The sequence below is a fragment of the Hyperolius riggenbachi genome, chromosome 5 (assembly GCF_040937935.1).
Source record: "Hyperolius riggenbachi isolate aHypRig1 chromosome 5, aHypRig1.pri, whole genome shotgun sequence".
Classification (NCBI taxonomy): Eukaryota; Metazoa; Chordata; class Amphibia; order Anura; family Hyperoliidae; genus Hyperolius; species Hyperolius riggenbachi.
The window spans coordinates 41,006,426-41,150,604 of NC_090650.1; the positions used below are offsets into that span (position 1 = coordinate 41,006,426).

Genomic DNA, 144,179 nt, shown 5'->3' on the forward strand with positions numbered 1-144,179 from the left:
TATCTTTTAAAGAGAAACCGTAACCTAGGATTGAACTTCATCTCAATCAGTAGCTGATACCCCCTTTCCCATGAGAAATATTTTCCTTTCCACAAATGGATCATCAGGGGTCTCTGTATGGCTGATATTGTGGTGAAAACCCTCCCACAGTGTGATGTCAGGACCATGGCTCTGACATCACACTCTGGGAGCCTTGCAGCATTGTGGGAAATAAGAGCTGTTTACAGCTGTTTCCAACTGCCAAAAAAAGCAAGCAGCATCTCCTTCCACTGATATCACCTTCCAGCAGTAAAAATATCACCATGTGATAAAAGTCAGATCATGGAGAGGAAAGATTTTACAATGAGCAAATACTGACTTAAGCTGGCCATACACTGGCCTGATTTGCCGCCGTTTCGACAGCAGATTCGATCACTGGGATCGAATCTGCTGCCAATCGTTCGCTCTACACGCCGAATTTCGATCCATTTCGTCCGATCCCATCGATCCCGTCGATCGCTTCGTGCGGAAAATTACCGTTGATCGTTTGCGGGTAGGGAGCGCGTCGCTAGCGGCGTTCAAGCGCCCGACGCAATAGAGAGGCAATACATTACCTGCTCCGCCAGCGCGACTGCCCCGCTGTCACCGCTGCTCCGTGTTCACGCTGGTCTCCGGCATGCGTCAGTTCCTCCTGCCCGGCAGGAAGTTTAAACAGTAGAGGGCGCTCTACTCTTTAAACTTCCTGCTGGGCAGGAAGAAGTAAAGCATGCCGGACCTGGAGACCAGAGCGGAGACAGAGCAGCGGAGACCTGGGGACTGGAGTCGCGCCGGCGGAGCAGGTAATGTATGCGGGCGGGGGGAGCGGCGGCAGCACCACCACAACAGATTGTGAACGGTTTCAGGCTGAAATCGGTTCACAATCTGTTTGCAGTAAAGGCAGCCATACGATCCCTCTCTGATCAGATTCGATCAGAGAGGGATCTATCTGTTGGTCGAATCTGATGGCAAATCGACCAGTGTATGGCTACCTTAAATCATTTATACATACCGTAATTATTGTAAAAAGGAAGCACTTTTTATTACATTATTTTCACTGGAGTTCCTCTTTAAGCAGCTGTAAGTGCGGCATATGTTTTTAGTATGGGTGGTCCTGAAGCGGTTTATGAATTAATCATTGCATTTCAATGGCCTGGTGTAGCGCTGACTTTTTGAGTGAGTACATTTGTGTTTATGTCCAAAACATTTCAGAGAAGAGAGAAGCATCCTTAGGAGGTGACATTTTTATATTTTTCTCCTCTTCTCTGAAGAGCTGATTATTAGTAAGATCTCCTTTCCCGCGACTCCCTAAATTCAGAGATTATCTGTCTAATGTCTTCAGCAGTAAATCCCCTCTGCTGTCGCTGACTCCCTTAGGGCTGGTTCAGACGGACGTCTGCGGAGCGTTTTTAAACGCCGCGTTCAAACGCCCGCGTTTTTTTTTTCAAGAACGCTAGCGTTTAACTGCTAAGCGTTTACAGGCTTTTATTAGCTTTCATGTAGTAGCGTTTGCTAGCGTTGCGTTTTCTTGGCTTTTGCTGGCTTTTACAGGAAGTGGGCGTTTTTAAAGGGAAAGGGCTTGGTTATGTGTCTGCAGGAAGCGGAAATACCTTTGTACTTCCTGTACTCCGAGTGCTGGTGACATACTTTGCCCAGAGCTCTGGTTTGTATTGTGAATTGCGTTTTTCTTGCTGGAGATATGGATGAGATTCAAGCGTGCCTTGTTCAGCTGAAGCTTGTGACTCTCAGGGCGCTTCTGTCGAGGCCTCCGACGGGTCACAGGGTGAGTGCTGGGAGGCTGTGGGTTCATCCTATTGTTGCAGAGAGATCCAGTAGAGGTGCATTTATGTCCCTTTACCACGATCTCAGAAGACATCCTGCTCGTTTCTTTGGCTACGTGCGGATGACCGTGGATTCCTTTGACGAGCTGTTGGTCCTGCTATCTCCTTCCCTTCACAGGCAGCATACCAACATGCGTTCACCAGTGAGTCCTGCTGAGCGTCTCCTGGTGACACTGCGGTGAGTACACCTAATGTATGTAGTTTATTCGCTGTGTGTTACAAGTGTTTTTTTGTGTTTGTGAAGGCTAATTTTTTTTTCCCATTTTTCTAGATTCCTTGCTACGGGTGAGACTTTTGCCTCCTTACACTACCAGTTTCGTTTGGGTAGATCAACAGTGCAAGGGATTGTTGACGACACGTGCCAGAAGATATGGGAAGTCTTGCAGCCAATCTTCATGCCTTCACCGACTGAGCAGTTGTGGAAGGATGCTGCAGACTCCTTCCTTAAAAAGGCCAAGTTTCCAAATTGTGTTGGTGCCGTGGATGGAAAACATATTCGGATACAACTTCCAAGTGGTTCTGGATCACGGTACTACAACTATAAGAAGTACTTTTCAGTGGTGCTCATGGCAGTTGTCGATGCCAACTATAAGTTTCTGACGATTGATGTAGGATCCTATGGCAGTACTGCAGATTCCAACATCTTCCGATCGTCTCTCATTGGCAGCCGGTTGTACAATGGTACTTTGAACCTTCCGGGGCCTAAACCAATCCAGGAACATGGGGAACCAATGCCACATGTGATGGTCGGAGATGAAGCCTTTGCACTTCATGTCAATTTGATGAAGCCATACCCAAAGAGAGATCTGGACACAAAGAAGAAGGTGTTTAATTACCGTCTCACCAAAGCCCGCCGTTTTGTGGAGTGTGTGTTTGGAGTGTTGTCTAACAAATGGCGGGTTTTCCACAGCACTCTGGTGATGACCCCTGACCATGTAGACAATGTTGTAAAAGCAGCATGTGTACTGCACAACTTTGTGCGTGAAAAGGAAGGTGTGAATTACGATGAAATTGTGGATGCGGCCTTCACAGATCACACTGGCAGCTTCGTACGTCACACCTCAGCAGCTGGAACTGTCCGTGACAAATTTGCAAACTATTTTGTATCTTCTGTGGGAGAAGACCCCTTTCAATATAGCCAGATTTAATTTAAAAAAAAAAATTCCTTTTTTTTTTCCCTGTGAATTGTATGGTTGTATGTTTTCTTACTGCATGTTGCCTGTAATAACCGCATGCCACTTCCTGGAAAAATCCTTGGGAACAAGCATGCGGTTATAGTGGGCCTTGGGGAAGCAGCAAAATATGGCATGCTGGTCCATATTGTGATGCTTACTTACTCGCTTTGTAAAGGGTGGTGGGGCGGGTAGCATTGGGAAGCAATAGCCACTTGCCACTTCCCGGAAAAATCCTTGGGAACAAGCATGCGGTTATAGTGACCCTTGGGGAAGCAGCAAAATATGGCATGCTGGTCCATATTGTGATGCTTACTTACTCGCTTTGTAAAGGGTGGTGGGGCGGGTAGCATTGGGAAGCAATAGCCACTTGCCACTTCCCGGAAAAATCCTTGGGAACAAGCATGCGGTTATAGTGGGCCTTGGGGAAGCAGCAAAATATGGCATGCTGGTCCATATTGTGATGCTTACTTACTCGCTTTGTAAAGGGTGGTGGGGCGGGTAGCATTGGGAAGCAATAGCCACTTGCCACTTCCCGGAAAAATCCTTGGGAACAAGCATGCGGTTATAGTGACCCTTGGGGAAGCAGCAAAATATGGCATGCTGGTCCATATTGTGATGCTTACTTACTCGCTTTGTAAAGGGTGGTGGGGCGGGTAGCATTGGGAAGCAATAGCCACTTGCCACTTCCCGGAAAAATCCTTGGGAACAAGCATGCGGTTATAGTGACCCTTGGGGAAGCAGCAAAATATGGCATGCTGGTCCATATTGTGATGCTTACTTACTCGCTTTGTAAAGGGTGGTGGGGCGGGTAGCATTGGGAAGCAATAGCCACTTGCCACTTCCCGGAAAAATCCTTGGGAACAAGCATGCGGTTATAGTGACCCTTGGGGAAGCAGCAAAATATGGCATGCTGGTCCATATTGTGATGCTTACTTACTCGCTTTGTAAAGGGTGGTGGGGCGGGTAGCATTGGGAAGCAATAGCCACTTGCCACTTCCCGGAAAAATCCTTGGGAACAAGCATGCGGTTATAGTGACCCATGGGGAAGCAGCAAAATATGGCATGCTGGTCCATATTGTGATGCTTACTTACTCGCTTTGTAAAGGGTGGTGGGGCGGGTAGCATTGGGAAGCAATAGTCACTTGCCACTTCCCGGAAAAATCCTTGGGAACAAGCATGCGGTTATAGTGGGCCTTGGGGAAGCAGCAAAATATGGCATGCTGGTCCATATTGTGATGCTTACTTACTCGCTTTGTAAAGGGTGGTGGGGCGGGTAGCATTGGGAAGCAATAGCCACTTGCCACTTCCCGGAAAAATCCTTGGGAACAAGCATGCGGTTATAGTGACCCTTGGGGAAGCAGCAAAATATGGCATGCTGGTCCATATTGTGATGCTTACTTACTCGCTTTGTAAAGGGTGGTGGGGCGGGTAGCATTGGGAAGCAATAGCCACTTGCCACTTCCCGGAAAAATCCTTGAGAACAAGCATGCGGTTATAGTGACCCTTGGGGAAGCAGCAAAATATGGCATGCTGGTCCATATTGTGATGCTTACTTACTCGCTTTGTAAAGGGTGGTGGGGCGGGTAGCATTGGGAAGCAATAGCCACTTGCCACTTCCCGGAAAAATCCTTGGGAACAAGCATGCGGTTATAGTGACCCTTGGGGAAGCAGCAAAATATGGCATGCTGGTCCATATTGTGATGCTTACTTACTCGCTTTGTAAAGGGTGGTGGGGCGGGTAGCATTGGGAAGCAATAGCCACTTGCCACTTCCCGGAAAAATCCTTGGGAACAAGCATGCGGTTATAGTGACCCTTGGGGAAGCAGCAAAATATGGCATGCTGGTCCATATTGTGATGCTTACTTACTCGCTTTGTAAAGGGTGGTGGGGCGGGTAGCATTGGGAAGCAATAGCCACTTGCCACTTCCCGGAAAAATCCTTGGGAACAAGCATGCGGTTATAGTGACCCTTGGGGAAGCAGCAAAATATGGCATGCTGGTCCATATTGTGATGCTTACTTACTCGCTTTGTAAAGGGTGGTGGGGCGGGTAGCATTGGGAAGCAATAGCCACTTGCCACTTCCCGGAAAAATCCTTGGGAACAAGCATGCGGTTATAGTGACCCTTGGGGAAGCAGCAAAATATGGCATGCTGGTCCATATTGTGATGCTTACTTACTCGCTTTGTAAAGGGTGGTGGGGCGGGTAGCATTGGGAAGCAATAGCCACTTGCCACTTCCCGGAAAAATCCTGGGGGAACAATACACATTGAATAAAGTAAAAACTGACATTGTTTTTCTGAATTATTTCTTTTTAATAAAAAAAAATTAACAGAAAACATTCTCCGTTTCAATATTATTCATATATGAACTATATGTAACTGTATGTACAAAAAATATTTACAAAGCCTTGATGTGCTAACAACAGGCACAGGAGGAGAGCCTTAGAGGGCCAAGGTTTGTGGCTGATGGAGAGAAAGTCCATCACCTCATGGGGGACCCTCTGCCTGTGGCCTGGGGGAAGCTAAGCAGCCTACCAAAGCCACAGACAGATGGTCCTACCATGAGGAGATGGACCATCTCCCCCTCCACCACACATGGTGTTTACAGTGGGAGCACATAAATGTGTATGCTGTGCTACAACAGTAGCTCACACAGTGGGAGGCACAGGAGGAGAGCCTTAGAGGGCCAAGGTTTGTGGCTGATGGAGAGAAAGTCCATCACCTCATGGGGGACCCTCTGCCTGTGGCCTGGCGGGAAGCTAAGCAGCCTACCAAAGCCACAGACAGATGGTCCTACCATGAGGAGATGGACCATCTCCCCCTCAACCACACATGGTGTTTACAGTGGGAGCACATAAATGTGTATGCTGTGCTACAACAGTAGCTCACACAGTAGGAGGCACAGGAGGAGAGCCTGAGAGGGCCAAGGTTTGTGGCTGATGGAGAGAAAGTCCATCACCTCATGGGGGACCCTCTGCCTGTGGCCTGGGGGAAGCTAAGCAGCCTCCCAAAGCCACAGACAGATGGTCCTACCATGAGGAGATGGACCATCTCCCCCTCAACCACACATGGTGTTTACAGTGGGAGCACATAAATGTGTATGCTGTGCTACAACAGTAGCTCACACAGTAGGAGGCACAGGAGGAGAGCCTGAGAGGGCCAAGGTTTGTGGCTGATGGAGAGAAAGTCCATCACCTCATGGGGGACCCTCTGCCTGTGGCCTGGGGGAAGCTAAGCAGCCTCCCAAAGCCACAGACAGATGGTCCTACCATGAGGAGATGGACCATCTCCCCCTCAACCACACATGGTGTTTACAGTGGGAGCACATAAATGTGTATGCTGTGCTACAACAGTAGCTCACACAGTAGGAGGCACAGGAGGAGAGCCTGAGAGGGCCAAGGTTTGTGGCTGATGGAGAGAAAGTCCATCACCTCATGGGGGACCCTCTGCCTGTGGCCTGGGGGAAGCTAAGCAGCCTCCCAAAGCCACAGACAGATGGTCCTACCATGAGGAGATGGACCATCTCCCCCTCAACCACACATGGTGTAAACAAAAATAGCACACACCTTACCAGGCACCAGGGGATAGCCTCACAAGAAGGAGGTCAGTGGCTGAGGAAGAGACAGTCCATCACCTCATGGGGGACCCTCTGCCTGTGGCCTGGGGGGAAGCTAAGCAGCCTACCAAAGCCACAGACAGATGGTCCTACCATGAGGAGATGGACCATCTCCCCCTCAACCACACAAGGCACGTACACATAGTAACAATCAACTTAGCAAAGCAGTGTAGTTATATGTCGTCTATTATTGGAGAATCACTCCTGGACTGCATCCGTAGAGCGGCAGATACAGCCTCTGCAGTACTTTCTAAACTGGTAACAGTTGATGTTGGTGCACGCGCTGGAAGATTGGACTGTCCTTGGTCGTAAGTGCTTTGCTGTTGACTATACGGATACCAGCTTGCTTGGTAAGGGTGCAACATATGTGTGTAAGTGCCGGGGGGTGGGCCATAGTAAGGTGGTCCTGCTTCTTGTGTTGCTTGAGTTTGCCAAGGTTGCGTTGTTTGAGTTGAGGTGGGTGCACTAGTGGTTTTCATTTGCATAACCATAGTAAACAGTTTCTGTTTCATGTCGTCCCATTTGCTTTTTGGAACCTCCCGTGCCTCCTTTTCCAGAGCCCTAAAAAATGTCCCCAAACTATCCTGTGGCTCCATTATTTTGGCAACATTCTTCTCCACATCTTTAATTAAAGAAACGACATCCGCATTAGCAGCTTCCGGGACGGTTCTGGGCCTATTCCGTCTAGAGACAGTTACCACAGGTGATGTGGGTCGTTGCGCACTAGTCGGTGTGGATGTTGACTGTGTCCTCACATTTGCATTGTCGTCCTCCTCCTCTGTCTCTCTGTTCTCAGATGATGACCTCAAGGATTGACTGAGAGATGCAATACTGCCGTCATCTTCCTCCTCAGGTTCCTCCTGTGCCTCACTTCTAGCTGCATTTGTCGTTGTTCTGGAATTATAAGAAAAGATATACAAAAAATATATATATTATTTTGCAGTATTAGCTGAAAAAGCAGAAAACTACTAACTTTGGATAGTATAGTTTTCCAAACAAGAATGGTTATTTTATTACCTTCTCCTCTCCTGTGTGTTGCGGAGAAAACCTAGCTGATCGAAAAGTGGGTGGTAGCGGTATCGACTAGGAGCTTGCCCACTCCTGCTTTCCCTGCTGTGGCGGAGGTCTTTCCCGTAGCGGTCCCTTATGGACTTCGATTTTTTTTTAAGCATTTTTACTGGAAAACAAAGGCAGAGAAACTTGATCAAATATGTGTAACTTTCACATCGGTTCCGTACAAAAAAAACAATATGCTTTCAATTACTTATCCTGATTGTAAGGTGGGGAGGTACAATGCATTGGGTGGGCCCGTGGGGAGGTACAATGCATTCAGTGGGCCCGTGGGGAGGTACAATGCATTCACTGTGCCCGTGGGGAGGTACAATGCATTCACTGTGCCAGTGGGGAGGTACAATGCATTCACTGTGCCCGTGGGGAGGTACAATGCATTCAGTGGGCCCGTGGGGAGGTACAATGCATTCACTGTGCCAGTGGGGAGGTACAATGCATTCACTGTGCCCGTGGGGAGGTACAATGCATTCAGTGGGCCCGTGGGGAGGTACAATGCATTCACTGTGCCAGTGGGGAGGTACAATGCATTCACTGTGCCCGTGGGGAGGTACAATGCATTCACTGTGCCAGTGGGGAGGTACAATGCATTCACTGTGCCCGTGGGGAGGTACAATGCATTCAGTGGGCCCGTGGGGAGGTACAATGCATTCACTGTGCCAGTGGGGAGGTACAATGCATTCACTGTGCCCGTGGGGAGGTACAATGCATTTAGTGGGCCCGTGGGGAGGTACAATGCATTCAGTGGGCCCGTGGGGAGGTACAATGCATTCGGTGGGCCCGTGGGGAGGTACAATGCATTCAGTGGGAGGTACAATGTATTATAAGATCATACAGTGAGCCGCATCATGTACTTACAAATGTTGTCTCTAGTAGATGCACTATACTCCGGATACAGCTCAAAAAAATGTTTGCAAACTTCCTCCCAAGCGCGTGCCTTCCGTACATTGTTGCTGTATTCCCTGCAGGTACTGTCCCAAATGGCAGGGCGGCCATGTACCTGCTCAACCAGCTCTCCCAGCTCCACATTGCGCTCTGCTGCTGTCGCCATCGCTCTAGCCTGTCTCATCACTTCCTTTCACATCATCACTTCCTTTCGCATGGAATTATGGTTCTCCTTCCTGTTCTGTCCCCTCCTCCAGACGCCTTTGCAGACTTTCACTAGCTTTCACTGGCGTTCGAGCACGTTCGAACGCTACGCGGCCAGACGCAACCGCCTTCCAGAAGCTGCATGTTGCTTTCAGGACTAGACGCGACGCCGGGATCAACCGCCAGGCGTTTATGAAAGCTTGCAAAAGCCAGCCATAAACGCTCCCATTCACTTGAATGAGACGGCGGTAGATCCAAAAAAAGTCGCGTTTGAAAGCCCGCGTTTAACGCCGCAAAAACGTCCGTCTGAACCAGCCCTTAATCCCACTGTCTACTGTTTGTGTCTTTGGTGATAAAGTTCCCTATCAGACCGTAGAAGCTGCTGCTCACATGGAGACAAAGAAATCATTTTGCACTTGATCAACCTATTCAGCTATCCTCACCTTGGCTTGATTGTAAACAATGGGTAGGAGGCGGTTAATAGGCTTGATTCACGGTCGCAATAGCATTGTGCAGGCAAATGGGCGCTTACCTCTCCTAAAGATACAGTGGGTTGCAAAAGTATTCGGCCCCCTTGAAGTTTTCCACATTTTGTCATATTACTGCCACAAACATGCATCAATTTTATTGGAATTCCACATGAAAGACCAATACAAAGTGGTGTACATGTGAGAAGTGGATCGAAAATCATACATGATTCCAAACATTTTTTACACATAAATAACTGCAAAGTGGGGTGTGCGTAATTATTCAGCCCCCTGAGTCAATACTTTGTAGAACCACCTTTTGCTGCAATTACAGCTGCCAGTCTTTTAGGGTATGTCTCTACCAGCTTTGCACATCTAGAGACTGAAATCCTTGCCCATTCTTCTTTGCAAAACAGCTCAGTCAGATTTGATGGACAGTATTTGTGAACAGCAGTTTTCAGATCTTGCCACAGATTCTCGATTGGATTTAGATCTGGACTTTGACTGGGCCATTCTTACACATATATATGTTTTGTTTTAAACCATTCCATTGTTGCCCTGGCTTTATGTTTAGGGTCGTTGTCCTGCTGGAAGGTGAACCTCCGCCCCAGTCTCAAGTCTTTTGCAGACTCCAAGAGGTTTTCTTCCAAGATTGCCCTGTATTTGGCTCCATCCATCTTCCAATCAACTCTGACCAGCTTCCCTATCCCTGCTGAAGAGATGCCCCCCCCTGAGCATGATGCTGTCACCACCATATTTGACAGTGGGGATGGTGTGTTCTGAGTGATGTGCAGTGTTAGTTTTCTGCCACACATAGCGTTTTGCATTTTGGCCAAAAAGTTCCATTTTGGTCTCATCTGACCAGAACACCTTCTTCCACATGGCTGCTGTGTCCCTCACATGGCTTGTGGCAAACTGCAAACGGGACTTCTTATGCTTTTTGTTAACAATGCCTTTCTTCTTGCCACTCTTCCATAAAGGCCCACCTAAGCTGTAGATCTCTGCAGCTCGTCCAGAGTCACCATGGGCCTCTTGACTGCATTTCTGATCAGCGCTCTCCTTGTTCGGCCTGTGAGTTTAGGTGGATGGCCTTGTCTTGGTAGGTGTACAGTTGTGCCATACTCCTTCCATTTCTGAATGATCGCTTGAACAGTGCTCCGTTGGATGTTCAAGGCTTTGGAAATCTTTTTGTAGCCTAAGCCTGCTTTAAATTTCTCAATAACTTGATCCCTAACCTGTCTTGTGTGTTCTTTGGACTTCACGGTGTTGTTGCTCCCAATATTCTCTTAGACAACCCCTGAGCCCCTCACAGAGCACCTGTATTTGTACTGACATTAGATTACACACAGGTGCACTCTATTTAGTCATTAGCACTCATCAGGCAATGTCTATAGGCAACTGACTGCACTCAGATCAAAGGGGGCCGAATAATTATGCACACACCACTTTGCAGTTATTTATTTGTAAAAAAAATGTTTGGAATCATGTATGATTTTCATTCCACTTCTCAAGTGTACACCACTTTGTATTGGTCTTTCATGTGGAATTCCAATAAAATCGATTCATGTTTGTGGCAGTAATGTGACAAAAAGTTTTTATACAAAAAGCAATCTGACAGTACGTTTCACGGGCCATGGCCCGCTTCCTCAGGTCAATACAAAATGCCTTGATAGCAAAGGCAGAGTGTAGGCGCCTCTAATACCTTACTTGATTATAAAAAATGCACCAATGGCCAGGAAGACAACAGGGTGGCCAGTTTACAGCAGTCACATTAAAACTGTTTCATTTTCACATCCACCCAGCTCATGATTATCATTTTGATAACCAGGGCCGACATTCCATAGAGGCAAAGGGGTCATAGAGGCAGAAGTGGTTAATAACCACCAGTGGAGTAGCTAAGGAGCTGCGCGCCCTGATGCAAGTTTTACAGTGGGGCGGCTTAAGCACTTTATACATGACAACTGATAAGGCGCACCAAAACCTGCCAATGGCAACTACAGTATCAGAGGTGCAAGAAGGGGATGGGGAGCAGTGTGTTAATGATCACCACTATTCAAAGTATCTATAGAAGTGATTATTATCAGCACAGGACCAATAGAGAGCTAATACCGTAGTTTAGGGAGGGCCCTTCGGGGCCCCTTTGGCCCAACGGCCCCAATGCGGTCGCAACCTCTGTACCCCCTATTGCTAAGCCCCTGATGCCACCGTGCTGCCCTATATATTTGTAAATAGTGCACAACGATTAATAAACAACCGTAAGGTACTATCTGGATGTCTGACCTCGGGAACTCGCTGCCAGAAGTGGTTATCTGGTTTATGTCTGTGTGCAGATTCGTGACACTTAGTCTCGCAGCTCAGTACTTCTTACATCCTTTCTATTACCGCATCCTCACAAGTTTGCCTCGGGCAGCAAAAAGTCTAGAACCGACCCTGGTTGTGAGCATTTAAACGATTGGACAACCAATCTCCATTGACTCTTCCCTTCTGCATCATCATGCCTTTTGCTAAAGGTTGCAAATTGAAACAATGTCCATAGGTCCTCCGGACACATTGCACTGTTTTTGTGGATACTGCTCCACATCGTGTGACATGATGAGATAAACACAAGTAGATACAGTGCCAAATATATAATTAATTAGGCTGTGTTTCTTTTTTACTTTTTCTGCCTGAAAGAGTTAACCTTCACGCATGTAAGTGGCATTTTCTCTATTGTCTCTATGGTCAGACCCTTATCATATTTTAGTATAACCTTCACAAATAAGGGATTACAGCCATAAAACTTTCTTTTGCAGAGAGCAACTTCTGAGAGCAGGGGATAGATAAAAAAGGTCAATAGTTCATGTATTATAGCTCTAGGACTCTTAATAGACAGCCATTGAGCAGCGACAATACAAATAAATTGATTTTGTAACTGTTTAAATACAAAATAAAACCAGGAGATACCTACAAGGAGGAGTAGAGTAGAAAGGAGTAGAAAGATAGATACAATTGTTCATCTCATTAGTTTTACGGCCTATTCTGGAGTTCCTCCTCCTCCGCAGACTGCAGAAATCTGCTATGGAAAAAAGTGAAAGCTTCCTGTACTAAGCAAGATGGAGATAATGTCACAGTAATCTTGTGGTGTGCATTCAGATTTTTTTTTTTTAAAGTGTAGCTGAACTCTTGCACAGGACAGAAGAAAAACAGAGAGAAATGCCCCTGTTTAGCGAGTTTGGCCTTACCCCTCATCTGTCCACTGTAATTTGATCTCCCAACTGTGCCAGCTCAGGAATCTCCTCTGCCACGGCAGATTGGCTTATTTGCAAAAACAGGATGTTAAACAATGTGTCTGCTTCCATAAAAGCAAGAAGTAGACACACTGCAAATGGATTTCAGGATTTGTATCAGCTGTAACAAAGAAATGTTTTTTCTTTAAAGGGATACTGTAGGGGGGTCGGGGGAAAATGAGTTGAACTTACCCAGGGCTTCTAATGGCCCCCCACAGACATCCTGTACCCGTGCAGCCGCTCACCGATGCTCCGGCCCCGCCTCCGGTTCATTTCTGGAATTTCTGACTTTAAAGTCTGAAAACCACTGTGCCTGCGTTGCCGTGTCCTTGCTCCCGCCGATGTCACCAGGAGCATACTGCGCAGACACAGACCATACTGGGCTTGTGCAATACTCTCCTGGGGACATCAGCGGGAGCGAGGATGCAGCTGCGCAGGCACAGTGGTTTTCAGACTTTAACCACTTGCCGACCACACGCTTATACCGTGCGTCGGCAAAGTGGCAGCTGCAGGACCAGCGCCGCAGTACTGCGTCGCCAGCTGCAGGCTGATTAATCAGGGAGCAGCCGCTCGCGCGAGCAGCTGCTTACTGTCAATTCACGGCGGGGGGCTCCATGAATAGCCTGCGGGCCGCCGATGGCGGCTCGCAGGCTAAATGTAAACACAAGCGGAAATAATCCGCTTTGTTTACATTGTACGGCGCTGCTGCGCAGCAGCGCCGTAAGGCAGATCGGCGATCCCCGGCCAATCAGCGGCCGGGGATCGCCGCCATGTGACAGGGGACATCCTGTCACTGGCTGCACAGGACGGATAGCGTCCTGTGCAGCCCCGATCACCGGGGGGACAGGTAGGAGAGGGAGGGGGTGAATGTCGCCGCGGAGGGGGGCTTTGAGGTGCCCCCCCCCCGCAACTAGCCTGCCCACCAGAGCGATCAGACCCCCCCTGCACACCATCCCCATAGGGGGGAAAAAAGGGGGGCGATCTGATCGCTCTGCATGTAACTTGATCTGTGCTGGGGGCTGCAGAGCCCACCCAGCACAGATCACAAAAAATAACGCTGGTCCTTAAGGGGGGGTAAAGGGTGGGTCCACAAGTGGTTAAAGTCTGAAATTCCAGAAGTGAACCGGAGGCGGGGCCGGAGCATCGGTGAGCGGCTGCGCGGGTACAGGATGTCTGCGGGGGGCCATTAGAAGCCCTGGGTAAGTTTAACTCATTTTCCCCCGACCCCCCTACAGTATCCCTTTAAAGGTTATTATGCTGTTGCTTATCTTTTAGGGCAGAGATGAAAGTTCTGAGTTCAGGACCGCTTTACCAACAGGTTTACCTTTAAACAAAGAATTATCTACTCAAACATCCGGGATGGAAAGATACAGGAAACTGAGCCGCATTCGTTTCACTTTGATGTAATGTGTCATTGATAAAAGAGAGCGCCGACTTTTTTAAACCAATTAAAACGTTTTGGCCTCAGGAGGTAAATAACAGCACATGATAGAGCTAAATCAGACTGTAGAGAGGTAATCACTACAATGGTTCACTATTGAACAATATTGAACTCTGTAACAATAACACACAATAAATCATTCTGAAAGGTACATTGGATATGATTTTTTTTCAAGGACAAATAAAGTATACTCGTGAGAGCTCTGCCGCCCGCGTTATTTTTATTGTCCATTTTACAGACTGCCGAAAATTTGTTTTAAAGTAAACTTTATCCTTTTTTTTTACTTGGGGATAAAAAAAAATCCCCACTCTGAAGAGCCATTCCACAGTTATTAAAAAAGAAGGCAAGCAAGTTGTCCTTTCATTTCAGCTCTAAACATGCCACAGATTAATAGTAAACGTTAATTAAGCCTGCCTACCATGTGCCTACAAAACACAAGCTTCCCACTAGCATACTTGAATTTCGGGCACCATGGAAATTGGAAAATCAGGCACAGGAACAGTGCAGATAGTAGAATATCTAAATTTACTGATACGCTTCTATTTAAAGGTTTAATTTCCAGTAGTAAAATATTGGTTATTGTTACTGACATTTTACTATAGCTAAACCTAACCCTACTCTCACACAGAACCTTCCCCCCTGACGCCTAACCCTAAGCCCCCCCCCCCCCTGTAGGTGCCTAACCCTAAGAACATCCTTGGTGGTGCCTAACCCTAAGACCCCCCCTGGTGGTGCCTAACCCTAAGCCCCTCCATGGTGGTGCATAACTCCAGCACCCCCCTGGTGGTGCCTAACCCTAAGCCCCCCCATGGTGGTGCATAACTCCAGCACCCCCCTGGTGATGCCTAACCCTAAGACCTCCCTGGAGGTGCCTGACCATAAGACCCCCTGGTGGCATCTGACCGTAAGACCCCCCTGGTGGTGTCTAACCCTAAGACCCCCCGCCCCCGGTGGTGCCTAACCCTAAGACCCCCCTGGTGGTGTCTGACCCTAAGACCCCCCTGGTGGTGTCTAACCCTAAGACCCCCCCCCCGGTGGTGCCTAACCCTAGGACCCCCCTGGTGGTGTCTGACCCTAAGACCCCCCTGGTGGTGTCTAACCCTAAGACCCCCCGGTGGTGCCTAACCCTAAGACCCCCCCTGATGGTGCCTAACCCTAAGACCTCCCTGGAGGTGCCTGACCATAAGACCCCCTGGTGGCATCTGACCGTAAGACCCCCCTGGTGGTGTCTAACCCTAAGACCCCCCCCCCGGTGGTGCCTAACCCTAAGACCCCCCTGGTGGTGTCTGACCCTAAGACCCCCCTGGTGGTGTCTAACCCTAAGACCCCCCCCCCCCCCGGTGGTGCCTAACCCTAGGACCCCCTGGTGGTGTCTGACCCTAAGACCCCCCTGGTGGTGTCTAGCCCTAAACCCCCCCCCCGGTGGTGCCTAACCCTAAGACCCCCCCTGATGGTGCCTAACCCTAAGACCTTTCCTGGTGGTGCCTAACCCTAAGACCCCCCTGGTGGTGCCTAACCCTAACACCCCCTAGGGGTGCCTAACCCTAACCCCCCTGGTGGTGCCTAACCCTAAGACCATCCCTGGTGGTGCCTAACCCTAAGCCCCCCCCCCCCCCGGTGGTGCCTAACCCTAACACCACCCTAGTGGTGCCTAACCCTAATGCCCCCTGGTGGTGCCTAACCCTAAGACCCCCCATGGTGGTGCATAACCCCAAGACCCCCTCCCCCCCCTCCCCTCAACCGGTGGTGCCTCTGGTGGTGAAAAAAAAGGGAAAAAAAAACAGCAAAAAATAATAATCACTGGGTGCCGTCTGTCGCCCGAATTTCCTTTTTTGTTACCGTCCGGGCTCAAAACAGAGGAAAACCCAGCAAAAAGGGATAATTATTGTGCGTCACCTGGTGCTCAATTTTCCTTTTTGGTGCCGGCTTGCTGATATTTTCAACTAAAGTCTATGGTGGCACCGATTTGTCCATAAGCCATATGCCACCGATTTGCCTGATACCCTCCCAATCTATACCGAAACCTATGTCCCCTCTTCGGGGTTTTGTCCATACACAACTTATTTTTGATAAGAAAGAGGGGCACCTTTTATACACCCTGGTGCCTCTGTCAGATGTCTATTCCACACGCAGGTGAAATCTGAGGGCTCTGACGTGCAGAAAAATCCTGCACAGAAAAACGCACAGCAAAACTGACAAGCGGAAACAGTCCCATTCACTTGTATTGGCTGTGCGAATCCGCATGCGGACAACGCATGCGGATTCGCTATAGTGGAAACGAGCTCTAAAGGACACCCGAGGTGAAAATAAACGAATTAAATAAACAATTGTATCTATCCTCTTTCTCCTAAAAATGACTTTTTAAGATATTCCACAGTTTTATTTTATATTTAAATCTACTTTTTAAGTTTTTACTGTTTTATTGTTTTTGCTCAATGACACATTCATTGAAGTATGCCAGAGCTAAAATCTATGAACTATTGACCCTTTTTATCTCTTTCCTGCTCTCAGAAGCCATTTTCTGCTAGGAAAGTGTTTTATAGTTGTAATTTCTTATCAGTGAGGGTCACACTGCAGTCTGACCCAGGCCTGACTCAGACAGGAACTGCCACTAACATACCTGATGTTTAACTCTTTCAGGCAGAGAAAGAAAAAAAAGCAACATAGCATAGTTATTTGTGTGCTTGGCACTGTGCATACCCATGTCTATCTCATCATGTCACATGTCACCTCCGGTATCCTTTAACCAGTTCACCCCCAAGGGTTTTTATCCTAACGGACCAGAGCAATTTTCAGTTGTCAGTGCTCCTCCCTTTTATTCCCTAATAACTTTATTACTACTTATCACAAGAAAATGATCTATACCTCGTTTTTTTCACCACCAATTAGGCTTTCTGTGGATAGTACATTTTGCTAAGATTTTTTTTTATTCTAAATGCGTTTTAATGAGAAAAACAGAAAAAAAAGAAGAAAAATCATTATTTCTCAGTTTTCAACCATTATAGTTTTAAAATTAAACATTCTCCTGTGGATAAAACAAACACGTTTTATTTGCCCAGTTGTCCCGATTATTAAACAGTTTAAATGATGTCACTATCACAATGTATGGCGACAGTATATTATTTTGAAATATAAGTGTTATTTTTCTGTTGTGTTTTTTTTTTATTCTGGCCATAATTACAAGCTCCTATGTAATAAATTAAAATTATGTTCCCCCCATAAAATATAAATTAACAAAGCTGAGTCCCTAAGGCAACTATTTATTTATTTTTTTTAGCTGATTTTTTTTTGCAAGTGTTTTTTTTTTTTTGGGGGGGGGGGGGGGGGGGGGGGTTGGAAGTGTAATTTTATTAAGATCTGTATGTACTTGAAAATGAAAATGAATGTATTTTGTAGGTGTAATATACTTTTTGGCTAGTGAACACTCATAGGAAATGTTCACTTTTTTTTTTCTTCACTTTATTTAATTGTTACATTTCCTTTTATTGTGAATGGACGTAGCCGCTGTTCGCGGTCACGTCCATTCACTCCAGGCACTGCGATTGGGTAGAGGACCGTTCAGTCCTCTTCCCCAATCACCCAGCATGGAAGCCCGACGGAAACAGCGGCGGTAGCGGCGCACACACGGCGGTAGCAGCGGCGGGAACGCGGGACGTATTAAAACGTCATGTTGCTGTTAATAGCGGTAAGCATGACGTTTTAATACGTTAGGATGTCAGTAAATGGTTAACTGAGCAAAAAAAAAAAAAAAAGTTTCATTTACCTAGGGCTTCCACCAGCCCCGCCAGCATACCCAAGATGGCCATGGCGCCACAGGAGCGCGATTGAGGGACAGTCAACGAAAATGAAACTGGCTTGCTGCGGGGGACCGGAGGATCAGTTTGTCCCGGTGTGGGCACAGAACATCTGCAGGGGGCTGTTGGTAGCCCCATGTTAGTTACATTTTTGTTGTTGCTCAGCTAAGGTTCACTTTAAAGTGAACCTGTACCGAGTAAAATTATTTAAAATAAACACATTATGTACCTGCAAATGAATACTTCATACTTACCTCGTCATCAGTTCCTCTTAGAAGCTCACCATTTTCTTTTAACAATGATCACTTTCAGTTCTGACAAGATTTTGTCACAACTGAAATATATCAGTTGCAATCAGTTACAACGGGAAGGACAACTGATGTGTAAGGAAATGTCCATGATTCCCTATGGCTCAAGTGTGCGATATTGCAGTTTAACAGTGTGCTGACCCGGAATCTGTTACGGGGTCATCGTTATTTTCAAAATAAAAAACTGAGAATTTTATCGATCCCAGTGAAGTTGAACAGAGAAAGAGATTGATTAGTAGACTATGCAGGAAGTAAATATGACATGTGTATGTTTATTTTGACTTGGCCCTGCTGCTGGCAAGGTGGATCACTGCAAAATGTGTGTATGTTGTTGAGTGTACCAAAATGTAATAATTGCAGCAGGAGAAGTTTTTTTGCCTGGACTCCTTACCCTGCTCAACCTCCTCCTCTGCTGAATAGACATGTCACCGTGGCAATGATTGGTGAATCACGCAGAGAGCTTCTCCTGTGTCCAGCAATGGTTACATTTGCAGATTAGCAGAGCAGTACAAACTTTTTCCTGCTCTCTGCATTGAAAGTAAAAAAAAACACACAGGGAATGCTTTCAAATGTTCTATTATGTACCTAAGAGTAGGTACTTACATTTTAGTTTAGGGAGTTTAATCCCAATATTTAATTTTGAATAGATCACATGACCGTAAACTTCCAAAAGGAGCAGGGCCATTTCTGTCCTTTTTGGTGCCCCCGACAAGGTACCTTTTGCTCCCCAAGTCTTATGAATAGGAAGATCATAGCCTACATTTATTCATTTTTCAGGAATGTACCAATAACAAACTGATGAAAGTGTGCTGACAATAGCTCTGCTATGCCCCCTCTTGCTGGTGTTACCCCAGGCTGCCGCCTGCTTTGCCTATACCTAAAAACAGCCCTGAATAGAAGATTAAAGCGGATCTGAGATGAATAACTATAACAAGTAACTTGTCTATATATCTTATCTAAAATTTAAATAGTTTACACAGCAAATCTAGCTGCAACCAGCTTCAACGGTATATGATTATTTCTTCCTGTGATACAATGAGAGCAGCCATGTTCTGTTTGTCACATTACACACAGGCAAGCTGATCTGCATCTCCTCCCCTCAGCCTTCTCCTGCCCTGACTGAGCTCCCATAAGCCCTTGCTACATGGGTCTGAGGGTGCCAAGGCACTGGAGGAGCTGTGGGCGAGGTTTGTTTAGTTTATAGGGAATTAGAGTATTAAAACAAAAAAAGAGTATTTGGCTTGAGGAATGCCCTGTAAACGATATGAAAGGAACACAGTTATGCAATGAGTAAAAATTTATCTCGGATCCACTTTAAGGAAAGACATCTGATGACTTCTGATTACTTGGAGAAAACATACAAGCTTCATCCACTCTCTCATGCTGCAGGAGCACCTTGCTGTGTACACACAATATTGCCACACATGTTCTCCTCACAGGGAAATCAATATTGCAATCTTATTTATTCTATCATTTTCACAGGAACAAACACTATTAACCCTTTCCTCAGCCCGCCGCATCCCCCCATGCCACGAATCTGCATGTTGATTAAACCGATCCTTTCCACTTATATCTATCTGTGCCAAATCATATTAAAATGACAAATAATTGCCCTGCTACCGGCGGCGGATTGTTAGAGAGCGCATTAGCGGCGGGCAATGACCATTTGTTATCGCGTGTCAGGAAAACAGGCCTCTTAATGAAAGGAACTTATTGAAGAGGGTGACACCACAGCTCGATCTCAAGGAGAATCCTGACATGGGTGCTAATAAGAGGATGGAAAGGTTACAGCTGCGGGAGTTTAGAGCTGTTTACCAGTCCTCGCACTTTCCATAGTACTTACTGGGCGAGCCAGGGAATGACTTTGAATCTGTACTGTGCAGTGCCTGTGGAATGTAAAGCAGGGAAGGAAGATTCAGTACCTCTGGCCTGGATCATTTGGCATTAGCACCCATGACCATTGACCAGAGCCAGGACAAGGTCGTCGAGCGCCAAAGGCTGAAACACCAAAGTGCACCCCCCCACCCCCACCCCAGCTGTCACACACTGATTGCTATTAGACTAATGGCCCATACTCACGGGCAACTTTTTGGCCTGTTGCCAGCACACGTGAGCGTGTGCGCGACAGGCCGGCGACAGCTCATCGCCAGGTCCCTCCGCATACACACGGCGGAGGGACCTGGCAACTGATGTGGCGGAAGCTGTCGCTGTTGCGCCTCCCCCCGCCGGAAGCCCAATGTATTACTTATCTTGTTGCTGTCGCTAGTCCGCGTACTCAAGCAGACTAGCGACAGTTGCGGCAGAGTTGCGGCAGCGACTGTCGCCAGGCGATTGAGTGGTTTAATCGCCCGGCGACATCAGCAACGAGCGATAGTTCGGGGTGCAACGCCGCATACTCACGGGCGACCTGTCGCTGCAACACGCGCGTGCCGCGTGTTGCGGCGACATTTGTAGCCCGTGACTATGGGCGATAAGAGGTACCCCAGGACCCTCAACACCTTAATCTCCAGTTATCTGGCTTGCAGTCATTGTCATGCATACCCTTTTCTTATTTCTCTCTTCTTTAAACACAATAGAGCAGGGCTGTCAAACTCAAATACAAAGTGGGCCGAAATTGAACACTGGGACCTAGTCACGGGCCACCTCAATGTACTCCCTTATAAAGTACACAATTGTCTAACCCCTGACTCCTATACAGTTCCCTGGTGTGTAGTTGCCCTCCCTCCCCTATACAGTTCCCTGGTGTCTAGAAGCCCCCACTCTCCCCTATACAGTTTCCTGGTGTCTAAAGACCCCCACACTCCTCTGTACAGTTTCCTATATTTTTAGTGCTTTCCCCCTACCTCCCCCATATGGCTTCTCTGGTATTCTAGGGCTTCATCTCCAATATAGCTTCCCTGGTGGTCTAGAGTGGGCCGAAAATAATGCAAAGTTAGGGCCAAATTTAATGGCTCTGAGGGCCAGATTTGGCCCTTGGGCTGGAGTCTGACATGTATGCAATAGGGGAATGATAGCTGAGTGAGTTGTACGCCCCCTCCTACACTGCGCAATGAGGCCGGAGCCTCTCTTACTTCTGCCTCGGCCCTGCCCGTGACCCCAATAATGCGGGGCCTGGGCAAAAAACAGGTCATTTTGTTGCATGCTCTCAGGAGGCTGGCCCCGTCATAGACATAATGGCCTCAATTCTGGTAGCTATGTGAGGTAAATATTTTTTTGTAGGTAAAATACCTCATGCTGTATTTTCCTCTTTTTTTTAGCAATTCTGAAAGATGAATCTGCATTTCCAAACATGAGGTAAAATGTGCGGTAAATGCATAAAGTGATGTAAATTGTGCAGTATTTCAACGGTAAGCATGCATTAAATAAATATTAGTGGTCTTTAATTGCTAATTGCCTTCCATAATTAGGATAGTCTCTGGAAGATGTTTTTTTTTTCCCAAAAGGAAAAGATTTCTGCAGGCCCGGATTTACATCACAGGAGCCTATAGGCACAGATGTCCTGGCACCCTAGACTTCATCCTCCATAAACCTACAAACCCCTGCCGAAAAGCACCCAGTTGTCACTTCTTTCTTATTTCCCTTGCTTGACATGTGCCCCTTAGTATTAAGTAGCCAGAGGTACCCTCAGTATTAAGTAGCTAGAGGTGCCCCCAACTGAAGGGAGATTTCATCAGTGGAATGCTGAAAACTGGGGAGTAACTTCACATTTACTCAGGATACTGCACAGGAAAGGAGGGAGGTACTAGAAGACGGGAGTGAGCCGCCTTTCCATCATCAGGCGCCTGTAGGCACGTGCCTACAGTGCCTTATGGTAAATCCGGCTCTACTCATGGGAAAAGGGGTATCAGCTACTGATTGGGATGAAGTGCAATTCTTGGTCACGGTTTCTCTCTAATCCATCTCTTCCTGCCTGCAGGTTATTTATAGTTTAGCTCAGGGTTCCGCTTTAAACCTCGCTGTTCCGCCTGGATTCTCCTATCCAGCGCTCAGTCCAGGAAAGGTCATCTTCCTCCGAAATAAAGGCTTGCTCTGACTTTGCTCATCTATTAGTGAAAACATGTCTATTATCAGTCACGGGAGACACTGATCCCTGCCTGCTCAGAAAGGAGGGAAGTAAACGCCAGATCTGCGGAAAATGACTTTTAGATTCCAGCACTGTGATGTGCTCGGCCCTCTTCTGGACCATTTTTTATTTTATTTTTTGTGCTATGAGGAAAATATATTACAGCTGCCAGAACACTGTCTCCTGGTGCTTTGTCACTTATAAGTTATAGGTGCATCTAAGAAAAGGTGGAATGTAAAAAAAAAAAGCCCAGCTGCGGACTGCGATGACTGCGATGACAGCCAATGGGATAAATTCACAAAAGAACATATAGCAGAATGCAGTGACATACTGTATAAAGTACAATGCAGTCAATTATTCAGAATACCCAATTTTACCTGCTTTCAGCATCAGAATCACATCCTATATACTGTATTGCCGTGTATTTTATGTAGGCCCGCCCTCCCAGTGGTGCTAAGCCTAGGCTGTTTAGTTATGCAGCGCTCCCCCGCCTCTGTCCCCGCCTCTGCCCGCCTCCATGAGTCTCCTCCAATTGAAAGCTAAGCCGCGACCCAGGAATACCTCCCTGATCGCGGTTTGGCTTCTGATTGGAGCAGGCTTTCTCAACCAAGGTTCCCTGGAACCCCAGGGTTCCTTGAGTACTCTGCAGGGGTTTCTTGGCATTTTCCCCCATCGTGGGGGAAGTATATATATAGCACATTACAATAGGTGGTAGTGTAACAAGAAGCACTACACTGGGCTCAGGAGACAGTATAATGAGTGGCACTGTAATAGGAGGTGGTGAAATAAACAGCTACACATACTTTTAAAGACCATGCTTCCAGCACAATAACTGCAGGGGTTCCTTGAGATCAAAACATTGTTTGCAGGGGTTCCTTGGGATCAAAAAGTTATTTGCAGGGTTCCTCCAGGGTAGAAAGGTTGAGAAAGGCTGGATTGGAGGAAGCTCGTGGAGGTGGGCAGCAGCGGGGACAGAGGCAGGGCGGAGCACTGACTAATTGACAGGCTGCAAGTAAATACAGGGCTAGAGACAAGCAGATTGTCGCTAGTATGTCACTTTTTACAGGTGGGCACAGCAGAACCCACGGGGGGGGGGGGGGGGGGGGGGGGGGAATAGGGGACTAGAGGCAGCAATAATGAGACACAGAGGCATGTCATTGTGCAAAGGATAAGATTTAAAATACCCGCCTTGGGTGTGAGTTACCCCTCACAGGACTGAGTTACTGACATCACACTGTAGGATTCTTGTTGCATTGTGGGAAACAACAGCTGTTTCTAACTGCTAAAAGGGCTGGTGCACAACGAGCGGGTTTTTTGGCGTTTTTGCAGCCGCTTGCGGCTGCGGATACGCTTGGTCAATGTATCTCAATGGGGTGGTTCACACCAGAGCGGGAGGCGTTTTGCAGAAACGCATACTCCCGGGGTGAGGCATTTTTTGGATTGCGGAGGCGTTTCTGCCTCCAATGTTAAGTATAGTAAAAACGCAAACCGCTCTGAAAAATGGCAGTTCAGATCGGTTTTGCAGGCGTTTTTGTTACAGAAGCTGTTCAGTAACAGCTTTACTGTAACAATATATGAAATCTACTACACCAAGAACGCTTCACAAAACCGCAAAATGCTAGCTGAAACGCTACAGAAACATAAGAAAAAGCGTTTCAAAATCTGCTAGCATTTTGCGGATCTGCTAGTGGGTTTTGGTGTGCACCAGGCCAAAAAAGCAAGCAGCATCTCCTTCCAGTGACATCACCTGCCAGCAGTAAAAATTTCACCATGTGATAAATGTCTGAATGTAAATCAGGGAGAGGAAAGATTTTACAGTGGGCAAACAGTGACTAAATAATTTATAAATATTTATTGTAAAAATTAAGCACTATATACCGGAATACCGGTTGGTAACAAGTTAAAACAGAAGAAAATTAACAATAATTCAGCGATAAGTGAACATTTGTGGTTACCCATAATGCACCACTACTGAATATGCAAATTATACTTTTGCATATTCAGTAGTGATGCATTGTGGGTAACCACAAATGTTCACTTAAAGAGAACCCGAGGTGGGTTTGAAGAATATTATCTGCATACAGAGGCTGGATCTGCCTATACAGCCCAGCCTCTGTTGCTATCCCAAACCCCACTAAGGTCCCCCTGCACTCTGCAATCCCTCATAAATCACAGCCACGCTGCTGACAAACAGCTTGTCAGAGCTAAACAATAGAAGATCGAGAGCCCAATATAGTGTAGTATGTATTAGTAGAGGGTGGGATGTATTATGAAATGTAAGTAATATACTCACAAACCCGGGTTGCCTCCAAAGCAACCACTGTTCAGGCAGGTGGGGAGAATAAGCCTGTCCCCACTCAGGATTAAGACGTCGCTCTCTGTGGATAGAGGAAACTGTAGGGTAGATCACCCTTCCACCAAGGGTGGACTTCTGGATGCACAAAGGTGTACAGAGGCGCCGGAAGGATAAAAGTAGCTAAAAAGTTTAAAAATTGTTCTGGTTGCGGTGGTGGACCGGCCAACCATAAACAGACAAAAAGCTGTCAATATTCAAAACATATACAGTTTATTCAATTACTCCCATAAACAAAGTTGCAACGCGTTTCGCAGGCAAGAACCCGCTTCTTCAGGCAATAACAGACAGGAGCAATACACAGCGTGTAGTCTAGATGATGCTTGGCATCTTTTACCCCCCTATACATTCCTAGTGGTTTGGGTAGCCCCGAGCTGCTTGGTTACTCTGTAACAAGTTAATAAACTGTATACAATGCCCAGCAGCAGCAACTAAAGCAAATTACATTTTGGGTTGCATAACCAATGTTCTGAAATCATGGAACTGACCGCTAACAGCTCAAACAATTGACCGGTCGTTGGAAAATTCATCAGGAAAATCGCGTGGTGGGTACACGCCTGTAGCTGTTTTATTGTTACAAAAAAAAAGGAAAAAGAAAAATCACAATTCTCTTCTGCTTGTAAAAATGTCAGCAGACACAGCAGATGGTGGAGTGTCAAGAATTGGAACATTTATTTGAAATACTTCATGTGTCTCTAATAAGAAAATATTATAAAAAATGTTAATGGTAAATACAGTGTATAAGTAAAAGAAAAATACTCAAACTGCTCTACATTCCCTTTAACTAATTTCACGCATAGGGCTTGATTTACTAAAGGCTCATACACACGTCGGATTTTTCCAAACGACCCGTCGTTTGGACGTCCAGGTGGATCCGTCAAAACCAGCGTTATCAGCTGAACGACTGAATGTACACACGCCCGATTTGACTTCCAAACGACCGGTCGTTTGAACGTCCAAACGACGAGTCGTTTGGAAAAATCCGACGTGTGTATGAGCCTTAAAGAGAATCTGTATTGTTAAAATCGCACAAAAGTAAACATACCAGTGCGTTAGGGGACATCTCCTATTACCCTCTGTCACAATTTCGCCGCTCCTCGACGCATTAAAAGTGGTTAAAAACAGTTTTAAAAAGTTTGTTTATAAACAAACAAAATGGCCACCAAAACAGGAAGTAGGTTGATGTACAGTATGTCCACACATAGAAAATACATCCATACACAAGCAGGCTGTATACAGCCTTCCTTTTGAATCTCAAGAGATCATTTGTGTGTTTTTTTCCCCCTGCAGCTATCTTCCACTGAAGTGTCAGGCTGTTTCTTCCTGCAGAGTGCAGACAGCTCTGCCTGTATGTAATTCCTCAGTATGTGAAAGCCCAGCCAGCTCAGAGGAGGATTTTTCCAGCTTGTAAAAGATAAGAGAGAAGAGAGAAGCTTCCCTAATCTAAATAATACACAGGCAGTGTGCAGAGAGGGGCCTGGAGGGGGAGTTCATAGCAGAACCACAACACTGAAGAACTTGGCAGCCTTCCAGACACAGGCCGACAAGTCTGACAAGAGAGAGATAAGTTGATTTATTACAGAGATGGTGATAGTAGAACGTGCTGCAGTAAGCCAGAACACATTAGAATAGCTTTTGGAACTTGTAGGATGATAAAAAACAGGATGCAATTTTTGTTACGGAGTCTCTTTAAGACAAATAGCATGCCTTATCCGAGTTAACACGCCTTATCAGAGATAACATGCCTTATCAAAGTAAATACGCCTTATCAAAGTTAACGCCTTATCAGAGTAGCATAGCGAGCGATACAAACCCACGGGGGTTCAGAGCAGGACGAGTGGAACTTTCGTCTTTGCCAATTAGCAGGCATACGTTCATAACGCTCGCTATGCTACTCTGATAAAATGTGTTAACTTTGATAAGGCGTGTTATCTCTGATAAGGAGTGTTAACTCGGATAAGGCGTGTTATCTCGGATAAGGCATGCTATTTGTCTTAGTGAATCAAGCCCATGGTGCGATGTGATTGTCCTGAGGCAGGGGAGGCCGCAGCAGGACAATTGCACCACACCATTTCCACTTGCACGTCACCCAGTGGTCAAATGCGCCGACAAAGCAATATGCATAGCTCCGCCCCCAAACAGTGACGTGCTCCCTACTGGACAGAAGGTATTAATGCATGTGGGCCGCACCACCACTGCAATAATCTAAATAGACTGGTGCAGTGCAAATGACTCCACTGCAAATGCCTGCTGCGTGGTACCAACCGTATCATTCAGCAATGCACTGCAGAGTCGGCGTCAGGGGAGCGGAACACCAGTGGCAACAGAGAGCAATGTAACATGCTAGTGTGAAAGGGATCTTAAATGACCACTATTGTGAAAAAATAAAATACCTCCATATACAATGTACATTACTCCCAGAGTAAAATGCACTAGAAATTACTTTTTCTCTATGTTGCTGTCTGTTGCCGCACTAATTGGTGAAAGGTTCCCTGAGCCAATAACATTGCTTTTTACTATTAAATATACTTTTTATTGACTTAAAGGACTTACGAGGCCAGTAATAAAAAAAAAGTGAAGTACCTGCATCATGTTTAAATGCACGGAGGACGCCATCCGCTCCCTCTGTGCAGTTCCGCCGGGTCCCCGCAGTGCAATCGCCCCCCGTGCCGCTCCCGACCCCACAGTCAGCCTGGGTCAGGCTTTCCTGCCTCTCCTAATATGGCCGCCAGAGCTGGCCTCGGCTGCGCAGTCCGCATTGACGCGAGTGCGGCTGCGCAGCTCTAGGCCCCCCCGATCCACGCACAGGAGACAGCCTGTAGCGTGAATGGGGGGGAGGCCCTAGAGCTGCGCAGCCGCACTCGTGTCTATGTGGACTGCGCAGCCGCGGCCAGCTCCGGCGGCCATATTAGGAGAGACAGGAGAGCCCGCCCCAGGCTTTGAAGTCGAGAGCGGCACGGGGGGCGATTGCACTGCGGGGACCCAGCCGTCACTTTTATTGTAAAAGGGCAAAAAAAAAGATTACAGAGGTATTATCTGCACGCGGGCAGCAACAGTATAACAGTTGAAATATGAAAAACCATCAAAGGGTAGTAAGAGTCCTGCGATAATGGTAAAGGCAATGTACTAGAACCCTTTATCGGAGGAAAAACTTACCAAAAAGTAACATGTTAAAACCATACAAATATAAAAACAATTAAATATTCGTTTATTTTCTCAGTTCATAGTAAAAAAAATACACACTGTAGGATTATTTCAGAATCAAATATCCTCAACATAAATTGTGACAGGAACATAATCTAAGTTTAATGATAAGCGGTAGAAATAGCCAAACAAAATGTGTGAGTTTTTTTTATAAACAGCAGCGTTTTTTATTTATAAACTGGAATTGGTAGAACTAAGAAATAATGTGTTTTTTTTTTCTATATTTTCTTTATATTTTTCCCCATTAAAATACATAGAAAACAAAATTGTTCTAGAGAAAAAAATGCCATACAATAAAAGTCTAATTTGTTTTTGTTTCGAAAAAAATTATACATATTTAATTTAGGTGTCATAAGTAGGGATGACGTTGTTGCTGATTAAATAGGGACCTAGCTAAAATGTCAAAACTGCTCTGGTCTATAAGGGGGTAACAAGTCTAGATGCAAAGTGGTTACATTTTACAATTTGTCATGATAGTTCTTTAAAGAAAACCTGAACTGAAAATTAAAAGTCAAAATAAACATACACAAGTCATACTTACCTCCCGTGTAGTCTACTCCTCAATCTCTTTCTCCTGTCCCACGTCCTGTTTATCCACTGTGATCAAGGGAATTCTCCGTCCTCCATTTTGAAAATGGCCATTACTCTATAACATCTTTTTGGTCAGCACACTGTTAAACTGTAACATCGCCCACTTGAGCTATAGGGAAACATGGACATTACCTGGCACATCAGTTGTCCTCTCAGCTATAACTGACTGATTTATAACTGACAGCAACTGATATATTTCAGTTCTGACAAATATTGTCAGAACTGGAAGGGATCATTGTCAGCAGAAAATGGTGAGCTTCTGAGTGGAACTGATGGCAAGATAACTATGCAATGTTCATTTTAAGTTACCTCATGTGTTTATTTTAAATAATGTTACTCAGTTCAGGTTCCCTTTAAGGCTGGGTGCACACATAGCAGAACGCAAGCGTTGCGTAAAATGTTGCGTTTTTGCCGCTAATGGAAGTCTGTGGGCCACAGGGAAAAACGTATATAAAAACGCAAATGCATTGTCTTCGCGTTTTTAAACCTGTGTTTTTAAAAATGTTGGTTTTGTTGCATAATATTCATAGACGCATGAAAAATGCACATAATAAAAGTCAATGAGAGCGCAATGGTATGCGTTTTTCATGCGTTTTCCATGATTTTTTATATGCGTTTTACCCCCACCCCCATTTTTTTTTCTGTATTTCCGCTTCCTTTTGTCTTCCTAGTGATTTGCATAAATAGAAACCTAAAAACGCCTACAAAACACATTAAAACGCACGCAAAACGCATGAAAAATGCATCACAAATGCACCAAAAACGCACACAACATTAACATAAAACATGACGTAAAACGCAGCCTCCCACGCTATGTTATGTGTGCTTCCAGCCTCAATGTTTGCATTTGCTGAACATTTCCATCCTTTTTTTATTTTAGGGGAGGGGCTGTGGATAAAAAGGTTAGCAGCTCCCTGTTAGATTCAGCAGGTTTTTCAGGCATAGGTGAGAATTGCACATACATGTTATTGTCACAATGTACAGCTCTGCTTCAGGTATCTGTTTTAAACTATTACACAGCACAAGACAAATACATGGCACTTCCTGTCCCGGCAGGACACCTGGGAGGCGGGTGATTGGTCTGTGCTGAGGATTTGTTTGAAGGTTATGTGGAGATATTGTCATTAGAAGTCAGCGGCGCTGACAGGTGCGATCCTCAGAGGACTTCCAGGAGCCGCTCTGGATGAACTCAGTCAGGATGCATTAAATAAAGCACAAAGCTTATTTTATCTTTGATACATGGTGCTGCTGGAAGAACAGCGTTTTGGGGAGATGCAGTATTTTTTCATTACTGTTCAATGCAATTGTGCAAAAGATTTGTAGCCAGCTTAGTGCTTCAGATGTGCCTGGCTCTCAAGTGTACCTGTCAAGCATACATAGAGCTGCTGGCTGCCTGGCTCCTGAATGATGACCATTCAGGTTATCTGTATATTACAAACTGGTATAGTAAACAGGAAGCTTTATTAATATGACATTACTATCATTATTATTATTACTATTATTCATTGTATATCTATTATCGGTATTACCTTGTTATCAACATTACTAGTTTTAGTGAAATTAAAATAATTAGAATCCAGTGACATTCTGTCATAGCTAAATTATTATTATTATTTGTATTGTACTTTCTATCTTAGGGATGGTCAACGAAACTGGTATAGTAAACCATGAGTTTTATTACTATTACTTTACTATCAATATTATTATTATCACCATATTATGATGTATAAATAATTGAAGCGACTAAGTGTGATATAATAATAATAATAATAATAATACTATTCCCTTGCATAACTATTATTATTAGTTTTACCTTATTATTAACATTACTTTTATTACCAGTGGCGTAACAACAGGCCCTGCAGCCCATGCGTCCGCGGGGGGTATAGCCTTCCCATCAGTCACCAGGCCTCCCCCCCCCCTGGGGCCCGCGGGGAGAGGGGACGTTTCCCCCCCCCCTCTCCCTCACCTCGGGGCTCTCCCCTCTGCGCTCCCCTCCAGCTAGTTACAGTGTGTGGGCAGCGGGCAGCGGCGGGCAGATACATACCTTCTTCCGTGCCTTCCATCGCAGACTTCTCGCTCTAGCGGCTGACGTCACTTCCGGAAGTGACGTCAGCTGCTAGAGCGAGAAGTCTGTGATGGAAGGCACGGAAGAAGGTATGTATCTGCCCGCCGCTGCCCACTGCCCACACTGTATCTAGCTGGAGGGGAGCGCAGAGGGGAGAGCCCCGAGGTGAGGGAGAGGGGGGGAACTTCCCCTCTCCCCGCCGACTGTGGCCAAGGTTTTCCCCTCATGCTGCCACCCCTCCAGCCCCCACAAAACGGCCAAGAGCGGGCCCCAGGGGAGGGGGGGGGGCCTGCTCTTAAATTCTGCAGGGGGGCCCGGTGGGGCCTAGTTACGCCCTTGTTTATTATTCTATCTATCTCTATCTAGCTATCTATCTATCTAGCTATCTATCTAGCTATTTATCGATCTACTATATGTTAGGGATGGTCAATGATTCTTCCATTGTATACTATTGTTACTGAAATGAAAATAATTAGGATGCAGTGACTTTCTGTCATAGCTAAATTATTATAATGATGATGATTCTTTCTATAGCACTACCTATCTATCTATCTATCTATCTATCTATCTATCTATCTATCTATCTATATCCTGTATATCCATCTAACTATTTCAGGGATGGTCCGCGAGATCCTAATAATTGCACGTTTCTGCACATTTCTGCAGTTTTGGAATGGACCAATGAAAAGCAGCAGCTGTACCTACAACTGGCCCATCTCCAAGCTGCATACATTTTTACAGAATTAGCATAAAATTCCCATCAACCTGGAATTATTTGCATCTTATTGACCATCCCTAATCTATTTACCTATCTTATTATCAGTATTATTCATGATAGATATTACTCTGTTGACTTATGACAATGAAGAGGAATCAATCTACAAATATGCCTCTTTATCATGATATTGTTATTGGGGCAGCACAGTGGCTGAGAGGTAAGCTCTCTCTCTCTCTCTCTCTGAGAGTCCAAGACGCAGTTCCAAACCAAGGCTATCTAGATGGAGAACATAGATTCTCCCCATTCATTGATTCCTGGGCTAACGATCCGCAGCCAGGAGCGTGCCTGCACACACGCGATCAGCTGCGGGAGCGCACATGGCCTCTTGGACGTAGCTCCACGTCCAGGAGGACAAAGTGGTTAAGGTGATAGTGAAGCACACAAAAAAAGACAGATACTCACCTATGGAGAGGGAAGGCTCTGGATCCTATAGAGCTCTAACGTTACTGTGTCTGTGTCCCAGTTCCAGTGGTAAACATTTTAAAAAAAAATGTTTCCGCACATGGGGCTTGATTGACTAAACCGTGATAAGACAAATATCACACCTTATCAAAGATATCACACGTTATCAAAGTTATCGAACGTTATCAAATGTTATCACGCATTATCAAAGTTAACATGCCTTATCAGAGTAGCATACCGAGCGCTACGAACCCGCAGGGCCTCAGGGCAGGACGAGTGCCATTGCAAATTAGCAGGCATAAGTTCATAGCGCGTGATAACTTTGATAACGTGTGATATTTGTCTTATCACGGTTTAGTGAATCAAGCCCCTTGTCTTATTCAGGAACTGTATGACTTCTTTATTATCCCAGCACACACGTCTCAGCATCTGACCGTCACAGCCGACGATTGTTTCGGGGGCCACAAAGGTACGCCTTTATCAGGGCATGCCTCTTACATCTATATATTGCTGTATACTGCTTTTTAACCTTGCCCTACCAGCGATGTTAAGCCAAGGCTATGATGTCACACAGCCTTCCTGCCCCAGAGCACTTTAGGAGATCAAGTGATATTCAGGGCCGGATTTGTACTCTTTACCGCCCAAGGCCACTGTCACCAGCCGCACCCTTCAGTATAGGTAGTTGGATGACTCCTCCCCCCTCCCTCCAGTACAGGTAGCCAGATGACCCCTCCCCCTTTCTCTCCAGTAAAGGTAGCCAGATGACTCCCTTAATCCCTCCTTTTTCCACCCCTTTCATTATAGGTAGCCAGCTCACCTTCACATCGCAGCAGCCATCAGCTCATCTCCAGTGTAGAAGCTTCCTCTTGCTTTCCGTCTCCAATGCTGCCGAAGTCCATAGCCGCCAGCCACAATGCAGATGTGCAAAGAGAGCAAGGTGGCTGCTGCACAGGCGGCTGGCAGCAGATTACCAGAGTCCCGCGGTCAGGTGCTCGCCTGATCTCCCTGCATTGCAGCATCTGCAATGCTGCACCAGTTAATCTGCTGCTTTGGTGCCCTTGCTCCTGTTGTGCCCTAGACCATGGCCTAGGTGGCCTTGGCCTAAATCCAGCCTTGGTGATATTCTTATTCACTAATCACTACACAGATGGGAGGGAAAAAAAAAAAGTTCTCAGTGGTTCACCTATCCAGCAGTAAAGATGCTGGCGTCACTCATGAACTTAAGAATGTACATCAGGGTAGGACAAGATTTAACAATGGGCAACACTGAATAAATAGTTTATGAATGCATATTGTAAAAAATAGGCAATATTTTAATTAAAAGACCACTCCAGAGCAAAAAGTAGCAGTTAAAATCTAACAGAACTAATAGGTTTTAGAATGGTCCATTTTATCATGAGGGATTCTCAGGTTTTTTTTTGTTTTTTTTTGTTACTGAAACGGAAGTTGCTCACTCTAACTGCCAAAATAGTGAGTAGAAAGGCTGGCTGGTATCTTAATATTTTGGCAGTTAAACTTAGCTTCAGGAAATGCCTTTGATAACAATGAAGACCCTGAGAATCCCCCATGAGGAGATGGACTAGTGCATAATCTGTTGAATCTGCTAACTGTATTTTTCGGACTATAAGCTGCTCCTGACCATAAGACACACCAAGATATAGAGGACAAAAACCAGGAGTAAAAAACATATACTAAACCTGGTGCCTCCATGGTGAAGAGGAATCTTGTGGATTATGCCCCCTTGTACCTCTTTTGTCTCCCTGTGTCCTTCTGTGTCCCCATGTGTCCGTCTCTGTCCTCCTTGTGTCCTCCTCTATGCTCTTTTGTGTCCCTCTGGGTCCTCTGTTTGTCCTCTGCATCCTCCCCTGCATGGGAGAGTCCCCGACATTGCGGCGGGTTGGAGATTCGTGTTGGCAGGCATTCACAAGTCAGGAACTCCCTGCATTTGGATTATAAGATGCAGTGACTTTTTCCACCACTTTTGGGGGAGAAAAAGTGAGTCTTAAAGAGAACCAGAGAGGAAGCACCCTCATGTATTTTATTACATTTATCAGTGGGAACATGACAGTAAACACCTACCCTGCTTTTAGTTTTATTCTTCTCAGTCTAATCTATCTGTTATCAACTGTGATAAGAATCCACCGACTATTCAGTCGAGGTTTGACCTGGAATAATTATAGCTGAGTCACTCTTCTGTGGAGTCTTTTCAAGCCCAAGCCTTCCCTCTCCTGGATCAGATTTCATGCTTTACATACTGAGAGCTGTGATGACATGGGAGGGGCTGCTGCTGCAGGAAAAATCTCTGTCTAACAGACAAGTGTGGCTGTGTGATCTGTGTGCTCTGTCTGTGCAGCCAGTCATCATTATTATCTACTGTATGCAGTTTCATTACTATGAGAGACACTTCCTACAGGCAGCCACACAGCATGCCAGAATATGAAGTTGAAAGCACACAGAAGAAATGCTGCAGCTGCAGCCCTGCTTGTCTATAGTCTCATATAGCCTAGACAGCACATCCAGAACACCTCATAACCTGGAAGCAGAAAGGGATATGAGCCGGCGGCCATATTGGATATTTCCTGGAGCAGCAATGGATAAAAAGCACTCAAAAAGGCACACCAGAGTGGCAAAATTATCGGGTAGAGCATTTATTCTTTACAAGCTATCAACTGATATGTTTATTTTGTGTGAATCGTTCATCTCTGGTTCCCTTTAAGTCCAAAAAATGCAGTCCATTTTTTTTTTCTATAGTGGCCCTTTAAGTTCTAGTGGATCTGGACGCAGATTTGGTTTTCGGTGATAGGAATTATTTGCATATTCACTCAGTGAGGCATCATGGGAGATCTTTGTTTTCCTCACACACCACAGAATAATGGCAGATAGTGAAGCAGCTGAATAGAGTAGCCTGGCGACTCTGATTGGCTACGTGAGTATCCAGTTATAAGCCATATTAACGGCTCTACTCCAACTGTAAACGTCTATCTGGTTACTAATTTCACAGTGCTTCTTCTATCTCTTAACACTGGTTTCTTTAGACTTCTTGATCTTGAGAATGAACGTTTGCTTCTTGAGACAGAGGTCACAGCTTAATGGGAAGACGTTTTTGTAGTGGTTTGTGCCGCCTTTGTATTCTAGCAGGGATGTGGGCAAGGTCAGTATAAAACTGATGGTTTCTTTATAAGCCTCGTGTAACTTCACAGGAAAGGAGATTGCTCTGAAAATACAAGCCTTGCCGAGCTTTCACAGACCTATTCCCATCAGGCAGACGGGGGAACTGTAACCTTGTAATCGCATTTGACACTATTCTGGGAAAAATGTGTTCAACCTTTTAAAAGAATTTTGCTGGCCTCTGTAGAAAACTACATTTGTGGCTTTTGATACCTGGGTAAGTGTCTACAGGTGGCAGAAAAATACATGGCTGTTTTCCCTGAGTGCAGCAGGCGCTATCAGTGCCAAACTGCAGGTACAAATAAAATGTAATATTTCCTATATTTATGTCACCTGCAGTGTGGGGGTTCAGCTTGTGTTTTTGGACTGTTAGGCACCTCAAAGAAGGACTTTAATAACCCAGGATTGAAGTAGGGTGGCGGCTCCAGCTTCAAATTTTTGGGGGCACAAAGGGGGCATGATGGCTGGCTGGTGGGGTCCATTTGGGTGTTTAAAATTGATGTTTGTATAGTGAGCTTTAGATATTTTTTGCCTAACTCGGGTAATAAAATTAAGGCTAACTAGTTCAGCAATGATATGAGCCAAATGTAAACATCACAAACAGAACTCAGAGGCTTTTGAGCAGAACAGATTGTCCAAATGATGGTGCTATTATTCAAAAAAGTTACCTACAGATGTACTTGGCTAGTTTGCTCATATGCTTTAATCCTTACTTCTCTGTTATGTTGATAGAAAGCGATCCGCTTCAGTTGCACACCAGTAAAAACAACCCCTTTAGGGATTGCACTCACCCAGCTAGATTGACCACTATGAGATTGGTCAAATGATCGCTCTGTATGTCTCCTCCTTTCGATCAGCAGGTCTCTGTGTGGGTTCCTGTTCTCTCCAGGCGATGTTGTCACCACAGATGAAGATATGATTCAGAGATACCTTGCAAAGGAATAGCATCCCATAGTTAGCTCCACCCTACGCGTTTCGTCACCCGCGTGACTCATCACGCCCCTGATGAGTCACACATGTGACGAAACGCGTAGGGTGGAGCTAACGGACAGTGGGGAAGTTTGGCACGGAGGAGTATACAGTGGCGGTAGCGTGGATTCCCAGCGAGATTGTCCGGGAGGCACAGGGGAGAGCCCGTTAAATACTCTAAGCGCAGTTATACCCACGTGTTTGTAAGTACTCTTTTATAATAAAGCTGATTTTATCATAACGATTTTACGCTATGGGATGCTATTTCTTTGCGAGGTATCTCTGAATCATATCTTCATCTGTGGTGACAGCATTGCCTGGAGAACAGGAACCCACGCAGAGACCTGTTGCTCGAAAGCAGGAGACATACAGAGCGATCATTTGACCAATCTCATAGTGGTCAATCTGGCTGGGTGAGTGCAATCCCTAAGGGGGTCGTTTTTACTGGTGTGAAATTGAAGCGGAGCGCTTTCTATCAATACAACAGAGACTTTTAAAGGGACATTGCTGAACCCTACATAGAGCGCATACGCAAGTGGATGTGTATACATTTTTGATATTTATAGAGACTGTTTCTATCATCCATAAATTGCAGCGCTGTTCATTATACTATTTATTTACTCCTTACTTGCTAGCAATCTGCTCCTGTGTGGAAAGATCACAGACAAAGCCCATTCCAGCCCCCAGTTTGTGTCTCACGACTCTACAAGCAAGGGGAAGGGGAAGGGGAAGGGGAAGGGGAAGAGGCAAGACGGAGGGAAATACTGTGTGCATAATTCCTTATCTTAGTAGCTAAGCATTGCTGGACACTAGAGCTTGTATTTTACAGATTTTACAGACAGGAAGTTGTGAATCAAGATTATTATCCTGCATTTTACGGGGAGGGGGGGTGGGGGGGGGACTGCCGGGGGGGACGAGTACTGTAAACAGTGCACAGGAAAAATAAGTGTTAACTTTTGTTTTGTTAAAGGACTTCCGAGGCCAAAATCTGCCCCCAAAACGTAAAAAAAAGTTAACTACCTGCATGACTTTGTAAGGCAGCTCTAGGGCCAATCCTCCGATCCACGCTGCCTGTTACGTGGATCGGGGGGTTGGCCCTAGAGCTGCGCAGCCACAGTAGCGGCTATGCGGACTGCGCAGCCGTGGCCAGCTCCGGCGGCCATCTTTCTGCAGGCTGCAGATACCGACCCGGACCGTGGGGTCGCAGCCTTTCGGGGGGCTATTGAGCAGAGGGGACCAGGCGGAACGGCACAGAGGGCGCGGACGGCGTCCTCCGTGCCTTACAAAGTCATGCAGGTAGTTAACTTTTTTTACATTTTGGGGGCAGATTTTGGCCTCGGAAGTCCTTTAATGAAAGCCGATGTCTTGCTGACGACGGCCCTGATTCATCACAGGCACTGTGATCGGGTTTAGGAACAAGCTGTTCCCATTCACCAATCATGGAACAGCAGGATTCTGACAGAAACGAATGTCTGGGGTGTGGCTGTCGGGAATGACGAGGTAAAAAAAAGCGAGTAAATAAATCTATGCCCCTGGTGCTGAAGTGAAGCCTGCAGGGGCGTAGATATGTGTACCAGCAGAGATACTGTAAATAAAGAGGTAGCAGAGATCGAGGCAGTTTCTAGGCTAAATTGCACCCAAGGCAAGGGTGTAAAAATTGCCCCCCCTTCCCCCCCCCACCCCCGTGGACTCGCAAATCTTTACTCTTTAGGGACAGTCACAGAGCCAAAGGTCACGAGTAGATCTGCCTACTTACTAGTGACCAGCCGCTCATCCAGGAGGAAGCAGGGACCAGGCAGGCAAAACGCACAGGTGAAGAGAGCCCGGAAAGCCGACTCCTCCATGGACAGCCTGCAGTACCGCTACAGGACATCAGGTGTCATCGCGCGGTGGTGACGTGATGATTATTTGACGTCTGATGCAGGCAGCCTAGGAGGAGTCAAGGAAGGTGATCGTGCTGGTAATCTTCTTCTTCCATTTGGCTGCACCGCACGTCACCAGCTCCCTAGCGGTTATGTCCTTCTGCCTGCGCCCCCCTTCTTCTACTTGCTGGTCTGCGCCCGGGGCAGTCGCCCTGCCCAAGAAATGGCCCTGGCAGAGATATATAATGATAAATTAAAGTATGCTTTATTGCAGCTCTGTAAACAAGTCCTATTGTGATGAAATTATCATCAGCTGATATCCAATGATCATCAGGCTGCATCTCTTGTGAAAAAACGGTGCAGAGCAAAATTTCAGTTAGCAACACCAGAGGAAAAACGCAGCAGGTGGTGTTTTAAATAGAGTTCTGTCAACAGTCTTCATAAATATTCATGCTTGTCAATATGTTAGTAGACTTATTCACCTACTTCTCCTTCTCTCCATATTGCAGTGAATACAACTCCCACCTACTGTTGCTTTTTCATATTGAAGAACGGAGGTAAAATAAAAGGGCTCAGCTATCTCATTTAAGTGTGATTTATTGAGGAAAAAAAAGCACAATCCCTCCAGCTCTCCTCTACAGTCTGCTAGGAGTAATGCCAGCCATTATTACAACCTGCATACTGAGCATAACTTCATTCACTTTTATGGGAGCCAATGAGCACTTGTGCTCACCATGGATTGGAGTAGGGGCCTATATATAGATTGAAGAGATGCTCTAATAAAAATGATGTTTACGTGTTAGACTAGAGCAGGGGTCTCAAACTCACGGCCCGCGGGCCATTTGCGGCCCTTGATACAATATTTTGTGGCCCTCGCCGGCAAAAGCTTCCTTATAGTTCGCTTCAGTGCTCCCAAGTAATCCTCCGCATCCCCGCCGCTAAACAAGGGCTGCAGAGCCCCAAATCGCCCGGGGGGCAATCTGCCGGCATTTCCCGGAATGGGCAGAGCTTTCAGCTTCAGCTCTGTCCCTCCTGACGTCAATCGCCGCACGGATCGCCGCCTCTCCCCGCCCCTCTCTGTGAAGGAAGAGTGAGAGAGGCGGGCAGAGGCGGCGATGCGCCGCGATTGTGAAATTCCTTATGCGGCCCAGCCTCATCCTGACTTTGCACCCTGCGGCCCCCCAGGTAAATTGAGTTTGAGACCCCTGGACTAGAGGTAGGAGGAGTAGCTTATGTAAAAAGGTAAAAAAAAAGCTTTAAAGGATTTTATTGAACACTTTAAAAAGACAACACGTTTCGCGGGTCCTTATCCGCTTCTTCAGGTCAAGTGATAAGTGTCTTTAAAAATGAACACTATTATTTATTTTTAAATGTACCACTCATTCTAAAATGAGTGGTACGTCTTCTCCTTTGTGTATAGCAAGTGATAAGTGTAGCGCTCATTTGTGCTTATTTTTTTCCTGTAAATAAAGTCTCCAACATCTGAAACTGCTAATTGAAACAGGTGAAAAGAACATCAGAAACATAAAAAGATTCAATTTAGATCCTTCTCATCTCATGTGGTCGAGTTTGTGGGTATTTGGCCAACACTAATTTGAAGAAAAGCTACTGGAGAAGAAGCCACTCACCTCCCCCTCCCATTCTGTCTGTCAGTGGGGGTGTGGCTATGTGAGGATGAAAAACAATATTAACCCCTTTGCAGTCATAACCATCTGTGCAGTAACCTGTATGACAGATAGTGATAAAAATTAGTTCTCAGAAAAACAAACCACAAAAAACTTTAGTGTTATTAAAGGAATACTATTGATTCACATATATTTTTTCAATTGACACAGGAATTGTTTGGGAAGTGCTGCTAAGTACTGGTGTGTACATTTTAGTAGCAACTACTTCTTTGTTTACTGTTAGCAAAATACATTCAAACTTTACTGACGCCAAAACTGAGGGCTGACTGAGCCATGAGGAGAGGGGAAATTCCCCTCACACTAGATCAGTTAACTCTATGTGTGACAGAGAGAAAGCTCCCAACAGCTGCAGCTTCTGTGTCCTGTGTTTCTGACTTAAGTGTCTAAAGAGAACAGAGGAAATGTAACTAATTCTCACAGCATTTCATACTGTTTTTGCTTTCAGAGTTTTATATGTTTGATATTTGCTTTCTGTAGTCTGATATGCAACTCTGGCTGTGCATTGAAACAGACACCCCTTCTGCAATTGATTTGTCCCAGTATAGCTAAATCCTACCCTCAATAAATTACAGCTTTTGCCTCTGATATTTAACATGAAAAGTAGGAAAATGTTTACACAGCTACTTAGACATTATTTGTACATTGTCATTTTAGAACACTTGGGTATCGATATTATTCCTTTAAGTCGACTTACCAACAATCATCAAGGTTTCCTCATTTGAGTTGGTCCTTAGTCTATCTAACATCACTCAGCACCCAAGTAGACACTTGCATCCAAGTTTGAACTCCAGATTGCATACAACTGCTATTTGCCATTTTAGCTCATTATTTTGAATTATATAAGTATGACAGTTTATTGTTCTTTACAAAAATTGCTGGTTAATGCATGTGTGGGGTAGAGTTACCTTTATATACTGTGAAGGTTAAGATTAGAACCCCAATTACTCTCTTCCTGCCATGTCATGGGCCAAATGGGTTGGTATTGTACAGGCAGTGGAGCCCCACACTATCTGGCAATATCAATCAGCATGGTGATTAAAGCGGATCTGAGATGAAAAACTAACTATAACAATTAACTTGTCTATATATCTTATCTACGGTTTACACAGCAAATCTAGCTGCCAACAGCTTTAATAGAAGTGTGATACAATGACAGCAGCCATGTTGTTTTTAAACATTACACAGAGGCAGGCTTATCTGCATCTTGAGCACTCAGCCTGTGAAAAAAAACCTAATCCCCCTCCTCCCTCCTCCCCTCTGCCTCTGAAATCAATGGCTAGTAACACCTCCTTCTCCTCCTCCTGCCCAGACTGGCTCCCATGATCCCTTGCTAATGCCAAGGCTCTCTGAAAACCTGTGGGCTTGGCTTCTTTAGTTTATAGGGAATTAGAGTATTAAAACAAAAAGAAAAAAGTTTTTGGCTTGAGGAATGCGGTGTCCTATAAACAATAGGAAAGGAACACAAATATGCAATGAGTAAAAGTTCACCTCGGATCCACTTTAACATGGCTAAAAAGGCTTGGATGGCAATGCAGATTTAAAATAAATAAATAAAAGTTTAACAAATAACAAACATTGCAAAAGGCATCATTTTGAGTGGAGTGGTGCGTCTTATCATCTGTCTAAAGCAAGTGAAAAGTGTAGCGCCAATGTGCACTTATTTTCCCCTGTGAATAAGGTCTCCAACATCCGAAACTACTAATTGAAACAGGTGAAAAGAACATCAGAAACATAAAAAGATTCAATTGAGATCCTTCTCACATGGCCGAGTAAGTGGCTATTTGCCCAACACAAATTTCACAAGTTTCAATTTATTGGAATCTATAACTCAGAAGACAATACAAAAAAACAGCACGGCAGGAACAGCTGAAAGTATACAACGAAGAGAGATACGGTAGAATAGAAAAAAAAAAGTTTGTGTGTTACATGAAATATAAATTGAGTACAAAGACCAATATTACTACATGAGTATGAAGGACTAGAAGAAATTGATACTCTCAGGCTTGCAAATGGATATGCTCTCACAAACAATAATGGTCTATCCTACCTTCCTCTACCGTAAGAAATAAGTAAGTGAAACAAGCACAATTTTTAGCATCCAGGGCATATTAATAGTACATTAAAAAGGCATGCTAACAACGTGGCTCATTATAAAAAAAGACTTCAATTTTACCGGGTTTTTTTGTATTTAAAAGTTTAGCAGGGGCCTTTATTACCCTACTTCCGAGGCCTGCCCTACTACAGAAATTTCAGGCAGGTAAGGACTGATGTAATTATTTTATTGCACACATTAGCAGAGAGCAAACAAAAGCTTTCATCAGTAGGGGGTGTGGAGAGATAGGACATTATGTTTCAAAGAGTGTAGGGAAGCCACAGATGCTATTTTCACATCTTCCCCTGGATAAATAATGGGCAGCAAGAAGGGGAGGGGGTAAACTTGAAGCTCCTATAGCTATTAGAAACCAGGACAAACTGCAGAAAAAAAAAGTGGCGCTTGGTTCTCTTTAAAGGACTTACGAGGCGAAAATGCTAAAAAAAGTAAATTACCTGCCTCATCTTTTATGGCACGGAGGACGCCGTCCGCGCCCTCCGTGCCGATCCGCCGGGTCCCCCCGCTCATTAGCCCCCCGGGCCGGCTGCCGACCCCACGGACCGGGTCGGGCTCTCCTGCCACCCGCAATATGGCCGCTTCCTTTGGCCGCGGCTGCGCAGTCCGCCTGGCCGCGAGTGCGGCTGCGCAGCTCTAGGGCCAACCCCCCTGATCCACGCTACGTAGCGGCACGGAGGGCGCGGACGGCGTCCTCCGTGCCATAAAAGATGAGGCAGGTAATTTACTTTTTTTAGCATTTTCGCCTCGTAAGTCCTTTAAGCCACTGGGAAGCTACTAGTATAAACTGCAATAACCTGTGTTGTGGGTTCTTAAATTGAGACGGCTTCCGGCCTGACAAAACAGTGTTAGATCCTTACGTACTCCACAAGGAAAGAGCTGAGTGACAATGGCCATGAGCCTGGCCTAAAATCAGAAGACAATTGTGTGGACAGTAAAACTTTAACACTCATTTTTTTTTTTTATTGAATCAAGCAAATTCACATTTTGTGTGCGTTAAACAATTGCCAGCCCTCAACGCCGGTGAACGGTGTATCTGAATGGGGCCCATATAGAAGGACACTGACAGGGCTAAGACTTGCATCGTGACCTCTGCATCGAAGAAGGTTTTCAATCTGTGGGCGTCTCGACCGTAATACAAGAGGCGCAGCGGCCATTAATCATCCCGCCTCCTGTTTACTACTGTAACCGATCTTCAAAATCAGGATCAATGCTTCTTGCTTCTCGACCTGGAAAACAAGTGTACATGGAAGAGAATGTCACGCCAGTCAACGTTAAAAAGGTCAGTTTTTAATTCACCTTGGCTGCCTGGATTCCTCTCACTATCTGGATGAAAATCACCTCATGGGATGAAATGATTACATTATACAATTGTTTTGTCTCCTTTTTTTTCTGTGTGTTTTTTATGATTACTAGAAAAACAACCCTGCTACCCATAAACACGCTCGGGCATTCGGAACATCTGAGAATAATCGATATGGCGGCGTATTGCCAATCACAAGGTTAAATTAAGCTCACTCAGAAATGCATAGGTCTCCCTTCTAGCTTATATTACACAAAATAGCCATCGTTACGCTTTTTTTTTTTTTTTTTATTGTACTATCATTGTTTCCGCTACACATAAAACAAAATTGCCACTTTATTGCAAATATTTGAATGCCTCTAATAAAAAAGGATGTCATCTTGTGCTGAATATTTATCCTGAAATGGGAGTATGAAATATTACTGATTCGGCGTTAGCTGAAAGACAACGCGTTTTACCAACGCCTATTTTTATGTGTGTTTGGGCTCACGGCCAAATGTACATATATATTTAAAATAAACTTTAAAAAATCCCTGTTCTCATATAGTGTTTTCTGCCGGCCCTTCCTGACTGTCTGCTTTTGCTGTTAGGGGGTGGGCTGCTGAATTTGGCACAATAAATTTAACTTTAAAAATTATGCACAAATATGAATTTGATAGAAATTTTGTAATATGTTAAATTATATTTTGCACGTTGTCAGGTGGTAGGAGACATGTTTGTTTGCTTTGCTCCCCTTGTGGTGCTTTCCCCAGAGGAGTAGCTATGGGGGGGGCAAGGGGTACATCTGTCCCCAGGCGCAGCATCTGGGGGTGGGGGGGCAGTTACAGGTTTTACTTTCCCTGATGCGTCCCCATTGAAGAGACTATGAAAGACGGTTGAAGGATCCAATCTTCTCTCCTGCTTCCTCCTGCTCTCTGCCCTGGAGTTTTGTTTTATTTTATCTCCCTGCTATAATCAGCGCTTGCCATGTTTGCATCAGCAAAGTAGATCATGTGTATTTCAGCAAATCTCCCAACTTTCTAATGCCTTACACACACGATGCAATTTCCTGCCAGGTCAATGGGTCAAATTGATCATTTCCTGCATGTCCGAACTGCTACTGATGGAGAACAGGATCAATTTTGTGCAGTGCTGATCTGAAAATCGATCCTGTTCTTAATCAGGTGCAGATCAGACAGATGCAGTAAATTATTCTAAAACTCAAACATCTCTGGGAAAGCATGATGGACCATCTTATGGTTCGCACCTTGTCACGAGGGAGTGCAAAACTGACTTTGTCCCCGGGTGCTGAAACCCCTAGCTACGCCTCTGGCTTTCCCAGACCAACTTACAGTATTTGCTGCTTACTTTTAGGCCCCTCAAGGATCTCTGCTGTGAGGAGGCTGCAGCACCAAGAGAGTGGCTAAGATCAGCTGAGTGTGGAAGCGCATGCGGCGGGGATGGTTGATATCTACGCCGTGGCAGGAATAATAGGTTCCAAACATGGCGTAGATTTCAACAGAGCAGCCAGGAAGCTTTTAAAGGTAAGTAAAATCATGAAATTTGGCTTTAAGTATAAATATTCTAGCATAGGGGCATATCTCCAAATCATGGGGCCTCCAGTAAAACTGCTATTCCCCCATTTACAACTCTACCCCCTGTCTCCCCATAATGAGCCCCTATGGCCTGGGAAACCATCTTCTGGGGGTTATATAACACGTGTCTCTTCCCATACCAATGTGGCCACCATGGCTTCCTCCACCCTCAAAGAGACACTGAAACGAAAAAAAAATTATGATATAATGAATTGGTTGTGTAGTACAGCTAAGAAATAAAACATTAGGAGCAGAGTGCAGAGACATAAGTCTAATATTTGTTTCCAGTACACGAAGAGTTAAGAAACTCCCGTTGTTATCTATGCAAATAGCCATTGAGCTCTATGACTTTCAAAGTCGCAGAGATCTCTAAATTCTGATGGTTTTTATCTCAACTGTATTGTTTTTATCTTTTGCAGGGAACAATTCAGAACAGGTCAAAAGTTTACTGCCTGTTCTGTAAAACATTTAGAATGCTGAGTAGTGTGTAAACTGCAAATATTAGAGAATGATGCAATGTTATAAAAAAAAAAAAAAAAAAAAGCTGTAAAACTGAAAATAAAAATATGAGAATATTTTTTTTGCTACTAATCTTCTAGTAATTACCCATACTACACAACCAATTCATTATATCATAATTTTTTTTGCGCTTCAGTGTCTCTTTAATGAGTGTGGCCACAAACAGCACATGCTATGAAGAGGGGGCTACATCAGAGAGAGGGAACTGGAGTAGTTGCACCCTTTGCAGCCCTTCCACCCCTCCTTCATGGGATGCTCCCCAGTAGTCACATCTTTACTCTACTGGCAACTTTCTGACAACCCAGCAAGCCCAAGTAGAAATCTTGGTGTAAGGAGTGGTTCACATGGATGGTAAACGCAAAGTTTTCGATGGCCGACAAAAGGGATCTACCGCCGTTGCATTCAAATGAATGTAAGCATTTTGTATTGTAAACGCTGGTGACAGCAGTTGGCGTCGTTCAAGCAAACGTAGCAGTAGATCCCATCGTCTTGTATCGTCTTAGACTATTCTGGAAGTGATTTGCTTTTGCTGCCGTTATTGTTGTATTATTATTATTATTATTTATTGTACTAATAAAGCACCAACATATTACGCAGCGCTGGACATTAGTTTAGGTTACAGACAATATTTAGGGGTGACATACAGCAAAATGACAATACATGAATACAAGAAAGACCACAGTATGAGTACAAGGTAATACTTAGTCACTGGAGGGGAGCATGTAGATTAGGCAAGTTAGGTTCACTCAGATGCATAGCATGGGTGCACAGTAATGGAGGTGCATTATCAGGTAGGACACAAAAGGAGGAGGACCCTGCCCAAAGGCTTACAATCTAGAGGGAGACGTAAGGACACGAGAGGTAGGGGACCAGAGTTCAGCTGCGGGTTTAGACCACTTGTGAGGGGTGGTAGGCCAGAGTAAAAAGGTGAGTTTTGAGGGCTTTCTTGAAGATGTTGAAGGAGGGGGCTGCCCTAATGGGTGGAGGTAGGTAGTTCCATAGTGTTGGAGCAACTCTTGAGAAGTCCTGGAGGCGTGCATGGGACTGAGTGATGCGGGGGGAGGTTCCAATTCATTGGAAGAGCGGAGTGAGCGGCTAGGTGTGTACCTCTGAGTAAGATTGGAAATGTAGTTTGGACAGGTTTTGTGGACAGATTTGTAGGTCAGACACAGTATCAGTATTGTTGTATGACAATAAACGATGGCAAATGATCGCAAACGTGGCGAATGTTGATAGGTGGAGGCGAGATGAACCACAATGCTACAGGAAATTACACACGAACCACATATAACAGCAAAGGAAAATGGTGTTTGTGTTTGGAAAAACTACAGTGTTGAAATGAGATGCAGAGCAGACGCCTGTCTGAACCATTCCTAAGCAGGTTCAAACAAAGACTAATTATCTAAAGTAAAGTTAAAGGGACACTTAAGTCAAACACAAAAAATGAGTTTTACTCACCTAGGGCTTCCAATAGCCCCCTGCAGCTGTCCGGTGCCCTCGCAGTCTCCCTCCGATCCTCCTGGCCCCGCCAGCAGCCACTTCCTGTTTCGGTGACAGGAGCTGACAGGCTGGGGACGTGAGTGATTCTTCGCGTTCCCAGACACATTAGCACCCTCTATGCTGCTATATGGTATATGATATATGCTAAAGCAGCATAGATGGCGCTATTGTGGCCAGGAACGCGAAGAATCACTTGCGTCCCCAGCCTGTCAGCTCCTGTCACCGAAACAGGAAGTGGCTGCCGGTGGGGCCAGGAGGATCGGAGGGAGACGACGAGGGCACCGGACAGCTGCAGGGGGCTATTGGAAGCCCTAGGTTAGTAAAACTCATTTTTTTTTTTTACTTAAGTGTCCCTTTAAGCTTACATTTTGTACACAGTAGGCAGAAATGGCAGCACATCCAAAACCAGGCTGGATCTGAATGACTTAAAAAGTGGACCTGAACTCAGACTACCTCTCTGCTCTAAAAGATACACAACAGCATAATAACCTTTGAACAACAAAACATTTCTTTGTTACAGCTGATACAAATCCTAAAATAAATCTGCACAGTTTCTACTTCCTGATTCATGTAGATCAAATTGCAACTAGTGATTAGACACAAATGAGGGGGAATTATACAGGCTAAACGCTTTAAATACATACAGGGTGCATTTCTGTTATGTTTTCCTTCTGCTCTGTGCAAGAGTTCAGGTCCACTTTAACAGCTAGATGATGTGCAGAGTTTTTCGAAGACATCAATGCACCCAACTGCATCTGGAAAAGGTGCTACAATTTACACTGATGGAGGATGTTAGCTTTCAAAACAGTTTGCATGTAAATAAATTCATACTAGACCCTCCCACCGCAGTGGCTAGCTGCTACAAGGTCAGATGGATGAGACACTGCGGTGGAAGGGTCTAATACAAAATTGTTCTATTGTGTAAAATACCTGGAAGGGTGTGCGCGGTCCACGCCCCACTCCTTGCTTTACTTCAATGGCTAGCTGCTCCCAGGTCAAATGGACATTTGCATAGAGGTTAGGGTCTAGTACTAATTTATTTGCATGCAAACTGTTTTGGAAGCTAACATCCTCCTCCATAAGTGTAAATTGTAGCACCTGTTTCAGATGAAATTGGGTGCATTTATGCCTTTAAAAGGCTCTGCATGCCTTCTTGCTGTCAAATCATTCAGAATGATGCAGCCTGGTTTTGGATGTGCTGCCATTTCTCCCTAATTATGTAGCATGCTGCACATCTATTTACCTGAAGGCTAGAGTTGCCTTTTAACGTATTTATTCCCATCATGCTTTTCAACCTGCTTGTCAAGCCTTCTGCGGAACCCACCACAGCCCACTAGGCCTAATAGGACCAGACAGGGTAGTCATGTTGCAGTCGCAGTGTGTACATCCTGCGATGTATGTATTCGCTGCGGTGATAGACGCTGTATGCCCCCGAGACCTGTGCATCTAATTAAACACAAAAGCCTTTATTTTCCTATCGCATCACTTCCCAGAAAGTTCCATTCGTTCCGTGTGCCCTTTGAGTATAAAAAGAAAGATTTATTTACATAACGGGATTTCATGTTTTTTTTTGCCTTGGCATGTCAGTTGATGCTAATTATTATTTTTTTTCCCTCTTGCTCTCATTTTTTTTTTTTTTTTTGTGAACGTCAACCGGTTTCGTCTCAGCTCGGCTCGCAGATTGCACTGCAATATGTGTTTGTTTCATTAATGCTCTGCCAAACAAACGTACAGGATTTGACAGTGCTTAAGGGCAAGTGCCATTCATGGCAAAGGTTGGCTTGTGATTGAAATATATCTGGAGATTGCACAAGACAGAAAAATAAAATAAAAACAACTTCGCGATGGGGGAAAAAAATAGATAATTCCGACCATTACCCACCTGATCTGCTGAGAGGCGTTTTGTCATTCCTAGCACAGCAGCGCTATTTGTTTAAAGTACAAAGATGTTTACAGGAAGTGTATCTTTAGAAGATAGCAGAAGTATTTGCTCACCGCTGATGATCACCTGGCTTTTTTGGCTAGCGTCCACCAGCAGGGATGCTCATCCGGATCCGGGTACCCGGGTAAACTGGGGTACCCGACCATTTTTACGCTATCCGGGTCGGATCCAGATCCAGATACCTGGGCCAATATCTGGATAGCTCTGCGGGTATCTGGCCGCATAATCCGGATACCCGCGGGTACCCGCCGGATATCCGGATCTGGGTACTGTAACAAGGGAGATTAAGTCATTGAGCCAATCAGAGGGCTCCCAGCCAATCAGAGGGCTCTCAGCAGAAGCCCTAGCACCCAATAACAGAAGGGAACCCTGGCCAGCCCCCCTGTGTAATAAGGAGGGCTGGCATGATGAGACAGATCGTCCTTGCTTGTGTGGCTGGCTGGTCACTGACAGACTTGCTCCAGTGCTGTTGGCTTAGCAAGTGCTGCCTGTATATAGTGATACACCTAAAGCTTTGAGTGCTAAACACCTTCACTAGGGGGGCCTTAGGGTTAGGCACCAACAGGGGGTTGGTTAGGCACCAACAGGAGGGTGGTTAGGGTTAGGCAACACCAGGGGCAGTCTTAGGATTAGGCACCGTCAGGGGGGTCTTAGGGTTAGGCAACACCAGGGGCTGTCTTAGGATTAGGCACCAACAGGGAGGTGGTTAGGTTTAGGCACCAACAGGGAGGTGGTTAGGGTCAGGCACCACCAGGGGGGTCTTAGGTTTAGGCACCACCAGGAAGGGTCTTAGGGTTAGGCGCCACCAGGGGAGTCTTAGGGTTAGGCAGTAGGCACCTCCAGGAGGGCTCTTAGGTTTAGGCACCCCCAGGAGGGTTTAAGGGTTAGGGATAGGTAGAGGGAGGGTTCTGTGTGAGAGTAGGGTTAGGTTTAGTAGTAATAAAGCAAACTTTAACTCACCTAAATCAGTAACACTAAAATACCATTTGATTTATGGAAAGGTGTTATATTGGACTTAAAAAATTAGCCAACTAATGTTATTTACTGTTTAATTTATACTGTATATGTATTTTTGCGGTAACATGTTATTGATAGTTTCTGCTAAATGTCAGATGGAAACACGATTAAACGATGTGTCTCTGGAATAATAACAATTGTTAAAAATGAATTTTACACAAAGCGATAATTTGAAACAAAATTTGGCTATATCCTGCGCCCTTTTTTCATAGCACCTCTATTTCATGTACACGTTTTCCACTCCTACAGTGACCATGCTTAAAGTGTACCGCAAGTGTAAGAGACAACACACTGGAAAGAATTTTTACTTACTCTTTACTACTTGTTCTTTACTACAAAGAATTTTTACTTCCTCCAGCCCTATGGGGAGATCCGCGCATGCCCAAAAACCCTGACTGATGTGACTGAGCCGCGGGAGGACGGCGAGGGGCTCAGACGTACTTATCCTCCTGAGGACTGCAGTGTTCAACCCTTCTAAAGACCAGGGCAATTTTCACTAAATTGGCTACTGCAGCCTTAAGGCCAAGCTGCAGAGCGCACAACACAGCACACGAGTGATCCACCCCCCCCCCCCCACCTTTTCTCCCCACCAACAGAGCTCTCTGGTGGTGGGGTCTGATTGCCCCCCCCCCCCCCCCCCGTGTTTATTTTTGTTTATGTAAATATTTTTGTTATGTTTTTTTTTTAATACAATGTTCTATTTATTTATTTGTTTATTTATTATTCTCCTGCTCCCTCCCCCAGCCAGCCAATGATGCGATCGGCTGTCATAGGCTTCAGCCTATGTGAGCCGATCGCTCTCCTGTGTGGCAGGTGGACAGCCGTGTCACATGGCTTTCCCAAGTACAGCGCTGCTGCAGATCGAAGCACTGTACTTAGTGAAAAGACGGTCGACTTAGCGGTCGGCTGAAGGTGGGGCGGAGCTCCGCCCCCCAAGCAGGAGATGCGTGCGCAGCCTGCGCGCGATCTCCTGTAGTAGCCGGCCCCAGGACCTGAAGCCAATTGGCGTTAGGCGGTCCTGGGGCTGCTGCCGTGTTAACGCCCATGGGCGTGACGCGGTTGTTAGGCAGTTAAGGGGCTGGAGGAACCCCCAGGTAAGTAAAACATCTTTGTAGTGTCCCGAGTCTGGTTTCCTTTAAAGTAAATCTGAGACAGGGGGATTTCAAAAAATGATACATACCTGGGGCTTCCTGCAGCCCCATCCAGGCTGATCGCTCCCTCGCTATCCTCCTCCCCTGCCTGGATTGTTCACGGTTCAGCCCTGAAAGTCCTCCAGTCTAGTGCGCTCTAAGCATGAGTGGCCCGGCCATGCAGATGCCCTTGTTGCGCACTCATTGATGGGAGCGTTTTGTGCCTGCGCAGTACTACTGTAAAGACTGCACCTGCACCAGCTGGCCAAAACTGGAGGACTTTCCCGGGCGAATTGCAGACAATCCAGGTGGCGTCTAGGTGCGTCTTATAATCCAGAGTGTTTTATATGCCAAAAAATATAGTATATACAGTATATACTGCAGATTTGTGCCTGGTATGATAGACTTGACTATAGGCTGTTAAGAATGTTTATTGTTTACACTGGCTGCATTACAATAGGTTTGTTAAGAGATTGCTGGTAGCGTTTAAAGAAAACCATAGCAAAGAATTAAACTTCATCCCACTCAGTATGCGGATACCCCCTTTCCCATGAGAAATCTTTTCCTTTTCTCAAACGGATCATCAGGGGGCTCTGTATGGCTGATATTGTGGTGAAACCCCTCCCACAGTGTGATGTCATGACCACACACTGTGGGAGCCTTGTTGCATTGTGGGAAGTGACAGCTGTTTACAGCTGTTTCCAACTGCCAAAAAAGCAAGCAGCATCTCCTTCCACTGATATCACCTGCCAGCAGTAAAAATGTCACCATGTGATAAATGTCAGAATGTAAATCGGAGAGAGGAAAGATTTTACAATGGGCAAACACTGACTAAATCATTTATACATATTATTGTAAAAATGAAGCACTTTTTTATTACATTATTTTCACTGGAGTTCCTCTTTAAGGAGGATATGCGCAGCCTGCATTTGTCACCCGCACCGTATTATGTATGTACACCTTACAGTCGCGGAGTCACAGCTCGATCCTAATGAGAGCCGGGCAATGGGCGCTCATTTATCTCTCTGGGAAGCAACTTGCGTTGGAAATATTAAAGCTAATTAAACATTTCCTGGCTGTCCTCCCCGCATCCTGTGTGCTGACTCAGCAGTGACAGCAGGCAGAGGAGTTTCATAAGGAAGGCCTCCTCCTGTGTCGCCTTCCTTTACTCACCATGAGGCCTTTGCCCCTTAGAAGAAGCGGACAAGAAATCGCTGTCAAGCAGACCGAGAGTCAGAGGATGCAGCAGTTGTGCAAATGCTCATAGCAATATAATGTATTAAAGGATACCTTAGTCCTTTTAAAAATTAAAAAACTGGGGGAGCAGGATTGTGTAGAATGCTCTCCTCATGCATAACTCCCAACTGTCTCTCTTTTGGAGGGACAGTCCCTCTTTGGGAGCTCTGTCCCTCTTTCCTCATTTGTCCCTCTTTCCTCCTCATTTGTCCCTCTTTCAGGACTTTGTCCCACTTTCTATGTATGTATATATATATATATTATTTATTTATTTTCTCTACTAAAAATGTGTTTGTGACTTTATTCCCATCCTTTAAAGAGACACTGAAGCGAAAAAAAAATATATGATATAATGAATTGGTTGTGTACTATGAATAATTATTAGAAGATTAGCAGCAAAGAAAATATTCTCATACTTTTATTTTCAGGTATATAGTGTTTTTTCTAACATTGCATCACTCTATAATATGTGCAGATTACACAACACTCAGCATTCAAAATGAGTCTTTCAGAGCAGTCTGTGAAGTAATGAACTCTCCTCTAGCAGAGGAAAAGTAAACAGTTCACTTACAGTTGAGATAATAAAAGTCATATAACAGCCCTCTCCACGACTAAGTTAGTCGGAGAGCTTAATAGCTTTTTTGCATAGAGATAACAACTGGAGTTTCTCAACTCTTCCTCTACTGGAAACAATTAGACTGATGTATCTGATCTTAATGTTTTTTTTCTTAGCTGTACTACACATACAAATCATAATATCATCATTTTTTTTTCGCTTCAGTGTCTCTTTAAATTGATAGATTACTAATTTTAAATTGTTAATATGAAATAAAATGAACCAGGATAGAATGGACCAGTGTGGCTTGAATTATAAAAAAACAACATATTTTTCATATGACATCTTTATGGTATGCTTGGCTAGGGGTGTGATGGGGGTGTGATCAGGGGTGTGACAGGGGTGTGGCTTAACCACTTGCCGACCAGGGGATTTTTCAATGATCGGTGCTGCGTGGGCTCTACAGCCTGCAGCACCGATCAGGAGTGCAGCAGGGCGATCAGACTACCCCCCTTTTTTCCCCACTAGGGGGATGTCCTGCTGGGGGGGGGGGTCTGATCGCCGCCGGCTGCATTTGCTTAGCGGGGGGGGCTCCTCAAAGCCCCCCTCCGCAGCGTTCTCTGCCGTCTCGCCGCTGCCTCCCTCTCCCTCCCCCTGTGAGCTGCGCAGGACGGATTTCCGTCCTGCGCATTGAAGGATAGGCTTCAGCCTATCATATGCTGGCGATCCCCGGCCAATCAGAGGCCGGGGATCGCCGATCTGCCTTACGGCGCTGCTGCTGTATGATGTAAACAGCGGGGATTTCTTCCCCGTCTGTTTACATTTTGCCGGCGAGCCGCGATCGGCGGCTCTCCGGCTGTTCACGGAGACACTCTCCGTGAACTGACGTGGAAAGGTAGCCCGCAGACGACCAGTTTACGCCAATCGGCCTTAGCTGGTCGTCAAGAGGTTAAGTGTCCCTCTTTCTCATCTCAAAAAGTTGGGAGGTATGCTCATGCCCACCACTGCCCCAATTCTCTGTTTCCCTTCATTAAGACCTAATGTCTCCCCAAACCTACTTCAGGGTCAAGAGGGTCGGTGCACACTGCACAAGCGCTGCCCAGCAACATGCATGCTTAATCGCGTGGCTGTCGCCAGCAGCACTCTGTGCATGCACACTGCTCACAACTACGTAGTGCGCATGGGCAGAGTGCGCCTAGCAGCAGGCTTGCGATCAAGGACACGCGTCGCCCAGCAGCACCTCTGCAGTTTGCACCAATCCTTCCGACCCGTAAGCAGGGCCGGATTTCTGGAAAGGCCAGAAAGGCCACGGCCTAGGGTGATAAAATTAGATAAGATAAGAAGGACGGCATGACTTGGAGAGAGAAGAGGTCATATGTCAAAGTAAATCATCTCTTCTGGTCCTGCAGCGCAGCCATCCAGCGCCCTGCTCTGCACTAATAGCTGAATTCCAGAGTTCCCCAAACCCTGCTTCTCTCTCTCTCACTTCTTGATGTGTTATAACAATCATTCTTCTGTATGATGGACATACAATTGGATGTGAGAAATAAAAAGGATTTACATTACAAAGCAGATAGAACTAAGTTCCGCTGAGTTTTAATGCAAGCATTCACAAACATCACTGAGCTCTGCTAGTTTCTTTTACAGCTTTGACACTGACCCCAGCAGTTGTTAATTAATGTATCTAATCCTAATTTATGACTGTTTTTCTTAGCTAGCAGTGGTCTCTTCTTCCTTAGTTAAAGAGGAACTCCAGTGAAAATTATCTAATAATAAAAGTGCTTAATTTTTACAATAATTATGTACAAATGATTTAGACAGTGTTTTCCCATTGTAAAATCTTTTAAATCCCTGATTTACATTCTGACATTTATTACATGGTGACATTTTTACTGTTGGCAGGTGATGTAGCTGCTGCTTGCTTTTTTTGGCAGTTGGAAACAGCTGTAAGCTATTTCCCACAATTCAACAAGGTTCACAGACAGGAAACTGTCAGGAGTACCTCGGTCCTCAGAGTTTCTTGTGGGAGGGGTTTCACCACAATATCAGCCATACAGCGCCCCCTGATGGTCTGTTTGTGAAAAGGAATAGATTTCTCATGTAAAAGGGGGTATCAGCTACTGATTGGGATAAAGTTTAATTTTTGGTCGGAGTTTCTCTTTAACTCTTTCCTGGCTCATTTTCTGTCCTCCAGCTCCTACCATCTATGAGACCTGCAAGAATAAAAATGCTGTTTTCTTCCCTTTCATTGCTAAACTGTCATTTTAAAGGACACCTGAGCAGTGGTGCTCATCCAATATTCGGGTATCCAAACTACCAAGATAATCCGAACTTTTTCCACTATCCAAACTTTGAATAGCAATTCGGATATTTTTTAAAATACGAATAGCACTATCCGAGCAAACTCTGATTTCCCATCTGAGAGAGAGAATTTTTTTTTTTTTTTTTGAGGGAGGATTTTAAGTCCCCACATCATTAAAAAAACATGATGCTACATGCCTCATTTACCCTAAAAAAACGTTTTAAAGGCAATTTAAAACCCACTTCCGGTTTTCTACCCGGATATCCGAATCTGGGCGGATATCTAGGATACTGGGTTCGGATATCCGATTTGGGTTCCAAAATTTCAAACTTGGATATCCAATTCGGAAACAGATATCTAGGTATCCGGATCCGAATTCAATCCGGATTTTGAAAAGGGGTATCCGAGCAGCACTGCACCTGAACTGTTACTACCTCTATGCTCGTGTGTATGGTTTGGCATCCTTCTCCTTTCCTGTAGCAGTAGAGCATTGTACCCTCTTAGCCATCAGCAAAAGCAGAGAGTTTTGAATCAGGGTGATACCATTTATTGGCTTAAAAGAAAAAGAGTAAGCTTTCTGCTAATAAGCCTTCTTCAGACTTTGTTCCCATATACTGTCAATATGTTAGAGCATACCACCATATGTACATTCAGCATTCAAAAGAGATGCATAGATTTTTCAGCAAATATAAATAAATGTCATTCAGATGCTTTAAAGTGGAGCTGAACTCTTGCACAGGACAGAAGGAAAACAGAGAACTGTACCATGTATGTATTTCGAGAGCCTGTCTAATTCCCCCTCCTCTGTGTCACAAGTTGTAATTTGATCTCTACACTGTGTCACCTGACTGCCACAACATCTAAGCTCATTTGAAAGCACAGGATGGTAAAAATATGTCTGCTTCCATAAAATCAGGAAGTAGACACACTGCAGATTTATTGCAGGATTTGTATCAGCTGTAAAAAAGAAATGTTTTTATTTAAAGGTTATGTAGTTGCATATCTTTTAGAGCAGAGAGGAAGTTCTGGGTTCTGGTCCACTGTAATTACAACAGAACATCCAAAGTGGGTCTTGACAGGATGTTTGCTACTTACCTGTTCTCTGTTTTGGATGGGCTTCTCTCCATTGCACTGCCCTGCCACCTGTTTGTGGCTCCGACTGCAGCCAGTCGCACAGAGGACAAAGAAGCAGCGCATGCTCGGGCCACTCGCGCTCCCTGTAATTTCTCGCTCCTGCCCATGGCCGGTACAGTGTTATGCATTCTTGACAAGTACCGGTCATACATCAGCGTCATTTCTCAAGTATGCATGCCCAGAACACTATCGGCCGCTGTGCACATTCGGGCAGGAGCACAAATTACAGGAATTATTTGCTGAATGGGGGGCAGAGCAGCACAACTGAAATGAGCCTATTCGAACCAATGATCACTAGTCAGAGTGTTGGACAAAATATTTTTTTTGGGGGGGGGGGGGGGGGGGGGAGGGCCTTGGAGACAGCAGGCCTAGGGAACTGGAAAGCACAAAAATGGCCCTGATAGGTTCGGGGAGACATAAGGCCTTAATGGAGGGGGACGGATGAGAACGGCACATGCCTGCTCCCCCCATTTCTTAATTTTTAAAAGGGCGAGGGTATCCTTTAAACTCATCAGTGTGTGTGATAGTGGCCAATTTTCTTTTTTATTTATTTTGAAATATCCCAACTCTGGGCTTTGTTCCGAAAACCACCACCACCTGTGTCTAACATGGTTTCCACGGCTAAAAATCTAGTTTTTAACATTTAGTTACCGGTACATGACTGGAAGAATCTCAATTGAGTGTGAAAAATGTGGTTATTAAAGTGGTGTGAAACTCTGCATTTCCTCTTTGTTCTTAAAGATTATTTACTGCATATAATCTACTACTAGAGATGGCCCAAACGGTTCGCCGGTGAATGGTTCCCGGCGAACTTCTGTGGTTCGCGTTCGCGGAAGACCGCAAACTTTTCCGGAAGTTCGATTTGCCCCCATAGTGCATCATTAGGGTCAACCTTGATCCTCTACATCACAGTCAGCAGGCACATTGTAGCCAATCAGGCTACACTCCCTCCTGGACCCCTCCCCCTTATAAAAGGCAGGCAGCGTCAGGCATTGGACTCAGTCGTGTGCCTGCAGTAATTCGAGAAGGGAGAGCTGCTGTGCAGAGACCTATAGGGAAAGCTTAGTTAGGCTCTTGTAGGCTTCTTAGTTTGCTCCTTGCTGATTCTTATTGCTAAAAAAGCACCCCTCAACAGCTCTTTTGAGAGCTAATCTTGTAATCTATTTTTTTGTAGTGTCCCACAGACACTTGTGTTGCATAGACAGCCTTGGTAATTCCTACTGTGTGTGCCACTGCCAGGCCCAGCACATTCAGTGACTACCTGTGTGTGTGACAGGTGCACAATGTAATAACTATCACTGCATATACCTACCTGTTGTTCACAGTGCACCCACCTACCTACGTGAGCGCATGCAGTGTCACTGTGCCTGTCCGGTACCTGTCTGTGTGTGACAGGTGCACATTGTAATACCCATCACTGCATATACCTACCTCTTGTTCACAGTGCACCCACCTACCTACGTGAGCGCATGCAGTGTCACTGTGCCTGTTCGGTACCTGTCTGTGTGTGACAGGTGCACATTGTAATACCCATCACTGCATATACCTACCTGTTGTTCAGTGCACCCACCTTCCTACGTGAGCGCACGCAGTGTGATATTTAATACCACCAGTCACTGTACATGTTCACGGTACGTGTGTGTGACAGGTGCACATTTGCAATGCCCATCACTGCATACACCTACCTGTTATGTTCAGTGCACCCACCTACCTACGTGAGCGCACGCAGTGTGATATACCACTCCGTGCATACCTGTTAACTGCACCTGTGTGACTGCACATTGTTTTAGTCAACTCAGTGCATACCTTTCACTTCGTCCCCCCTGATATGGACAAAACGGACAAAACAGGTAGAGGCAGAGGTAGAGGCAGACCCAGAGGAAGGCCACCCAGCAGGTCTGTGCGAGGTCGTGCTGATGTGATTTCGTATGGCCCTGGACCAAAGTACAGTGCTCAGAAGAAGGCACGTCCCATCAAGTCCCAAGATTGTCAGGACGTGGTTGACTATTTAACATAGAACACCTCATCTTCCGCAGCCACCAGCGCTACTACTACAAGCACCACATCTGCTGCATTTAACACTACGCAGGAGTTATTTGGTGGGGAAATCACTGATGCACAGCCATTATTGTTACAACAAGATGAAGGCGCTAAGCAAGTTACACCACCTTATATGTCTGAGTTAGGCGACACTATGGACATAACGTGTGAGGAGGAGAATGAGGAAGTACCTGCTGTTGGTGCAGTTTTGGAGGTGTCTGTGGCAAGCAAAGCTGGGCAGGATGATTATGATGATGACGATGATACGGATGCCACGTGGGTTCCCAATAGAGGAGATGAACAGGGGGACAGTTCAGAGGGGGAGTCAGAGAGGAGTAGGAGGAGCAGGGGGAGCTCGTCGTCAGAAAAAGCTGGTGGCAGTGTCCGGTGCCATGTATCTCCACCTATGGACAGCCAGCCAACATGCCCTTCAACGTCAGCTGCTGTTGCCACCATGGTGCCATCACCCTAGGGGTGCTCAGTGGTGTGGACATGTTTTAATGTGTCTGCCTCAGATCAGAGCAATTCCATCTGTTCTCTCTGCCTCCAAAAATTGAGCTGTGGAAAGGCCAACTGCCTTACGAAGGCACATGCAGAAAAGGCACAGACTGCAATGGGAAGAGCTCCTGAGCAAAAGCAGAACACAAAAGCAAAGCCACCCTCCTTCTCCTCTTCCTCCTTCAGGTGCAGCATTTTCAGACGCTTTCTCCCTTGCACCTTCCCAACCACCCTCCTCCACTCTGCCTCTGACCTTGAGCGGTTCCTGCTCATCTGCCCACTTACCCTCTTGCCCGGTGTCTGACAGCTGGCTTGGCGGAACTGTTAGCTCGCAAGCTGTTACCATACCAGCTGGTGGACTCTGAGGCCTTCCGTAAATTTGTGGCCATTGGGACACCGCAGTGGAAGATACCAGGCCGCAATTATTTCTCTAAAAAGGCGATACCCAAACTGTATCGTGAAGTTGAGAGGCAAGTGGTGTCCTCTCTGGCACACAGCGTTGGGTCAAGGGTCCACCTGACCACAGATGCCTGGTATGCCAAGCACGGTCAGGGCAGGTACATAACTTACACAGCCCATTGGGTCAACCTGCCCGCCCGAAGACTAAGTCAGTCCCCACACACAGCATCTCTGCCTGCATGCCATGTGACTGCCTGCCCCAAGACTAGGTCGCTCCCCACACAGCACCTCTGCCCGCAGGCCGCTTGACTGCCTTCTCCGCCACCACCAACAAGGTCCAGGACTCTAGGTGGATTCCTGAATTTTTAAGGCTGCTGGAAAGTCCCACAGCCCGGCGACCATATGGCCTTGAAAACCACCACGCCCAAGCCTGCACTCTCGCCATGGTGTGCACCAGTCCAGCGCGGCCGTCACTACACAAACAGCTGTTTGCGGTACGTTACACAGTGAGTTTGGTTTGTCAGTGTGAAGCAGTACTCTAATTACACTCCCTGATTGATGTATACACATGCGAAATGTTTTGAAACACTTTAGGCCTGCAATTTAGCATTCAAAGAGATTTCTGCCCTTAAAACGCTGCTTTGCATCAAATCCAGATTTTTCCCCGGGACTTTTGGCATCTATCCCACTCATCCATGCAAAAACTCAGATGTTAAACCCCTTGAAACATCTTTTCCATCACTTTTGTGGTTTTACAGGGACCGCCGCGTGTAGGCATCTCCCACACAGTCCCCTCCCTAACCACTCACCTGTCAACCGCGGTTGACAGGTGAGTGGTTAGGGAGGGGACTGTGTGGGAGATGCCTACACGCAGCGGTCCCTGTAAAAGATGTAATCAATGATTACGTCCAACCAAGCCTCCCACCTGAATGCTAATTTGTGCAGATCCTGCTAGATCGGTATGGCAGGCAAAGGGTGTATGACCGTGCACCTGATTGGCTGACTGGCGCCTGCTGGCCAGATAGAGGTAGGAAAATGCCTGAACTGGTAGTAAGCATTTGTGTGTGTTGCAGTTTGCATTCAGTTTTTAGGTGATGGGGGTGAAGTCCCTGGAGGCGAGAGAGCCAGGGCTCACCCACATTTCCCTCTGGGTATCGCATGGTGGTTTGGGGGCCCCAGCAAGTGAGAGAGGCTGGGGCCCCCGGCTGTCGTGCGAACCAGTGTTTGTGCCATCACTTTTGTGACCAGCATAAGTGTTTCTAGTTTTCAAAATTCGCCTCTCCACTGAAGTCTATTGCGGTTCGTAAAAGTTTGCGCGAACCGAACTTTTGCGGAAGTTCACATAAATTTGAGGTTCGGGCCATCTCTATCTACTAGTACTACCACAAAAAAAATTGTAGCAGAACAGCATTCAAACAGTTAAACACAACACTTTGTTCTTCAGTGGAAAGCTTCTGGCCTCATCTGAAGAGGTGATAACATTGTCTTTTGTTTACATTACTTTGTCAGATACATTTATTAAACATTAGCGAATTGCTAATACAAATAATGAAATGTGCTCAAATAAATTGGCCTGGAGAAATTGCAAGCCGCTAAATGAGTTGTTTGCTAAAGGGTTAATATATAAGAATACCATCAATTGCAGTTTGCTAAGAATAACACTGTTTTGTCCTCTTCTACAGGTGTCACTCTAAGCATCAGCCTGGTGTGCCTATGTCTTAAAACATTCCTGTAACATTATTGGGTCCTGTTAACTAACAGATTGCACATTGATTTATGTTTGGTTGATGTGCAGGAATTTGGGAACATATGGTTTCATCAGCAGCAGTCATTCTAATCTACACTGACCACATAGGGGGACACAGGAACAGCCATTGGCTGTTCCTGTGCTCCCCCAATGTGGTTAATTGGCTGTTCCCATGTTACCTGTGTTACCCTATCTGGTTAGTATAATGATTGTTTGTTCCTGTGCTCCCCTACACAGCCAGTGTAATAATTGGTTGTTCCTTTGTCCCCTTATGTTGTCAGTGTATCTAATCATGTCCATGTATTAACCAAACACCGAGCATGCATTTTGATCGGGTATTCAGGTAGATTATTAACATATTAATCATTTTTTGCTGTAGTGCGTGTTTTTGTTATGTAGTTTAATAATAGCATGGTTTCATTTTTAGGACCCAGGTCAGGTTTAGAGGTTTTTTTTAATCATGTTTTAATCAAACATGTATCTAATAAAGTAGTATGCATATTTAATGTGTTTGCTCTACACTACAGAGTATACACATATTAAGTTACAGGGAAACTATATTGGTTTTCAGGCAGTCTCTAGCTCTTTTCATTTAAGCCATTTTTGGAGTGTTTAGTTTAGTGATAGCTGTTTTGTTTTATTTTCAGTTATGTGGATTAAAATGTAATGTTATCTTTTATGACTAGACTAGTGTTGAACAGCAACATGCAAATCTCCACTGACTGAGTGTAAATGTAGCAAATGTGTCAAATGCCACTAGCTGCCAGTTAACCACTTGCCGACCGCCTACTTCATATTGGCGGCGGCAAAGTGGCAGCCCCAGGACCACGTAACGCAGATTGGCGTCAGGTCCTGGGGCACTCTCTGGCCGGGGATCGCGCGCTGGGATGCGCGCGCATCCACCGGCAATAGGCTCCGCCCACCCGCGACGTCAACCCGCCGGCCAATCGGAAGCGCCGGCGGGTTGTTAACCCGACGATCCCCGGATAGGAAGCGTATAATACGCTTTGTAATGTTTACAAAGTGTATTATACAGGCTGCCTCCTGCCCTGGTGGTCCCAGTGTCCGAGGGACCACCAGGGCAGGCTGCAGCCACCCTAGTCTGCACCCAAACACACTGATCTGCCCCCCCCTGCCCCCTGATCGCCCACAGTACCCCTCAGACCCCCCCCTGCCCACCCCCCAGACCACCATTTGCACACAATCACCCCCCTAATCACCCATCAATCACTCCCTGTCACTATCTGTCAACGCTATTTTTTTTTTTAGTCCCTAAACTGCCCCCTGCTCCCTCCTGATCACCCCCCCACCCCTCAGATTCTCCCCAGACCCCCCCAGACCCTCCCCCCCCCCTGTGTACTGTATGCATCTATCCCCCCTGATCACCTGTCAATCACCCGTCAATCACCCATCAATCACCCGTCAATCACCCATCAATCACCCCCTGTCACTGCCACCCATCAATCAGCCCCTAACCTGCCCCTTGCGGGCAATCTGATCACCCACCCACACCAATAGATCGCCCGCAGATCCGACATCAGATCACCTCCCAAATCCATCGTTTACATCTATTCTCTCCTCTAAACACCCACTAATTACCCATCAATCACCCATCAATCACCCCCTATCACCACCTGTCACTGTTACCCATCAGATTAGACCCTTGCGGGCACCCAATCGCCCGCCCACACGCTCAGATTGCCCTCAACCCCCCCCCCCCCCCCCCCCTTATCGATTCGCCAGTGCATTATTTACATCCGTTCTTCCCTGTAATAACCCACTGATCACCTGTCAATCACCCCCTGTCACTGCCACCCATCAATCACCCCCTGTCACTGCCACCCATCAATCAGCCCCTAACCTGCCCCTTGCGGGCAATCTGATCACCCACCCACACCAATAGATCGCCCGCAGATCCGACATCAGATCACCTCCCAAATCCATCGTTTACATCTATTCTCTCCTCTAAACACCCACTAATTACCCATCAATCACCCATCAATCACCCCCTATCACCACCTGTCACTGTTACCCATCAGATTAGACCCTTGCGGGCACCCAATCGCCCGCCCACACGCTTAGATTGCCCTCAAACCCCCCCTTATCGATTCGCCAGTGCATTATTTACATCCGTTCTTCCCTGTAATAACCCACTGATCACCTGTCAATCACCCCCTGTCACTGCCACCCATCAATCACCCCCTGTCACTGCCACCCATCAATCAGCCCCTAACCTGCCCCTTGCGGGCAATCTGATCACCCACCCACACCAATAGATCGCCCGCAGATCCGACATCAGATCACCTCCCAAGTGCAGTGTTTACATCTCTTCTCTCCTCTAAACACCCACTAATTACCCATCAATCACCCCCTATCACCACCTGTCACTGTTACCCATCAGATTAGACCCTAATCTGCCCCTTGCGGGCACCCAATCACCCGCCCACACCTCAGAACGCCCTCAGACCCCAGCCCTGATCACCTCGCTAGTGCATTGCTTGCATCTATTTCCCCCCTTTAATCACACCTTGAGACACCCATAAATCACCTCCTGTCACCCCCTAGCACACCTACCCATCAGATCAGGCCCTAATTTGCCCCGTGTGGGCCCTGATCACTCGGCCAAACCCTCAGATCCCCCTCAGACCCCCTTCCGATTACCTCCCCAGTGCATTGATTGCATCTATTTTCCCCTCTAACCGCCCCCTGAGACACCCATCAATCACCTCCTGTCACCCCCCCTAGCACTCCTATCCATCAGATCAGGCCCAATTCATCCTGTCATCTAAGAGGCCACCCTGCTTATGACCGTTTCCACAAAATTTGCCCCCTCATAGACCACCTGTCATCAAAATTTGCAGATGCTTATACCCCTGAACAGTCATTTTGAGAAATTTGGTTTCCAGACTACTCACAGTTTTGGGCCCGTAAAATGCCAGGGCAGTATAGGAACCCCACAAGTGACCCCATTTTAGAAAGAAGACACCCCAAGGTATTCTGTTAGGTGTATGATGAGTTCATAGAAGATTTTATTTTTTGTCAAAAGTTAGCGGAAATTGGATTTTTATAGTTTTTTTCACAAAGTGTCATTTTTCACTAACTTGTGACAAAAAATAAAATCTTCTATGAACTCACCATACCCCTAACGGAATACCTTGGGGTGTCGTCTTTCTAAAATGGGGTCACTTGTGGGGTTCCTATACTGCACTGGCATTTTAGGGGCCCTAAACCGTAGGGAGTAGTCTAGAAAACAAATGCCTCAAAATGACCTGTGAATAGGATGTTGGGCCCCTTAGCGCACCTAGGCTGCAAAAAAGTGTCACACATGTAGTATCGCCATACTCAGGAGAAGTAGTATAATGTGTTTTGTGGTGTATTTTTACACATACCCATGCTGGGTGGGAGAAATCTCTCTGTAAATGGACAATTGTGTGTAAAAAAAATCAAAAATGTGTCATTTACAGAGATATTTCTCCCACCCAGCATGGTTATATGTAAAAATACACCACAAAACACATTATAATACTTCTTCTGAGTACGGCGATACCACATGTGTGACACTTTTTTGCAGCCTAACTGTGCTAAGGGGCCCAAAGTCCAATGAGTACCTTTAGGATTTCACAGGTCATTTTGAGACATTTGGGTTCAAGACTACTCCTCACGGTTTAGGGCCCCTAAAATGCCAGGGCAGTATTGGAACCCCACAAATGACCCCATTCTAGAAAGAAGACACCCCAAGGTATTCCGTTAGGAGTATGGTGAGTTCATAGAAGATTTTATTTTTTGTCACAAGTTAGCGGAAATTGATATGTATTGTTTTTTTTTTCACAAAGTGTCATTTTCCGCTAACTTGTGACAAAAAAAAAATCTTCTATGAACTCACCATACCCCTAACGGAATACCTTGGGGTGTCTTCTTTCTAAAATGGGGTCACTTGTGAGGTTCCTATACTGCCCTGGCATTTTAGGGGCCCTAAACCGTGAGGAGTAGTCTAGAATCCAAATGCCTCAAAATGACCTGTGAATAGGACGTTAGGCCCCTTAGCGCACCTAGGTTGCAAAAAAGTGTCACACATGTGGTATCGCCGTACTCAGAAGAAGTAGTATAATGTGTTTTGAGGTGTATTTTTATACATACCCATGCTGGGTGGGAGAAATCTCTCTGTAAATGGACAATTGTGTGTAAAAAAAATCAAATAATTGTCATTTACAGAGATATTTCTCCCACCTAGCATCTGTATGTGTAAAAATACACCCCAAAACACATTATACTACTTCTCCTGAGTACGGCGGTACCACATGTGTGGCACTTTTTTGCACCCTAAGTGCGCTAAGGGGCCCAAAGTCCAATGAGTACCTTTAGGATTTCACAGGTCATTTTGCGACATTTGGTTTCAAGACTACTCCTCACGGTTTAGGGCCCCTAAAATGCCAGGGCAGTATAGGAACCCCACAAATGACCCCATTTTAGAAAGAAGACACCCCAAGGTATTCCGTTAGGAGTATGGTGAGTTCATAGAAGATTTTATTTTTGTCACAAGTTAGCAGAAAATGACACTTTGTGAAAAAAAACAATTCAAATCAATTTCCGCTAACTTGTGACAAAAAAAAAAAATCTTCTATGAACTCACCATCCTCCTAATGGAATACCTTGGGGTGTCTTCTTTCTAAAATGGGGTAATTTGTGGGATTCCTATACTGTCCTGGCATTTTAGGGGCCCTAAACCGTGAGGAGCAGTCTTGAAACGAAATTTCTCAAAATGACCTGTGAAATCCTAAAGGTACTCATTGGACTTTGGGCCCCTTAGCGCAGTTAGGGTGCAAAAAAGTGCCACACATGTGGTATCGCCGTACTCAGGAGAAGTAGTATAATGTGTTTTGGGGTGTATTTTTCCACATACCCATGCTGAGTGGGAGAAATATCTCTATAAATTGACAATTGTGTGTAAAAAAAATAAAACAATTGTCATTTACGGAGATATTTCTCCCACCCAGCATGGGTATGTGTAAAAATACACCCCAAAACACATTATACTACTTCTCCTGAGTACGGCAATACCACATGTGTGGCACTTTTTTGCAGCCTAACTGCGCTAAGGGGCCCAAAGTCCAATGAGCATCTTTAGGCTTTACAGGGGTGCTTACAATTAGGCACCCCCCAAAATGCCAGGACAGTGAACACACCCCACAAATGACCCCATTTTGGAAAGTAGACACTTCAAGGTATTCAGAGAGTAGCATAGTGAGTCCGTGGCAGATTTCATTTTTTTTTGTCGCAAGTTAGAAGAAATGGAAACTTTTTTTTTTTGTTTTTTTTGTTACAAAGTGTCATTTTCCGCTAACTTGTGACAAAAAATAAAATCTTCTATGAACTCACCATGCCTCTCACTGAATACTTTGGGATGTCTTCTTTCCAAAATGGGGTCATTTGGGGGGGATTTGTACTATCCTGGAATTTTAGCCCCTCATGAAACCTGACAGGTGCGCAGAAAAGTCAGAGATGCTTGAAAATGGGAAAATTCACTTTTGGCACCATAGTTTGTAAACGCTATAACTTTTACCCAATCCAATAAATATACACTGAATGTTTTTTTTTTTATCAAAGACATGTAGCAGAATAACTTTCGCGCTCAAATGTATAGGACATTTTACTTTATTTGAAAAATGTCAGCACAGAAAGTTAAAAAAGTAATTTTTTTGACAAAATTCATGTCTTTTTTGATGAATATAATAAAAAGTAAAACTCGCAGCAGCAATCAAATAGCACCGAAAGAAAGCTGTATTAGTGACAAGAAAAGGAGGTAAAATTCATTTAGGTGGTAGGTTGTATGACTGAGCAATAAACCGTGAAAGCTGCAGTGGTCCGAATGGAAAAAAAGGCTCTGGTCCTTAAGGGGTTTTATGACTGCAGTCCTTAAGTGGTTAATAAATCAGCTGCCTGCTAAGAGGTCAACAGCTAGTGGCATTGATTTACTAGATTCCTTTAGATTTGACAGCTGGTGGCATTGATTTGCTAGATTTCTTTATTCAACAGCTGGTGGCATTGATTTGCTAGATTTCTTTATTCAACAGCTAGTGACATTGATTTGCTAGATTTCTTTAGATTCAACCAGTGGTGCTCAGCAGAGCTCGAATATTCGAGTAGCTCGAATATTCGAGCTCTTTTTCAGCTATTCGAGCTCGGTATTCGAGCTCCGAATAGCTGGAGCTATTCGAATGGGCTATCCGAGTACACTCGAATAGCCCATTCGCTATTCGAGCTATTCGAGCAACCCGGCGCTATTCGAGCTCGGTACCGAGCTCGAATAGCGTCATAGCCCAGATTGATGTCCTTAGAGCCAATCAGAGGGCTCCCAGGCCCTCTGACGGCAGCCAATCACAGAGGGGGACCCTGGCCAGCCCCTACCCTATAAATAGCGGCCGCCATGTTCCGTTTCTCCATGCTTGCCTGAGACTTGTACAGAGAGAGAGTTGCTCCTTTGTGCTTTGGCTTAGCAAGTGCTCTATTGTGATCATTTACCTAGCGTTTTTGCTCACCTACACCTGCCATATACACCTATATTGTTGTTAGTTAGATAGACATTGTATTTTAGTTAGTAGCTTGTGTGTTACATTAGAGACAGGCAGCTGCTGCAAGCTTACAGGTTTAGGCCTCAGGGGGGCCTTGCCTCTGTGGGCAGCTGTCCTCTGTTTATTTCTCTCATCTATACCAGTATTTCTGCTGTCCTTTACTAATAGTATTGTAGTTATACTGTACTAGGAGTAGGACACTCACTGACTGTCACTGTTTATAGGCTACTAGCTAGCTCCTGCGTGTGTGCACTCACTCACTGTCTGTGTGTACACACACTCTATTTCCTTCTAATTACTGATAGATTATTGTTAGTTAGTTGTACTTACTTACTACTTACTCTTACTGTACCCGTAGGGACACTCACTGTCACTGTTCATATAGGCTACTAGCTCCTGCGTGTGCGCACTGCACTCACTGTCTGAGTGTACACACACAACACACACTCTATTTCCTTCTGATCGCTGATTGATTATCGTAATTAGTTAGTTCTACTTACTGTTACTACTTACTCTTACTGTACTAGGAGTCTAGGACACTCAGTCACTGTACATAGGCTACTAGCTCCTGCGTGCGTGCACTCACTGTCTGAGTGTACACACACCCACACTCCATTTCCTTCTGATCGCTGATTGATTATCGTAATTAGTTAGTTGTACTTACTGTTACTACTTACTCTTACTGTACTAGGAGTCTAGGACACTCAGTCACTGTCCATAGGCTACTAGCTCCTGCGTGCGGTCACTCACTGTCTGAGTGTACACACACCACCCACACTCTATTTCCTTCTGATCGCTGATTGATTATTGTAATTAGTTAGTTCTACTTACTGTTACTACTTACTCTTACTGTACTAGGAGTCTAGGACACTCAGTCACTGTGTTCATAGGCTACTAGCTCCTGCGTGCGTGCACTCACTGTCTGAGTGTACACACACCCACACTCCATTTCCTTCTGATCGCTGATTGATTATTGTAATTAGTTAGTTCTACTTACTGTTACTACTTACTCTTACTGTACTAGGAGTCTAGGACACTCAGTCACTGTGTTCATAGGCTACTAGCTCCTGCGTGCGTGCACTCACTGTCTGAGTGTACACACACCCACACTCCATTTCCTTCTGATCGCTGATTGATTATTGTAATTAGTTAGTTCTACTTACTGTTACTACTTACTCTTACTGTACTAGGAGTCTAGGACACTCAGTCACTGTGTTCATAGGCTACTAGCTCCTGCGTGCGTGCACTCACTGTCTGAGTGTACACACACCCACACTCCATTTCCTTCTGATCGCTGATTGATTATTGTAATTAGTTAGTTCTACTTACTGTTACTACTTACTCTTACTGTACTAGGAGTCTAGGACACTCAGTCACTGTGTTCATAGGCTACTAGCTCCTGCGTGCGTGCACTCACTGTCTGAGTGTACACACACCCACACTCCATTTCCTTCTGATCGCTGATTGATTATTGTAATTAGTTAGTTCTACTTACTGTTACTACTTACTCTTACTGTACTAGGAGTCTAGGACACTCAGTCACTGTGTTCATAGGCTACTAGCTCCTGCGTGCGTGCACTCACTGTCTGAGTGTACACACACCCACACTCCATTTCCTTCTGATCGCTGATTGATTATTGTAATTAGTTAGTTCTACTTACTGTTACTACTTACTCTTACTGTACTAGGAGTCTAGGACACTCAGTCACTGTGTTCATAGGCTACTAGCTCCTGCGTGCGTGCACTCACTGTCTGAGTGTACACACACAACACACACTCTATTTCCTTCTGATCGCTGATTGATTATCGTAATTAGTTAGTTCTACTTACTGTTACTACTTACTCTTACTGTACTAGGAGTCTAGGACACTCAGTCACTGTCCATAGGCTACTAGCTCCTGCGTGCGTGCACTCACTGTCTGAGTGTACACACACTAAATTTACTTGTGATTACTACTGATTATTGTAACTGCTAGTTGTACTTCCTGACTGTTACTACTTACTTACTGTACTAGGGGACACTCACTCAGTCACCTCACCAACCAACCCACTCCATTAAAGTACCCCACTTTTCACCCGCCCTTTTACAAAACTTTTGTCTATACGCCCAAAACATTTAAGATGTCTGGAAGTGGTAGCCAGCGCGGTTTGGGCAAGGGGAAGGGCAGCAAGGGAATCAGGAGGAGAGGGAGCAGCATTGTGGCAAGCCGCGGCCGCGGGCGCGCCACCATGCACAGTTCCGCAGCAGCAGCAGCAGCGTCAGTGGCTAACATTCCTCCCATAGCCACTGGCCGTGGACGCCTTGGGCGCCGCCCAGCAGGAGCATCTGCAACTCACGCTGCAGAGACACAGCAGCAGCAGCGTGTAGCACCTGCTCCCATTTTCCTCCAGCCGGGTCGGAAACGTCCCATTGAGGAAAAGGATGCAGACACTGTGGTGCAACTCATGACGGAGGATGAGCAGCCCGCCATCAGCTCTGCATCCGAGGCCTCCACCCTCACCACCACCACCACCACCACCCCTGTTCGCAGCAGCCGCCCAGCAGGGCCTGGGGAGGAGGCCAGTTCACCGTCAGTTGGCGACCTGTCATTCAGCAGTCTTTTGACCCCAGGCATCATGAGTCAATTGTCTGCTGTTGTTGGCGATTTTGAGGAGGAGATGCTGATGGGCACTTTGGGGGATGAGGGATTGGACAGCAAGACTGTGGCGACAGTCAAGCAGCCCATCCATGCATCAGGAGAGGAGTTTGGGGGGTCCTCATCCCAGCAGGACATGTTTCAGGAGGGGGAGGATGATGATGACCCGGTGACAGACAGAGACTGGGTGCCACCACCTCCAGGGGATGTCGTCCTCAGCAGCTCTGAGGAGGAGGTGGAGGATGCTCTTGTGGGCCTTGCAAGGAGGCGCATCATTGCAAGCATTGGCAGCAGCAGTAGGCAGGTCCCACAGCCTGCTGGTGTCTCAGGCTCAGCAGCAGCAGCAGCAGCATCTGCCAGTACCACCACCAGCCGCACCCAAGCCCCCCAAGCCCCCCCCCCAACCACCACAGGGAGACAGGCAGCAGCGCTTCCATGCCGTAGGGGGATGTTTAAGTCACCAATCTGGCGATATTTCACCATGCCCACTGTGTACAGCAAGTACGCCACTTGCAACCACTGTCAGCGGAAGTTGAGCAGAGGTGCAGACCCCTTAAAGTTCTGCACCAGCTCGCTCATCAACCACCTTGCGGCTAAACATTTCCACCAGCATGAGGAGTTCCAGAGGCTGAAGGCATCTGGTGCTGGCAGTGGCACCACACCCATCACTGCACAGCCTTCAGCAGCAGCAGCAGCAACAGCAGCCACCCGCCCTCCTGCTCCTCCAGCAGCACCAGCAGGAGTGCGGAAATGCACTGCTCCTCCCCCCTCTGCAACTCCTGCCGCCGACACTGAGGCCTGTTCTGGCAGCCAGTCCTCAGTGGCCTCCTCTGCTGTGTCTGCTGATTCCCGTGTCAGCAAAAGGCCACGCCAGAGCCTTTTGAGCGAGTCCTTCCAGGGGGTGGTTAGGGCTCTGCCTCCCAGCAGCCGTCGCGTGCGGCAGCTGAACGGCTTGCTGGCACGGGCCATGTGCTCCCAACTCCTGCCGTACACGCTCGTGCAGGAGGGGAGCGACATTCGTGCGCTGCTTGCTTGCGCAGCCCCAGACTGGCAGCTCCCCAGCAGACACTTCTTTGCCCGCAAGGCCATTCCTGCACTGCACCGCTTTGTGATGGCCAATGTGGAGCGAGGGCTGGAGCACGCGGTTGGTGAAAGGGTCCACGTCACCATGGACTCCTGGAGCAGCCGCTTCGGGACAGGCCGCTACCTGTCCTTCACTGTCCACTGGGTCAGCTTGGTGGAAGGGGGTGAGGATGGGAGAGCAGCAGCGGGCACAGCAGCAGCAGCAACACAGTGGGTGGTGCCACCCCGCAGGGTCAGGGGAACTGCAGCAGGTTCCTCCGATCCTCTGCCATCCTCCGGCACACCTGGCCAAACCCCCCGCCTCAGCAGCAGCGTGAAGGCCCGCCACTGCCAAGCGCTGCTGCACTTGGTCAGCCTTGGGAAGACCAAGCTGACGGCAACCCATGTGTTGGCCAAACTCCAGGAGCAGGAGAGGATTTGGCTGACCCCCAGAGGCCTCAAAGTTGGAGAGGTGGTGGCCGACAATGGGGCCAATCTGGTTGCCGCAATAGACAGGGGAAACCTGACCCACATCCCCTGTCTTGCCCACGTGCTGAACCTGGTGGTGCAGAAGTTCCTGCGCACCTACCAGGGGATGGGCGAACTGCTGGAAACGGCAAGGAATGTTGTGCGTCACTTCCGGCGCTCGGCTGCAGCCTGTGCGAGCCTGGAAGACGTGCAAAAGGAGCTGGATCTGCCACGCCATCGGCTGATCCTTGACGTTCCGACTCGCTGGAACTCCACCCTGGCGATGTTGGAGCGTCTGGTTGAACAGAGGCACGCTGTCAAACAGTACCTTGCCCTGGCCACTGTTTCCGCAGCTCAGAGAAGGGACAAGACCAGCAACATCCCGTCCATCGTCCCCGATGATGACTGGAGGCACATGCAGCAGGTGTGCTTTGTGCTGGCTCCCTTCCTGCAGGCCACAAACATGGTGAGCAGGGACCATGCTATGGTCTGCGAGTGGGTGCCCCTGGTTTCTCTGCTGAACAGGGCCCTCGATGCTTTGCTGGAACAGGGAGCGGCAGCCTTGGACCAGCAGGAGCGGCAACCAGCTGCGCAGTCCACCTCTGAGGGGGAGGAGGAGGAGGACTTGGTGGAGGTCCCTGACCTGGCTGCTGATGAGGGGGATCAGCACAGCGCAGCTGAGTTGGTGCGGGGGTGGAGAGAGGATGAGGCGGCAGAGGAGGAGGATGAGGACAGCACTGACGTCGATGTGCCAGCAGACGTGGCCCGCCTCTTCCCAATGGCAGCGCACATGCTGACGTGCCTGCGCAGGGACCCCAGGGTGATCCAGATGAAGCAGAGGGAGGACATCTGGATCAGCATGATGTTGGACCCACGCCTCAAGGGGAAGTTGAGCCAGTTCCTGCCGCCTGCAGGAGGAGACCCAGCGCAACAAATAAGGAGCTTGCAGCAGGCCCTTGTTGAGCGCTTGGAGGAAGCCTTCCCCCAGCCTTCCACCCCCACTGTCCAGCAGCCAGCACAGAGGCAGCAGCAGGTGCCTGCATCCAGCAGCAGCAAGCGCCCCACAGACCTGCTGTCTCTCAGCCACGAGCTCTACAGGACTGTAGAGGCTCCGGCAGCAGTGACTAGAGAGGAGATGCATGCAGCAGCATCCTCCTCCGGTCACAGCCAGCGCCTGACCCGCATGGTGGCTGACTACATGGGGTCGTACAGCGGGCTTGACAGCGATGCCCCTGTTGATCCCATGGAGTATTGGGTCAAGCGCATGGAGATCTGGAGCGAGCTGGCGCAGTACGCCCTGGAAGTGCTGTCCTGCCCCCCTTCCAGCGTGCTGTCCGAGCGCTGCTTCAGTGCAGCTGGTGGCGTGGTCACCGAGAAACGCTCACGTCTGTCTCACAAGTCTGTGGACAGACTGACGTTTCTCAAGATGAACCAGGCGTGGGTGGAAGGCGAGTTCCTGGCCCCTGTTGTCGGCGAGAGGGGGACATGAACTGGCTGCCGGAACCATCGTTAATGTGCCTTACCACCCTTTACCACCTCCTGGCTCCTGCTCACTAAGCCAGCCTGGTTCACTTTGACTATTACGTCGCCTGCAGCCACACATTTTACACCTACAGTGGGCTGCTGTGTACTGCCCTTCTGCTGTCTGTCTGTGTTTCCCACTGCCAGGGTACACAGAATTACCTTCTTCTGCTGCCACTCTGCCACCAGCTATTACGTCAAACAATAGCTATATTGGTTGCAAAACCAAAAACCAAAAAACCATAAAAAAAAAAAAAAGGTTTAATTTTTCTGAGGTGCCCGGGTTGAAAACTGTGTTGTCCCAGTTGTGTATTGGACACAATGTGGGCTGCACGACCGCTGTCTGGGACCTCCTGTTGTGTTTATTTACAGCCCTGGTATCACCGCTAGGTACCAGGGCTATTATGTCACGCTGCCTACCTGCTGCCACACTCACACTACTCCTCCATACCTCCTCCTGCTGCTGCTGCTGCTGTCTGTCTGTGTTTCCCACTGCCAGGGTACACTACACAGATGATTTACCTTCTGCTGCCACTCTGCCACCAGCTATTACGTCAAACAATAGCTGCTCACATTACTCCTCCATTCCTCCTGCTGCTGTTGCTGTCTGTCTGTGTTTCCCACTGCCAGGGTACACAGAATTACCTTCTGCTGCCACTCTGCCACCAGCTATTACGTCAAACAATAGCTATATTGGTTGCAAAACCAAAACCAAACAAACCATTAAAAAAAAAAAAAAGGTTTAATTTTTCTGAGGTGCCCGGGTTGAAAACTGTGTTGTCCCAGTTGTGTATTGGACACAATGTGGGCTGCACGACCGCTGTCTGGGACCTCCTGTTGTGTTTATTTACAGCCCTGGTATCACCGCTAGGTACCAGGGCTATTATGTCACGCTGCCTACCTGCTGCCACACTCACACTACTCCTCCATACCTCCTCCTGCTGCTGCTGCTGCTGCCTGTCTGTGTTTCCCACTGCCAGGGTACACAGATGATTTACCTTCTGCTGCCACTCTGCCACCAGCTATTACGTCAAACAATAGCTGCTCGCCTACTCCTCCATTCCTCCTCCTGCTGCTGCTGTCTGTCTGTGTTTCCCACTGCCAGGGTACACAGAATTACCTTCTTCTGCTGCCACTCTGCCACCAGCTATTACGTCAAACAATAGCTATATTGGTTGCAAAACCAAAACCAAACAAACCATTAAAAAAAAAAAAGGTTTAATTTTTCTGAGGTGCCCGGGTTGAAAACTGTGTTGTCCCAGTTGTGTATTGGACACAATGTGGGCTGCACGACCGCTGTCTGGGACCTCCTGTTGTGTTTATTTACAGCCCTGGTATCACCGCTAGGTACTAGTGTTGGGCGAACAGTGTTCGCCACTGTTCGGGTTCTGCAGAACATCACCCTGTTCGGGTGATGTTCGAGTTCGGCCGAACACCTGACGGTGCTCGGCCAAACCGTTCGGCCATATGGCCGAACTAAGAGCGCATGGCCGAACGTTCCCCGAACGTTCGGCTAGCGCTGTGATTGGCCGAACGGGTCACGTGGTTCGGACCCGAACGCGCTCTGATTGGCCGAACGGTCACGTGGTTCGGGTAAATAAATACCCGAACCACGTCATATCTCCGCCATTTGTCTGTGGGTTTAGCTTTGGGTAGGCAGGCAGGGTAGTTCGCGCTCCAGCCACGCTAGCCAGGGTCCCCCCTGTCATTGTGTCACTGCTGGGAACAGTAGTACACCGCTTGCTCAGCCACACTATATAGCATTCTGTTTACTGCCACTCTGTGTACCTCGCTCAGCCACACTATATAGCATTCTGTTTACTGCCACTCTGTGTCTGCTGGGAATAGTAGTACACCGCTTGCTCAGCCACACTATATAGCATTCTGTTTACTGCCACTCTGTGTACCTCGCTCAGCCACACTATATAGCATTCTGTTTACTGCCACTCTGTGTCTGCTGGGAATAGTGGTACACCGCTCGCTCAGCCACACTATATAGCATTCTGTTCACTGTTCTGTGTCTGCTTGGAATAGTGGTACACCGCTCGCTCAGCCACACTATATAGCATTCTGTTTACTGTTCTGTGTCTGCTGGGAATAGTGGTACACCGCTCGCTCAGCCACACTATATAGCATTCTGTTTACTGTTCTGTGTCTGCTGGGAATAGTGGTACACCGCTCGCTCAGCCACACTATATAGCATTCTGTGCACTGTTCTGTGTCTGCTGGGAATAGTGGTACACCGCTCGCTCAGCCACACTATATAGCATTCTGTTCACTGTTCTGTGTCTGCTGGGAATAGTGGTACACCGCTCGCTCAGCCACACTATATAGCATTCTGTTTACTGTTCTGTGTCTGCTGGGAATAGTGGTACACCGCTCGCTCATCCACACTATATAGCATTCTGTTCACTGTTCTGTGTCTGCTGGGAATAGTGGTACACCGCCCGCTCAGCCACACTATATAGCATTCTGTTCACTGTTCTGTGTCTGCTGGGAATAGTGGTACACCGCTCGCTCAGCCACACTATATAGCATTCTGTTCACTGTTCTGTGTCTGCTGGGAACAGTAGTACACCGCTCGCTCAGCCAGAGTATATAGCATTGTGTTTACTGCCACTCTGTGTACACCGCTCAGCCAGACTATATACCATTGTTTACTGACACTCTGTGTACACCGCTCAGCCAGACTATATACCATTGTTTACTGACACTCTGTGTACACCGCTCAGCCAGACTATATACCATTGTTTACTGCCACTCTGATTCTGCTGGGAACAGTAGTACACCGCTCGCTCAGCCAGACTATATAGCATTGTGTTTACTGCCACTCTGTGTACACCGCTCAGCCAGACTATATACCATTGTTTACTGACACTCTGTGTACACCGCTCAGCCAGACTATATACCATTGTTTACTGAAACTCTGTGTACACCGCTCAGCCAGACTATATACCATTGTTTACTGCCACTCTGATTCTGCTGGGAACAGTAGTACACCGCTCGCTCAGCCAGACTATATACCATTGTTTACTGACACTATATAGCAGACTATATAGCATTGTGTGTACACCGCTCAGCCAGACTATATACCATTGTTTACTGACACTCTGTGTACACCGCTCAGCCAGACTATATACCATTGTTTACTGCCACTCTGATTCTGCTGGGAACAGTAGTACACCGCTCGCTCAGCCAGACTATATACCATTGTTTACTGACACTCTGTGTACACCGCTCAGCCAGACTATATACCATTGTTTACTGCCACTCTGATTCTGCTGGGAACAGTAGTACACCGCTCGCTCAGCCAGACTATATACCATTGTTTACTGACACTATATAGCAGACTATATAGCATTGTGTGTACACCGCTCAGCCAGACTATATACCATTGTTTACTGACACTCTGTGTACACCGCTCAGCCAGACTATATACCATTGTTTACTGCCACTCTGATTCTGCTGGGAACAGTAGTACACCGCTCGCTCAGCCAGACTATATACCATTGTTTACTGACACTCTGTGTACACCGCTCAGCCAGACTATATACCATTGTTTACTGCCACTCTGATTCTGCTGGGAACAGTAGTACACCGCTCGCTCAGCCAGACTATATAGCATTGTGTTTACTGCCACTCTGTGTACACCGCTCAGCCACACTATATAGCATTGCGTACTCTGCCAGTCAGTGTGTATATTGCTGGGATCAGTAATACTCCACTCACCGTCAACCACTATATGAGCTCAACATGAGTTCCCCAGAGACCTCCGCTGTGAGCAGCACTCCCAACAACAGCAACAGCCAACGCCCCACGCAAGCTATAACATCCACCCCAGCAGCCAGTGGTCAGCAGCAGCCCTCCCCGGAGGAGAACGTTGTGTCCATCAGTCCGTCGCCAGAGCGATTAATGAGGGCTGCCATTGAGGAGATGATGGGGCCTGATGTGGAGGAGGAGGTCTGGCTCAGGCCAGCATCCCAAGTTAATGTTGAGGACGATGAGGGGTCTGTGTCTGGGGATGTTGGGGTGGCAGAGGTGGTGGGTGGGTCAGACTCAGGAGAAGAGTTGTATGATGAGGATGATGATCGGGACCATCTGTATGTGCCTCAGAGTCCGACCCCGGAAAACATGTTGTATCGTGTGTTTAGGTACTAAAATCTGCGTTCCCTCCCAGTAGTGTTGGGCGAACAGTGTTTGCCACTGTTCGGGTTCTGCAGAACATCACCCTGTTCGGGGTGACTATATAGCAGACTATATAGCATTGTGTTTAATGCCACTCTGTGTACACGGCTCAGCCACACTATATAGCATTGTGTTTACTTCCACTCTGTGTCTGCTGGGAACAGTAGTACACCGCTCACCCGCCACTGTATAGCATTGTGCTCTGTGTCACTGCTGACAATAGTGGTACACCGCTCACCCACCACTGTATAGCATTTCTGTACTGCCACTGTACTGCTGCCAGTCAGCGTGTACTTTAAGGATAAGTGAAATGAGGAAGAAATCCGGTGAAAGAGGGAGGGGCAAGGGAAGAGGTGTTTCCCCTGACGGTTCACGTACAGGCCACAGGGGAGCACCCAAGAAAACCCACTCAATACTGCCCATGTTGTCCAGGACAACAACCCTCACAGATCCAAAAGAACAGGACCAGATAATTACTTGGATGACCTCTCAAGCGTCCAGCAGTGGGTTAAGCAGCACCAGCACATCACGCACGAGGTCCGAGTCCTCAGCCAGTTAAAGTCTGGGCTTTCTTTGAAGACTGCACTGAGGATGTTACCATGGCGATTTGCAAGGTGTGCAAGACCCGCCTGAGCAGGGGGAAAAGTATTAACAACCTCTCCACCACCAGCATGAGCCGCCACATTCTATCCAAACATCCCACTCTGTGGGCAAACGCGGCAGGACAGGGTACCACCAGCAACACTGCCTCCCTTGGGTTCACCAGACTCACCTCCAGACCCGCCTCAGCAGCAGCAGTAGCCCAGCCATTGCGTGGTTCACAACATTCACAAACATCAGACGATGCTGACACTGTCACTTTCCGGACTAGTGCTCTTGAGGTCTCCCAGTGTTCATCAAACACAACAACCAACAGCCCTTCGGTGTGCAGCGCTACGGTTGAGTTGTCTGTCTCTGAGATGTTTGAGCACAAGAGGAAATTGCCAGCAAATGACCCCCGGGCCGTGGCAGTAACAGCCAGCCAGCATAGCCAAGCTTCTGGCCTGCGAAATGCTGCCATATCGAGTGGTGGAGACAAACAGCTTCAAGGGCATGATGTCAGTGGCCATCCCACGTTACGTTGTTCCCAGCCGCTACCACTTTGCGCGCTCTGCAGTGCCTGAGTTGCATGAGCACGTGGTCAGCTAAATAACCCGAAGCTTGAAGAATGCCGTTGCCTGCAAGGTTCACCTCACCACTGACACCTGGACGAGTGCGTTCGGCCAGGGTCGATACATCTCCCTTACCGCGCACTGGGTGAACCTTGTGGAGCCTGGCAGCGATTCCTCACCTGCTACGGCGCGGGTGTTGCCCACGCCGCAAACAGCTGGATAACAACAGCAGCACCTACCTCTCTGACTCCTTCTCCTCCAACGCATCTCAAAGCTGTACCTCATCCGGAAATGCTAACCCAGCACCAGCAGCAGTAGGATCGTGGAAGCAGTGCAGCACAGCTGTTGGCATGCGTCAGCAAGCGTTGCTGAAGCTGATCTGCCTTGGGGATAAGCAGCACACAGGGGAGGAAATTTGGAGGGGAATAAAGGAACAGACGGATTTGTGGCTGGCACCGCTGGACCTGAAACCGGGCATGAAGCTAGACACCTGGCACGAACTGGCAATGTACGCAATAGAGGTGCTGGCTTGCCCGGCAGCCAGCGTTATGTCGGAACGCTGTTTCAGTGCTGCCGGAGGCATCATCACAGATCGGCGTATCCGCCTCTCCACAGAAAATGCAGACCGTCTGACTCAAATTAAAATGAATCAATCCTGGATTGGAAACGACTACGCAACACTCCTGGACCCCAACCAAGTAACATGACCGATGAACATCTGGGATGGTTTAGCGTTTCCGGTCCCTGTTTATTGAACCTCTCATCTGTATTACATTTATGACTGCATGGCGGCAAAAAGCATTGCTGCTATATCCGCACGCTTTTTGTCCTCATGCAAGGCCTGGGTTGTTGTGTCTCACAAAGCGTGGCCTTCTCCTCCTGCGCCTCCTCCTGTTCCATCACGTGTGCTGCTGCTGCTGCTGCTGCTGCTGGGTTACCGTTGCCGGTCCCTGTTTATGGAACCTCTTATCTTTATTACATTTATGACTACATGGCGGTACAAAGCATGCTATCCGCACGCTTTTTGTCCTCATGCAAGGCCTGGGTTGTTGTGTCTCACAAAGCGTGGCCTTCTCCTCCTGCGCCTCCTCCTGTTCCATCACGTGTGCTGCTGCTGCTGCTGCTGCTGCTGGGTTACCGTTGCCGGTCCCTGTTTATGGAACCTCTTATCTTTATTACATTTATGACTACATGGCGGTACAAAGCATGCTATCCGCACGCTTTTTGTCCTCATGCAAGGCCTGGGTTGTTGTGTCTCACAAAGCGTGGCCTTCTCCTCCTGCGCCTCCTCCTGTTCCATCACGTGTGCTGCTGCTGCTGCTGCTGCTGGGTTAGCGTTGCCGCGTGGTCCCTGTTTATTGAACCTCTTATCTTTATTACATTTATGACTACATGGCGGTACAAAGCATGCTATCCGCACGCTTTTTGTCCTCATGCAAGGCCTGGGTTGTTGTGTCTCACAAAGCGTGGCCTTCTCCTCCTGCGCCTCCTCCTGTTCCATCACGTGTGCTGCTGCTGGGTTAGCGTTGCCGCGTGGTCCCTGTTTATTGAACCACTTATCTTTATTACATTTATGACTGCATGGTGGTACAAAGCATGCTATCCGCACGCTTCTTGTCCTCATGCAAGGCCTGGGTTGTTGTGTCTCAAAGCGTGGCCTTCTCCTCCTGCGCCACCCTCCTCCTGTTCCATCACGTGTGCTGCTGCTGGGTTAGCATTACCGGTCCCTTTTCCTGGAACCTCTTATATGTATTACATTTATGACTGCATGCCGACAAAAAGCATGTTACCTGTGCAAAGAAAACAGACATTTCCCGCATTTAAAAGACAGTTTTCCCTTTGAAACTTTAAAATCGATTTTCTCAAAAACTATAAGCTCTTTTTGCTAAATTTTTTTTTCCTCTTGTACCCACTCCCAAGGTGCACATACCCTGTAAATTTGGGGTATGTAGCATGTAAGGAGGCTTTACAAACCACAAAAGTTCGGGTCCCCATTGACTTCCATTATGTTCGGAGTTCGGGTCGAACACCCGAACATCGCGGCCATGTTCGGCCTGTTCGGCCCGAACCCGAACATCTAGATGTTCGCCCAACACTACTAGGTACCAGGGCTATTATGTCACGCTGCCTACCTGCTGCCACACTCACACTGCTCCTCCATACCTCCTCCTGCTGCTGCTGCTGTCTGTCTGTGTTTCCCACTGCCAGGGTACACAGATGATTTACCTTCTGCTGCCACTCTGCCACCAGCTATTACGTCAAACAATAGCTGCTCGCCTACTCCTCCATTCCTCCTCCTGCTGCTGCTGTCTGTCTGTGTTTCCCACTGCCAGGGTACACAGAATTACCTTCTGCTGCCACTCTGCCACCAGCTATTACGTCAAACAATAGCTACCGTATATACTCGCAAGCAAGCCGAATTTTTGACCCCCCAAAAGTGGGCCAAAAGTTGGGGGGTCGGCTTGCTTGCGAGTCATGTGTGGGTGGGTGGGTGGATAGGTGCTGTCCCTCCCCGCTCCCCCCGCGGCCACCGCTGCTATTACCTTAGGCGGCGCCGCTGCCTCTATCCCCGTCCTCCTCCGGTAACTCATTCACAGCAGCGCGCCGCTCGCTGCTGTGATGACGGAGGAAACCATAGAGAGCGGTTCCCATAGTAACGGCATCGCGCTACAGGAAGCCGCTCTCTATGGTTTCCTCGTCATCACAGCAGCGAGAGGCGCGCTGCTGTGAATGAGTTACTACCGGAGGAGGACGGGGATAGAGGAAGCGGCGCCGCCTAAGGTAATAGCAGCAGCGGCGGCCGCAGGGGGAGCGGGGAGGGACAGCACCTACCTACCCACCCACCCATACTGGGGCACTATGCTAGCTATATGGGGCACTATACTAGCTATAATGGGGCACTATACTAGCTATAATGGGGCACTATACTAGCTATAATGGGGCACTATACTAGCTATAATGGGGCACTATACTAGCTATAATGGGGGCACTATACTAGCTATAATGGGGGCACTATACTAGCTATAATGGGGCACTATACTAGCTATACTGGGGGCACTATACTAGCTATACTGGGGGCACTATACTAGCTATACTGGGGGCACTATACTAGCTATACTGGGGGCACTATACTAGCTATACTGGGGGCACTATACTAGCTACACTGGGGGCACTATACTAGCTACACTGGGGGCACTATACTAGCTATACTGGGGGCACTATACTAGCTATACTGGGGGCACTATACTAGCTATACTGGGGGCACTATACTAGCTATACTGGGGGCACTATACTAGCTATAATGGGGCACTATACTAGCTATACTGGGGGCACTATACTAGCTATACTGGGGGCACTATACTAGGTATAATGGGGCACTATACTAGCTATAATGGGGCACTATACTAGCTATAATGGGGCACTATACTAGCTATAATGGGGCACTATACTAGCTATAATGGGGGCACTATACTAGCTATACTGGGGGCACTATACTAGCTATACTGGGGGCACTATACTAGCTATAATGGGGCACTATACTAGCTATAATGGGGCACTATACTGAGCACTATACTAGCTAAACTGGGGCACTTCACTAGCTATACTGAGCACTATACTAGCTATACTGAGCACTATACTAGCTATACTGAGCACTATACTAGCTATACTGAGCACTATACTAGCTATACTGAGCACTATACTAGCTATACTGAGCACTATACTAGCTATACTGGGGCATTTTACTAGCTATACTGAGCACTACCTACCTATACTGAGCACTATACTAGCTAAACTGGGGCACTTCACTAGCTATAATGAGCACTATACTAGCTATACTGAGCACTATACTAGCTATACTGAGCACTATACTAGCTATACTGAGCACTATACTAGCTATACTGGGGCATTTTACTTGCTATACTGAGCACTACCTACCTATACTGGGACATACTGGGGGGATCACGCGGCCAGCGTTTCCTACCCCCGGCTTACATGAGGGTCAATCATTTTTTCCTGTTTTTTGGGGTAAAAGTGGGGGGGTCGGCTTACATGCGGGTCGGCTTGCTTGCGAGTATATACGGTATATTGGTTGCAAAACCAAAACCAAACAAACCATTAAAAAAAAAAAAAAAAGGTTTAATTTTTCTGAGGTGCCCGGGTTGAAAACTGTGTTGTCCCAGTTGTGTATTGGACACAATGTGGGCTGCACGACCGCTGTCTGGGACCTCCTGTTGTGTTTATTTACAGCCCTGGTATCACCGCTAGGTACCAGGGCTATTATGTCACGGCGAGCTGCCTGCCTCATTGACTGCCTGCTGCCACACACTCATCCTCCTCCTCCTGCTGCTGAATTTACCTCCTGCTGTCTTTGTGTTTCCACTGCCAGGGAGCACATACAATGGCGCTTCCAACATGCGTGCGCCCACCAGCTATTTGTTACGCTCAAAAATAGCTGCATTTGTTTAAAAAAAAATTGAAAAGAGAAATACGTGAAGAAGAAGAAGACGATATTGAAAAAGAAGGAGAAGGAGAAGATGAAGATGAAGAAGAAGATGAAGATGAAGAAGATGATGAAGAAGAAGATGAAAAAGAAGAAGAAGATGAAGAAGATGAAGAAGAAGAAGATGAAGAAGAAGAAGAAGATGAAGAAGAAGAAGAAGAAGATGAAGAAGATGATGAAGAAGATGAAGAAGAAGAAGAAGAAGAAGAAGAAGAAGAAGATGAAGAAGAAGAAGAAGAAGATGAAGAAGAAGAAGAAGAAGAAGAAGATGAAGAAGAAGAAGATGAAGAAGATGAAGATGAAGAAGAAGAAGAAGATGAAGATGAAGAAGAAGAAGAAGATGAAGAAGATGAAGAAGAAGAAGATGATGAAGAAGACAATATAGAAGAAGAAGAAGAAGATATAGAAGAAGAAGATCTAGAAGAAGAAGAAGAAAGATAAAGAAGAAGAAGAACAAGTATATACAGTAACACTACTGAACAAAATTAAGGACACAACTTCTCTTTCCACATTTTTTTTTAAAGGAACATCCCCACATAATCACTTGCTGTTGTTACTTGGAAAAAAAGATGTTTCTTGCATCATTCACCCTCAAAACAAGTGTTGGAAGCTATTTAAGGCCAATTCGAATAGTCAGCTCGAATAGTTAGCTCGAATACCGACTCGAATAGTGAGCTCGAAGTCCGAGGTCGAATCGAATAGTAAAAATTATTCGACTCGAATATTCGACTGACCTCGAATAATTTACTATTCGAATTCGACCAAACTCGAATTTTAAAAAGGGGTATTTGAGCATCACTAGATTCAACAGCTAGTAGCATTTATTTGCAGGGATGGTTGTAGTCAGCCAACTTCGCTACGCTGGAACTACGCATAGTTTTACGCAATTACGCTTCACCAAACTATGGCTTTGAAATCAAATATTCGCTTCGTATGCATTTCGTAGACTACGCGTTAAAATACGCAATTACGCGTAGTGCGAAGCATAGTGTATGCGGATGCTTATGCCCATATGCGGAAAAATGTACGTAATATTTCCTCTAGAATTGCTAGTTCCAGGAACTCTTCTATGCGTACATTCCCCTTTCCAATGCATAATTTTGTAAGCATACAATCGTACGTGGAAAAATAGACGCAAATAACACATTCGTAGTTTACTTCGCAATACACATGTTTACTACGCGTTGAGGGCGTAAACTACGCGTAGCGGTACTTCGCTAAGCATGAATTTGTAAGCGTAGTTTTGAAACTTCGTCTACGAACTACGATGCATAGATGCGAACTACGATGCGTAAATTCGCGCTGGCATAGTTTCTGCTCATCCCTGTTTATTTGCTAGATTTCTTTAGATTCAGTGGAAACGTTCAGGTTAGGATAATTTCCTGCTTATCACAATTTATTAGAGAGGTAGTCATGTTGAAGTGTATATCCGAGAGAGGAGATTTTTATAATACAATTGGGACACAGAGACATGTTCCTTGCTTAATGACATGCCTCTGTGTTTGCTGTGCGCCTCTCTCCATTCTCTCCCCCCTTCACTGACTCCACTGTGGCCCCCCAAAATTGTCGAAAACAGATTGTCGGTAGATTACTAGGGGAAGGGGCGTCCCTTGCAGGAGAGGAACTTCTGCAAAACTCCCCTTTCCTTCCTCTTGGAGCCTTTCCCCGCCCCTCAGAGCCTCTCCCCGCCTTTAAGAGCCTCTCCCCTGCTTCTATCACTCCTCTCCGAGCTCCCCCTACTTTATGCCATGTCTATCCCCCCTCCACGTCTCTCTTTGCCTCTATCCCACCCAGAGGCGGGACAAGGTCCTCCAGCACCCAAGGCTGAGACACCAAAGTGTGCCCCTCCACCCCTCCCACCCCAGCCATCACACACTGATTGCTATTGGACTAAGAGGGCCACAGGGCCCACAACCTCCCCAACACCTTAATATCTAGTTATCTGGCTTGCAGTCACTGCTATCTATTCCCCTTTCTTATTTCTTTCTGCTTCATACAAAATTAGGAATGACAGTTGAATGAATTGTGCGCCCCCTCCTACACTGCGCCCTGAGGCTGGAGCCTCTCCAGCCTATGCCTCGGCCCAGCCCTGATCCCACCCCTCCATGGCTCTCCCCGCCCCTATGACTCCCCTCCATGACTCTCCCCGCTTCTATCCCTCTCCTCTATGTCTCTCCCCGCTTCAATCCCGCCCCTCTGCAGCTCTCACCATGAAATCTATTGGAAATCATCCTCACGCCACTGTCTGCCAGGCTGCCCCAAGTGTACAGTGTTCCTCCAGTGCCCATGCTCTTGGTTTTAAGGTCTCACCTTTCCATGTGACTCGGCACATGTTGTGACATCACACATGCGCCTGGTGCTACGTGGCATGGGCCCTCACTGGAGGAGACTGGAATTTGCGCTGTGGGAGAGGTGAAGCTTTAAAACACAGAACATGACACGGGGACAGGGGGCACTTTACGCTTGGGCGTACATCGGCGAGTCTTTGCAACCAAGATTCCAAATCAATCCATTTGACTGATTTCAGCCTGAAATCGATTGAAGGATCAATCGGAACACAACATTGAGTGATGTATGGGCACCCTTACTTTTTAAGTCAAGGAGCTTGATTCACTAAAGCGTGCAAAGTGTTAGCACACCAGTGAAAAGCCACTTTGCACTTGCTAACATGCTTTAGCATGTGCTAACATGCGCGTAAGAGTTTGCACGCGTAAAGTTTTGTGCACAAACGCTTTGCGTGCAAAATACAGTGAACTGCACTGACTTCACGTGATAATGATAGTTAGCATGCAAAGTCAGTGCAGATCACACGAGCGCAATGTAAAACATTGATTATTACTGTATATACTTCATTATGTGGCACGCGTAAGACTTTGCACGCATCGCTTTACGGTCCCGCACATGTTAATGTAACCACCATTCATAATTACATTAATATACTGTATTTTACTGTGCGGGCGAAGCTCCATTGATTTCAAGGCTTTGCACGTGCAAACTAGGGTGCTAAGTAGAGATGTTGCGAACTGTTCGCTCGGCGAACATCTCTGGGGCTTTTACTACTTCCGGGTCGCTCTGACCCGGAGTAGTGCGCCTGCGCTGCCCGGCGAAGCGCGTCCTAGATCGCGCTCCTGTTGCCGGGCACTCTCTGCGCATGTGCGTGACGTCGTTCATGACGTCACGCACATGCGCAGAGAGTGCCCGGCAACAGGAGCGCGATCTAGGACGCGCTTCGCCGGGCAGCGCAGGCGTACTACTCCGGGTCAGAGCGACCCGGAAGTAGTAAATGCCCCATGTATTCAGAGATGTTCGCCGGCGAACGGTTCGGGAACCGTTCGCTACATCTCTAGTGCTAAGTAGTTTCACATGCAAACTAGGGTGCTAAGTAGTTTCACATGCAAACTAGGGTGCTAAGTAGTTTCACATGCAAACTAGGGTGCTAAGTAGTTTGCACGTGCAAAGTGTTTAGTGAATCAAGCCCAAGATGTTAAAACAGGCCAGCATCATCTGCAGATCTGGAGACACCCTCTGTCATTTTATTTTCTAGAGAGCAACCATAACCTGGATGATGATCACCCGAGTGGAGACAGGGTCTCCACTTGCCTGTATGGTTGGTTGCCCTTGTTGCAATCTTCTCTTGTGAGTATCACTCCATTATCATCATTTCCAATTTTATTAAATGTTCCCTGATGACTCCTTTAAGTGACAAGACAATATACTCTGTACAGCGCTGCGGAAGATTTCGCCGATATATAAATAATAATAAATATGACAGGTCCTCTTGCTGGCCGGCCCCGGTGAAGTGAGGAACTTTCTTTTTACGTTATATTTTTACAGATCCATAGATCAAACCTACAGAGGGATTTGGGTCCAAAACAATGGACAGCCGTGCAGTGTGACTTTCCAGTACTGCTTTTTCTAGGTCACTTTTTTTCTAAACTAAAAGCATGTTTCTTCAGCTTCACAAAGGACTTCTTTGCTGAATCAGGAGGAGATGAGTTAGCACATCCATCTTGCTACCGATTTTTCACTAGGATGTTTAATTAATAGCTGAGCAAACTGCTCCATCCTCATAGAAAATAAATTTTAATTGCGGGCAGTATTAGACTGTTTAATAAAAGCCCTGCGGCCATTGATCACGCCTAATAGCGGCAGCGTTGTAGCTGCACTTCTGTTAAATAAAGCTAATGTTTGTTTATTTCGCCGGGCTCAAGGTGTTTGCACTTCCTCATTGATTAACTATAGACTTTGCAGCGGTAAGGGGAACAGAAGTTTATTAGAAGATAGCTTTCTCCTTACCCTGGGAAGTGTTATTCATTTCCAATTGCTTGTACTAGCGAGGCCCTGTCTCTCCAAAGCATCATAAAATAATATAGGAAAGCCTGTAGCCTCTCGCCCACAGCACACTGATGTAGGTTTTGTTGTGAGATCTCACAGCTTTCTGTTGTTTGTTATTTATATACAGAAAATGGTATAGAAAGGGACACATTACAGAGAAAATGTTGCAATAGATTGAAAATCAATATTTTGAGCACAACTGAAGGATAAACTGAGCAAGGCAAATTTAAAAGTGATTATTTATGAGCTAAATATTTGGAATTGAAATGTTTAAAGCAGCAAGGACAGCCATACTATCCTAGGAAAACACACACACACGCACGCACGCACGCACGCACGCTCACACACACACACACACACATACACACACACTATTCACACAAACACACACGCACGCACGCTCACACACACACACACACACACACTATACACACACACACACACACACACACACACACACTATACACACACACAAACACACACGCACGCACGCTCACACACACACACACACACACTATACACACACACAAACACACACACACACACTATACACACACACAAACACACACGCACGCACGCTCACACACACACACACACACACACACTATACACACACACAAACACACACACACACACTATACACACACACACACACACACACACACACTATACACACACACAAACACACACGCACGCACGCTCACACACACACACACACACACACTATACACACACACAAACACACACGCACGCACGCTCACACACACACACACACACACACGCACGTAGACAAATACTTGTTCTACTTACATAATATATGTATTGTACTGTCTACGTCTTAATTTCAGTGAATTTTATATAGTAAATAAAGAGAAAACTGTTCCAGGCATGCATAGTTAGTATCAACTCACCTATCCAGAGCGGAGCGCAGAGCGTCAGACCTCTCGCTGACTTCCTGGTTCCCTCTAGTGACGGCTTTTACAATGACGTCATCAGTAAAAGCCGGTCCGGCCACAAGAGGGAACAGGGAAGTAACGAAGAGGTCTGCCGCTCTGCGCTCCACGGGAAAGGTGAGTAGATACTTATTAATGCAGGGGGGGGGGGTGAGCGGAGGAGGCACGGGGGACCGAGGAGACTGTGGGGGGGGGGGGGGGCTACCTACATGAAGGCCACTATACCTACCTACCTAAAGACCCCTATACCTACCTACATACCTACCTATGCTTAAGGCCCTATACCCTGCTACCTATACTGAAGGTCCCTTTACCTACCTACCTACCTACCTAAAGGCCCCTATACCTACCTACCTAAAGGCCCTTATACCTACCTACCTAAAGGCCCCTATACCTACCTACCTACCTACATACCTACCTATACTTAAGGCCCTATACCCTGCTACCTATACTAAATGTCCCTTTACCTACCTACCTACCTACCTAAAGGCCCATATACCTACCTACCTACCTAAAGGCCCCTATACCTACCTACCTACATACCTACCTATACTTAGGCCCTATACCCTGCTACCTATACTGAAGGTCCCTTTACCTACCTACCTATACTGAAGGCACACGTACCTTACTACCTATACTGAAGGCCCCTATACCTAGCTACCTACCTATACTGAGGGCACATATACCCTGCTACCTATACTGAAGGCCCCTATACCTAGTTACCTACCAATACTGAAAGCACATGTAACGTGCTACCTATACTGAAGGCCCCTATACCTTTCTACCTATACTGAAGGCACATGTACCTTGCTACCAATACTGAAGGCACACGTACCTTGCTACCGATACTGAAGGCCCATATACCCTGTTACCTATACTGAAGGCCCATATACCTTGCTACCTATACTGAAGGCCCATATACCCTGCTACCTATACTGAAGGCCCATATACCCTGCTACCTATACTGAAGGCCCATATACCCTGCTACCTATACTGAAGGCCCATATACCTTGCTACCTATACTGAAGGCCCATATACCCTGCTACCTATACTGAAGGCCCATATACCCTGCTACCTATACTGAAGGCCCATATACCCTGCTACCTATACTGAAGGCCCATATACCCTGCTACCTATACTGAAGGCCCATATACCTTGCTACCAATACTGAAGGCACACGTACCTTGCTACCGATACTGAAGGCCCATATACCCTGCTACCTATACTGAAGGCCCATATACCTTGCTACCTATACTGAAGGCCCCTATATCTTGCTACCTATACTGAAAACTACCAATATTGAAGGCACCCATACCTAGCTAGCTATACTGAAGGCACCTTTACCTCGCCACCTATACTGTGGGTAACGATGCCTGGGTACCTATACTGCAGGCAACTATACCACGGATCGCACAATACTTATGTGCAGGATTCGTTAGATTCGGGATTCGAAAGGTTCGAGATATTCGAGAACCTTTTTAGATTCGGATCCGGATTCGGATTCGAAGAAATTGTGGATTCGTCCCATCCCTAATCTTTACCCTCTGACAGAAGCCAATCCTGATGTCTTTTTCTTCTCCTGCCTGAAATGGTGTATGTATTGCCAGACCTCCTCTCCACTGAGCTCTGTACTACAAACTGCACTGTCATATCTAGCTTGCTTTGTAAACACATGTGAGCACAGCGTAGGCCATATTTCAGTAGCTTCTGCAGAGGGAGTGAGGTGTATTTCTCTTCTCAGCCTCAGCCTGGACATATGTCTTTTTTCAACCCAAATAACTATATAACCTGTCACACTGAACTGCCCTCAGCCAATCAATGAGGAGCAGCAATGTTGGAGGGGAGATACTGGCATTTTCCTAAATAGGGCCAATGTCATACATAATCCATCATAGGAAAACAGGCTGTCAAAGGATGGCACTTTCTACGGATAAAATCCAGCACAGCGTCAGACCCTTCAGATCAAAGTGTCAGAATGATAGCGGTCACTAATAATCCAATCTTTTTTTGTCGAAATTTACCCAAATGTATGCAGTGGAAGGGTGAACAGAGTGAATATGAATGGATACCTCAGGCAGTGCCTTATATTACATAGAAATGGTAAGATTGGACCAAAAAGATTGGATCATTAGTGGGTACCTTAAAGAGACACTGAAGCGAAAAAAAAAATATGATATAGTGAATTGGTTGTGTACTATGAATAATTACTAGAAGATTAGCAGCAAAGAAAATATTCTCATTCTTTTATTTTCAGGTATATAGTGTTTTTTCTAACATTGCATCATTCTATATTATGTGCAGATTACACAACACTCAGCATTCAGAATGATTCTTTCAGAGCAGTCTGTGAAGTAATGACATCTCCTCTGGCAGAGAAAAAGTAAACAGTTCACTTACAGTTGAGATAATAAAAGTCAGATAACAGCCCTCTCCAAGACTAACTTAGTCAGAGAGCTTAATGGCTTGTTTGCATAGAGATAACAACTGGAGTTTCTCAACTCTTCCTGTACTGGAAACAATTAGACTGATGTATCTGATCTTAATGTTTTATTTCTTAGCTGTGCTACACATACAAATCATAATATCATCATTTTTTTTTTCCGCTTCAGTGTCTCTTTAAAGTTAATCAACCAAATCAAATTGCATTTACCCACTGATGTTTATTATGTAGTCTACATCCTGACTACGCACATATCCTTGGTTAAAATGTATGCACATAATTCTGCTTAACACAGTTTCTTGCATACCCCACTTTGACTTTAACTCAAACTTTAAAGGTGGCCACACACCATAAATTTTTTTTAATATCTGTTCAATTCAAGAATAGCAATCAATCTTTCTGACTGATTGTAACAATTCAAAAATCTGACCAATGTACCACACACCTACGTTCAAATTTTCCCCAATCATGAATAAAATAATTGAAAGCTCAGAAAAAATTGATTGGAACTGTACATCAAGTCATTGACAAACCATCACACACCATACAATTCTTGATAAAGTTAGTCTGAATTTTCCAACATGTCCAATCTCCAATAATAAAAAAAAATTGAGAAATTCGATCGGATTTATCATTTGAAAACAAAGAAAAGCTCTCAATTTTTCGGGACAACCAATCAAAATTATCGAATTGGTGAAAAACTGGATCTTTTAACTACTTGCCGACCGCTCCACGCTGATTGGCGTGAACGTGGCGGCAGCCCCAGGATCGCTCCATGCCCGATTGGCGTGAACGGCTTCCTAGGGGGCTAGCTTGCGATCGCCGCTCGGAGACTGTTAGACGGCGAAACTGCCGTCTAATTAGGCTGTACAGCGCCGTGTGACACAGCTGTCCCCTCTGTAGTGCAGGAAGTGATCAGCTGTCATAGGTATGTAAAAATGTAAAAAAAAATAAAGCAAAAATGTATAAAACATTAAGCAATTTTATTAAAAAAATAATAAAATAAATATTGATAAAAAAAAAAAAAACAACAACAACTGGGGAACAATCAGACCCCACCAACAGAGAGCTCTGTTGGTGGAGAGAAAAGGGGGGGGGGGGGATCACTTGTGTGCTGAGTTGTGGGGGCCCTGCAGCGAGGCTTTAAAGCTGCAGTGGCCTATTTACAGAAAAATGGCCTGGTCTTTAGGGGGTTTAACACTGCGGTCCTCAAGTGGTTAACTGTATGGTGTGTGGCCAGGGCTTGTTTACACTGCAAGAGCTTTTTAAAGGATACCCGAAGTGACATGTGACATGATGAGATAGACATGTGTATGTACAGTGCCTAGCACACAAATAACTAAGCTGTGTTCCTTTTTTTCTTTCTCTGCCTGAAAGAGTTAAACATCAGGTATGTAAGTGCCTGCAATTCATGTATGATTATTCTTCGCCGCTGAGTGCAGCCTCTTCTTGAAATTTCAGATCGCGTTGACACCTTACGCAAACCTATGGATGTTTGTATACGATGTGCCTCTGAGGAAGTGGCTGATGCCGCGAAACACGTGTCAGGCAGTCTTTGTACGTGAAGTGGAAGTTCGGTCTTTGTACCTATGTATCTTGTCCGCGATTTGAAGAGATTGTAAAGGAAGAATAAACTACAAGAATTCTGGTTAAATAAAAAAAACACTGTTTTGTTTGTTTGGAAGTGCTATATTTCGATATATTAGGGTTGAACCACACTACGATCTTTTTATATTGTCTATGATGTCAGGTATGTAAGTGGCTGACTCAGTCCTGACTCAGACAGGAAGTGACTACAGTGTGACCCTCACTGATAAGAAATTCCCCTTTTTATCTCTTTCTTGCTCTCAGAAGCCATTTTCTGCTAGGAAAGTGTTGGAATTTCTTATCAGTGAGGTTCACACTGTAGTCACTTCCTGTCTGAGTCAGGACTGAGTCAGCCACCTACATACCTGATATTTAACTCTTTTAGACAGAGAAAGAAAAAAAGCAACACAGCTTAGTTATTTGTGTGCTAGGCACTGTACATACACATGTCTATCTCATCATGTCACATGTCACTTCGGGTATCCTTTAAGCGCTAGTGATTTTGGAAAGCTCTTGCCAATGCAATGCTATGGGGAATTTTTACAAAATCACATTGCTCCAGTGTGAACTCACACATAGGATTACATTAGCAAGAGCTTTTAAAGGGAAGGTTCAGGGAGGGTGGGTAAAAAATCAAAATCAATTTCCACTTACCTGGGGCTTCCTCCAGCCCGTGGCAGGCAGGAGGTGCCCTCGCCGCCGCTCCGCAGGCTCCCGGTGGTCTCCGGTGGCGCGCCCGACCTGGCCAGGCCGGCTGCCAGGTCGGGCTCTTCTGCGCTCCAAGTCCTGGTACTTCTGCGTCCCACGCCGGCGCTCTGACGTCATCGGACGTCCGCCGGGCTCTACTGCGCATGCGCAGTAGTTCTGCGCATGCGCAGTAGAGCCCGGAGGACGTCCGATGACGTCAGAGCGCCGGCGTGGGACGCAGAAGTACCAGGACTTGGAGCGCAGAAGAGCCCGACCTGGCAGCCGGCCTGGCCAGGTCGGGCGCGCCACCAGAGACCACCGGGAGCCTGCGGAGCGGCGGCGAGGGCACCTCCTGCCTGCCACGGGCTGGAGGAAGCCCCAGGTAAGTGGAAATTGATTTTGATTTTTTACCCACCCTCCCTGAACCTTCCCTTTAAAATCCCAAAGCACTTAGAAAAGCTCTGGAACGAGCCCTTAGCACAAGAAAAAAAAGGTAGTCGCCCTATGCTTATATTTTGATGGAAAAATCAAATCACATTAGTGGAAAAGGGGATGATGCCCATGCGATCAGAGGATCATCAGCCAATCGCATGCGTTCCAAAATCAGACCGCATGCACTGGAAAAAAAAGGTCCTCAGAGTTTACATGATTGCTGCAGCCTGCAAGTGATGTACACAAAGTTCAGTTCAGGTATATGAGTCCGCTTTAATTGTAATTATTTCTATAATAAATATGGACTCTTAAAGGACCACTATCCCGAAAATGTAAAATACATGTAAACTCATAATAATAGGAAGCATGCTTCTTCCAGAGTAAAATGAGCCATAAATTACTTTTCTCCTATGTTCCTGTCACTTACAGTAGGAAGTAGAAATCTGACAGAACCGACAGGTTTTGGACTAGCCCATCTCCTCATGGGAGATTCTCAGAGTTTTCTCTATCTTCAAAAGCGCTTAGTCAATGGCAGTTGCATCATCCAACTGCCAAAGAAATGTGCAGCAAACAGGAAGGCTGGCCAGCATCTTTGTAAAGGTCCTTTTCAGGGAGTCTCAATATAAAGAATAAAGGCCATGTTGAAAATCCCCCATGAGGAGATGGACTAGTCCAAAATCTGTCGGTTCTGTCAGATTTCTACTACCTACTGTAAGTGACAGCAACACAGGAGAAAAGTAATTTACAGCTCATTTTACTCTGGCAGAACCGTACTTCTTATTTGTATGTGTTTACACGTATTTTACATTTTACAATTTTTCGCGATATTGCTCCTTTAATAATATGACAAATATTTGGGAGATTAAACGTCTGAAACATTCAGAAAGATGGAATGGAGAAAGGATATTTTTCCCTTCCCTTTTTCTATTATTTCCTGTCTCAGAACTGCATGATGGCAGCCAGAATAAATGAGTTCTGTGGATTAACTTTTTAAAACTCTGTTATGTGAGATCTTGGAGTTTGCATGTCCCTTCCTAATACTGACTTCCAATAAGGTTAGCAGATATTGCCGGGCTGAACTGTCGGCCGTAATTCAGTTTCTGGGAATCTGAAATGGTCAACACATCTCAAATCTCTGTGCCGGTGATGGGCTCCGAGCGGTGGCGGGCCTCAGAGGAAAACACAAGTTTGTTAAACTTTGTTTAGACTTGTGATGTGCAGAGCTGCTGTGGAACTACCGGCACAGTGCAGATATAATAAAGTGGAGGATACGGTATACAGTATAGCTGTGTTTTTTTTTTTTTTTTTACTGTATTCACATTTCGGAAAAGAAAGTCACGCTCCTATACTTGTATTTGTGGGTGCATCTAAAAGGGGGCGCCTGGTAAAATGGGCATGAGAAAATGCATATGGTAGAATTTAGTCTGGAGAAAAGACGCCTTAGAGGGGTTCTAATTAACATGTATAAATACATCAGAGGGCAATATAAAAGCTTGGCGGATGAGCATTTTGTCCCTAGGCTTTCACAAAGGACGAGAGGACGTGATCTGTGCATGGAGGAAAAACGTGTTAGCCATTTATTTAGAGGTACAGACTAACCAGCAAGCTCATGGAGAACCAGAACTCATTGGAGTGTGTGAGGGACTACAATGGTCCTAAAAGCCCCCTTACTAAAATGCTAAGAAAAACAAATTTATTTAGGAAAAGGTTCTTTACAGTAAAAGTGGTTAAGATGTAGAATGCATTGCCACAGGAAGTTGTTATGGCAAATTCCATATCTGCATTTAAAGGGGGCTTAGATGCTTGCATTGGAAGACATCCATGGCTATAATTACTAGGTAATGCCTAGTGGTGTTGATCCAGGGATTTTTATCTGATTTTTATCTGATTGCCATCTGGAGTCGGGAAATAATTTTTTTCCTATTTGGGGCTAATTGGACCATGCCTTGTAAGGGTTTTTCGCCTTCCTCTGGATCAACAGGGATATGTGAGGGAGCAGGCTGGTGTTGTAGTTTATTTTGTGGTTGAACTCGATGGACGTTTGGCTTTTTTCAACCCAAATAACTATGTTACTATGTAACCTCCCAGTCCGAACTAATGACATTTATAATTTTTTCACTTTATAAAAAAAGAAATAAAAATTCAGAAGAGTTATCAGCATATTTCCAACAAACAGCCTGATTGCCTTGTCATGGAAGGGCCCCAGTGGGACACATCATGCATTTATAACACAAGGTGTGCAAGTGTACTAAGGATGTGGGGAGAAGAAGATCTAAGAGTCAATGAGAAATGAAATCAATATTTAGTAGATCCTCCTTTTTGCAGAAATTACAGCCTCTAAAAGCTTCCTGTAGGTTCCAATGAGAGTCTGGACTCTGGTTGAAGGTATTTTGGACCATTCCTCTTTACAAAACATCTCTAGTACATTCAGGTTTGATGGTATGGCTCTTTAACTCACACCACAGATTTTCAAGTATATTCAGGTCTGGGGGCTGAGATGGCCATTCCAGAACCTTGTACTTGTTCCTCTGCATAAATGCCTTAGCGGATTTTGAGCAGTGTTTAGGGTCGTTGGCCTCAATTCACTAAGATCATGCTGGAGATAATAAGGTAAGAGAAAACTTACCTCCACACAGTGAGGGAGTTATCTTATCTCTTCTTTCCTTAAGTTACCTCCTCTGTAGTTAAGTTACCTCCTCTGTAGTTTAGTTACCTCCTCTGTAGTTATTTTCACACACAGTTAATTAACAATTAATTAACCTGTCTGTAACTCTAGAGTTATTTTAAGGATTGAAGAGTTAACTTAAAGACTATGGCCTCAATTCACTAAGCTTATCTCCTGTCTTTAATAACTCTTCTAGAGTTGTTACCATGGTGATAAGGCATGTAGTATTCAGGGAACATTTTACCTCAGGCAAACCTAAAGTTAACTCTTCTGTCTTTAAGTTAACTCTTTAATCCAGAGTTAAAGACAGGCTTTGTTCATTAACTGTGTGTGAAAATAACTACAGAGGAAGTAACTTAACTACAGAGGAGGTAAATTAACTACAGAGGAGGTAAATTAACTACAGAAGAGGTAACATAAGGAATGAAGAGATAAGATAACTCTCTTACTTGCCTTATTATCTCCAGCATGATCTTAGTGAATTGAGGCCAAAGAGTTAACTTTAGGTTTGCCTGAGGTAAAATGTCTCCTGAATACTACATGCCTCGTCACCATGGTGATAACTAGAGAAACGTTAATAAAGACAGGAGAGAAGCTTAGTGAATTGAGGCCACTGTCTTGTTGAAAGATCCAGCCTCGGCGCAACTTCAGCTTTGTCACATTGCCATGACCCTTTGGAGTGTATATATAAATAAATTTGCTTGTTGATATAATATCAACCTGTTTTTGTGTCTGCTTGGAGGGGGTAAATCCACTACTGCCTCCTCTGGTTTTTAAAAAAAATTTAGCTACTGTTATCCTTTTGGCACCTCTGTTCATCTCCTCATCAATTTTAAAAGATGCAGTAACAGTGGAGTGGCCAACTCTCCTGTCCGTACCACACTCTCACCCCATTCATGCTCATGCAGAATTTTTTTGTTGCCAGTGCCCTCATAGATGGAAATGCTGTATAATGGCAGCAAGGAAAGCAAAGCAACAGCCTTTAGATGCTTAGAATCAGCTTTATGTAAATGGATAGTGGCATCAAATTTGTGTAGATGGATAACAACCACAAAGATCTCTATCAGATACGTGATTCCATAATGACATACTTCATAGCAGCAGGAAAGTTCATTCTGCAAGCAAATTCATGCAAAAAAGGGACGGTTGGGAATGCAGATTTCCGATTGCGCGGAAATTCCGATTTTCACAAATGCTGATTACCGATTCTGCGGATTTCCTTTCCTTTTTCCAATTCTAAATTTTTTTTTTGGTCACTTTTTGCATCCTTTGATTGACCAAATACTTCCGAGTTGTCTCTGCATCCTCTGATTGGTCCAATGCTTCTGAGTTCTGTGACTGGACTAAAATTGCCGAGTTGCGGTAATACTGTATCTCTGCAGAAATTCGATTTCCATTTTCTAATTTCTGATCTGAGCATCTCTATGCAAATGTGAAGGGAAATCACAGCATGGAAGTCCAGCAGCAAAGCATACGATTTTCAACGAGCAGCATACAAGCATATGCACACATCGGTATCTGCAGTATCACCACTTCCGAATAGGCAAGTCCAATCTGCAGCATTGTAGTGTATGGCTTGGTCAAAGGATGCCGTTTGCTGAGAGTCCTAGGGAAGGCTTATATGACAGGCAGCAACCAACCAAAAGGCAAACAGGACCACAGAGGAGGTCACAGAGGCATGATTGCAGCCAGGCAGCTGACGGTGTGCTTGTTTTTTGGAGTGGGGAGCAAAATTCGTCTCAAATTTTGCACTTTTGAAGTTCAGCAATCATTTCTGAACAGCAGCAGACATTGGCCACAATTCACTAAGATCATGCTGGTGATAATAAGGCGATATTTCACTAAACAAGCTTGCCTTATAACATGTAGTGATACATTTTCACGATAATAGTGTTTTCCTATCCCTCTAGTCCTTAAGTTATCACCTCTGTAGTTATTCTTACAGGCAGTAGATAGGGAGGGGAGAAGCACACACCGGCTCCTACTGTCTCCTCTGCCAGCATGATTGCAGCCAGCCTGCAGCTTGTGTATGGTGGCCAGGAAAGGAGAGAGAAAGAGAGAGGCTGGGTCTGTCTGTCTGTGTGTGTGGCTGTGTTTGTGTGTGTGTCTGTGCATGTCTGTGTGTCTGTATATAAGCTTCATGTCTTTCTCTCCGTCCCTCACCATGTGACTACTGTGTATTTCTCTCTATATACAGTCCCCTTTGGTATAAAATACTAAAAAATAAAGCAGACAACACAGAATCCTCCTCTTTACATTGCAGTTTCTAATAACACCACACTTAACGACAGCTCAGGCCAGGTGATACTTTCTCACACACTTAACAGTTGTTATCACTTGCATTCCTCTCTGTGAATTGATATCCTGTCTTTAGGTTTAGGATTCAGTCATAAATGTAAGTATTCAGTTGTTAACTTTAGGAATCACTCCTTTATCTAAGGAGAGAATCCTTATTTTAGAGTTTGCTGAGGTAAATTACTTAGCGAATACTACATGACATATTACCATGGTGATAACCGTAAAAACAGCTCAGAATCGTTATTAAAGAGAATCTGTATTGTTAAAATCGCACAAAAGTAAACATACCAGTGCGTTAGGGGACATCTCCTATTACCCTCTGTCACAATTTCGCCGCTCCTCGCCGCATTAAAAGTGGTTAAAAACAGCTTTAAAAAGTTTGTTTATAAACAAACAAAATGGCCACCAAAACAGGAAGTAGGTTGATGTACAGTATGTCCACACATAGAAAATACATCCATACACAAGCAGGCTGTATACAGCCTTCCTTTTGAATCTCAAGAAATCATTTGTGTGTTTCTTTCCCCCCTGAGGGGGGAGTGCATAGCAGAACCACAACACTGAAGAACTTGGCAGCCTTCCAGACACAGGCTGACAAGTCTGACAAGGGAAAGATACATTGATTTATTACAGAGACAGTGATAGTATAAAGTGCTGCAGTTAGCCAGAACACATTAGAATACCTTTTGGAACTTGTAGGATGATAAAAAACAGGATGCAATTTTTGTTACGGAGTCTCTTTAAAGACAAGAGATAAGCCTTGAGAATTGTGGCCAATATTTTATATGTAAGAACGGGGGTGGTATCATCAGAAACAGCAGATCTTTTTATTACTTCACCTTGATATCATTTTCTTAAAATATTAAGAATGCCTAATTCCTGCTATCTCTTGACAGGTTTAGGCCCTTAACCATCTGGCTGTGGATTAATGAATCCAAATTAAAATTTTTACTTTAATCTATTAATAACCGAAATATGAGGCTTCAAATGACAGATAAAAACTTAATTGGAAAGTATTCTGCCTAATAAAGAGAGTTGCACAAAAGGTTACGTAGCTGGAACACTAACTATTCTCTCAAAAGTAAACTTCAGGTAAAATATCGCCTACAGCAGATGGAATTGGTTTTATTGTTCTCACTATAAAGTGTCATTGACCTTTATTTATAAAACACCAACATGCAACAAAGTTCAGTACATTAATGCAAATCTTTACTCAAGGCATACTTCAAATAAATGTGACATTATCTGCATTTCGTTGTGATAGTGACAGGTAGGTCGTGATAACTGGCAGAGACAGGTAGGTAGTAATAGATGGCAGTGACAGTTAGGTAATCATAGCTGGCAATGACAGGTAGTTTGTGATAGCTGGCAGGGACAGGTAGGAAGTGATAGCTGGCAGAGACAGGCAGGTGGTGACAGCTGGCAGTGACAGGTAGGTGATAATAGTTGGCAGTGACAGGTAGGTGGTGATAGCTGGCAGTGACAGGTAGGTAGTGATAGCTGGCAATGACAGGTAGGTAGTGATAGCTGGCACTGTGACAGGTAGGTGGTGATATCTGGCAGTGACAGGTAGGTAGTGATACCTGGCAGTGACAGGTAGGTAATAATAACTGACAGTGACAGGTAGGTGGTAATAATAGTGAACAATAGGTAGTGACAAGTAGTTAGGGATAGCTGGCAGTAACAGGTAGGTGGTGATAGCTGGCAGAGACAGGTAGGTAGTGATACCTGGCAGTGACAGATAGGTAATAATAACTGGCAGTGATAGGTAGGTGATAATAATAGTGAACAATAGGTAGTGACAAGTAGTTAGGGATAGCTGGCAGTAACAGGTAGGTGGTGATAGCTGGCAGAGACAGGCAAGTGGTGATAGCTGGCAGTGACAGGTAGGTGGTGATAGCTGGCAGAGACAGGTAGATAGTGATAGCTGGCAGTGACAGGTAGGTGGTGATAGCTGGCAGTGACAGGTAGGCATTGATAGCTGGCAGAGACAGGTAGGTGGTGATAGCTGGCAGTGACAGGTAGGTGGTGATAGCTGGCAGTAACAGGTAGGTGGTGATAGCTGGCAGTAACAGGTAGGTGGTGATAGCTGGCAGAGACAGGTAGGTGGTGATAGCTGGCAGTAACAGGTAGGTGGTGATAGCTGGCAGTGACAGGTAGGTGGTGATAGCTGGCAGAGACAGGTAGGTAGTGATAGCTGGCAGTGACAGGTAGGAGGTGATAGCTGGCAGAGACAGGTAGGTGGTGATAGCTGGCAGTGACAGGTAGGTGGTAATAATAGTGAACAGTAGGTAGTGACGAGTAGTTAGGGATAGCTGGCAGTAACAGGTAGGTGGTGATAGCTGGCAGAGACAGGTAGGTGGTGATAGCTGGCAGAGACAGGTAGGTGGTGATAGCTGGCAGTGACAGGTAGGTGGTGATAGCTGGCAGTGACAGGTAGGTGGTGATAGCTGGCAGTGACAGGTAGGTGGTAATAATAGTGAACAGTAGGAAGTGACGAGTAGTTAGGGATAGCTGGCTGTGACAGGTAGGTAGTGATAGCTGGCAGTGACAGGTAGTTAGGGATAGCTGGCAGTGACAGGTAGGTAATCATAACTGGCAATGACAGGTAAGTAGCGATAGCTGGCAGAGAAAGGTAGGTGGTGATAGCTGGCAGTGACAGGTAGTTAGGGATAGCTGGCAGAGACAGGTAGGTGGTGATAGATGGCAGTGACAGGTAGGTGGTGATAGCTGGCAGTGACAGGTAGGTGATAATAGCTGGCAGTGACAGGTAGGTGGTGATAGCTGGCAGTGACAGATAGGTAGTGCTAGCTGGCAGTGACAGGTAGGTGGTGATAGCTGGCAGAGACAGGTAGGTAGTGATAGCTGGCAGAGACAGGTAGGTAGTGATAGCTGGCAGTGACAGGTAGGTGGTGATAGCTGGCAGAGACAGGTAGGTAGTGATTGCTGGCAGGGACAGGTAGGTGGTAATAATAGTGAACAGTAGGTAGTGACGAGTAGTTCGGGATAGCTGGCAGTAACAGGTAGGTGGTGATAGCTGGCAGAGACAGGTAGGTGGTGATAGCTGGCAGTGACAGGTAGGTGGTGATAGCTGGCAGTAACAGGTAGGTGGTGAAAGCTGGCAGAGACAGGTAGGTGGTGATAGCTGGCAGTGACAGGTAGGTGGTGATAGCTGGCAGAGACAGGTAGGTGGTGATAGCTGGCAGTGACAGGTAGGTGGTGATAGCTGGCAGTGACAGGTAGGTGGTAATAATAGTGAACAGTAGGAAGTGACGAGTAGTTAGGGATAGCTGGCTGTGACAGGTAGGTAGTGATAGCTGGCAGTGACAGGTAGTTAGGGATAGCTGGCAGTGACAGGTAGGTAATCATAACTGGCAATGACAGGTAAGTAGCGATAGCTGGCAGAGAAAGGTAGGTGGTGATAGCTGGCAGTGACAGGTAGTTAGGGATAGCTGGCAGTGACAGGTAGGTAATCATAACTGGCAATGACAGGTAAGTAGCGATAGCTGGCAGAGAAAGGTAGGTGGTGATAGCTGGCAGTGACAGGTAGTTAGGGATAGCTGGCAGAGACAGGTAGGTGGTGATAGATGGCAGTGACAGGTAGGTGGTGATAGCTGGCAGTGACAGGTAGGTGATAATAGCTGGCAGTGACAGGTAGGTGGTGATAGCTGGCAGTGACAGATAGGTAGTGATAGCTGGCAGTGACAGGTAGGTGGTAATAATAGTGAACAGTAGGTAGTGACGAGTAGTTCGGGATAGCTGGCAGTAACAGGTAGGTGGTGATAGCTGGCAGAGACAGGTAGGTGGTGATAGCTGGCAGTGACAGGTAGGTGGTGATAGCTGGCAGTAACAGGTAGGTGGTGAAAGCTGGCCGAGACAGGTAGGTGGTGATAGCTGTCAGTGACAGGTAGGTGGTGATAGCTGGCAGAGACAGGTAGGTGGTGATAGCTGGCAGTGACAGGTAGGTGGTGATAGCTGGCAGAGACAGGTAGGTGGTGATAGCTGGCAGAGACAGGTAGGTGGTGATAGCTGGCAGTGACAGGTAGGTGGTGATAGCTGGCAGAGACAGGTAGGTAGTGATAGCTGGCAGTGACAGGTAGGTGGTGATAGCTGGCAGTGACAGGTAGGTGGTGATAGCTGGCAGTGACAGGTAGGTGGTGATAGCTGGCAGAGACAGGTAGGTAGTGATAGCTGGCAGTGACAGGTAGGTGGTGATAGCTTGCAGAGACAGGTAGGTGGTGATAGCTGGCAGTGACAGGTAGGTGGTAATAATAGTGAACAGTAGGTAGTGACGAGTAATTCGGATTAGCTGGCAGTGACTGGTAGGTAGTGATAGCTGGCAGAGACAGGTAGGTATCATAACTGGCAATGACAGGTAAGTAGCAATAACTGGCAGAGACAGGTAGGTGGTGATATCTGGCAGAGACAGGTAGGTGGTAATAGCTGGCAGTGACAAGTAGTTAGGGATAGCTGGCAGTGACAGGTAGGTAATCATAACTGGCAATGACAGGTAGGTAGGGATAGCTGGCAATGACAGGTAGGTAATCATAACTGGCAATGACAGGTAAGTAGCGATAGCTGGCAGAGACAGGTAGGTGGTGATTGCTGGTAGTAACAGGTAGTTAGGGATAGCTGGCAGTGACAGGTAGGTAATCATAACTGTCAATGACAGGTAAGTAGTGATAGCTGGCAGTGACAGGTAGGTGGTGATAGCTGGCAGAGACAGGTAGGTGGTGATAGCTGGCAGTGACAGGTAGGTGGCGATAGCTGGCAGTGACAGGTAGGTGGTGATAGCTGGCAGTGACAGGTAGGTGGTGATAGCTGGCAGAGACAAGTAGGTGGTGATAGCTGGCAGTGACAAGTAGGTGGCGATAGCTGGCAGTGACAAGTAGGTGGTAATAATAGTGAACAGTAGGTAGTGATGAGTAGTTAGGGATAGCTGGCAGAGACAGGTAGGTGGTGATAGCTGGCAGTGACAGGTAGGTGGTGATAGCTGGCAGAGACAGGTAGGTGGTGATAGCTGGCAGTAACAGGTAGGTGGTGATAGCTGGCAGTGACAGGTAGGTGGTGATAGCTGGCAGAGACAGGTAGGTAGTGATAGCTGGCAGTGACAGGTAGGTGGTGATAGCTGGCAGAGACAGGTAGGTGGTGATAGCTGGCAGTGACAGGTAGGTGGTAATAATAGTGAACAGTAGGTAGTGACGAGTAATTCGGATTAGCTGGCAGTGACTGGTAGTTAGGGATAGCTGGCAGTGACAGGTAGGTAATCATAACTGGCAATGACAGGTAAGTAGCGATAGCTGGCAGAGAAAGGTAGGTGGTGATAGCTGGCAGTGACAGGTAGTTAGGGATAGCTGGCAGAGACAGGTAGGTGGTGATAGATGGCAGTGACAGGTAGGTGGTGATAGCTGGCAGTGACAGGTAGGTGATAATAGCTGGCAGTGACAGGTAGGTGGTGATAGCTGGCAGTGACAGATAGGTAGTGATAGCTGGCAGTGACAGGTAGGTGGTAATAATAGTGAACAGTAGGTAGTGACGAGTAGTTCGGGATAGCTGGCAGTAACAGGTAGGTGGTGATAGCTGGCAGAGACAGGTAGGTGGTGATAGCTGGCAGTGACAGGTAGGTGGTGATAGCTGGCAGTAACAGGTAGGTGGTGAAAGCTGGCCGAGACAGGTAGGTGGTGATAGCTGTCAGTGACAGGTAGGTGGTGATAGCTGGCAGAGACAGGTAGGTGGTGATAGCTGGCAGTGACAGGTAGGTGGTGATAGCTGGCAGAGACAGGTAGGTGGTGATAGCTGGCAGAGACAGGTAGGTGGTGATAGCTGGCAGTGACAGGTAGGTGGTGATAGCTGGCAGAGACAGGTAGGTAGTGATAGCTGGCAGTGACAGGTAGGTGGTGATAGCTGGCAGTGACAGGTAGGTGGTGATAGCTGGCAGAGACAGGTAGGTAGTGATAGCTGGCAGTGACAGGTAGGTGGTGATAGCTTGCAGAGACAGGTAGGTGGTGATAGCTGGCAGTGACAGGTAGGTGGTAATAATAGTGAACAGTAGGTAGTGACGAGTAATTCGGATTAGCTGGCAGTGACTGGTAGGTAGTGATAGCTGGCAGAGACAGGTAGGTATCATAACTGGCAATGACAGGTAAGTAGCAATAGCTGGCAGAGACAGGTAGGTGGTGATATCTGGCAGAGACAGGTAGGTGGTAATAGCTGGCAGTGACAAGTAGTTAGGGATAGCTGGCAGTGACAGGTAGGTAATCATAACTGGCAATGACAGGTAGGTAGGGATAGCTGGCAATGACAGGTAGGTAATCATAACTGGCAATGACAGGTAAGTAGCGATAGCTGGCAGAGACAGGTAGGTGGTGATTGCTGGTAGTAACAGGTAGTTAGGGATAGCTGGCAGTGACAGGTAGGTAATCATAACTGTCAATGACAGGTAAGTAGTGATAGCTGGCAGTGACAGGTAGGTGGTGATAGCTGGCAGAGACAGGTAGGTGGTGATAGCTGGCAGTGACAGGTAGGTGGCGATAGCTGGCAGTGACAGGTAGGTGGTGATAGCTGGCAGTGACAGGTAGGTGGTGATAGCTGGCAGTGACAAGTAGGTGGTGATAGCTGGCAGTGACAAGTAGGTGGCGATAGCTGGCAGTGACAAGTAGGTGGTAATAATAGTGAACAGTAGGTAGTGATGAGTAGTTAGGGATAGCTGGCAGAGACAGGTAGGTGGTGATAGCTGGCAGTGACAGGTAGGTGGTGATAGCTGGCAGAGACAGGTAGGTGGTGATAGCTGGCAGAGACAGGTAGGTGGTGATAGCTGGCAGTGACAGGTAGGTGGTGATAGCTGGCAGAGACAGGTAGGTAATGATAGCTGGCAGTGACAGGTAGGTGGTGATAGCTGGCAGTGACAGGTAGGTGGTGATAGCTGGCAGAGACAGGTAGGTAGTGATAGCTGGCAGTGACAGGTAGGTGGTGATAGCTGGCAGAGACAGGTAGGTGGTGATAGCTGGCAGTGACAGGTAGGTGGTAATAATAGTGAACAGTAGGTAGTGACGAGTAATTCGGATTAGCTGGCAGTGACTGGTAGGTAGTGATAGCTGGCAGAGACAGGTAGGTATCATAACTGGCAATGACAGGTAAGTAGCAATAGCTGGCAGAGACAGGTAGGTGGTGATATCTGGCAGAGACAGGTAGGTGGTGATAGCTGGCAGTGACAAGTAGTTAGGGATAGCTGGCAGTGACAGGTAGGTAATCATAACTGGCAATGACAGGTAGGTAATCATAACTGGCAATGACAGGTAAGTAGCGATAGCTGGCAGAGACAGGTAGGTGGTGATTGCTGGTAGTAACAGGTAGTTAGGGATAGCTGGCAGTGACAGGTAGGTAATCATAACTGTCAATGACAGGTAAGTAGTGATAGCTGGCAGTGACAGGTAGGTGGTGATAGCTGGCAGAGACAGGTAGGTGGTGATAGCTGGCAGTGACAGGTAGGTGGCGATAGCTGGCAGTGACAGGTAGGTGGTGATAGCTGGCAGTGACAGGTAGGTGGTGATAGCTGGCAGAGACAAGTAGGTGGTGAAAGCTGGCAGTGACAAGTAGGTGGCGATAGCTGGCAGTGACAAGTAGGTGGTAATAATAGTGAACAGTAGGTAGTGATGAGTAGTTAGGGATAGCTGGCAGTGACAGGTAGGTGGTGATTGCTGGCAGAAACAGGTAGGTGGTAATAATAGTGAACAGTAGGCAGTAGGTAGTGAGGAGTAGTTAGGGGTAGCTGGCAGTGACAGGTAGGTAGTGATAGCTGGCAGTGACAGGTAGTTAGGGATAGCTGGCAATGACAGGTAGGTAATCATAACTGGCAATGACAGGTAAGTAGCGATAGGCGATAGCTGGCAGAGACAGACAGGTAGTGATAAGTGTTGGTGTTTGAATTCGGGTTACTGAAATTCGGAAACCCGAGTTCGCCCGTCACCACACTTCAGCACACGGATGAGTGGACAAGGTCAGGGGGAGGTCACTTATTTGTGCTTCACATTGTGCTTCATGTGACTCACATGAAGGGCCAATAAGTGACCTTCCCATGACCCTGTCCACTTATCTGGGTGCTGAAGTGTGGTGAGGGGTTTCCGAATTTGTGAATTTGGGTTTCTGAATTTCAACAACCCGAATTCAAACACCAACACTAGTAGTGATAGCAGATAGTGACAGGTAGGTGGTGATAATAGTGAACAGTAGGTAGTGACGAGTAGGTAGGGAGAGCTGCAATGACAGGTAGGTAGTGATAGCTGGCAATAACAGAAAGGTAGTGACAAACCAGAGTCCGTTCTAATGACAATGGGGCCCCTGAGCAAAATTAACCTGGTTGGTCCCCCTGAGGTAAGTAGTGATAGCAGGTAGTGATAGCTGGTAATAACAAGCAGATAGTGATAGCAGATAATGACAGGCAGGCAGTGATAGCAGGTAGTTACAGGTAGGTAGTGATAGCAGGTAATGAAAGGTAGGAAGTGACAGGCAGGTAGTAATAGAAGGTATTGACAGGTAGGTAGTGATAGCAGGTAGTTACAGGTAGGTAGTGATAGCAGGTAGTGACAGGTAGGTAGTGATAGCAGGTAATGACAGGTAGGAAGTGACAGGCAGGTAGTAATAGAAGGTATTGACAGGTAGGTAGTGATAGCAGGTAATGACAGGCAGATAGTGATAGCTGGAAGTGATAGGCAGGTAGTGATAGCAGGTAGTGATAGCAGGTAGTGACAGGCAGATAGTGATAGCTGGTAGTGATAGGCAGGTAGTGAAAGGCAGGCAGTGATAGGAAGTAATGACAGGTAGGTAGCAATAGCAGGTAGTGATAGCAAGTAGTGACAGGCAGATAGTAATAGCTGGTAGTGATAGGCAGGTAGTGAAAGGCAGGTAGTGATAGCAGGTAGTGACAGGCAGATAGTGATAGCTGGTAGTGATAGGCAGGTAGTGAAAGGCAGGCAGTGATAGGAAGTAATGACAGGTAGGTAGCAATAGCAGGTAGTGACAGGAAGGTAATGATAGTGACAGGCAGGTAGTGATAGCAAGTAGTGACAGGCAGGCCAGGTAGCAAAATCAGGTAGTGACAGACAGGTAGTGATAGCAAGTAGTGAAAGGCAGGTAGTGATATCAAGTAGTGACAGGCAGGTAGTGATAGTAGGTAGTGACAGGCAGGTATTGATAGTAATTAGTGACAGGCAGGTAGTGATAGCAAGTAGTGACAGGCAGGTGATAGCAGGTAGTGATAGCCAGTAGTGACAGGCAGGTTGTGATAGCAGGTAGTGATTTCAAGTAGTGACAGGCAGGTAGGGATAGCAGGTAGTGACAGGCAGGTATTGATAGCAAGTAGTGACAGACAGGTAGTGTAAGCAAGTAGTGACAGGCAGGTAGTGATGGCAGGTAGTGATAGAAAGTAGTGACAGACCGGTAGTGATAGCAAGTACGGTAGTGACAGGCAGGTAGTGATAGCAGGTAGTGACAGGCAGGTAGTGATAGCAATTAGTGACAGGCAGGTAGTGATAGCAAGTAGTGACAGGCAGGTAGTGATAGCAAGTACGGTAGTGACAGGCAGGTAGTGATAGCAAGTAGTGACAGACCGGTAGTGATAGCAAGTACGGTAGTGACAGGCAGGTAGTGATAGCAAGTAGCAAGTAATGACAGGCAGGTAGTGATAGCAAGTAGCAACAGGCAGGTAGTGATAGCAAGTAGTGACAGGCTGGTGCTGATAGCTGACAATAACAGCCAGATAGTGAGTGCTGGCAATAACAGGCAGCTAGCGATAGCAAGTAATGCAAGTAATGACAGGTAGGTAGTAATAGCTGCTAGCGATAGCAGGTAATGTTAGGCAGACAGAGCCTTTTTTGGCACCTTGAAACAAAATTAGCATGTTCATCCAAAAACTTTGCACGTTGCTCCCAACTGATATCTGCCTGTAGCACCGCGTTCCATCTGGCGCAATGATTACTCGTAGGTTTATTCATTTAACATTTCTAACAGGCATCAGATGAAGGCCCTGTTTTCTTATGGGTGGCAAAATTTCACTCAGGATTCACATCTATGCGTCCCCTCGTTACCCGCCTGGAAAGTCTTATTGAGTAAAGCTGTCCATCAAACGTGAAAACATCTTCAATAAACTTACCGTAACTATTAAAAAAAGTTGTCCTTCAAAGAATTGTATTGAACAGCTGTTACAATGCGCTGCTTCAAATTTTAAGCATGTGTCCTAATAAAGTGAAAAATGTAATTCTGTGTATATGAAAAGTAGAAATTTCAGTGCCTTATCCCCTAGAGATCTTTAATATTTTATGCGCTTTAACTTGTCTTAAAAATACGACTTAAGAATTTGTATCATTTTCAGTAAAAACTTTTCTCTTCTTTAAAGGACACCCTAAGGCGAAAATAAACGAATGAAATAAACAATTGTATCTATCTTCCTTCTCCTAAAAATAACTTTTTAAGGTATTCCACAGTTTTATTTTATGTTTAAATTTACCATACTTTTTAAGTTTTACTGTTTTATTGTTTTCGCTCAATGACACATTCATTGAAGTATGCCAGAGCTAAATTCTATGAACTATTGAACCTTTTTATCGCTTTCCTGCTCTCAGAAGCCATTTTCTGCTAGGAAATTGTTTTATATTTGGAATTTCTTATCAGTGAGAGTCACACTGTAGTCACTTCCTGTCTGAGTCAGGACTGAGTCAGCCACTTACATACCTGATATTTAACTCTTTCAGGTAGAGAAAGAAAAAAAAGGAACACAGCATAGTTATTTGTGTGCTAGGCACTGTACATACACATATCTATCTCATCATGTCACATGTCACCTTGGGTATCCTTTGAAGAGAAAGTCCAGTGAAAATAATGTATAAAAAATGCTTCATTTTTACAATAATTATGTATAAATGATTTAGTCAGTGTTTTCTCATTGTAAAATCTTTCCTCTACCTGATTTACATTCTGACATTTATCACATGGTGACATTTTTACTGCTGGGAGGTGATGTCACTGGAAGGAGATGCTGCTTGCTTTTTTGGCAGTTGGACCCAACTGTAAACAGCTGTTATTTCCCACAATGTAATGAGGTTCACAGACAGGAAACTGTCAGGACACTGTGGGAGAGCCATACAGAGCCCCCTGATGATCCGTTTGTGCAAAGGAAAATATTTCTCATGGGAAAGGGGCTATCAGCTACTGATTGGGATGAAGTTCATTTCTTGGTCATGGTTTCTTTTTAAAGCAGGATTGTCAACCACAAAATCAAATTCCACTTACCCACTGCTCTGTATTTATTATGTAGTCTACATGCAGTCTGCATTGCAATATAATCATAAATGTTTCTGCTGTAATGAATCTTGTCTCAATCAGCCTGGCTCTATTTTGATACATTGCCCATGAGAAGGATGCTTGTTATCTCTCTTCTACATTACTGCTCCTCACTGAATGGCTGAGGACAGCTCAGTGTGGCAGGCTGAGGAGGGAAATACACCTTACCCCTCTGCAGAATCTGCTGAAATACGATTTATGCTGCGCTCACATGTGTTTACAAAGCAAGCTAGATATGACAGTTACCAGGGGAACCACTGTCCTGCTTCTTGCCTCTTCACAGCAGCCGCAGGACGTGCTGCTGTGATAGAGGACAGGTCTCGCACGGAGGAGAGGGGGCCGGCTGGGACTTTAATGAAGGAAGTGGCAGCCAGCTCATAAGGTAACATGAGTGACAGCCACGGGAGGAGGGGGGAACAGTCACTGGGGGCAACTACACTACCTATACTGTGGCAACTATACTAGCTATACTGGGGGCAACTAATACTAGTTATACTGCGGCAACTATACTATCTATACTGGGGCAACTATACCAGCTACCTACCTATACTGGGGCACCTATACTATCTATACTGGGGAAACTATACTACCTATGCTGCGGCAATTATACGACATATACTGCGTCAACTATACTATCTATACTGGGGCAACTATACCAGCTACCTACTACCCTGGGGCAACTATACTATCTATACTGGGGCAACTGTACCAGCTACCTACCTATACTGGGGCACCTATACTATCTATACTGGGGAAACTATACTACCTATACTGTGGCAATTATACTACATATACTGCTGCAACTATACTATCTATACTGGGGCAACTATACCAGCTACCTACTACCCTGGGGCAACTATACTATCTATACTGGGGCAACTATACTATCTACAAGGGGCAACTATACCAGCTACCTACCTATACTGGGGCACCTATACTATCTATACTGGGGAAATTATACTACCTATACTGTGGCAATTATACTACATATACTGCTGCAACTATACTATCTATACTGGGGCAACTATACCAGCTACCTACTATCCTGGGGCAACTATACTATCTATACTGGGGCAACTATACTATCTATACTGGGGCAACTATACTATCTATACTGCATATACTGCGGCAACTATACTATCTATACTGGGGCAACTATACCAGCTACCTACTATCCTGGGGCAACTATACTATCTATACTGAGGCAACTATACTACGTATACTGCGTCAACTATACTATCTATACTGGGGGCAACTAATACTACTTATACTGCGGCAACTATACTATCTATACTGGGGCAACTATACCAACTACCTACCTATACTGGGGCAACTAGACCCGCTGCAATTTGCATATTGGGCAAACAGATCCGTGGAGGACGCCATCAATGCCAGCTTGGCATACATCACCGATCATCTAGACAGCCCTGCCTCCTATGCTAGGATCCTGTTCCTTGACTTTAGCTCAGCGTTCAACACGATCTGCCCAGACATCCTGATCACCAATCTGACGCAGCTCGGAGTTGACCCTACTCTTTGGGCATGGATCAAAGACTTCCTGACAAACAGAACGCAGCAGGTGAAGCTCGGTAACCACCTCTCCAGCGTTCGAACCACCAATACAGGGGCTCCACAAGGCTGTGTTCTGTCACCTCTACTGTTCTCCCTCTATACCAATAACTGCATCTCATCCGCTGACTCTGTGAAAGTCATCAAATTTGCAGATGACACCACTATCATCGGCCTTATTGGTAGTAACGGGGAGTTGGAGTACCGCAGAGAAGTAGAGAGAATATGTAACTGGTGCAAGGACAACAACCTAGTCCTCAACGCAGCAAAGACTGTCGAGCTAGTCACTGACTTCAGGAGAAACCCTCCCCCCCTCTCATCTGTCCTCATTGGGGGATTCGAAGTTTCCAGGGTGACATCTGTGCGGTTCCTCGGCACGACAAACAATCTGAAGTGGGAGCAGAACACCACCAAAATCCAGAAGAAATCTCAGCAGAGACTGTTCTTCCTGCGCCAACTGAAGAGATTTGGCATGCCCAGGGAGCTGCTGACCAGTTTCTATATACCCACCATAGAATCCATCCTCTGCTCCCAGGGGTGGACTGGGACCATTTGGCCTGGGGGGAAAAAACAACCTCGAGGCCCGTTCACGGAATCCCCAGCCCAAATACATTTGCACGCAATAAAGATATGTTTCAATGGTAGTTTAAAGCAACAATACATTTTGCATTTACGTTAAGAAAGCATGCATCCATCTTGCCTCCTGTCAGAATTTCAGGCTGGGGGTGTAATTGTGTGGGGGACATTTTCTTGTTGAACTTTGGGCCTTTGAGGGTACTATCTGCATTAGGTTTGTAGGTTTTCCCTTTGTCTATGTGGGTTTCCTCTGGGCACTTTAGTTTCCTCCCACATTAAAAAAATACAGATAAGTTAAAAGGCTTACCCCTAAATTGGCTCTAGACTACAATAGACATATGACTATGGTAGGATTAGATTGTGAGCTCCTTTGAGGACAGTCAGTGACATGACTATGTACTCTACAATGCTGCAGATGTCAGTGCTATACAGTGGCGGACACAGTCAGCAGTGGGCCCCTGTGCAAAATTGTAATTGTGGGCCCCCTACAACCTTCGGCGCGCGCGGCAAAATATGGGCGTGGCTACAACCTGCGGCACGCTAAGCGCGCCGCGTCAAAAAATAGGTGTGGATAGAACCTGCGGCGCGTAGCGTCGCGGCAAAAAAATGGGCGTGGCAATGACCGGATGAGGGCGGAGCTAACTAACTTAAAGCGAACCCGGGGTGAGGGTTTATTTCCTTTTAAACAATACTAGTTGCCTGGCGGCCCTGCTGCTCTATTTGGCTGCAGTAATAAACTGAATTACACCAGCAACAAGCATGCAGCTAATCTTCTCAGTTCTGACAATATTGTCAGAAACCTCTGACCTGCTGCATGCTTGTTCAGGGTCTATGGTTGAAAGAATAAGAGGCAGAGGACCAGCACGGCAGCCAGGCAACTGGTATTGCTTAAAAGGAGAGAAATATGGCAGCCTCAAGATTATTCTCACCTCAGGTTCCCTTGAAAAGTGCAACGCAAAGACAGTGGGCCCAAGTTTTGGTGACCCTTTCCCCAGAAAATTCACATAATTGTGCAGGTTTTCTCAAGAAAATACACATCATGTCGGCAGATATGCCCGGAAAATACGTGCAATCATGTCGGCAGATATGCCCAGAAAATACGTGCAATCATGTCGGCAGATATGCCCAGAAAATACGTGCAATCAAGTCGGCAGATATGCCCAGAAAATACGTGCAATCATGTCGGCAGATATGCCCAGAAAATACGTGCAATCATGTCGGCAGATATGCCCAGAAAATACGTGCAATCAAGTCGGCAGATATGCCCAGAAAATACGTGCAATCAAGTCGGCAGATATTCCCAGAAAATACGTGCAATCATGTCGGCAGATATGCCCAGAAAATACGTGCAATCAAGTCGGCAGATATGCCCAGAAAATACGTGCAATCAAGTCGGCAGATATGCCCAGAAAATACGTGCAATCAAGTCGGCAGATATGCCCAGAAAATACGTGCAATCAAGTCGGCAGATATGCCCAGAAAATACGTGCAATCATGTCGGCAGATATGCCCAGAAAATACATGCAATGATGTCGGCAGATATGCCCAGAAAATACATGCAATCATGTCGGCAGATTTGCGCAGAAAATACATGCAATCATGTGACAGACCTGCCCAGAACATACACCTGCTAATATAAATAAAAAAACAAAAACATTTACTCACCTGCAGCAGCAGACCTCCTGTCCCAGCCTCCATCCGGCACGCAGCTCCCATGGGTGGTTGGGTGGGTTGGTAGCTAGGTAGCCTGGTGGGTAGGTAGCCTCGTGGGTGGGTTGGTAACTAGCCCGGTAGGTAGGTAGCCTAGTGGGTGGGTAGGTAGGTAGCCTGGTGGGTGGGTGGGTAGGTAGGTAGCCTGGTGGGTGGGTAGGTAGCCTGGTGGGTGGTTTGGTAACTAGCCCGGTAGGTAGCCGGGTGGGTGGTTAGGTAGGTAGCCGGGTGGGTAGGTAGGTAGCCGGGTGGGTGGTTAGGTAGGTAGCCGGGTGGGTGGTTAGGTAGGTAGCCTGGTAGGTGGTTAGGTAGCCGGGTGGGTAGGTGGTTAGGTAGCCGGGTGGGTAGGTGGTTAGGTAGCCGGGTGGGTAGGTAGCCTGGTGGGTGGGTGGGTAGGTAGCCGGGTGGGTGGTTAGGTAGGAAGCCGGGTGGGTAGGTAGGAAGCCTGGTGGGTGGGTAGGTAGCCGGGTGGGTAGGTGGTTAGGTAGCCGGGTGGGTAGGTAGGTAGGAAGCCTGGTGGGTGGTTAGGTAGCCGGGTGGGTAGGTAGGTAGGAAGCCTGGTGGGTGGGTAGGTAGCCGGGTGGGTAGGTAGAAAGCCTGGTGGGTGGGTAGGTAGATAGCCGGGTGGGTAGGTAGGTAGGTAGCCGGGTGGGTAGGTAGCCTGGTGGGTGGGTAGGTAGCCGGGTGGGTGGTTAGGTAGCCGGGTGGGTGGTTAGGTAGGAAGCCTGGTGGGTGGGGTAGGTAGCCGGTGGGTAGGTAGGAAGCCTGGTGGGTGGGTAGGTAGCCGGGTGGGTAGGTGGTTAGGTAGCCGGGTGGGTAGGTAGGTAGGAAGCCTGGTGGGTGGTTAGGTAGTCGGATGGGTAGGTAGGTAGGAAGCCTAGTGGGTGGGTAGGTAGCCGGGTGGGTAGGTGGTTAGGTAGCCGGGTGGGTAGGCAGGTAGCCCTTTGAGTACCTATCCGGGTGGGGGGCCCGACTCCTATCCTCCCTCCCTCCCTTCCTTCCTTCCTTCCCCCCTCACCTCGGGGGGCCCCCCTCCCGATATGCGCGGCGGGAGAGCGGCAAATACAGGAAGTCTTCAGGGCTCTCCAGGCAGACGCTAGAGGCTCAGCCGCTTGGTCTCCAATATGTCTCCAACTCTGTCGACATATTGGAGACCAAGCGGCTGAGCCCTCTAGCGCATGCCTGGAGACCCGGCTCTCCCGCCGCGCATACCGGGAGGGGGCCCCCCGAGGTGAGGGAGGGAGGGAGGATAGGAGTCGGGGCCCCCGGGGGAAAAAAATAATAAAAAATATATATATAAAAAAAAAATACTTAATGGGCCCCTGAAGAAATCGGAACTTCAGGGGCCCTCGTGCGGCGGCACGGCCGTATGTCCGCCACTGGTGCTATATAATATATACTATTAATATGGTAGGACATAAGACTATGGTAGGATTAGAGTGTGAGCTCCTCTGAGGACAGTCAGTGACATGACTATGTACTCTGTAATGTGCTGCAGAAGATGTCAGTGCTATATAATACATAATAATATGGGAGGACATTAGACTATGACTATGGTAGGATTAGATTGTGAGCTCCTCTGCGGACAATCAGTAACATGACTATGTACTCTGTAGAACGCTGCAAAAGACGTTTTATAAATACTAAAAAAATCTCTCTCAAGGTATTCCCTGGTGGTCTTATGGTCCCTTGATCTCCATATAACTTTCCTTAATGATCTTGTGGTCCCCTCTCCCCTTTACAGTAAGCCCTGGTTTGGTTGTTTAGTGGTCCCCTATCCTCATTTAGCTCCCCTAGTGGTCACCCTCCCACTCTTCTCCTGTATAAACAGAGTAGTGGTGCAGCGGTGGTGCTTGACAGTCTTACCTCCTCCAGCAATGTGTCCGTCCTCCACAGCTAGTGGCTGTCTGCTCTCTGTCTATCTCTATCTCCTGCACATTGTGTGTAATCAGGCGATGTTCAGGATTACCAAGTCGTAGTGAGCAGGTGGCCGCTACAGAGGACAGACATCTAGCTGGATGAGCTGAGACTGCTGTGCTGCTGCTCTGCATACAGGGGAGCACAGTAGTATAGCAGTGAGTGTCTCCTCCTCTGCTCAGTGCAGTGTTGGGTGCAGCCAGAGTCCCCTCAGTCATGGGCCTAATGCAGCCACCACCACCCCCTAAGTCATTGCTGCCCAGTGTCCCTACATGAAGCAGGTGCCCCCAGCTTCATAATGCCTAGTACACACAATGCTATTTTCCGTCAAATTGATGGGTCAAATCAATAATTTCCGGCATGTCTGATCTGTTCCTGATCAAGAATGGGATCGATTTTCAGATTAGTACTACAAAAAAAAACCCCAAAAAAACAAAACGATCCCATTCTCGATAGGGAGCAGATCATACATTCCGGACATTATCAATTCGACCCGCGGATCTGATGGAATATAGCATTGTGTGTACCAGCCTTAAAGCTACACTACCTGTCCCCTCCCTTCAGTATTTCACAATACCCCATCTAACGGCAGTGACAGTTCAGGGAAATGGTCACATAGGTTTCTTCAGTGCAGAAGCTTGACCGTGGGAAAGCATGTCCATACTGCGCATTTGCAAATGAGGCCCACACATGCCCAGGAGAACTAAGGCACTTGTGCGTGGCTCTTTTCATTCATGTAAATGCACTCCATTTGACTGGGCATGTGTGGATGTTACTTGCGCATGCGGAGTACAGATACAGCTCCCAGCATACCTCTCCCACTCCATAGAGGCACTACAGCTCCCATCATGCTCCTCCCCTTCCAAAGCGGCACCACAGCTCCCAGCATGCCTCTCCTCCTCCATATAGAATTAGATAGCCCCCAGGGCTCCCCAGGCTTTTTTCAATGTGAATAATGTTCCCCTGGTGCCCCTGTAGAGTATTTACAGTGGCACACACTCACCTGTCCAGCCAGAGGGCTCCCTCCATCTGTGTGCTTCATCCTCACAGGCACCTCATCTCCATGACCTGGTGACATGTACACACCTATGTGCTGCTGGGTCACTGAGATAAGGTGCCTGTGAAGATGGAGACGTTAGCACACAGCTGAGCGCGCTCCGCTGTGAATACTCTGCAGAGGCTCCGGGGGTCCACTATTCAATTTGGGGAGACCAAGGGGGGCCCAGCAACCAGATGTGGGGACCTGGGTAACAACCCAACAATATATGGAGTAGGGGTATGCTGGGACCTGTGGTGCCTCTAGGGAAGGCAAGGAGCATGACGGGAGCCGTGGTGCTTATAGGGAGGAGCTTGCTGGGGGCTGTGGTAACTCTTTTGAGGGTAAGAGACCTGCTGGGAACTGTAGTGCCTCTATAGGGGTAAGACTTGATGGGGCAATGGTGCCTCCATGGGGGGGGGGGGCATGCTGGTAGCTTTAGTGCCTCTATAAGGGAGGGAGAGACTTCCTGGGAGACTTGGTTCCTCTATTGAGGGAAAGGGACATGCTGGGACTTGTGGTACCTCTATGGAGGGGAGGGACATGCTGGGAACAGTAGTGCCTCTATGGGGGGAACCTGCTGGGAGCTATGGTACCTCTCTAGAGGGGGAGGGGAAAAACGGGCTACCTAATGCTGTGGAGTGGGGGAGGGGGGTCAGAAACTTACAGGCATGCAGAGTCACAGCAGCAGAAGAAATTCCCAGCCATGCAGATCTGATTCTCTCCCAGTGCAGTGTGGTGTCTCTCTTCTCTGGGGCCCTGGCTGCTTCTCCCCATGAATGCACACCACACACAGAGCAGCCTGGCAAGTGTGTCAGTCTCAGCGTGGTCTCCACAGGCCGGGGGGCGGAGCCTACACACATACACACAGTGCACCACGCAGTCTGTTGGTGCACAATGAGAGAGAGGATGCCGGGAGAAGCAGCAGCTTTCAGCCAATGCCCTGCTCCCTGGCCCTACTGAGTAAGCCTATCAGAACAGCAGTGGGCTGCTGGGGGCGGGGCTGAATCGAGTGGCTGCGGAGCTGCTCTAAACTTTTTTACCACCGCACCGTGCGGCCCTGATCGATTGAGGTGGCGGCGGCCCGGGGGGAGAATGCCACCCATCCCCCCCGGGCCAGTCCGCCCCTGTCTGCTCCTCACCTCAGTCATTGTCTGGTATGCTGGTGCAATGTCCAGCGACAAACACAAACTGCAGAGAGTTATAACGGTCGCGGAGAAGATCATCGGATCTCCTCTTCCACCTCTCGATCTCCTCCACTCCACCAGGATGAGGAAAAGGGCCACCATGATCTCCCGGGACCCCACTCACCCGGGCAGCCACTACTTCAGGCTCCTCCCGTTGGGCCGTCGTTATAGGGCTATACCATCCAAAACCACCAGGCGGATGAACACCTTCTTCCCCCAAGCTGTTCGGTTTCTGAACTCCAACCTCCCCCTATCTGGCCCACATACCAGCATACTCTAGCTGGGTTGTCAGCCGGTCCCCGCCGCTGACGGCCTGGGCTCATCAAATCGACTTGAGGCCACTACCTGCATCCCTATTATTATCATTAGTATTATTTGCCTGTGTTTGCACAGCAGTGTAAATGGCCGTTACGGACTACTGCTTTTCAAGTGTACGTGTTGTGTGTCTGTCTTGTGTTATACCTATTATGCCTTTGCCATGTGTACCACAATTAATTCCGATTACAGCTCTTGCTGTACTTGGCGAAATAAAGTGATTCTGATTCTATACTGGGGCAACTATACTACGTATACTGCGTCAAATATACTATCTATACTGGGGGCAACTAATACTACTTATACTGCGGCAACTATACTATCTATACTGGGGCAACTATACCAACTACCTACCCATACTGGGGCAACTATACTTTCTAAACTGGTGCAACTATACTACCTATACTGCGGCAATTATATATACTGTGGCAACTATAATATCTATACTGCGGCAACTATACCTGCTACCTACTAGTGATGGGCGAACAGTGTTCGCCACTGTTCGGGTTCTGCAGAACATCACCCTGTTCGGGTGATGTTCGAGTTCGGCCGAACACCTGACGGTGCTCGGCCAAACCGTTCGGCCACATGGCCGAACTAAGAGCGCATGGCCGAACGTTCCCCGAACGTTCGGCTAGCGCTGTGATTGGCCGAACGGGTCACGTGGTTCGGGCCCGAACGCGCTCTGATTGGCCGAACGGTCACGTGGTTCGGGTAAATAAATACCCGAACCACGTCATATCTCCGCCATTTCTCTGTGGGTTTAGCTTTGGGTAGGCAGGCAGGGTAGTTCGCTCTCCAGCCACGCTAGCCAGGGTCCCCCCCAGTCATTGTGTGTCGCTGCTGGGAACAGTAGTACACCGCTCGCTCAGCCACACTATATAGCATTCTGTTTACTGCCACTCTGTGTACCTCGCTCAGCCACACTATATAGCATTCTGTTTACTGTTCTGTGTCTGCTGGGAATAGTAGTACACCGCTCGCTCAGCCACACTATATAGCATTCTGTTCACTGTTCTGTGTCTGCTGGGAATAGTGGTACACCGCTCGCTCAGCCACACTATATAGCATTCTGTTTACTGTTCTGTGTCTGCTGGGAATAGTGGTACACCGCTCGTTCAGCCACACTATATAGCATTCTGTTTACTGTTCTGTGTCTGCTGGGAATAGTGGTACACCGCTCGCTCACCCACACTATATAGCATTGTGTTTACTGTTCTGTGTCTGCTGGGAATAGTAGTACACCGCTCGCTCAGCCACACTATATAGCATTGTGTGTACTGCCACTCTGTGTACACGGCTCAGCCTGACTATATAGCATTGTGTGTACTGCCACTGTGCACCTCGCTCAGCCACGCTATATATAGCATTGTGTTTACTGCCACTCTGTGTACACCGCTCAGCCAGACTACATAGCATTGTGTGTACTGCCACTCTGTGTACACCGCTCAGCCAGACTCTATAGCATTGTGTGTACTGCCACTCTGTGTACACCGCTCAGCCAGACTATATAGCATTGTGTGTACTGCCACTCTGTGTACACCGCTCAGCCAGACTATATACCATTGTTTACTGACACTCTGTGTACACCGCTCAGCCAGACTATATACCATTGTTTACTGACACTCTGTGTACACCGCTCAGCCAGACTATATACCATTGTTTACTGACACTCTGTGTACACCGCTCAGCCAGACTATATACCATTGTTTACTGACACTCGGTGTACACCGCTCAGCCAGACTATATACCATTGTTTACTGACACTCTGTGTACACCGCTCAGCCAGACTATATACCATTGTTTACTGACACTCTGTGTACACCGCTCAGCCAGACTATATACCATTGTTTACTGACACTCTGTGTACACCGCTCAGCCAGACTATATACCATTGTTTACTGCCACTCTGTGTACATGGCTCAGCCAGACTATATAGCATTGTGTGTACTGCCACTCTGTGTACACCGCTCAGCCAGACTATATAGCATTGTTCACTGCCACTCTGTGTACACGGCTCAGCCAGACTATATAGCATTGCGTACTCTGCCAGTCAGTGTGTATATTGCTGGGATCAGTAATACTCCACTCACCGTCAACCACTATATGAGCTCACCATGAGTTCCTCAGAGACCTCCGCTGTGAGCAGCACTCCCAACAACAGCAACAGCCAACGCCCCACGCAAGCTATAACATCCACCCCAGCAGCCAGTGGTCAGCAGCAGCCCTCCCCGGAGGAGAACGTTGTGTCCATCGGTCCGGCGCCAGAGCGATTAATGAGGGCTGCCATTGAGGGGATGATGGGGCCTGATGTGGAGGAGGAGGTCGGGCTCAGGCCAGCATCCCAAGTTAATGTTGAGGACGATGAGGGGTCTGTGACTGTGTCTGGGGATGTTGGGGTGGCAGAGGTGGTGGGTGGGTCAGACTCAGGAGAAGAGTTGTATGATGAGGATGATGATCGGGACCATCTGTATGTGCCTCAGAGTCCGACCCCGGAAAACATGTTGTATCGTGTGTTTAGGTACTAAAATCTGCGTTCCCAGTAGTGTTGGGCGAACAGTGTTCGCCACTGTTCGGGTGCTGCAGAACATCACCCCGTTCGGGGTGACTATATAGCAGACTATATAGCATTGTGTTTACTGCCACTCTGTGTACACGGCTCAGCCACACTATATAGCATTGTGTTTACTGCCACTCTTTGTCTGCTGGGAACAGTAGTACACCGCTCACCCGCCACTGTATAGCATTGTGCTCTGTGTCGCTGCTGGCAATAGTGGTACACCGCTCACCCACCACTGTATAGCATTTCTGTACTGCCACTGTACTGCTGCCAGTCAGCGTGTACTGTAAGGATAAGTGAAATGAGGAAGAAATCCGGTGAAAGAGGGAGGGGCAAGGGAAGAGGTGTTTCCCCTGACGGTTGTGCTGGGGAGCTGTACTCCACGGCGGCGGCCCCCCACAATGACATATGACGAGTTTGAGGAGATGGAAGAGGAGGGTATGGACAATGTGGACATAGACCCAGATTTTGTTTGTGAACGAGAACATCGCCGTCGTAGCAGCAGCACAGATGAGTCTGTTGAAGAACCCACTGCTGCACGAGTTCGCCTTGTGCCACAAGGTAGGCGGCGCGCAATTTCAGGCACCACAAGCGTGGAAGTTCAAGTGAGAGGCAAAAGAGGCGCAAACAGAAATCGCCAGCAAGGCAGGTGCTCCAAATTCTGGGCTTTCTTTGAAGACTGCACTGAGGATGTTACCATGGCGATTTGCAAGGTGTGCAAGACCCGCCTGAGCAGGGGGAAAAGTATTAACAACCTCTCCACCACCAGCATGAGCCGCCACATGCTATCCAAACATCCCACTCTGTGGGCAAACGCGGCAGGACAGGGTACCACCAGCAACACTGCCTCCCTTGGGTTCACCAGACTCACCACCAGACCCGCCTCAGCAGCAGCAGTAGCCCAGCCATTGCGTGGTTCAAAACATTCCAAAAAATCAGATGACGCTGACACTGTCACTTTCCGGAGTAGTGCTCTTGAGGTCTCCCAGTGTTCATCAAACACAACAACCAACAGCCCTTCGTTGTGCAGCCCTACGGTTCAGTTGTCTGTCTCGGAGATGTTTGAGCGCAAGAGGAAATTGCCAGCAAATGACCCCCGGGCCGTGGCAGTAAGAGCCAGCATAGCCAAGCTTCTGGCCTGCGAAATGCTGCCATATCGAGTGGTGGAGACAAACAGCTTCAAGGGCATGATGTCAGTGGCCATCCCACGTTACGTGGTTCCCAGCCGCTACCACTTTGCGCGCTCTGCAGTGCCTGAGTTGCATGAGCACGTGGTCAGCAAAATAACCCGAAGCTTGAAGAATGCCGTTGCCTGCAAGGTTCACGTATCCGCCTCTCCACAGAAAATGCAGACCGTCTGACTCAAATTAAAATGAATCAATCCTGGATTGGAAATGACTACGCAACACTCCAGGACCCCAACCAAGTAACATGACCAATGAACATCTGGGATGGTTTAGCGTTTCCGGTCCCTGTTTATTGAACCTCTCATCTGTATTACATTTATGACTGCATGGCGGCAAAAAGCATTGCTGCTATATCCGCACGCTTTTTGTCCTCATGCAAGGCCTGGGTTGTTGTGTCTCAAAAAGCATGGCCTTCTCCTCCTGCGCCTGCTCCTGTTCCATCACGTGTGCTGCTGCTGCTGGGTTAGCGTTTCCGGTCCCTGTTTATGGAACCTCTCATCTGTATTACATTTATGACTGCATGGCGGCAAAAAGCATTGCTATATCCGCACGCTTTTTGTCCTCATGCAAGGCCTGGGTTGCGTCTCAAAAAGCGTGGCCTTCTCCTCCTGCGCCTCCTCCTGTTCCATCACGTGTGCTCTGTGCTGCTGCTGCTGCTGGGTTAGCGTTACCGGTCCCTGTTTATTGAACCTCTCATCTGTATTACATTTATGACTGCATGGCGGCAAAAAGCATTGCTATATCCGCACGCTTTTTGTCCTCATGCAAGGCCTGGGTTGCGTCTCAAAAAGCGTGGCCTTCTCCTCCTGCGCCTCCTCCTGTTCCATCACGTGTGCTCTGTGCTGCTGCTGCTGCTGGGTTAGCGTTACCGGTCCCTGTTTATTGAACCTCTCATCTGTATTACATTTATGACTGCATGGCGGCAAAAAGCATTGCTATATCCGCACGCTTCTTGTCCTCATGCAAGGCCTGGGTTGTTGTGTCTCAAAGCGTAGCCTTCTCCTCCTGCGCCTCCTCCTGTTCCATCATGTGTGCTCTGTGCTGCTGCTGCTGCTGCTGGGTTAGCGTTACCGGTCCCTGTTTATTGAACCTCTTATCTTTATTACATTTATGACTGCATGGCGGTAAAAAGCATGCTATCTGCACGCTTCTTGTCCTCATGCAAGGCCTGGGTTGTTGTGTCTCAAAGCGTGGCCTTCTCCTCCTGCGCCTCCTCCTGTTCCGTCACGTGTGCTCTGTGCTGCTGCTGCTGCTGGGTTAGCGTTACCGGTCCCTGTTTATTGAGCCTCTTCTCTTTATTACATTTATGACTGCATGGCGGCAAAAAGCATTGCTGCTATATCCGCACGCTTCTTGTCCTCATGCAAGGCCTGGGTTGTTGTGTCTCAAAAAGCGTGGCCTTCTCCTCCTGCGCCTCCTCCTGTTCCATCACGTGTGCTGCTGCTGCTGCTGGGTTAGCGTTACCGGTCCCTGTTTATTGAACCTCTTATCTTTATTACATTTATGACTGCATGGCGGTAAAAAGCATGCTATCCGCACGCTTCTTGTCCTCATGCAAGGCCTGGGTTGTTGTGTCTCAAAAAGCGTGGCCTTCTCCTCCTGCGCCTCCTCCTGTTCCATCACGTGTGCTGCTGCTGCTGCTGGGTTAGCGTTACCGGTCCCTGTTTATGGAACCTCTTCTCTTTATTACATTTATGACTGCCTGGCGGTAAAAACCATGTTACCTGTGCAAAGAAACATGACATTTTCAGCATTTAAAAGACAATTTTTCCTTTGAAACTTTACAATCAATTTTCTCAAAAACTATAAGCTCTTTTTGCTAAATTTTTTTCCCTCTTGTACCCACTCCCAAGGTGCACATACCCTGTAAATTTGGGGTATGTAGCATGTAAGGAGGCTTTACAAAGCACAAAAGTTCGGGTCCCCATTGACTTCCATTATGTTCGGAGTTCGGGTCGAACACCCGAACATCGCGGCCATGTTCGGCCTGTTCGGCCCGAACCCGAACATCTAGATGTTCGCCCAACACTACTACCTACCAATACTGGGGCAACTATACTAGCTATACTGGGGCAACTATACTGCGGCAACTAAACTATCTATACTGGGGTAACTATACCAGCTACCTACCTATACTGGGGCAACTATACTATCTATACTGGTGCAACTATACTACCTATACTGCGGCAATTATATATACTGTGGCAACTATAATATCTATACTGGAGCAACTATACCAGCTACATACCTATACTGGGGCAACTATACTAGCTATACTGGGGCAACTATACTATCTATACTGGGGCAACTATACTAGCTAACTATAATGGGGCAACTATACTATCTATACTGTGGGCAACTATGCTAGCTACCTATACTGGAGCAACTATACTACCTATACTGTGGGCAACTATGCTAGCTACCTCTACTGGAGCAACTATACTGGCTACCTGTACGGGGGGCTACTATGCCAGGGAGCACCCATACCTACCTACCTACCTACCTATACTGTGTAGGATGAAAATGTTCTGGTGCTGTGAGATCACTTCAAATGGGAAAGGGGGGATCAGCACTCTCATAAGTTAGCCTCATGCAGCTAATAGTGAAGAACCGGTCCCTGTATGCGGCAGCAGTACATTTTATTGATGTTTCATTTAACCCATTCTCAGTTTAATTAACGTAGAGGGGAAAAAAATGGCTGGTCTTCCACTTTAAAATTGCCATCTCTCCCGTGCCAAAACAATAACAGTATGGAAAGCAAAGATCAGCAAACTGGTCAGAGCATCAACCTGTCAAGACGAGATTGCGCTGCCTTGGATTTGTTGCTATCATTTTTATATGTACCGTTTGTATTGTGCAGCAATTTGATTCCGCTTTTCGACTTTTACGGGGTGGTATTCTGATACGAATTCATACAAGAGGCACCGTTTTATCTCCGACAGAAAAACAGATCCCATTTTCCGAAGCTGTGTTATTTGTCAACCGCTGAGAAGTCAAGAGATATAGATTTGAAATACTTGGTTTAACAAACATGTTTTCTCTGTACACCAGGAAGAGATGACAGCTGTTACTGCATATTTTTACTATTTTAAGACATGAACAGGTTGAATTGTGAAGAACATAACTGCTTTCAGCACATTGCGATTGGCACTGAAACTCAGCTTGATGTAATACCTTTGTCTTTAATATAATGCGTTTATGTAACTTTATTAAGGGAAGAAAACACTTATAGGGTTTGATTGTGTTCACTGTGAATTAAAAAAACATTTTGAAGGCCCCGGTAGGGGTTATTGTTCCCCAGAGAAAGAGAAAATTCACAACGACGCACAATGGGTGGTCTATAGAACCCCCACCTGCCGACATACTGAATAAACCTCCAAGTTGCAAGCAAACACTTTGGGAGAAAAAACTGATCCTGTCCTTTTTGATATGATAATGTGGAGGATTTGTTTCCAGTGTTGAAGATTTGGCACAGTAGATCTTGGTGCAATGAGATACCATAAAAGTCAACTTTAAAGGTCATCCAAGGTGAAAATAAACTGATGAGAAAGATTATCCTCCATCTCCTAAAATGACTTTATTAGCTATCCCACAGTTTTAATTTTATATATAAATCTAGTTTTTAAGTTTTTACTGTTTCATTGCCTCTGCTCAATGACACCTTAATTGAAGTATGCCAGAGCTCAAATCTATGAATTATTGACCCTTTTAATCTCTTTCTTGCTCTCAAAAGCCATTTATTGACAGGAAAGTATTTTATGGCTGTAATTAGTCAGTGAGGGTTATGCTATAGTCCTGGGGTAGGGAACCTTGGCTCTCCAGTTGTTAAGGAACTGCATGTCCCACAATGCATTGCAGGAGTCTGACAGCTACAGTCATGATTAATAAAGGAAAATGCATGCTGGGATTTGTAGTTTTATCACGGCTGGAGAGCCAAGGTTTCCTACCGCTGCTATAGTCTGACCCAGTCCCGAACCGGACAGAAACTGTCATTTGCATACCTGTTGTTTAACTCTTTCAGGCAGAGAAATAAAAAGGAACACAGCATAGGTATTTGTGTGCTTGGCACTGTACATACCCATGTCTATCTCATCATGTCACATGTCACCAATATACATAAACTAAAGTGCTACAGAACTTAGGATCAATACATCTCATGTGACACACCCCAAGCATACATCAAGGGGCAGCAGGCTTCTTTCTAATATATGCAATGCCTCAAAAATAGTGAAACAAGCGTTAACTTACTGCCACTTTAACAGACCTTAGCAGGGCCGGATTTCAGGAAAGGCCACCAAGGCCCGGGCATCGGGCGGCAGCTGGCCAAGGGGCGGCTGGACATGGAAGAGGGATTGTTGCATATGGATGAAGAGGCTGCAAGTGGAATACAGAGGTTGCAAATAAGGAGCAACACATGACAATAGGGAGCTGCAGCCCAATAGACCTGCATAGAACTGAAGGGGCTGCTGTACATGAATGATAGACATGGAAGAGGGGGCTGCACAAGGATTAGGAGGGGGTGCTGCACATGGAAGGGAAGCTGCAAGAAAGTTGGCCTGGGGTGGAAAAGAATAAATCCAGCCTTGGACCTTACATTTACTTAAATCAAAATATTTGCAATAAAAAGTGTATAAAGCCCCCATTAAAATCCTTCTGGTCACACAGATGTAAATTTCTCCCAGAAGGCCTTGTGTCACCATGCGCTGCCCTTGGTTGAGCTGTTCCTTCGCTAGCCTGTTGGACCAGGGTGAGTGCACAAAGTACCAGCTGTGATGCAGTGTGTCCCACCACATGTATCGCCTGTCTTTTCTGGGCTTTCTCAAGCGATCATTGAGATTTACATTAAGCCCAATACATTAAAGAGTAACTCCGGGGCTATGGCAAAATGAACCAGTACATGCAGTTAAAGGACAATTACAGGAATTTGTGTTGGCTCTCACCTCACTTTTTGTCCCCATTGTGCACTTGTTGATAGCCTAGTTTAACTCTATTGCCATCTCCTGGGCCACACCTTGTCTTCAGTGCCATAAACTGAGGGAAGAGTGATTCACAGGTGAGCCATACGTTCTGCCACAATGCTGCAATTACTAGGCGGTATTGATGGAAGGAGAACAAACGGCAGCCTTTGCAATGTTTTCCCCCATAGAGATGTGCAATAAGAGAGGGAAAGTGGCAATCCTACCTATGCTCATGAATCGTGGAAATTGGGTATGGAAATATTAGTGGGTGTCATGTCTCTTCCCAGAAGGCACTGCTAGTGACTGGACTTCCACATTGGTGTGGTGAGACATAGGGACCAGGCTGGATGATGTCATTGCTGGACTTTCTCAGGAACTACATCTGTATATTTTATCTTCTCTAAAGCCCACCTGACCCGAGGCAGGGCTATTTAAGGTAGGTAGAATATATGCACGCCTTGCTTAAAGAGAAACTCCGACCAAGAATTGAACTTTATCCCAATCAGTAGCTGATACCCACTTTTACATGAGAAAAATAATGATTTTCACAAACAGACCATCAGGGGGCGCTGTATGACTGATTTTGTGCTGAAACCCCTCCCACAAGAGGCTCTGGTACCGTACGGTACTCTGGGCAAACTGCCACAATGTAACAATGTTCAGACAGGAAATAGCTGCTTACAGCTGTCTGTTAAAGCCAGACCAGCTACATAATCTGCCCACAGTAACAATGTCACCATGTAAAACATGTCAGAATGTGAATCTGGGAGAGGAAAGATTTTACAATGAGCAAACACTGACTAAATCATGTATACATAATTATTGTAAAAATGAAGCACTTTTTTTATTACATTATTTTCACTGGAGTTCCTCTTTAAGCCTCCAGCACTTCTCCGCAAACTTTAACAGCCTGGCCAGGGCTGACAGTGTAGTTGGAATCACGGGAAGAGCTTCTGTCTAGTAGGGAGCGCAGCACTGAATGTCGTCTGACGTCACTACCGGTTTCGGAGCTTAGCCGCGCCTTCTTCTGGTCTTCTTCACCAGAAGAAGGTGTGGCTAAGCGCCGAAACCGGTAGTGACGTCAGATGGCATTCAGCTCTGCGCTCCCTACTAGAGTCCCGTGAGTCCAACTACACTGTCAGCCCCAGCCAGGCTGTTACAGTTTGCAGAGACCTGCTGGAGGCTTAAGCAAGGCATGCATATATTCTACATAATTGTGAGTGCAATTTTAATAGTGTTTATGTGAGATAAAAAGTTAATGCACTATCGGAGCGCTCACTTCCCCCTCCCTTCTGTGTTTATCTATATAGTTACTGCCACCACCCTGTCCCAGAGAGCTGCACCGTCCATACAGTGCAAGATTTAAAGAGCCATCTTTTGTTTTATTGAGCGCAAGTTGTTCTATTTTTTCTATTTAAGGTAGGCACAGAGGTATGCCACTGGAGATGCTGACCAGTTTTTATGGGAGGGTGAGTAAGCTATGGTTGTAGGGAGGAAAAATGAACACTAAGCTGGATTGATAAAAAAAAAAGAAAAGGGCAGAAGTGATTTCACTTTTGGCATCACAGAGAAACAGTAAAGATGGAAACCAGCAGAAATATTCATGACAGGATAGGTAAGCTAAATTAGTCATTTCTTAATGATTTTTTTTCCCGTTAACATGGGAGTTTCATCCCACTTTAAGATTGGCCATCAGGAAGATGTTTTAGCATTAGTTGATAAGTTGAGGTTGGGAAATCCATGAACGAATTCTGTTATGTACTGCTGTAGCTACAAGCAACTGCACAGCTGCTGTTTCATTAACCTTTTGGCAAGCTTCAGTATAATCTGATATGACCCAGACAGGGCCGGATTTACAACTCAGGAGCCTGTAGGCACATAAGCTCAGGAGTCCTAAACCCCGCCCATTAACACAGGCCACACCCCCTTGCACCATGCCCTTTTCCTTTTTAATAAAACCACACAAGGTAATGTAGAGATTACCAAAGACGTGCAGATATTACTAACAAAATGTAGAATTTACCAAATATAGGCTGATACATTATTAATTACTAAGCAGACACTAGAAATCACAAGCACATTATATCAATAAAAAATGTGATAAAAAGTTCCTTATCCCAGGCAGGAAGTAATAAGTCGATGTTAGTGATAGGAAGGTGATGATTGGCAGTACGGATGGTCAGTAAGTTTGCAGATTGAAAGTGGAGCAATCAAAATCAGCTGCAATGGCATTTGATTGGTCCAATTCCAATCTGCAAACTTTTTGATTATCGATGGCTCGTAACAGTGTGTCACATGACTCATCATGTGACCTGTTGTTACAAGCTGCTGGGTCATATGCAGAGAGACCCGCTGTAGTCATGGAGATGGATGCGCTGCCTCTGCTGAATATAGGACATTGCTGGAACGTTGGGAGCTGGTGAGTCTCTTCTCATAACCGCACCACTCGCACTCTGCCGAAAGAGGGAGTGGGAGCAGAGAGGGCAATTTGGGTGGCCAAACACCCGCCTTTTATACATGGGCCGCCTGTAGGCACAAGACTACAGTGCCTATTGGTGATTCCAGCCCTGGGTCACCCAGATAAGGTTTGAAAGTTTTCTCTCCTAATTTCATATAAGTATATTCAGGTTTGCTGATTCACTTACTGTATATCTTCCGCTGTTTTCCAGCGCTCTCCAGGCTTGACAAACCTTCAGTAAATCACCCCCTTTGTATTCTCCAAAATTAAGGTGCGCTTTCTGCCCTGAGAAAAAACTTTACATTATAAAGTGTACTATTTTATGGACATTAATTAGCATCAGTATAATGAACCCAAATCACAAATCACCCAGAATTGTCCCGACGGCTCAAAAAGGCCCTCACAGCCGCAGTTGGCGAATTTAATGCCTCCCGGTCTAATTTTGGACCTAATTAGGGGATTTCAGCTATTTTTTTTAATTGCCGAATTGTCCTCCTCAAACATTTATTCTAAATAATGAAATTTTCGAGCAGGACTATAAAAATTGGCTCCGGCAATTAAAAACTTTGAAATGCCAGAAAGGGGCCATTAAACTGATTTACGGCCGCGCCGGGAGACCTTGATCACGTCTACAAAACTTCCGAAGCCGAGAGGATGGAAATAATATAAAGGTGAACTGCTCCATCATTAGCTCCTTTCTAGAAGTAATAACGTTTATGAACTCACGTCCGAGGATCTGGCAACCTTCTCTGACCTCTGAAGAAGCAGACGGCTCCTCAGGACACCCCACTCTCATGTCCGAGCAGCTGTCTATAGGTCTGATTTAAAGTGGACTTGAACTCTTGTACAGGACAGTAGGCAAACATAGAGAAATGCACCTTGTATGTATTTAGAGAGTTTCGCCTGTTTTGCCTGTCTAATTCCCCCTTATCTGTGACTAATCACAAGTTGTAATTTTATCTCTCCCCGTGTCAGCTGACTGCCATGGCCGATGAGGTAATTTGAAAGCACAGGATGTTAATAGGTCTGCTCCCATGAAAGCAGAAAGTAGAAGCACTGCAGATTTATTGCAGGAATGGTATCAGCTGTAACAAAGAAATGTTTTCCTTTAAAGGTTATTATGCTGTTGCATATCTTATAGAGCAGAGAGGAAGTTCTGAGTTCAGGTCCACTTTAAGTAGTAGACTATTGGTAATTTCACAAATATTCTACTATCGGATACTTCCTGCACTCTTTTCAAGGGACACCTTTATTTAATGTACGCCAGTAAAGTTGGCTTTGTGATGATACTTAAAGTGAACCTGAACTGAGTAAAATAACTTAAAATAAATAGATGATGTAGCTGCAAATGAATATTACATACTTACCTCACCATCAGTTCCTCTCAGAAGCTCAGCACTCATGTGCTCTTCCTCAGGGGCGTTTCTAGCCTTTTTGTCATTCCAGGCAAAAAGTCCTGCGCTCCCCCCCAAAAAAAAAATCAACAAAAACACACCCACACACTAGAGAGTATAAACCATGTGCTGTATAGGGTAGATACATAATACAGGGAGTCCCTAAATACAAACAACCCACCAATCCTGTCTCATTTTGTTGCACACCCAATTACCGCACTACCCCGGCTTAGTGTGTAAATGCAGAGTATAGAGCAGCAGAGGCTGTGTTTAGAGATGGCCTGAATGGTTCGCTTCCGAGTAGTTTCTTTGGGGGAAGGGGTGATTTTTTGCATTCTCTGATTGGCCAAATACTTCCGAGTTGTTTCTGCATTCCGAACTGCAGTAATGCAGCATTTCCGCAGAAATCCGATTTCCGAGTTTCGTTTTCCGATTGGAAATTCAGAAATGTCAATTCCGCGAAATCCAAAAGAGCATCTCTATTTAGTAGGTATATAAGCAGAGAAGAGATCATTTTCCTCGCCTGAAAGCTTTTTGAACAATCTGGATATAACATACCCAGTTATTTTTGTTATTGATTTATACAGCGCCAACATACTCCAGGCAGTGTAGAAAGTAAGAAACAAACATGTGGTACATAATAATACAATGGTATATACGGTACCAAATGCAGACACTATAAACTACAGAATTGGAAGACATAGTAATTACAGGGGCAAAGGCAACATGATGAATAAAGTGTATAATACATTCCAAGACACAAAATTAAGAATAAATTCCAAGACACAAAAGAGCAAGAGAGCCCTGCCTTTGCAAGCTTACAATCTAAAGGACAGGGGGGGGGGGGGGGGAGAGTAGTATATTTGTAACTATAGAGGCTGTGTGTTTTTAGGTTACCTAGTAAGTGTATAACTTGGACAGAGGTTGGAGGGGGAATGGCATAAGTTAGCGTGTAAGCTTGTCAGAAAAGGTGTGTTTTGACAAAGCGCTTAAAGGGAAGGTTCAGGAAGTGGGAAAAAAAATAAAAATCCATATCCACTTACCTGGGGCTTCCTCCAGCCCGTGGCAGGCAGGAGGTGCCCTCGCCGCCGCTCCGCAGGTTCCCGGTGGTCTCCGATGGCTGACCCAACCTGGCCAGGCCGGCTGCCAGGTCGGGCTCTTCTGCGTTCCAACGACGGGCTCTTCTGCGTTCCACGCGGGCGCGCTGACGTCATCGGACGTCCTCCGGGCTGTACTGCGCAGACGCAGATCTACTGCGCCTGCTCAGTACAACCCGGAGGACGTCTGATGACGTCAGCGCGCCCCCGTGAGGCGCAGATTGGAGTGCAGAAGAGGCCGGCCTGGCCAGGTTGGGTCGGCCATCGGAGACCACCGGGAGCCTGCGGAGCGGCGGCGAGGGCACCTCCTGCCTGCCACGGGCTGGAGGAAGCCCCAGGTAAGTGGATATGGATTTTTTATTTTTTTACCCACTCCCTGAACCTTCCCTTTAAAGATTTATAAGGTTGGAGAGTGACAGAAGTGTTGTGGCATGTGATTCCAGAGGAGGGGTGAGGCACGAAAGAAATGTTGTACAGGTAAAATTAAAAAAATTTGACTATCATGCAAATGTACATTTATTTCAGTGATTCAACTTAAAAGGTGGAACTAATATATGAAATAGACTGCTTACATGCAAAGTGAGATATTTCAAAACTTTGTTATAATTTTGATGATTATGGCTTACAGCTTATGAGAAACCCAACATTCAAATGTCTACCATTAGAATATTGTGAAAATGTTCAATATTCTAAGCACAAAATGTCAAACTCCAATCAGCCAATTAATCCAAAACACCCGAAAAGGGTTCCTATTTCATATATTAGTTTCACCTTTTAAGTTGAATTGCTAAAATGAATGGACTTTTGCACGATATTCAAATTTTTCGAGTTTCATTTGTATACATGATTGCAAGGAGATAATTCTAGAGGAGGACAAAAGAAGGCTGTGTGCAGATCTGAAATGATGGTTGGTTTGGTATCTGGAAACTAATGAGGAGATGTACATTGGAGAGAGATTGTGGAGAGCTTTGTAGGTTAAGAGTTAAGAGTTTGAACTGGATCATCTGTTAGCCAATGAAGAGGTTGACAGAGAGGAGCAGGAGTTCCCAACATTGGGGTCAGGGGTGGTGGGTGGAGGTAGGACATGTGATTTTTTTTATACACAAATGACTACTAGAGATGGCCCGAACAGTTCGCCGGCGAACGGAAACCGGCGAACTTTGGTGGTTTGCGTTCACGATCGAACGCAAACTTTTCCGGAAGTTCGATTCGCCCCCATAACCTCTCTGTGTGTGACAGGTGCACATTGTAATACCCATCACTGCATATATCTACCTGTTGTTCACTTTAGTCAGTGCACCCACCTACCTACGTGAGCGCACGCAGTATCACTGTGCCTGTCCGTTACCTGTCTTTGTGTGACAGGTGCACATTTGTAATACCAGTCATTGCATAACTGTTCACACTACCTGTGTGACCGCACACTGTGTAATATATCACTCCGAGCATACCTGTTACTGCACCTGTGTGACAGCTGTACATTGTATTGTAATACCAGTCACTGCATACCTTTCACTGCACGTGTGTGACTGCACATTGTATTTGTCAAGTCAGTGCATACCTTTCACTTCATTCCCCCCGATATGGACAAAACAGGCAGAGGCAGAGCCAGTGGAAGGCCACCCAGCAGTTCTGTTAGAGGTCGTGCTGACGTGATTTCGTGTGGCCCTGGCCCAAAGTACAGTGCTCAGAAGAAGGCACGTCCCATCACCTCCCAAGATTGTCAGGACGTGGTTGACTATTTAACACAGAACATCTCATCTTCCGCAGCCACCAGCGCTACTACTAGCACCACATCCGCTGCATTTGACACTTCGCAGGAGTTATTTGGTGGGGAAATCACTGATGCACAGCCATTCTTGTTACAACAAGATGAAGGCACTAAGCAAGTTACACCACCTCATATGTCTGAGAAACTATGGAAGTAAGGTGTGAGGAGGTGGATGATGAAGTACCTGCTGTTGGTGCAGTTTATGAGGTGTCTGAGGCAAGCGAAGCTGGGAAGGATGATTATGATGATACGGATGCCACGTGGGATCCTAAGAGACATGATGACCAGGGGGACAGTTCAGAGGGGAAGTCAGAGAGAGTAGTAGGAGGAGACGAGTTCCTGAAAGAAGCAGGGGGAGCTCAGCGTCAGAAATAGCTGGTGGCAGTGTCTGGCGCCATGTATCGCCACCTATGGACAGCCAGCCAACATGCCCTTCAACATCAGCTGCTGAGGCCACCATAGTGCCCACACCCCATGGTAGTTTAGCGGTGTGGAATTTTTTTAGTGTGTATGCCAAAGATCAGAGCACTGCCATCTGTACTCTCTGCCACCAAAAATTGAGCCGTGGAAAGGCCAACACCCATGTAGGGACAACTGCCTTACGAAGGCACCTGCAGAAAAAGCACAAACTGCAATGGGAAGTGCACCTGAGGAAAAGCAGCACACAAAAGCAAAGCCACCCTCCTTTTACTCTTCCTCCTTCAGGTGCATCATCTTCAGCAGCTTTCTTCCTTGCACCTTCACAGCCACCCTCCTCCACTCCGCCTCTCACCATGAGCGGTTCCTGCTCCTCTGCCTACAGCAGCAGCCAGATGTCAGTGAGGGCAATCTTTGAGCGGAAGAAGCCAATGTCTGCCAGTCACCCCCTTGCCCGGTGTCTGACAGCTGGCTTGGTGGAACTGTTAGCTCACCAGCTGTTACCATACCAGCTGGTGAAAGATGCCAGGCCACAATTATTTCGCTAAAAAGGCAAAACTGTACCGTGAAGTTGAGAGGCAAGTGGTGTCATCTCTGGCACACAGCGTTGGGTCAAGGGTCCACCTGACCACGGATGCCTGGTCTGCCAAGCACGGTCAGGGCAGGTACATTACTTACACAGCCCATTGGGTCAACCTGGTGACCGATGGCAAGCAGGGAGTACGTGGCTGTGCAGCTGACCAACTTGTGACACCTCCACGGCTTGCAGGCATGCCTCCTGCCACCTCCTCTCCTCCTGCTACATCCTCTTCACTGTTGTAATCCTCCTCCTCCTTGGCTGAGTGGCAGTTCAACTCTACTGGTGCTGCCATCTCCTCTCCAGCTACACAGCCCCAGCTCTCCAGGGCCTATGCTGCATGCCAGGTACGACGGTGTCACACCATCTTAGACATGTCTTGCCTCAAAGCGGAGAGTCACATTGGAGCAGCTCTCCTGGCTGCTCTTAACAAACAGGTGGATCAGTGGCTGACCCTGCACCAGCTGGAGATCGGCAACGTGGTGTGTGACAACGGCAGCAATCTCCTTTCCGCTTTGAAGTTGGGAAAGCTGACACATATACCCTGCATGGCACATGTGCTGAATCTATTCATTCAAAGATTTGTATCATAGTACCCAGGCTTAGAGGACGTCCTGAAGCAGGCCAGGAAGTTGTGTGGGCATTTCAGGCGGTCTTACACGGCCATGGCACACTTTGCCGAGATTCAGCGGAGAAACAAGTTGCCGGTGAGACGCCTCATTTGCGATAGCCCGAATTGCTGGAATTCGGCCCTCCTTATGTTCTCTCGCCTGCTAGAGCAGGAGAAAGCCGTCACCCAGTACCTCTACAATTACAGTAAAAGGACACACTCTGGGGAGATGGGGATGTTCTGGCCCAACAACTGGACACTCATGCGAAATGCATGCAGGCTCATGCGGCCGTTTGAGGAGGTGACCAACCTGGTGAGTCGCAGTGAAGGCACCATCAGCGACTTGATCCCGTACGCTTACTTCCTGGAGCGTGCCGTGCATAGAGTGATGGATCAAGCTGTGGAGGAGCGTGAACAGGAACAGTTACAGGAGGAAGCGTTGTGGGATCAATTCTCATCAGAACCAGATGTTTCCTCAACACCTGCGGCAGCACAGAAGGGGGAGGAGGAGGAGGAAGAGTCGTGTGGGGAAGAGGAGGCACACTCGAATGATGAGGAAGGTGTTTCTTTGGAGGAGGAGGCGGCGGCAAAAAAACAACCACAGCCGGCGTCGCAGGGGGCTTTAGCTGGTCAAAGTTCCCGTGGTATTGTTTGTGGTTGGGGAAGAGGAGGAGGACTTACCTGACGTCACTGAGGAAGAGCAAGAGGAGATGGATAGTATGTCTGGATCCAACTTTGTGCAGATGGCGTCTTTCATGCTGTCCAGCCTGTTGAGGGACCCCCATATAAAAAAACTCAAGGGGAATGAGCTGTACTGGTTGGCCACGCTACTAGACCCTCGGTATAGGCACAAAGTGGCAGAGATGTTACCAACTCACCTGAAGGCAGAAAGGATGCAGCACTTGCAGAACAAGCTGGCAACTATGCTTTACAATGCCTTTAAGGGTGATGTCACAGCACAATGCAATAAAGGTATCACTGCCAGTAATCCTTCTTCTCCCATGTCCACGCAGGCAAGGACAGGACGCTCTAGCGATCTTATGGTGATGTCGGACATGCGGACATTCTTTAGTCCAACGCCTCGCTTTAGCCCTTTCAGATCCACCGGACAAGACAATATATATATATATATATATATATATATATACACTGTACTGCGCTGCGTAATATGTCGGCGCTATATAAATACTAAATAATAATAATAATAATAATCCACCCTCCACCAACGCCTGGACCGGCAGGTAGCCAACTACCTGGCCTTAAATATGGATGTAGACACTGTGAGCAGCGATGAACCCTTGGACTACTGGGTGTGCAGGCTTGACCTGGGGCCAGAGCTGTCCCAATTTGCCATCCAACTTCTGTCTTGCCCTGCCTCAAGCCTCCTGTCAGAAAAGACCTTCAGCGCAGCTGGAGGCATTGTCACAGAGAAGAGAAGTCGCCTAAGTCACAAAAGTGTTCAGTACCTCACCTTTATCAAAATGAATGAGGCATGGATCCCGGGGGGTTACTGCCCGGCCCGAAGACTAAGTCAGTCCCCACACATCACCCACATCATCTCTGCCTGCACGCCGTGTGACTGCCTGCCCAAAGACTAAGTCGGTCCCCACACAGCATCTCTGCCTGCAGGCCGCTTGACTGCCTTCTCCTCCACCACCCACAGGGTCCAGGACTCCAGGTGGATTCCTGAATTTTTAAGGCTGCTGCTATACTAATTTTTCTGGTGCGTGTACATGCCTGCCTAATTTTTCTGGCTGCACTGCAGCTGCAACAACAAAACAAAAGGCATGTACATGTGCCAATTCCCCCTCGTGATCATTACATTGCCGCAGTGAAGGGGCTTGCGTATCACAATGAAGCAATGACCGCCGGCTATATGAGTGTCTCAGGGGGGTGGCACACCCAAGATAATAAAATCGTTGCCTGCAATTTAGCATTCAATGTGATTTCTGCCCTTAAAACGCTGCTTTGCGTCAAATCCAGATTTTTCCCCAGGACTTTTGGCGTCTATTCCACTTCGCCATGCCCCCCTCCAGGTGTTAGACCCCTTGAAACATCTTTTCCATCACTTTTGTGGCCAGCATAACTGTTTCTAATTTTCAAAGTTCGCCTCCCCATTGAAGTCTATTGCGGTTCGCGAACCTAAAATCGGAGGTTCGGGCCATCTCTAATGACTACTTTGGGACAAAAGTGAATAGGAAAACTGTATGGACAATCAACTCCAGGAAAACCAGAATGCTGCTTGAAAAGGTTTCAAATAAATATGATTAAAAGAAAAACTGATTAATGAGAAAGATATTGTGAGTGAACCCCATTGCGAGGCAATAATAAGCTTTTGGATTTATCTTGGCCAGAGAGAAAGCTATACCATCCGCAGTGTAGAACGTATGAAGGATCTGCATACGTTTCTGAAGCTGGTTTACGTCGTGTAGAAAGGTGTTACCTCTTTTCTGTAACAAAGATGTGACAGGAAGTGAAGATGTCTCAGCTGGTGGCCATGAGATATGAGAGACACCTCAGCGCGGATCAGAGTAACAACTTCTGCGATTCTCATTCATATAACACCGGTGAGCTTTATTTGTGTAATGTAATACTTATTTTGTTTTATCTCCATTGTTATTATTTTTGTATGCAAACTTGTCCAGGAAGCCATGCAGAGATCCAATTTTCGGCTTATAGTTAAACATAAATAGTTTATTGTAAGTAGACATTTGTCTATCAGATTCAATCAATTTTTTTTAAATCAAAGGACCCCCCACAATAAATAAATAAACACATAACATAACTCTGCCCCCTAAGATGCTGCAGGTGGTCTAGAAAAAGTCTAAAAACTTTAAGGGCCCTTTTCCACTGTAGATTTCTGGAGAGGCCACGAATGGCCATGGCCTTGGGCGGTAAAAGCAAAAGGGCGACAGGACTCGGGAGAGATAAGAGCTCACTTGTCAAAATAAATTATTTATCTCGGTCTGCAGCTGCCCTGCTTTGCTCTGCACACACTGCAGCCTGATCTCCAGAGTTACCTGTATCTCCCTCACTTCCCGAGAGCGCAGTGTGATGACAGTCACAGTGTCCTCTGCTGCACCTGCAATCTACTGTTGGTGCCCTGAATTGTGCTATTATATTATTTCAATTACTGTATTTTTTCACTTAGCACTTTATATACACTATTGTTGAAGGCTTGTTTATACACCAGGGTCCTGTTTGCAAGGTGTTAGTTCTTCTGGACTGGTTTTAACAGTTTTTTTTTAAATAAATTGGATTTTATTTTGTGTATCAGAGATCTGACCCTTTTGGGGAAAGCCCTTTGCCAAGTATTTTGTGCACTAGGTGGCTGCAGGTCTCTGTACAAAGAACTAGAGGACATGGACTACATATGGAGGGAAGGAAATTTAGAGCCTGTTTAGAAGGCGCTCTGCACCTGGCTTTTGAAACTCTTCAGCACTTTTATTGGCCTGAGGAAGTGGGCAGAGACCCACAAAACGTGTTGCCTGTGTTTAGTAAAAGTTAATTATACTTATATATACCATATATATTCGCATATAAGCCGACCCGCGTCTAAGCAGAGATACACACATTTCTAAATAACACAAAAACCTGATTAGAGGATATGAACTCAGATCTTATCCTAAAAATTAACTTAAAATTGAGTTTGCTGCTACATAGGTACCAAAAACTGAATAAACAATGTGAGGCTACATTCAGGTTGGTATATATGAGGATATCATATTACCTCAAAAGCCCTCTAACATTGTACAATGTTAGAGGGCTTTTTGGGGTAATATCCTCATATATACCTACCTGAATGTAGCCTCACATTGTTTATTCAGTTTTTGGTACCTATGTAGCAGCAAACTCAATTTGATTATATACCAATAAAAGTTAATTTTTAGTCCTTTGTATAGGATAATATCTGTCTTCATATACACACTTTTCTCTCAGAAACCAGGACAAAGTGATTGATTTGCGTATAAGCCCTCTCCTCATTATGGTCCCTTCCACAGTAGCCAGATGTGCCCTCAATACAAGTCACCCTTCCTCCCCATAGCCAAATATACCCCAATGATGATATAGCTGTGCCTCAAGATACCACGATGACGTCATAGATATGAGACACAGCGATTGCCACACAGGAAGAATCCCCGATCATTGCACCACTGACATGTTGCTTGCATGCTCTGCTCCACAAGCCAGGGGACACAGTCTTGAGCAGCGCACTCTGCACACCATGTTGCAGGGGATGCGAGGCACAGACAGAGCAGGTAGCCAGCTGGTAAGAGCAGGATCACTAGTGCACAATCCAAACATTTCTCTGCCAGTAACAAAACCTGCTCCACCATCCATTCTGCTCTACCGACTCGCATATAAGCCGATGGGTAACTTTTCAGCACATTTTTTAACTGAAAAATTAGGCTTATATGCGAGTATATAAGGCATATGAATTTGTCGTTATTGAGGTAAGCCATCTCCACTTTATCCGTCCAGAAGCTTCATTTTTTTTTTATAACTTTGTGGCTTTTTTTTTTCTTTAGATAAAGGCACAGAGAGACTAAAGAGATTAAACTTGCTGGTCACATTTCTTTTTTTAACTTAGTAAGTAACTGCGCCAGTCTGGTTTCCGATTCAACCACTTGACTGAACTAGCAGTCACCTAAAGAGTGCCTTTCCAGCTACTCTAGAGAAGGAGTAATATGGTGACATCATTATAATGTAATCAGTTCCACTAGCATACAAGGGGCGTGACTGAGACCAGACAAAAGGAACTTAAAGGGGCCCATACACTGGTCGATTTCAGCCATCGATCGATCTATGTAATTAATCGATTCTGTCAAATCTATTGATCGATTTGCGGCCGTTTTTCGATCGATTTGGTCTATCTGACAGGATGGAAAATCTAGGTCGATCTGCTGCTGGCAGCAGATGGATGGCCCATAGAGTTGCATTGGATCTAATGGTCCAATAATGCATTTAGACTGATATCCAATAGATTTCCAATAAATTTCATTCTGAAATCTATGGGAAATCTGTTCCTAGTGTGTGGCACACATTAGATAGATTCCTGTCAGATTCGACTTGGCAGGCATCTAACAGAAATCTATCTGATAGTCGCATCTGCTGCAAATCTATAAGTGCATGTAACAGCAGTCTCTAGGTTGAAGAACATACTGCTGATAAGCAACACCAGCATTTTATTCCATACCCGTTTTTATACATTTTGACACACTCTTGTGTACATTTCTATCATACAGATGGCAGGTAATATTATATTTTTACTTGTCACTTTGAGAATGGATTTTGCATGTATAAGCATATGTGCAGACTATCTGCCTCCCCTCTTTCCTTCCTTGATTAATAAATCCCGTCTTTTCTATGAGTCATTAAAAAACCATAAGCACAACATTGCCCTTTAAACCTGAGATGAGGAATGGCTGCTGCTGAAGCATGGTACTTGGAATTCGCTGAAATATGGGCTAGCCTGATAGCCGTATGCCACCAGTCACTAATGGCTGATGTGTATGTTGACAGATGATGTTATAATCCATGTATTTGCATGTATGAATGCGAGAAAGAAGATATAAAAATATATGCTGTAGCATTCCATAACATCTCAGTTCTGTCAGTTTCTGCAACATTGTCAGCCATAGCATTATGCAAAAATTATGTGTAGTGAACGACTGTGATGCACTGGTGTCCTTAAAGGAGCGTACGTACAAAAAGGGCGCCCGGACAAAAAGGGTGTAAACGCTAATTAATAATTAATCATTAATAGCGTTTATAAAAATAGTGTGCTATATTTCGTTTACAAATAATGTTTTACAAAATTATAAATCATTAAATAATGTGTATGAAATCGGCAATTGTGAAAACGTTAATCTTCCCTGTTTCAAAAGTTAAACTTATAATTACGTTTATTAAAAAAACAATAATATATGTTTAATTGTTATAATTGTTATAATTGTATATTATTGTGAATAACCTTCATTTACGGTTTGTTCTTATAATAAAATCTGAAAATATTCTTTATAACGATGATATAAATATAACTACGTTCGTAATAAGTGTTGTAAAACATTAGTAAGTATTACTAAAATTTTACTAAAACTATACCTAAGCCTACTCTCACACAGAACCCTCCCTGTACCTATCCCTAACCCCTAGACCCCCCTGGTGGTGCCTAAACCTAAGACCCCCCTGGTGGTGCCTAAACCTAAGACCCCCCTGGTGGTGCCTAAACCTAAGACCCCCTGGTGGTGCCTAAACCTAAGACCCCCCTGATGGTGCCTAACCCTAAGACCCCCCTGATGGTGCCTAACCCTAAGACCCCCCTGGTGGTGCCTAAACCTAAGACCCCCCTGGTGGTGCCTAAACCTAAGACCCCCCTGGTGGTGCCTAACCCTAAGACCCCCCTGGTGGTGCCTAAACCTAAGACCCCCCTGGTGGTGCCTAAACCTAAGACCCCCCTGGTGGTGCCTAACCCTAAGACCCCCCTGGTGGTGCCTAAACCTAAGACCCCCTGGTGGTGCCTAACCCTAAGACCCCCTGGTGGTGCCTAAACCTAAGACCCCCTGATGGTGCCTAAACCTAAGACCCCCCTGGTGGTGCCTAAACCTAAGACCCCCTGATGATGCCTAAACCTAAGACCCCCCTGGTGGTGCCTAAACCTAAGACCCCCCTGATGGTGCCTAAACCTAAGACCCCCCTGGTGGTGCCTAAACCTAAGACCTCCCTGGTGGTGCCTAAACCTAAGACCCCCCTGGTGGTGCCTAAACCTAAGACCCCCCTGGTGGTGCCTAAACCTAAGACCCCCCTTTATTATGTGGATAATAATGTTTTACTAATTGTGGCTGCAAAAAATATATTGCAATTTACGTTACGTACTGATCGCTTTATTTTGTGAATAATAATGTTTTACAAACAGTAAGGGATAAAACTTTAAATAATGTTTTAATTAGTTAAATAAGATAAATATGTTTAGTATTTTTATAAACGTTATTCAGCACGGGTGCATTTTATAAACGTAAATCACCACAAGCACACTTATAAATCATTAAAAATCTCCGGGCGCCGTTTGTAAACGTTATTTATGTCCGGCGCCCTTTTTTCCTGCTCGGCGCCCATTAAACGTTATTTATTATGAGAGTGAATGGCGGCGCCCTTTTTGTCCACTAGCTGCCTGCGCCCTTTTTTCCCAGCTCCCTTAAGGGCCCGTTTCCACTATAGCGTTGCGGAATCGCCGGCGAATCACCGCAGGCAAATCGCATGCGGGTGCGATTCCGCATGCGTTTTTTGCCGCGATTTCGCATGCGATTTCGCATAGGTAAGGCTGTATGCGAATGTAACCATGTCACTGCCTGTGTAAATTAACATTAATACCTATGCGAAATCGCATGCGAATTCGCGGCAAAAAACGCATGGGGAAAACGCATGCGATTTCCCTATTAAATACATTGCGTGCAATTCGCCTGCATTCCACACGCAGGCGAATTTTGAGGGCCCTACCATGCAGATTTTTTCTGCACAGAAAAACGTGCGGGGAAACGCACAAGTGGAAACAGTCCCATCCACTTGTACTGACTGTGCGAATCCGCATGCGGGTAACGCATGCGGATTCGCAATAGTGGAAACGGGCCCTGAAGGAAGCCTGAAGCGGAAAAAAAAGATATTAAAAAAGTTGAATGTGTAGTACAGATAATGAATTGAGCATTAGTAGCAAAGAAAAGAGTCTCATACTTTTATTTTCATTTATATAGTTCTTTTTTTTTTAACATTGCATCATTCTGTCACAGTTGCAGTTTTAAACCACATTCTGTCTTTTAAAGATAATCTGTACTGTGAAAATCTTACTTAAATAAACGTACCAGCCTGTTTGTTGTCTTCTCCTAGCCCCCTCTGTGACATTTTCGCTACTCCCTGCTGCTTTCTTGGTGATAAAATCACTGTTTTATTCATTGTTTTTGTAAACAAAGAAGATGGCTGCTAAACAGGATATACATCATCAGAGCAGGTGCCTGTTTGCAGAGGCTCCTCTCAAGCCTGACTTGACTGCTGGAATGTTACTCCCACTTGTTGCCTTAGCTGCTTGTCCTGGTTTTGTCCTGTGAGCCTTGCAGCAGACATGCTGGCTGTGAGCCGAGACCTTGCCTGCGACTCATACACACAGCACACAGGAGAGCAGAGGGGGGCATGGAGGGGCGTGCATACCTTCTCTCTATCACAGCAGAGGCAGTGCATTCCTCCCTGGGTCGACAAAGCTTGACAAAGAAAAGAAGATTAGATATAATGCAGAGACAGTGCAACTAGAAAAGGCTTCAGTAATCCAGACCACATTGGAACAGGTATAGGAACTTATAGGATAGAAGAAATAAGGCAGAAAATGTTGTTACAGAGTTTCTTTAAGCTATAAAACAAAGCAGAAATAATAGCCCTTTGAACTGCCCTGCAGTAAATCCTTATCTGAGGCTGTCTCTCACTGTTTCTTGGCTGTTTAAGTGCTCACAATCTAATCCCCCTCATAGGCTGATGCATATGAAAGGGTAGGGTACTGTATGGATCGCAGTCAGGACCAATAAAAAAAGTATATCTTTTAAAATTAATAATAATAAAAATCACAGCAGCAATCAGAGACCACCAAAAAATGCTCTTTTAGTGGCAAGAAAAGGATATAAAATTAATTTGGGTGCTAAGTTGTATGACCGAGCAATAAATTGTTAAAGTTGAGAAGTGCTAAATTGTAAAAAATGGCCTGGTCACTAGGGGGGTTATGACCTCTGGGGCTCAAGAGGTTAGAATACATACATATATATTGTACATTGCTCCCAGAGTAAAATGCACTAATATTTCCATTTTTCCTATGTCCTATTTTAAAGTCACTTACAGTAAAGTGCTAACAGATCTGACAAATTTTGGACTAGTCCATTCCCTAAAGGGAGTTTCTCAGTATTAACTTTATTCTTTGCAAAAGTACTCCCTGTGACATCTACTGTATACAAATATGTCAACCAGCTTCGCTTCTGGTTTTCACACTATTTTGGCAGTTGCAGACTTGCAGTAAATGCTTTTGTATAATGAGAGAAAAATGAATTTATAGTGCATTATACTTTGTATGTACATTCATATGAATGTATTTTAAAATGTACAATTTTTTTACGATAGTTGTCCTTTAACACAGGCTTTTCTCACTCAGATAGCCCTCTTTTGGATTCTACTTTCTTGAAAAAGTAACCAAGCAGCTCGGGGTGACCCAAACCACTAGAAAGGTATAGGGGGCTTAAAGAGACCGAAAAGCCCTCCTACTAAAAAGCAACGCATGGTGAAAGTTGCCTTCTTAAAGAGAATCTGTATTGTTAAAATCGCACAAAAGTAAACATACCAGTGCGTTAGGGGACATCTGCTATTACCCTCTAACACAATTTTGCTGCTCCTCGCCGCATTAAAAGTGGTTAAAAACAGTTTTAAAAAGTTTGTTTATAAACAAACAAAATGGCCACCAAAACAGGAAGTAGGTTGATGTACAGTATGTCCACACATAGAAAATACATCCATACACAAGCAGGCTGTATACAGCCTTCCTTTTGAATCTCAGGAGATCATTTGTGTGTTTCTTTCCCCCTGTTCTCATGCACTGAAGTTTCAGGCTGCTTGTTTCTTCCTGCAAACAGCTTTGCCCTTGTCTGTAATTCTTCAGTATGTGAAAGCCCAGCCAGCTCAGAGGACGATTTATCCAGCTTGTAAAAGATAAGAGAGAAGAGAGAAGCTGCTCTAATCCTAAATAACGCACAGGCAGTGTGCATAG

General features: G+C 46.3%; 1 long non-coding RNA gene across 1 annotated transcript; it reads right to left on the reverse strand.

Moving 5' to 3' along the window:
- Positions 1–42,264: 42,264 nt before the first annotated feature.
- LOC137519594 (uncharacterized) lies at positions 42,265–116,710 on the reverse strand. Its single transcript, XR_011021025.1, has 2 exons — positions 116,526–116,710; positions 42,265–42,558 (listed from the first exon to the last, which is right to left on the reverse strand). It is a non-coding gene; the product is annotated as an uncharacterized lncRNA (long non-coding RNA).
- Between the last annotated feature and the right edge of the window lie 27,469 nt (positions 116,711–144,179).